Here is a 142418-nt window from a genome sequence, read left to right as displayed (position 1 = left end):
TTCCAGCTGGGTCTCCTCAGTGCTGGAATGCCAAGAGAAAAACCCTTTGGAGAAGTTCACACTTGTAGGATTGTTGTTATTTTTTATCCAGATCGCTTTAGTGCATTTCGATCCAGCTGTCAGCGTAATGCTCTCATCGCTGTACGCACAGCTGGGCGAGTGCATGGGGGTTAGCAGCGAAAGGATGGAGATTTTCAGCCACAGCAGAGACCACGCGATGCCCTGGGGCACGAGAGTTTCCCTGGTAGGACTGTCTGACCTAATCACCTCCTGCTCGTCTTGGCTTCGTACTTGTCTCACCCCTTCTTGAGTTGAAGGGGAAAGCCCAGGCTCCCCTGATAGACCACCCGGGTCTTCACAGAATCCCAGAATCCCAGGCTGACAGAAGCTGGAGGGGACCTCTGGAGCTCACCCAGTCCAAGTCCTGCCAGAGCAGGGTCACCCAGAGCAGTTGCACAGGAACGCGTCCAGGCGGGTTTGGGATGTCTCCGGAGACGGAGACTCCACACCTCTCTGGGCAGCCTGTGCCAGGGCTCTGCCGCCCTCATGGCAGAGAACTTTCTCCTCATGTTTGTTGAGATGGAGTTTCCCGTGTTCCAGTTTGTGCACGTTGCCCCTCATCCTGTCACCGGGCACCACTCTTGGTGAGGTGCTGCACCCATGGAGCGAGGAGGGGGTCTGTGCCACCTCAGCTGGGCTTTGCCGGCACCTCTTGGTCCTGGCTGGTGGCATCCCCTGGCTGGGATGGAGAGGAGATGGAGGACAGCCCCGGCTCTCCATGATCCCCCAGCCTCAGGGGATGAAGGATGCCAGCACCACCCGCTCGGCTGGAAACGTGTTTCCGTGCAGCATTTAACACAATCAACCTCCACTCCGAGCTTGGTTTCTTGGTGCTAACGGTGCCTGCGGATAATTAAGACAAAGCAGAAAGCTTAAGGGATTGAGACATGTCATCTATTAAAGTTAATAACAGATACGTAGTTAAGCTCACTGTGCTCCTGCAGGAACCTATGCCAATTTTTATGCAGGACAATTTGTGGGAGTTTCATAGATTTAAAGTTAGCGAGATGATTGTAAGGGTGGGAAAAGAGGAAGGCGGCAGATAAGAGATGGGAAGGCAAACATCACAGAGCTGATTGGGGCTGAGGGGAGAGAAATCCAATTCTCATTGCAGCTTTAAAACAAACAGATGAAGTCAAAATCAAAGCAAAGCAGACGAAATGGGAAATATTAAAAACATATTGTAATGGGAGAGAAGACGTAGTGTTGGTTCTGCTTCAAGGCCCTGCACAAGCCGTACGTGGGACTTACGTGAGGCAAAGCGTCCTCGTACAGAAAGGGGTGGGAACGCTCTGAAGGGTTCCTCTGAAAGACCTTCAGGTGGCTTTCACAGCCAGCCTGCGGCTTCTCCGCTTCTTTCACTTTATTTTCTCACCTTTCCCCAAACGCAATGGGATTACGTCAGGTTTTGGGGATGCAAAACACCCAGACGGGTAAATTCAGCTTTCTTGAGCTTAGGTAAGAGTAACGGCTTCTGTGGCCAGCCCCCCCGCCCCTGCGCGGACCAGCGCTGCGGCCGTTGGCTGCGTAAACCTGATTTTTCTCCCTGTCTTTCTCTGCTTTCTGAAGACAAATGTTGGTGTTCCCCAGCAAATTGGCACCTTTCATTCCCATCATGGTGCCGGCGCAAGCTGGGAGAGCAGCAAACGGTGTTGCTCCTTAAGTGGGAAATATTAAGGTCACATGTATAATCTCGGCATCTCTCCCAAACAGCTTTAACTGTGCTAGAAAAACACTCGCTTCCAGCAGCTTCACCCTGGGACGGGGAGAACGTGCGATGTGCAGAGCAAATACCGGCGTGTTTGCTGGCAGGGTGCTGCTGCTCGCCTAACCACCTCTGACCCATGGGGCAGGAGACGGGGGGCAGCAGCCTGGCCAGCAGGGGACCTGGGCAGCCCTTCGTCAGCAGCAACTGGCCTGACACAGGATAGCAAGGAGTTTTAATGGTTCTGGGGCTAAAGCACCCTCAGGCTCAAGAAGGCAGGGCAAACCCTCCCCCTGTCACCAGCCACGGGAAGGCAGGAGGGCGAGGGCAGGGTGGGTCGTGGCCTTCACTGCCCACACCTGGTGGCAATCCCACCCCGAGGGAAAAAAAAACACAGCCAGAGGGGATAAAAGGGCTGGGAAGGGCAGGGTAGGGGGCTGCTGGTGAGGTGATGCACAGAAGGTCTGCTCTGCTGTCCCGGTGAGTGGCTCTGAGGGTGGGTTTGATCGTGCCCTTCAGCGCGCTGCTGGTTGGCTGTGGTTGGCTCTTGTTGACTGTTTCATTGCTGCTTGGGTTATAGAGGGTTATCTTGAAAGAGAGGAGATATTGGGAAGGAATTCTTTGCTGTGAGGGGGGTGAGCCCCTGGCCCAGGTGGCCCAGAGCAGCTGTGGCTGCCCCATCCCTGGAGGGGTTCAAGGCCAGGTTGGATGGGGCTTGGAGCAACCTGGGCTGGTGGGAGGTGTCCCTGCCCAGGGCAGGGGGTGGCACTGGGTGGCCTTTAAGGTCCCTTCCCACCCAAACCGTTCTGTGATTCCGTGGTCATCACCCTCCACAGCCTGTCGTCTCTTGCAGCCCCTCTACCCCTTGCCACTGTTTCATGTGCCCCCTCAAACAGTGACGTGACTAAAATTAGCCTGTTTTAAGTGCAATATCAGGGTGATATCAGACCTTCCTTGGGACTGTCAGAGAAAAGTCCCTTTTTCTTCAATGCTATGTGTGGTTTGCCTGTGTCTGTTGGCTAAGGGGGTGTCTGAAATGTGGTTTCTCCACTGGCAGGTACTCTCCCGCTGCAGTGCTGGGTGCTGGGCAAGGACTCTGTGTGCTCCCCGTCCCTGCTGCTCTGGGGTGGGTTTGTTTGCCACGTATCGTGCTGCTGCCTGTCCTGATGCCATGGTGCCATGAGTTGTGGCAACATTTAATCTGAGTATGGCATTACGTTTACCTTCTGAACATGTAATATTTCATCTGCAGCCCTTCCGAGCTGCTGAAGAGTGTCTTAACTGTGGCGTCCCCTCAACAGCGTTCCTGCATCTCCGCTTGATGAGGAACCAAAGCCCTGGGAGGGAATCTCTGTTGACGGTGACATCAGGATGCAAACGGAGTCTTAGGTGAAAATGGTGAAGGTAACGATACCTCAAATCTGTGTGCGTGAATTTTGGACACCGAGTAACTGCTGTTTGCTTTTCCTTAGCTAGGGAAACAGTTCTTTTAGGTAGAATGATATTATGAACTCATTAACATTAGCTCTATCCACACATCTTATGCAAATACTGGGTGAATTTATAAACTGTTACTTCTTTTCAATTTAGTATGGGATAGTTATAAATACCTAGACCAAAAATAGGCTTATTACGAAAGCTCTGGTCTCATTAGGAAATTCAAATGTGCGTTGATTTTGCATATACATATATTAAGCTATCCGGTTTCAAGGATTCCCGTGGAATAAATTATGCATGTGGTTAGACTATGTGGGTCACAAGTGATGGTGGTGGGGGAAAAAAACCCAAAGCTCACGTATTAAATTTCTCTGTTGTTTGTATTGTAAGAAATTAGATACTAATTTGACTGTGCAATGGGTTTTTCATCTTATTTTGATCTGACTTTCTGGTGCATTGTACCTTCTCCAAACCCCTCTATTTCAGAAGAGGGGGAGAGGTGAGGGAGTGCCCCTTCTCAGGGGGTGTGTTCAAGCTTAAAGGGAAAAAAAGAAATTCAAAATGCCTGAGAGTCATCTTTCCACTACTCAAGGTGAAGCACTCTGCACGAGAGGGACATTGAGGTGCTGGAGCGTGTCCAGAGGAGAGCGACCAGGCTGGTGAGGGGTCTGGAGACCAGGGCATGTGAGGAGAGGCTGAGGGAGCTGGGCATGTTCAGCTTGGAGAAGAGGAGGCTGAGGGGAGACCTCATTGCCCTCTACAACTCCCTGAAAGGAGGGTGCAGAGAGGTGGGGGTTGGCCTCTTCTCCCAGGTGAATAATGACAGGAGCAGAGGAAATGGTCTGAAGCTGCAGCAGGGGAGGTTTAGGTTAGACATTAGGAGGAATTACTTTACTGACAGAGTGGTCAGGCACTGGAACAGCCTGCCCAGGGAGGGGGCTGAGTCACCATCCCTAGAGGTGTTTAAGAAACGTCTAGATGTGACACAGCTTCAGCACCTGGAGGTGCACAAATCTATGGGGCCGGATGGGATCCACCCAAGGGTATTGAAAGAGCTGGCGGAGGTGCTCGCCAGGCCACTTGGTATCATTTATGAGCAGTCCTGGACAACGGGGGAGGTCCCAGCTGACTGGAGGTTAGCAAATGTGACACCCATCCACAAGAAGGGCCGGAAGGAGGATCCGGGGAGCTACAGGCCAGTCAGTCTGACCTCGGTGCCTGGGAAGGTCATGGAACAGATCCTCCTCAGTGCCATTACACGGCACATGCAGGAGAACAGGGTGATCAGGCCCAGTCAGCATGGGTTTGTGAAGGGCAGGTCATGCCTATCAAACCTAATATCCTTCTATGATAAGGTGACCCACTTAGTGGATGAGGGAAAAGCTGTGGATGTTATCTACTTGGATTTTTGCAAAGCTTTTGACACTGTTTCCCACAGCATTCTCCTGGAGAAACTGGCTGCTCATGGCCTGGACAGGTGTACTCTTTGCTGGGTAAAAAACTGGCTGGATGGCCGTGCCCAGAGAGTGGTGGTAAATGGAGTTAAATCCAGTTGGTGTCCGGTCACAAGTGGTGTCCCCCAGGGCTCGGTGCTGGGGCCGGTTCTCTTTAATATCTTTATCAATGATCTGGATGAAGGGATCAAATGCACCCTCAGTAAGTTCGCAGATGACACTAAACTGGGCGGGCGTGTTGATCTGCTTGAGGGTAGGTTGGCTCTGCAGAGGGATCTGGACAGGCTGGACCCATGGGCTGAGACCAATGGTATGAGGTTCAACAAGGCCAAGTGCCGGGTCCTGCACTTGGGACACAACAACCCCATGCAGCACTACAGGATTGGGGCAGAGTGGCTTGAAAGCAGCTCGACAGAAAAGGACTTGGGAGTGTTGGTTGACAGCCGGCTGAATATGAGCCAGCAGTGTGCCCAGGTGGCCAAGAAGGCCAACAGCATCCTGGCCTGTATCAGGAATAGTGTGGTGAGCCGGACTAGGGAAGTGATCATCCCCCTGTACTCGGCACTGGTGAGGCCCCACCTCGAGTACTGCGTTCGGTTTTGGGCCCCTCGCTACAAGAGGGACATTGAGGTGTTGGAGCGTGTCCAGAGAAGGGCTACAAAGCTGGTGAGAGGTCTGGAGGACAAACCTTATGAAGAACGACTGAGGGAGCTGGGGTTGTTTAGCCTGGAGAAGAGGAGGCTGAGGGGAGACCTTATCACCCTCTACAACTACCTGAAAGGAGGTTGTAGAGAGATGGGGGCTGACCTCTTCTCCCTGGTGACAAGTGATAGGACAAGGGGAAACGGGTTCAAGTTATGTCAGGGGAGGTTTAGATTAGATATTAGGAGACATTTTTTCACTGAAAGGGTTATTAAACATTGGAATAGGCTGCCCAGGGAGGTGGTGGATTCACCATCCCTGGAGGTATTTAAAAAAAGGGTAGATGGGGCACTTAGGGACATGGTTTAGAAGTGGCTCTTGTCAGGGTAGGTTAAAGGTTGGACTAGATGATCTTAAAGGTCCCTTCCAACCTCAACGATTCTATGATTCTATGACACTTCAGGGCATGCTCTAGTGGCAGAGACTGTAGGGTGTTTGGTTGGACTTGATGATCTCAAAGGTCCTTTCCAACCATGAAGATTCTATGATTCTATAATCTTATAGCAAACGAAGGGGACAGACGTGGTGAAATACCGTCACTGCAGTTTTCTGGAGTGGCAGCCCACTGCTGGGGGAGTGGAGGTCACCCTCCTGCGTCCATGGGGAAGGCCAAGGCTGGAGGGAGAAATGTGGGAATCTCAGCATGAGCCATGGGGTTCCTTGGCCTTGCTGTTGGCCTGTGACAACGATATTGTGTTGAGAAGCGACACAATGGTGGGGCTTTAATAAGCAGGTGGCCAGGGGCTTCATTGCACTGGGGCTGGTGCTGCCCAGGGCTCTCCTGCAGCCAGCGTGTTTCTTCTCTGGTTATGCAGAGCTCGGACCCAGCACCGTTGGGTGGAAGGAAAAAAAGGAAAAAAAACAGTGAAAAGTTAAACTATCTCTCTCTGCTCATACAGCAAGGATACAGGAGATGATCCAAATCATCTGAGTGCCTCTATGAGCATCTGGTTGTTGCAGTAGTGTCAAGGAGTGATGTCCCTGACTCGCCCCTGGCATGTGGCCTCCAAAGGGAGGACTGGGAGGAGGGGAGTGTGTCTGCCTGGTTTGCCTGTTAGATTTTCTGACAGCAATAGTCCTTCCCCTGATCCCCAGGGTAGAGGTCTTGGTCTGCGTGAGGCTGTTGGTGGTGTCTGGATCCCTGTCAGAGCCTGGGGGGAAGGAAGTCAATAGCAGATTAAATATTGAAATACAGGCGTGCTTAAAATGTCTAAATTCTGGAACTAGACACGTACTTTTAAATATGCCATTTTAGAAACTCTACAACTTTTCCTCACAAGCAGGCCCCTTGTCTTGCCAGGGATGTGCTGCTGATGAAGTGCAGCTGTGGCTGGTGTATTAACAAACATTTTTTTCCGATGAAGCCCAAATCAAACTTGATGTTTCCTGAGTGAAGCCATATATGATGATGTAAGAAGCATTCATTTGCAGCTGTCATCATTAATTACATGTTATCAGGTAGTTTTGCAGTGTGATTTATGCAGCCAACTGTGAAACACTGCATTAAATGCACTACTGAGAGGAGACCTAAAGGTGAGCTTCGTTGAGAATCCCAGTTAGAGGAACAGTGGATTTCATGGTGAAATCTCCTTTTACAGGTTGTAACCAAGCTGTACGTGCTGTGTACCTGCTTTATTTGCTAGGTAATGTTGTCTTCATTGTGGGGCAAAACCAAATGCAAGCAAATGCTCACTTAGGAGTGGCACGGTGCTGTCAAGCTGACAAAAAGTGCATGAATAAGTGGAAGACTTGAGCAAAGAACCCATTAATAACAAAAGATAGCAGTAGTCACGGGCATGCATGAGGCAGCATTTGTAATCTTGGAGATTTCTGAATTAGACAAGTTCTAGAATCACAAATGCTTTTTTTATTGATCCAAGACATGTTTTCCTTATTCCCTGCTGTCTCACGACGAGAGCATTACTGCCGTTTCTTTTTGTATTTGACAGTTTTAGATCTGCTCTTCCTGCAGTCCCCGTCCTGACGGCTAGCACAGGTACAAAAGATGCTCCTGTCAAGTGATGGGGGCAAGCAGTGAGACCGCTACTTTTTCATTTTCCATGTAATCGCCACGATCAACTGGAGCCAGGCAGTAGTAGAAACGCTACTTAGTAGTATGCATTATTTATATATCGTAGTAGACAAATAAATAATATGTATCGATGGATTACTGCTGAGATGTACTCTTAAAAACTGCTAGTTCTGCTGCTTTACATAAGAAAAATAATCCACGGGTGAATCCATTGGGAAGGGGCCTTGGCGTGCCGGCGGTGTGAGCTCTCTGCGGGTCAGCTCTGCTGCCCTCCCATTCCCGGTTACAAACCCACGGGAAACAAATCACTTCTTTCTGTCTGTCTTTATTTATGTTTTGCATAAGGATGCTCTGGTGCTGTCTTGCCTATTTTTAAATGCTTACATCTTTTCTGCTGATCGTTGTTGGGGTATCTTGGTGCGAGGTAAATAACTAAACCCTCTCCCGGAGTCCGTAGGGGGCCTCAGGGCACCAGCCCTTTGGCAGAGCTGGGCGTCCCAGCGGGGGAAGGTCCCTGGCGGTGTTTGCTGTCTTGGCTTGCCCAGGATTTATGTCCATGCCGAAACAAGGTGGAATCAGGGGCTGAACTTGTAGAAATCCTGTTGGAACCGATACCCCACTGGTAAATAACATAAATATTGTAGTTATGGCTGAAGGAAGGCGAGGAGAGGTGTCTCTGAGAGCCTGGTAGGTTGTAGATCTCAGCTGTGTGGCTCTAAGTTTAGAAACTGCTATTTCTCGAGTGCTTCAGGAACTGGCTTTATCAAAGTTTATGTAAACCAAAAATATTACTTCTAATAAGCCATATCTTATTAGCGGTATGAACACACTTCTAAATCCTTGCTTTTCAGAGAGATGTAATGCGCAATCCCAGGCGATAAAACATTGAACTCAGCAAACTGTTCTCTGCCTGACAACCAGGTAGTGATTAACTTAAATGATGCCTTACGCAGAGTGTTTCAGTGTCTAATGAACTTCTGGATAATCCTGATTGCAATCAGTTCTCTGTCCAAAATTCACAAAACGATGGCTTTTTTTCTTTTGCGAAACAATTCAGAGACTTTAAGCATACATCTTCTGCCAACTTTCCAATGAATATTAATCTACTCGTAATAAACTCTCTTATGAATAATTCCAGTTCCACAAAATGAGTGAATTTACGATATTGCAAAGTTAAATGAACCATTAGTGATGTATCTCTTGTAAATATTGCCAATTATTGGATGTTGTTTCAGAGGGTTTTTCTGTCACATGCTTTTATTCCTTCATTTTCGAACATGTTACAAAGAATCTTTAACTTTTGTTGCTTATCTGTCTTTTTATTCTCTCTGCTGAAATGTTAGATGGATTTATGTTGGATTACAATGGTTACGGCCCCTTGCTAAGCAGGAAAGACTGAAATGTTACCATCCAGTGAGGAACAGAAGGCAGGAGATGATGAAGCAACTTGATAAAATGAGGCCTAAGAAAGCCTGACTTAAGATTTTGCATCTTAAATTACCTACCGTACCCCGGGGCAAGACTTTCAGCCTACCTCAGCTCCCCATATTAGAAAATAAGGATGACACTCTGTTCTTGATGAGAATACCTGGGCACCTTTCTGTGCGAGTGTGCTCCTCAGCGCAGGGTATTGAGTTCTGTTACCTGATTTTTAACACCAAAAAGTTTGCAAAGCTTAACCAAATTCAGCTTAGATAAGTAAAAAATAAAAGAAATTAAATCTTTCTCAGCGGTTTCCTCAGATTATGAAGTTAATGCAGTGCCCCTTTCTCTCAGACCTGTTCTCCACCTCTTGTCTTGTTGGTTGCCATTAACTGCTATTTCTGCGAAGCCTCAGGACCCCAAAAAAGTGGCAGAGGGTGGGGAGAGGGGCCCCAAACTCACGCTGTCTGCGTGGGTACTTAACCATATGTTGGTCACTCACCGATTTCTGTGAGGTCTCTGCCTTCAGGAAGCTTGCTTGGAATATTGTAGTGGTAATTATGCCAAGGCAGCCAACCAGCAGCGTGCCAAGAGGGATCCTTGAGAAGAAATATGACTTTTTTCACAGTATATAAACCTCAGCACACAAGGGCGGTCGAGCATATGTTGGCTTCACTGGCTCATACAACTGCAGCCTGGGGGTGAACAGCAATTCCCAGAAACCTGAGGGGCTGGAAGAAGAGCACAGGAGTAATGGCCCTTCTTGGACGGAGCATTTGTGTCCTTCACCTTGACCGCTGTGAACTGCCGAAGGTCTCTGCAAGATGCCTTGATGCTGCTCCCATCTCCGTACCCTCTTCAGGCACTCCCAGTCTGTCCTGGGGAGAAAGCAGCCCACATCCAACGAAAAGGAAGAAATCAGTCCAACAATGTCTTCAAAGGAATTGTCTAATTCTAAACAAGTCAATATTATCTTAATAACTTGCTATTTTCCCATTGTTCTCTTATTTTGCAGTGCGAGTTACACGTTTCTGTAGGTGAGCGTCAGATAGGCGAGAGGAAGATTTGCCTTTGGAATTCACAAAAATAGTCAAACCATGTGAGCTTAATTATTAATCACTAAAACTGCAGTGAAAAAATTTCTTAAACTGCTTCCTTCAAAATAAGAGGTCTAATAAACTGTGGAAAAAGCAATTTTAAAGAAAATGTTTATAGCAGTTAGATGATTTATTCCCTAGAAACCACTCTCAGCTTGAATTTTTGGAAGCGCTCGGTAAAAAAAAATAAATTACTACTTTAAGAAATGCAAAATTTTAAAGTAGACAATAAAGCCATAACGACAGTGGCCTACTTTAATCTGCAATTTAAAGCATATTAAATAACCAGAGTCTTTGTATTTAAAGCTTTTAAAGCTGTTGTTATGCCTGATTATAGGGATATCTTGATAATTGCTGAAATTCACCCATTTATTTTGTTGAAGGATGTAATCTACATGTGGAGAAGCAAATGGAGAAGAAAATACACTGGTTTTTGTTTGTATCGTTTAATCCGGCGATGGGGGAGAGCGTTTCCCTTGAGCGAACACAGCTCGGAAATGGTGCTTTGTCAGCAAGTTGCCTCCTGCTTTTTAAAACGCTGCCAGTGATCCCCCGGTGCCAGCGGCTGGGCTCTGGTATTCACGCAACCGGTGATTCAATAGCGTGGGGGCTTCGTCAAACTCATCAAGCTGAAAACCTCGGAGTAATTAGAAGTCAGCTGTACAGCAGACACAAATCCATTTCCTCTGAGAAATGAGGTGAGACACGAATCTCTCGGCTTCCAAACCTTGAATGGTTAAAGAATTTAGCTATTTATAAAAAATATGCAAGCTGTAGAGAGACAGATAAGGCTTGCTTATGAATAACATTACCCTGTAATTCTCATCTGACGCTCTTCTCCTTTCTCTGCCATTGCTACAAAGATTGCAAAGTAGATAATAGAGCCATTTGTAAATTAAAAAAAAAAAGGTTTTTATAAATTACTCTAACATTTCAATTTGTTTCTCTCTTTCCACTTTGGGCTAATTTGGACCTGACTTCTTCCCTTCACTCCTGGTCACCCATCTCTCAGTGCAGTCCCTGTTCCGTGCTGACTCCGTGGGGCTGTGGCCCCTGCTGGGAGAGGGCACGGGTCGGGCGTCACTGCATTTCTTTGTGCTCTGGAGTGCGACCTTGTGTCACACATCTGACTATCCAATGGTCCTGTTTCCATCTTAATTTAGATGAAAGTTACTCTCCATGTCAATTCTCCATAAAACTTTGTAGGCTGAGAGAGCTGGTGGGGTTCAGCCTGGAGAAGAGAAGGCTCTGGGGAGACCTTCCAGTCCCTAAAGGGACTCTGGAGCAGGGAGGGGAGCCACGGGACCAGGGGGAAGGGTTTTATACTGAAAAAGGGGAGATTTAGGTGAGATATTGTGAGGAAATTGTTTGCTGTGAGGGGGGTGAGCCCCTGGCCCAGGTTGCCCAGAGCAGCTGTGGCTGCCCCATCCCTGGAGGGGTTCAAGGCCAGGTTGGACGGGGCTTGGAGCAACCTGGGCTGGTGGGAGGTGTCCCTGCCCAGGGCAGGGGGTGCCACTGGGTGGCCTTTAAGGTCCCTTCCCACCCAAACCATTCTATGATCTTGCTGCCCCTCTGGTATTGTGACTTGTAGCGGCCCTTCATCTTGAGGGGTGCCGGTGCTGAGGACAGGCTGCTCCCACTCTGCTGGTGTGCTGGATGGCTCTTCTCTGCACCCTCAGGGGGTGGGAATTTGCAGCCCGAAGGTGTTGCCTTATCCATTTCCAATTCGGTGATCAGTAGCTCTGCCCTCTCCAGGAGATGGGAGCCGATTTCCTTCCTGATGCCTCTGAACCTTCAGGTTCTCATTTAGTCTGCAGGAGGATGTCCAAGGGGAAGGCCCACCCCAGCCTGTGCTGGCAGGTGACCAGCCACGCTTTACTGGAGGAATCCTCTGCTTGGGAGAGGTATTTAATAAAAGGTTGCAACTCCAATAATATCTTTACAAAACAAACTCTTCCAGCAAAGCTCTGGCTGTTTCTCCTGTACCGTGGTGTACATCCATCCTCCCCATGTGCATGCGGCTGGGAAGGTCGGGAAGGAGCAAAATGGGAGCTGGTTTGTCGAGGTGATTATTCAACTTTGTTCTGGTATGGAAAATTAATTAGGCTATTATCAGGGGCTCGGCAGCAGCAGGTTGCCATGTGGTGCTCATGTGTGTGGGTGTAGTCCTGAAGGTTTTCTGAATCTTTTAATTACTAGTCATGAGTGTAGCAAAGCCTTGTTGGAGATATATGCCTTTGGAGGAAAATATTAATGCTATCTGGATGGGAGACTGTGGGGAATATTTCCAGCTAGGTGCCCGGAGGCAAACCTGCTTGAAACAGTCTCTGTGAGAAATAAAATCAGAAGGAACAATTCCATGGGTTTGAATCAACATTACAACAGCAGTGGGGATATATACATTATGTTTTTAATTTTAACAATCTTATCGAATCTGGGTACCACAGAGAAGGTTTCAAAGGGCCTTCAGAATTGCCAATATTTTTTTTTTCCCATTAAATGCGTCCTTTCATGTGTTCCCTTCTAGGAAAAAAACCCTTCCTGTTTTCACTTGGCTAATCTTGTTTCTTATACAGATTTTAAAGGTTTATTGCTTAAGAACAGAAAACACCTCATCCATACACAAGCTGTGCTACATTCCTCAACTGTCACTGAAAAACAAACAAAAAAACTGCCTTAATATTCCTATTGGAAGCTGCCTGTGCAGCATCACCCAGGACAGGCTGCTGTGCTCTTCAGTAGCTTGGACCTGCTAAGGTCCACGAGGGGGTTTTCCTGGACAAGAAATGCCGCGTCTGGTCCATAATCCTCATTTATATATAAAATTTTTTTATATAGCTAATGAAAAAAAAGAAATAGAACAGCCTCTTGCGTCTGGTTGCTCATGTGGTTCCAGGTCATAGCTTGGCTTCGTCAGAGGAACACCACTCTGTCAGCGCCCACCGCTCTGGTGCTGCAGGTGTAGCTGAAATGGGAAGGTACGAATACAAAGCCTAGAAACAATAGGCTTAAACCAAACCCAGAGCTCTACAAACATCTCTTAATCTGGATTTATTCGACTTGTCAGAGGAACCTCAGTCTCCATCCCACTCTTGATGCACAGCTTCTGCTCCATTTGATGGGCAAATAAATCATCTCCCATACTTTGGGTCATAGTAGTTCCTCAAAAAATGTCACATAAACACTTGGGCTTTCTCTTTATTTGCTAACTCAAAGAACTGAACAGTTTCTATGTTTCTGCTACCCACAAACTCTGTGTTCCAGTGGACACGTGATTATTTTCGGCTGACACTTTCCAAAAGTCGGTCCTGCACAGCAGCGTGTGAATGAGATGGGAAATGGGGCACAGCCAAAGGTGCTCTCCACTTTCTGTGGGGGGGAAAAAAGGGGCTCACGGCAGCAGCAGTACCAATGAACGCATTGGGTTTGCGCCTTTCAGTGTCAGAATAAAAATCCAGCGCTTAATTCTGCCCTGACGTGGAGAGACACCCAAAGCTTTATCAATAGTTTGTCTGTAGCTTTGAACAAATATGCTGAAAGCAGCATCAAGTAATAATAATCCTTCCCTACAATTTCCAGTAGATTACCGGTTAGAACAGTGTTTATTACCTGTAATGTTACCTCTGATGTTGTGTAGTCCCTGGTAAACCTTAAATGTCACAAAGAATGCTAAAACTGGAGGTTTTGAGCAGCAATTGCTGCCCAAAAAAAGCAGCCAACGTTTTTCTTTTGTGACAATCTTTAGCTTTCGTTTGTGCAATTGCAGGTAGAAGTTTCTGCACGTAGCTTTTATTTTGAAGACAGACATTAGTTAAAAAAAGGAATAAAAAAAAATAAAATCTAATAGCCTGTAATAACTCATAATGTCAATTCCTAAATTGCGTTTCTGTGGCATTGAGATTGGCACTGAGATTACAGAAATGTTTTCCTCCAGCTGAGGATCCGAAAGACCTGCATATTTTATTTTGTTGATGAAGACAAATTCTTCAAATGTTCAGTTGCATTAGGTTAATGTCTGAGTGTGTTTCCTTAGGAATATGATGATAAATTAAATTGGCTGGTGTTTGGCGTACACGTATGCAGTTGATCAGTACAAGGTTTCAGGATAATACGTAGAAGTTATCTATCTGGAAAGATATTCTATAGGTAACACTTCACGTCATGTAAGGCTGGTTCCTCTCCCACCCCAAGTTCAGTTGTGGGATTTTGAGCTTTTCTAGGGCTACCTTTGCTTTCTCTACAGAAATTTAGCTGATTTCCAACGTTCAGCTGAAGCATTTGGTAGAAATATAGTTCTGCCAAACCTTGGTTTCATCATGTAAGAAACATTCATTTGCGAGATGGCTTAAAACTTGTTTTTCTTTTAACTGAGCTTCTTCGTTCTCTTTTTCTATCCATAATTTTCTTTCCTTTGTCATCTTACTGTTCTTACTTATTTTTAAGTATCCCTCTTTCTCCCCCCTTGGTTTTACTCATCCTTCTTTCCATTTCTTATCCTTCTTGAGAATCTTTCATTAGCCTGCTCTCTGCTTTTTCTTGACATCACTTTCTTTTCATTTCCTTTTGACATTATTTTCTGGATACACTAAAAAGGCCTGATGGGAGGGCTGCCAAGGTGCAGGGAGGTAGTTCTCTCTGTGCAGAAAGCTGACTCCTGTTGCTAGCCTTCAATTCTCCTTCCATGTCCTTGCAGTCAGATCCAGATTTTGGTCCTGCATGAAGAATTTGGCTAAACTGATACCTTAACCTTGCTGGGAATGTGATGCGCTTCAGCCTGCGCAGGCTCTTGTTGGGTTAGTTGCAAGAGGGAAGGGTGAACCTGGTGATGCCCATCTGCACCGGTCAAGCGCTGGTTGGATGTCAATAGAAAGTTTTCTGCTAATCTCATTTCTCTAATTCTGTACTGCTATCAAAAGGAGACAGAGGGGGGGAAAAATGTGATTCAGAATGTATTTGACTCAAGGTAATGTCTGTCCTTCCTGCAAATGCAGCCTGACCATCTATGGAAGAAATATGATCTATTTAGTTTCGTATTTCAGACTTCTTCAGTTTCAACTAGTACAGCAGTAATGAATCACTGACCCTACAAAAATATCACTGATTTGATTAATTAGCACTTAAAAGAACTCTTCAGAAAGGAAACTTTCAAAGGTTGGAAATAATGCTGGTATTTTAGTTGTCCTTTCATTAACTGGAATCTGAAGAAAAATTCTGACATGATTTTTATGGCGATTACTTTCCAGTTGGTGCAGTGTAACCTCTGATTAGGCCACCTCTAGCAGAAATATTACATACACAGACCAGAAGGGAAATTCAAAGGGAAGCAGGATTTCATTTGACCGAGTTGGAATTTCTCTTTAAAATTAACTTTTTAAATTTAGAAAGCATGGGTTCTGTTCAGGACAGATAATGTATACTTCCCTTTTTATTCATGAAGATAGCATTAAATCGTATTTCACTATTTTCAATGAGACAGTCTGATACTTCTACTGGTTTCGTGCTTCAACACAACTGCACGGCAATGAAGGAAAGGCATGTTCTCCAGCCCTCTGCAGGAGCTGTGATGCTCAAGATTTCTGATGAGAGAGGTGGGGGTTGGTCTCTTCTCCCAAGGAACAGGTGACAGAACAAGAGGAAATGGCTTCAAGTTGCACCAGGGGAGGTTCAGGATGGATATTAAGAAAAATTTTTACACTGAAAGGGTTATTAAGCATTGGAAGAGGCTGCCCAGGGAAATGGTGGAGTCCCCATCCCTGGAGGTATCTAAAAGCCGGGCAGACGTGGTGCTTAGAGATATGGTTTAGTGATGGTTTTTGTCAGAGTTGGGTTGATGGTTGGACTTGATGATCTGAAAGGTCTCTTCCAACCAAGGCAATTCTGTGATTCTGTAATTCTAACCTTTGCGGAGGGGCAGAACACTTAGGAGCTGACTGGTGCTGTTGCAGGTGATCATCTCCATCTCCCTGTTGTGCCGATGACCTACCAATGCAGTGTTTGCTCTGGAGACTTGCCAGAGTCTCGTCAGTGAACCAAATGAACTATTAATGAGTTAGGAAAGGCTTTAAGCGTAACGTTTGCTTCCGCTACAGGGAGTGCGAAGCCTTGCATGTGACCAGAAAATGGTGGAGAACAGCTCTAGAGTAGGGGAGCTCAGCAGATACCTGGAGGTGGTGTGACTGTGGTCAAAGCTCTCCCACAGAAGACATGGGTGTTGGTGTCGGTAGCAGCGCACAAAGAGTCACAGTCAGATGGCAGCTCGGGGGGAACAGAGAGCTCGTCTCTGCTGGCTCCCTTGAAGGTGCTCCAGGTCACAAGTAGCTTTGCTATGACCTGGGCAGAGACACCCAGAGTAAAGAATAAAGAAAACTGGGCAAATTCCAGTGGAATTACATAAAACGTTATCCCATCCTCCTCTTGCCGCCACGCTCCCTCGCTCTGCCGCTCTTCTCTCCTCTCCCATCCTTGCATTTCATGACTTGCTTTTCCCTGACTCTTTCCACTGGACTGGCCTTGTGCTACAGCCAATTCCTTACCCTTGTGCTCCCACCGAAAGCAGTGTTGACAAGCAAACATCTTTCAAAGCACTCTGGGCTATTACTTACCCTTTTATCAAGATTGCTGTTTTGAAAGTGATTCTTATTTCTTTTTTTTTTTTTTTTTTGTGCTTCCTAGTAGACCAAAGCAGAATTTTAAAGAGGCTGGTGTGGCTGCAGGCAACGGTCTGGCAGTGGGAAGCCCCCCAGGCTCCGCTGCCTTGCTGTGGAGGCATCTCGCTGAGGCCCGGGAGGTGGTTCCCAGCGTCCTTCGAGAAGTGGGGTGCTGGGGCCGGGTGGTGGGCTGCAGATAAACTCTCTCTGGGTCCGAACAAGAGATGAAACACCAGGAGCGGTGTCAGGAATGGCAGCCAACTGCTTGGATTCGGTTGCCGTTCATGAGAGCTGGAGAACCACCAGACTCCAATTGGGTCTGATCATCCAAGTGGTACGAGCTGAGCGGTGCCAGACTGGGCGTGGGGAGTATTCCCATGGCAAATTCCAAGTGCTGGCACCTGCCTGATAAAGTTCAGGAAGCAGACAAATAGTCTTGGGTTTAGTGACACCTCTGGATTCCATGAAGCCTGTACCTTCACTTAAAGGATTCAGTTTCCCAGAAATTAAGTCTGTGCCTGTTCTTGGAAGGTACCAGAGAGAAAAGGGAGAAAAGCCGCTTTCATTTTTATTTCCTTTAGCAATGGACACGTTCTGCGCTAATTTAGAGTTTGATCTGAAAACAATTTACAGTATTATCTTTGTATGATGTAATGTTATTACACGTTAATTAAATTAATTGAAATATGTTAACTGGTGATTAGTCAAATGCACTTTAATTGGATAGATGGCATTACGGCACAGGGAATAACGCGACAGACACATCTTACAGCTCTCTCCTACCTTTGGGTTGCCTACGTATGCAGTAAATAGGCTTTGCATTTTACGTTGCTGAACTTTACACGAGCAGTTTTCTGCCTATTGTGCCTCTGGGATACTCTTTGATCCATGCTGCTTATGTTTTATTGGATTAAAACCACTTTAATAACTGCAGAAAGCTGTGTTTGGATTAAGGAGGAAAATTAATGCTATGAGGAAGGAAATAATGAGACTGATCCTACGCCTTGCTCCTCTGACTCCAGACTCCTCGCACGAGCGAAGTCTCTTTGTCAGTGGGTGGGACTGGCTGAAAGGGGCATTTCTGAGTCCTGGTGAGTATCACGTGTCAGTCGGGGAGAGGAAACTCTTACTAAACTTCTCTTAAACTTTTGCAGAAGTCTGGCATTAGCAGTTGCATGTGGGCAATTGGTGCTGGGGACATCTCAGTGTGGGGACAGGGGACCTGTGCAGGCCTGGGGAGGGTCCTCCTGCGCGGGGGCCAAGGCTCAGGGCAGGGATGGGCTTCCCCTGATAATTCAAAAATTCATTAGAGAATTAGATAATTCAAAAATATCAAATTGAAACAATTTTTTTTGTGTTCTACCACCAGATGTGCGTTTCTAAGATAAGCGAGGATTTACAATGGATGCAGGATCACATTTTAGCCACGAACTATATAAAATTAACAGTTTCATGGTGCTTTGACGCAGCAGTGACAAGCATGAGACAAAGAAAAATCACCTCTCGCATGGAGAACTCAGTTCAGTTTGAAACAGAGTTGTTGCATTATCGTTAGGACTGGTTTAATGTGGAGAACCAATGTTTTTTCTAACACAGGTGCTGGCTGTCCCCTGTCCTGACCTGCAGTTCGGTTGGGTCTGACGATTTGGCAATTCTTCCTGGGAAGATCCCAACACAAGTCTGTGCTCTTAAGCTACTTAGAAATGAAAGTAACTTTTTTTTTTTTCCCCCCGATTGTTGTTATCATTCTGGTCTAGTGTAGTTATTTTTTTCCTGCTCACAGCAGTGAGACAGGCTCTGAGAGAGAAACCAGGTATAGTAACCTATTGCTAATAACTTCTTCACTTCAGGCCGGAATTTGTCAGCCCGAGAAGAGCTGTTACAGACCCGCGCGAGCGCAGTGATCCGTGCCTGGAAAGGTGTCTTCTGGGGCAGGGCAGCCTCTGAAGCCCAGGCTTTGTTTTTCAGAGATTAATTGCTGACCTCGCTGAGCCAGTGAATTGTGTGTCTACGAGCACTTAAAACTCGCCTATTTTAAAATGCGTCCTTTTCCTTTGTTTTGTTCCTAAACCCCCCTGGTGTCGTGGCCCCGCTGCAGAGCCTGTGTGCCGTGGGGTGTGCCGTGCCCTCCCAGCGATACGGGGCCGGGGGAACTGGAGGGGGACAGGGGGCAGCTCTCCCGTCCCTGCAGCCTGGGTCGGGCTGGCAAATGGCACCTGCCGGTGCCTGACTACCACCAACGGGGGTTTGGACTTGTGCTTTGGTCGGCCGGGGGCCAGCAGTGCCGGGCGGTGGGATTGAGCTCTTCTGGGCAGTCCCTCACTTCCAGAGCATCCAGATGGGCACCGGTAACCGGGCAGAAAGTCCTCCAAGGCCAGTTTCTGTGTGTGCGACTGTGTCTGTGACACCAGAGGCAAACCTGAGCCCTGCCATGCCTGGCACAGGGGCCGGGGCAAGCACAAACCCGCATGTAGCTGACCAAGAAAAGGAGATGGAGCAGCTCCAGACCCATTTGGCAGGGAGCAAAATAAGGACTTCCAGTCCCTGAGAAGCATTCGTTCATCTAAAGAGCATGTGTTAACTTATTTAGGTTTATACCCAAATTAAAGAACGGATGATTGTCTTAGTACTCATTTGGTAGCCAAACAGATAGGCTTGTCTTGGCCCGTGTGCGGTGCTGCTGTTCGTATACAGAAGTGTTTCTCTAGAGACCCAGTGCCCACACACCACTCCTCAACCCTCTCCGGAGACAGAGGGCTGGGTGACAGTTACGCAGACCAGTTACCATCTGCCCCGTGTAAAGGACTCGGTTCTGTTTGCTTTTATGTTTAGGAAGCACGAACATCTGCCATGGGAACCGAGACGCTGCCAGGAAACCGAACCCCCCTGGGGGGCAGCTGGCTCTGGGGACTGAGGGGCAGCTGCGGGGACGAGGGGACAATCAGTGCTGGGGCTCTGGTACACCGCGGACACACGGGTGATGCTGGTCCGTGTCCCAGCGTGTGTCGGGTGCTCTGGGTTGTCTCATCAGGCCGCCCTGGCCAGAGGGGTGTGATAGGGCAAGGGGAAATGGTTTTACACTGACAGAGGGGAGATTGAGATTGGATCTGGGGAAGAAATTGTTGGCTGTGAGGGGGGTGAGCCCCTGGCCCAGGTTGCCCAGAGCAGCTGTGGCTGCCCCATCCCTGGAGGGGTTCAAGGCCAGGTTGGACGGGGCTTGGAGCAACCTGGGCTGGTGGGAGGTGTCCCTGCCCAGGGCAGGGGGTGCCACTGGGTGGCCTTTAAGGTCCCTTCCCACCCAAACTGTTCTGTGATTCTGTGTTTCTGTCTTGTCTCAGTGATTTGCCCCTCAGTTCCTGCAGAGAAGCTTCAAACGGGGCTTGGGCATGCAGGGTCAGCCTGTAGGGCTGCAGCAGTTACAGGGATAAGCTAAAAACTGGATCTCTAACCATATCAGAAGATCTACTCTATTTTGGATTATATCTGTGAGCTGAGAGCTGAAATCCTCACCCCCAGCTGGAGAGGCAATGCTGATGTTACTACTGATGAAGTTACAATGCAGATTATGGTGAAGTTTGGGAAGAGAGGGAAGACGTGTTCATTCAAAGGCACTTGCATTTAGGAGGAACATCAAGCTTCTGGAGGAGTTTGTGTGTTCTCACAGAAGCAGCACACGTGCTCTCTCTTCCTTCCTCGCTGTCACGCTAAATCAAGTCACAACCTGCATCCTTGCCGTTGAACTCTTTCCAATGTATCTCCAGGTCTGGGCTTGGTCACAGCCCAGTTTGCTCTTTGAGAAACGTAGTTAAAAGCCTCACTACTCCAAAGAGAGAAGGCCAAGACGATTTCCCAGCCCTGTACACAGAGCCCCCAGAAGGAACAGCACGTTCACGGGGCTACATAAATATTGCTGCTAATACTCCAAGCACTATTACGCTCATCAGCACCCTTCATTTGGACATTAGCTCTGCAGCTGGAGAGCGGCGCTCTACCCGAACGCCACGGCTTGGCAATTTCCTCTGATTACTGGAGTAAGTGGTGCATACGGAAGAAAGCTGCCTAATGACAGAGCCCTGATATGAGGGATCTAGAGATTAATCAGGCACATCACTCTTGGTTTTTTTTTTTTCTGTAGGAAACAGCCAATTTATGTAAAAGTAATGGCTTGGAAGACTTTCTAGGAGATGGAAAAAAAAAAAAACAAACCCCAAACCCAACTTGGCAGATTTGCTCGGCATGTCAAGTGCATGGAGGCAGGTTTGGAGGAGAGGAGTTTACCGGCATAAAGAGCATCACTGATGCTGGGGGATGTTCCATCGTGGCAGCCATTGGGTCTTGCTCCATGGATGGGCTCTGGCCCCACGCTGGTGCCCCCCGCAGTTGGTAGCAGGTGCTGGTGGCTCAGGGGAGCTTGTGGGAAATCCTCCTGCTCGGCTCCATCCCAGGGGCTAGCACTCGCCAACACCTGCTTTGGGAAGCCCTGAGAAGAGCCAGTGTGGCCAGCAGGACTGGGGCAGTGACCGTGCCCCTGTACTGGGCACTGGCGAGGCCCCACCTCGAGGGCTGTGTCCAGTTTTGGGCCCCTCACCACAAGACAGACCCCGAGGGGCCGGAGCGTGTCCAGGGAAGGGCAACGGAGCTGGTGAGGGGTCTGGAGCACAAGTCTGGTGAGGAGCGGCTGAGGGAGCTGGGGGTGTTCAGCCTGGAGAAAAGGGGGCTGAGGGGAGACCTTCTCGCTCCCTACAGCTCCCTGAAAGGAGGGGGCAGCCGGGGGGGGTCGGGCTCTTCTCCCAAGGAACAGGCCATGGGACAAGGGGAAACGGCCTCCAGTTGTGCCAGGGGAGGTTTAGGATGGATATTGGGAACAATTTCTTCATGGAAAGGGTTGTCAAGCGTTGGAAGAGGCTGCCCAGGGCAGTGGTGGAGTCGCCATCCCTGGAGGGATTTAACAGCCGGGCAGACGTGGGGCTGAGGGACGTGGGTCAGTGGTGGGTTTGTCAGAGTTGGGTTGATGGTTGGACTGGATGATCTGAAGGGTCCCTTCCAACCTGGGCCATTCTATGATTCTAAGAGCCAGATCTCCCCCAGGACGGCCCCTCACAGCCCAGCTCACTGCTACAAAGCGAGGAGTGAAGAGAGAATTATTTTATTTTTTTTTAAGCCTGCTATTATTGGTATTCAACAAACAATAATAATGTAATCAGAGCGATCAAATCTTCAAGTACTGTCAAATTATTTCTGGAAGATGAAAGCGTGAAATGTTCTGTGCTTCTGGCAGTTTTTTTGCTACAGAAACTGAACAAAGTGGAGAGTTTGATAATGCATTAATATTACCGGTTTTAAGCAGAGCTGTGTGAAATGCTCCATTTCCTTGCCACGGGATCGGTGGGGATTTTGTTGCTGTTTGGTGTGTGTGTGGGGGTTTCTCTCCTGTTTCTGCAGGATTGTGCACGGCTTTTACATAAAACCCCGCGTTACGATGGACGGGGGAGCTGAAAACACTGCCCCTCGCTGTTAGAAACTCAGAGGGGATTTGAGGAACCAAACCCAGTTGTGATTAAATGTTTGGGTGACAGTAAAACACCTCGAGAATGAAAAAGAGTCAATTAAAAGACTTTGCTCACTTACTTGTCCAAACTGATAAATGCAAGGGTTTTCTAAGGCGTATAATGTGGCGTAAGGAGGGGTGAAAATGAAATAAAATGAAATGGATGGGGGTTTGGCGTGAGCTGGGCTGTGGTCTGGACTGGGCTGCTGGAGCTCAAGGCAAGAGGAGGGCCTGGAAGCACATCGCTCACGGGATCACAGGCAGGGACAGCTTTCCCGCTCGTACCAAAGGAAAAATAATTGGCGGACTCAAAGTAAAATCAGAAAGCAAAAATAATGGCAAAATTCAGAGGGATTGCACAGGAGTGTAAAAATAGCGCTGACATTTGGAGAAATATTTAAGAGATGGGTAACCAGAATGTTTGTTGAAGTGCTGTGATACGAAATATCTACCGCCCAGTGCCGACGGCTCAGGTGCACGGGGGCTGCTCAGGTATCAAAGTCGCATCACTTGGTGATGCAGGACGGACAGGCCCGCGCTGCGTCCCCCATGGATGGAGAGGGGTGCCACCGCCTGTCCCTCGCTGGGGACCTCGGGAGGAGGCCGAGAGCCCGAGGTCCTGCGGGTCGACCTGGGCAGCGGGGCCAGTGCTCGGCGGGCGATCTCTGGTCCAGACCCGGCCCGGAGGACTCCGGCTCCCCGGCGGTGCTGGCTCACGTTGGGTGCTGCTTGAGGGGTGATGCTCGTGGCTGGGTGGGGAGGCAGTAATTCTATTTATTTTAGTTTTTTAGTAAAAGAGCCGCTTCATTTAGCGCAGAGAAAACCTTCACCTATGGCAAGGGGCAGCTTGTACTGGAAACATTATGCTTTCCCCACCTGATGAGAAACTTTTTGATTTCTGCTAGCTCGCTACCGTAAATATGGAAGGATTTTCAACGGGAGAGCTTAGGAGAGGGCAGGCCACAAAGTTAATCATGTCATTTATCTAAGTGGATAAATAACTCTTTAGGAATGGCATTAAATTCCCATTGTCTGCTAAATGTATTATTAAAAAGGTTGGCCATATCACTTAGAAATATTTGTATTTGTGATTATTGTCTTTAGAAAGTCACTGGGAATCCAGTTCAGCTCCTTCCACCAAGTCCCCGCCTACCCCAGCATGGTCTAACAGGGACATACAGATTTATGTATAGTTTTCTCTGAAAGACCCCATGAAGAACATGGGAAGGACTTAGGAAAAACTAAAACCCAACAACCAAACCCCAACCAAACCCAAAAAAGACAGTGAAGAGCTCAGGGACCTTCCCCCCCATTTTTACTGGGGTCACAAGAAGAGACACGCAGAACTCAATTACCAAGAAGAAATACCGTGGAAGATGTAATTGCCATCTACCAGCAGGATGCTCTCGAATTGATTACTTTTTCCCTTTAGGAGCTTGCTTGTCAGTTGAGCTTTGCTTTCATTAAAGTACTTCTTTTTCTTTCAATTTTCGTCAGCTCAAAAATATCCAAAAGAGAAACTTAGATTTTTATTTTTTTTTCCCTTCCTAGTAGAATAGCGCTACCAGCACTCGCTTAGGCTATTTTTAAATAAACAGAGCGGCGGAATTTTCTAATAAGAAGAGAGGATTTCAGTCATTATTACTCTGCCCTAAAGCCCAGGCCCGACGCAGGCTGTTTCCCCCAGCTCTCCTCTTGGAGAAGAAAGGCACAAGTCTGCTTGTGCCAGGCACAGCGTTCCTTTGGGGGTTCGGTTTGTAACGTAAGATGTTTTACTCTTGTCTTAAATTTACAATCCTCAAGTCGTCTGGAGAGTTAAACTGCTTTACGAGGTCGATCACAAGTCTTTACTGAGCAGTAACAGTGATTTTTAATTTTTTTAATGGGCAATACCAGATGCGTATTCCTTCCAAAAACCTGCGTTAACTGATTCTTTTTAAGCTGCTTAGGAATTCTCCTCTCTGTCCTTGTCCCTCTTTCCATCCTCCTGTCTTCTGACAAAAATTTAAGATCATATCCATTTGTACATTAAAAATAACCATTCCTTTTCCTACAGAAGAAGAAAGCAATAACTTGGGATTCTGTCTGAATGACTTTTTACTATGTATTTCTTTAAAATGTATTTGTTTTCTAAGGGCTAATCTTATAAAAATAAAGTTAGGAAAGTGTCATTGTGGATGGGTGAAATAACAAAGAATGTCATTACTTGAATGAAAGGAACTGATTGGCTAGAAATACTTTGGGCCACTGCATTAATTTTGGTTTTTAGGTAAGGTGCATGGATGTTTATAATGTACAAAGTACATCTGGCACAGCAGAAGTAAGTGTTCGGAAGCAAAGTAATAGACGTCTGTGGCATTGCTACCAAGACCTCTGAAACAAAAGCACGTGTGCTCCAAGGGTGGCAGAAAGGATGTTCCAGCAATCCCTATTTTTTGGTTGGTTTATTTTTTTTTAAGGACTCTAATTAGGTCTACCAACCAGAAGGCAAAAAAAAAGTAGATCATTTTACGAAAGACGGAACAGCCAAATACCTCGTCTAATTGTATTAATAAACCAAACCAAAATATCCACTTGTAACCATAACTAGCGCAAAATCATTGTTGGTGTTTGGTTTTGAGATGAGAACCTACAGTGTTATTTTTAGAGTGGTGTAATGGGTCCTTTTTTCCTGAATTTATTAAGACAGATAAGGAAAAATGAACGGAGGAAGAGAAATCAAGCAGGCGGCTATTGCAGGAGGTACCACTGGCCGTTGCGATAAACACAGTGGGTGTTTGCGAGGCTCCAAGGGCGTATGATAAGGATTGTGGCTCTTCTGGTGCCAGTCACCATCCCAAAGCACCCTGTCATTTGGTCCTGTTTCGTCTTGCAAGGTCAGGTTAAATGGTTCGTGATCTTTGTGCCTTTGCAGGGCTGAACTCCAGCCACCGTGAGCTCACCCCGCGAGCAGCGGGAGCTGGCCTGAAACGTAGTGTTGTGAGATCTTCCCAACCTGGAGCTGGGTCTTGGTTAGGAATTGTCTCTGTGGGTCGTCTCAAACGTGCTCGCATTCAGTTCATCTTGCAACGCTCTGTGTCTCTGGAGCAGTTTTTGCTTCTTTCTGCACCTGACAGCCCACTTTGGCATCTGCAATGAACCCTTCTGCAAAAGAAGCCGAGTGAAGAAGGTTCTTGATGTCAGCTCGTAGCCCGTAGGAGAACTCATTAGGAGACGAGCCGCTCCACAGACCGCTCTGAAAATAGAAGTTCTTGTGCAAGGCAGATTATTATTCAACAAAATGATTTCTTTGAGCAGCAAACAAAACACAAATCGAGCTTGTGACAGGAATGACATATTGTGAAGAAGGATCAGTTGGGAATATCGGCTTGAAACAGCAAGTGCATCTGCCCCAGCCGCGGGAGCGTGGGCTCTTTGTGGAGCCCTCCTTCCCCAGAGCGCCGCGCCGAGAAAGGGAGGGGGGATCAGAGGGAGTCCGGCTGTAACGAGGGGAAGAAGGCAAGAGAGAAAATAATGCTCGCTTCTGCCCTCCAGTAGTTCCTTTTAACACCAGAGGTGTTGTCCTCTTCAGCTGAGCAAAACATAAATAAGTTATGATGCTGGTAATGCTCAACCCAAAGACAGAGATGCACAGCTTAGAGATCTCTGGGGAGGCGAGAGCGTGCATTTACCGGCTGCGGACAGAGATAAAATCAGTCCTTGAAGGTTTTTTTTTTGTTTGGGTTTTTTGTGGTTTTTTCACTGACCAAAGTGTCAGGGAAATAAAGAGGGAAGATGAATTCCAAAGGCTAGCTGAAAAATAACTGCAACAAACCAACCCCAAAAATGTATTTTAAGACTTTGAAATCAGGGGACTAAACCTAACCTTCTCAGAGGAGGGAAAACAGACCTGAAAACCAAAGTTAAAACCAGCCTGAGCAAAACTCTGAGGCTGGGAAGGGGAGGGGAGGCTGCCTGGCAGGGGCCCAGGGAAATACGGCAGCGCTGGGGTACGGGATGGTCTTCACAGCCTGCTCTTGGGTGACGGGAATAGCTTTTCGTATTTGCTACTCCAGTCAATGCCAGGTACTGGGATGATGCACCACTAGAAACTGCAAGCAAAAGTGTACAAGAAATGAATTTATTTTTATTTTTTTGTGGTAATTTGCCTATGAAAAAAAACTAGTAGAAAAGAAACACCAGAACCGCTCCACCGCTTTGCATACCCTGTCCCAGTCTTGTCCTGTGGACTTTCTCTCCTAAACCTGGGTCTGTGACATCGTGCGTGTGGCTCTGCAGGCTGGTGGGAACATCAGCAGCACCTTCAAGCTGGAAATTCATGTTTGGCTGTTTTACAAGACGATTTAATAATTTGCGCAGTTTTTAGCATAAGTTCCTTCCAAGCAAAAAGTCTCTTGTTACAACATATGAAAATAACCTTTTGTAGTGTTTTCTGCACTAATTTTAGTGGCTGAAAGCCACAGCTCAGTCAATGTTATTCACAACCTGGGTGAAGTGGGGTGATCAATAGCTCTCTCTCTCCCTTGGAAATGTAAGAAGCTGCTGGCGAGCCCTAATGAGCAGCTCTTCGGCATCCTTCCCTCGCCTGCCCAATCGCTCGGCTTTACCAACGGTCGCCTGTTTTGTGCTGGGCCGTATCCTGACATGGTGACTGCATCCCAAGCCAGAAGAGAAGCCTTGGACCCTCTGGGGGATGGAGAACAACTGCTCCTCTGAGAAGGTGGCCACCCAAGGACTGAGTCCTACCCCCAAAACCAAACTGAGAGATAGGACCCGTTGGAGCAAGAGGAGGCCCCGGAGATGCTGGGAGGGCTGGAGCCCCTCTGCTGTGGGGACAGGCTGAGAGAGCTGGGGGGGTTCAGCCTGGAGAAGAGAAGGCTCCGCGGAGACCTTCCAGCCCCTTCCAGGCCCTAAAGGGGCTCCAGGAAAGCTGGGGAGGGACTCTGGAGCAGGGACGGGAGCCATGGGACCAGGGGGAACAGTTTTAAATTGAAAGAGGGGAGATTTAGACTAGATATAAGAAGGAAATGTTTTACACTGAGGGCAGTGAGCCCCTGGCTCAGGTTGCCCAGAGCAGCTGTGGCTGCCCCATCCCTGGAGGGGTTCAAGGCCAGGTTGGATGGGGCTTGGAGCAACCTGGGCTGGTGGGAGGTGTCCCTGCCCAGGGCAAGGGGTGGCACTGGATGATCTTCAAGGTCCCTTCCCACCCAAACCATTCTGTGATCTGTTTGTGATGTACTGGTATCTGCTGTAATGGCTGGGAGGTCAGCACTTACTGGAGAAGCTTGGACTGGGTTTTGTTCTTGGCCAGAGGTTCGTAGCAGACCCCAGACCCTGCTTCTCCTCTCGGTCTCCGCGTCTCCTGCACAGCAGCAAGGTCTGCTCAGGGGACGGCAGCTCGTGCCCAGCTCCAGGGCAGGGATTGCAATGCAAGCATTTGTTTTTGGAATGGTTTTGTGTGCCACCTAGTTCCCGAGTGAATGGCTGAGCACTTTAATGGGTACCAAACCCAGGCGTGCATAAAGCATGTCCCCAAGCTGCCTGCAGAGGAAGGGTCCCTGCCCGCGGGCTGCCAGTCTCCATCCCCAGCTGCAGCAGCAGGGACTGGGGATGGAATGAATGGCTTTAGCTAACAGCCAGCTACAAAGTGAAATCGTCCCCGAAATGGGTAATTAGGCAGCAAGCAAAAGTACCTGCAGTAAGGAGAGAGCGGGAGAGCTCTCTCCTGAAAGTGCTGCGAAACAATCTTCTGGGAGCGAAGCAGAACCCTTTACAGCTGGGTGACCGAAGAACAATACTGGGGGTTTAACGTTGGAGAAATTAAAGCTGAAGGTTTCCAGATGGAATAATTAGTTTTTGGTACTCTTTTTTTTTTTTTTTGTACCTTGACACTGATATTTCCACATTTGGTTCCCAAAATGGTTTTGGAGATAAGTCTGTGATCCGGTATGCTGTCTCCACCATGGAATCCAGAATAATAGTGATGTTATTTAAGAGCCATAATCTGGGAAGAGAAATAATTCGGTAACAAAAGTGTATTCAAGTTACTACAGTGAGGATAAAGCTCGTAAAAATGAAATTGCTTGGGTGATGAAGTGAAGTTTTAAACTTGCAATGAGCTTTGACACAACCGCGTTAACATGGGGAGGTAAAACACCTAATTAAGAAGCTAAAAACATGTATTTGTACCTTGGAATAATGTGTACAAAGCAGAGGTAGTAACGATTTTCCACCTTCTGCAGAGACCAAAGTGCCCACGACTCGCCCTCCCTCCCCTCATGTATTTTAAATAACCCGAGTTCCGTGTAACCAACTGTCTCCTAACGCTGCCTTTGCAATGAGCCCTTCTAAGCAATTTGTGAAAATAGCGTGTGGGCTGATGATAATTAGGTGCCTCAGGAAAAGTCTGTCCTTGGCATGAAACGTTGCTGTCTCTTCCCCGATGGATTTGGTGCCTGTTGTGTACGGCAGAGCGCGGTGGGTGGGTGCAGCACCTTTCCAACACTCCCACGTGCCACCCAGAACGTTCCCGTGGGGCATCATGTCTGCACCCAGAAGCCTGCTCCTTGTCTGGTGAAGGACATGACCACCCTTCGAGGACCAGCAGTCCCTGCGCGTGCTGGAAACGGCAGCTCCGAGACAGAAAATTGCGCCCTGTGGGCAGTTTTGGAGACTTTTGGCAAGAGACGGTGTGATGAATGGCTGTTTCCAGCCCACTGCGAAGCTGACCACACTTCTTATTGCTCCCTAATGCTACCTGCATTGCAGAGCTGCTCCTGTTGTTCCTGTTACTTCTAAGGTCCACCGCTGAGTTCGAATAAAGCAGGTTTCAGGAAGGGCCTTGCGACTCTCAGATAAGCTGCGGGGCTGTTCTGCTCTCTGATGTCTTATCAGGTAATGCAGTGTTGCTCCCATGTCTTTTCTGTAAAACTGATCTTTTCTAAACTGGAGATTAAGCAGTAACAAATGTTTCAGGACTGTAAGAACTGATACGAAGACTCCTCTTCTTCCAACTTCCACGCAAACCACAGTGTTAAATGCTGAGTGGTCTACAGTGGTGAGAAGAGGACAATTTTTTATCCCTCCAGGATGAAATGCAACTTGTTTTTGAGAGCAAACAAAAAGTTGCTGAGTACGTGACAGACTGTTTTGCTGGACTGTGGTAGCTCCTGCCTGCCCCGCTATGGAGCGTGCAGATTTGATTACTGCTCTTCACCTTTTATTGATGAACTAGCTACTAGTGGGCACCACAAAAATTTGAATCTTTATGCTACAAACCCTACTGTTAGTCTTTCCACAAGGGAGTTCATCTGACTATCCATCAAGTATCTCTTCAGAGTAGTAGGTAGATGTGAGATGGCACCATCTGTTGTTTGTTGTTTTGGAATCCACAGCTTTTTGACTAGCTAGATGTTTTGAGCTTATCACATACACGTTTTGCTGAAATTCATGAAACGGTTAATTTCTAAGCAAGTTGTTGTGAGTGAATTCATTAATCTGACTTCACTGAGATGCCCAATGCTCAAAATTTCTTTCTAGCTACCTGAGATACCCGAAATGCTTGTGAGACACTTGGTGATGCAGAGGACCAGATCTCCAGGCTTTCAGTGGTGGCTGAAGAATGTAAATTGGGAAAGCATCCCTCTTTTGAAAAGTTAAAAATAAAAGACTCCTACTGATTCTCTTCTGGGGCGTACCAGCTGCGATCCAGCATCTTCTCTTCAAACCCTCACTGCTAAGCATGTGCCTCAGTATTTTGGAGGACGAAGAAGGTGCAAATCTGATTCTGAGAAGGCTACCTTTCTGCAGTGTGTCTCATCTGAGATCCACAGATTCCTTCCAGACAATCTGTAGGCTCTGAAAGGCAGGAGGGAATAAGGAAATTTGTGGTCTACCAGGAGTATCTCCCATGGAGAGCCCCTGGGGTCCTTCTTGAGCACGTAGACCAGCACCGGGTCAACACACGTGCTCCAGCAATGCTCGTACTTAGGAGGAGGTGAGCACACGTGGCTGGGAGAGACCTGCTCATATCTGTTCCCTGAGACCAGGGAGAAGCTCCCTTCCCTTCATGCAGTGCTTCCCAAAAGCAGCTGCTGCGCTTCTAAACTTCCCAAGCTGAGACGTGGTGGGCATGGCGGCCCTGACCTCACTACGCCAAGTCCAGGGCCATATTGAGGATTCCTCTCGCGTGGGCTTTAGGCACCCGCCCCTCATCTGTCTGGGGGTGGAGGGGAGACGGGTTGATGCATCTATGGATTGCTTCATCCCAAACTAGCGTGGAAACTTTTTGGAGTCTTTTAAAGGAAGGTCCCGATCAAAGTGAGCTGTGGGCGTTCTTAGGAGTGCTGTGGGACAGAGCGTGGCCAGAGGTAGAGATCTTTATCACGGGGGTTTTTATCCTTCCGCCACTGCGGGGTGGAACTGGGAATGGCTACCAAAGAGGATTAAAACTAGACCAGAGATGTATTCCATCTGACTAGTTAAAAAGCAAACTTCCCTCAAATGACTCTGCTCCTTACTCTTCAATTCAAAAGGGAAATGCTTCCAGCAATTTAGTCTCTGCGTAAGCATACAAAATATGCCATTTTTTATATTTCTTGTGGCTTGAACACCTTTCTGTTTCTTTTCTTAGCTGCCTGAATTGATCTTCCTATATGCAAAACCCCGCAGAGCTTTACTCTGGACTATGCCTTAGTGGTTCTGTTTTGAAAGAAAAAAGGCGTGTTTGACTTCTGCATCCAGCAGGATTAGAATAAATGAGGATTGCAGCAAATGGGTTTAGCCGTCCCAGCCGTCCTGGCAGGAGATGTTTGTCTGTCCCCTCCATGCTCCTGCTTTCAGTTGACCATGCAACCGAAGGGCCACGTGCTCTCATTTGTTTTCCCTTCCTAAATAACCAGAATTTGAAATTTTGTTTTTGATAACTCCATCTTTGTATAAAAAAATATTAAGAATATTGTATAAGAATTTGGAAAACAAATCAATGGAAGCATAATGGAAAGGAAATTAATATTTTACAATTTAACTTGCCAAATAATCATCTTTGTGCAATCACATCCTTCTCTGACAGCTGCTCAAACTGCCGTTGGGTTAATCTAGCACCCAGCAAGGTGAAGATTAGCCCTGATCTCCTGGTGGGACCACCAAGAAACCTGAAGGCTGGCAAGTTTGAAGGCAGAGTGAAAAAGGAACAAATGGCTAACTGGGAAATGGAAAAGTGTCAATGGCAGAGCAGCTCCAGAACTCACCAGCAGCGTTAGGAGGACTCCGACATTCCCACCGGCAGAAGGTGTTGATGTCTGATGGGATGGTCTGCTGGGACGGAGGAATGCTGTTCCACCCGTTTCCCCAGCCGGAGGTGATTTTCTAGCTCACCTTTCTGTGAGCCGTATCTCCCCGGCCAGTGGAGGGCTCAGCTGACCTGCAGGACAGTCCCCGGCATGATGGGACCATCTGCAAAGCCTCAGCTGCTCTGTCAGGTCTCCAGGCCATGGCCAAATCCTGACGGTTGCTCATCCACCGCTCATTCTTGCACCGGCTCATTTCAATATCTATAACCTCTTACTGCGGGGCTTCAACCCAAAGCAGTTTAGACGATCTCCCCGTAGTTTCCTGAAGCGCCTCCCCTTGTTTAACCGCTCCTCTCTGCTGTTTGACTTTTCGTTCCGCGTGCCTGTCTCCTGTTCAGGGTGTCCGTGTCCCCTGGGTGCCCGGCAGTGCCGGTCTGACCGTCCGACACGCTTTGCCATGGATCACCCCCTGCCAGAGCCGGGCAGCCTCCCGGGGAGCTGGGTGTCTCCAGGCAATTCTCATCATCCCCAGAGATGGAGAAAGGGCCCCCAGGGAGGCTGAAGTTACGTATTGGGCTTGTTTTCCTGCACTGATTTTTTTATTGCACAGAAGCTACTGTTCATTCGACTCCTATTTCTTTGATTTCTCTTAATGGGGTTGAAACAGGGCTCATGGAAATCAATGGAATTTAGCAAAAATCAGATCAGAGATCAGGTGTTTCACATTACAGGAATAGACGCAAAAGGTCATTTTACTTTGGGATTTCTCATCCGATGTGTTTGCTTTGGGGACTCCGTTCAGCGGAGGATTGACTTGTGCTCTGAGGAGCGGCGGCACCAGTCCCACCATCCACCGCTCACACGTGGCTCCTCCTTGGCACAGGCATTGGCAGCTAAACCACGGGAGAGCCCGGCTGGTCTAGCCATCGGCATTTAATCCCTCTGGCCAGGTACAGAGGGGCTACTGCTTGGTAGCCACCGTTTCCAAAAAGGGGGATTTTTCCAAGCTTCAGATGAGCTGCATGGGAGAATAAAAATAGCATCTGGGATGCGGCTGGCTAGAATAAAAGACGTAGGGACAATCCGTCCTCATGCTACGGACTATGCTTGTCGCTACCTGGACTCCAGCTCGTTTCCCTTTGTAGTATTGTATTGCACAGTTAGGTGCACAGTGGTTTTATTTGGTACGTTTCTGAAATATCTGCTATTTACCGCTGTTGGAAACAAAGGACTAACGCGGAGATAAGGATTAACCCAAGGGACAGACTATTAGTCTATGCTGTTATGAGAAAACTCAACAGAATAATCAGCTAGCCAGGGCATTTGTTCGGCTGGGTATTTTGACAGCGCAGCTTGGGAAGGAGTGAGAGCCGCTGGGATGGGGTTCCCGGTTGCTGCGCTGCTGTGACACAGCCAATTGGGTGGGTTAGCACCTCAAAAAAATGACATAAAAACGTGCTTATGTTCAGGCTTGCTTTCTCACACAGCACCAGATGCCGAAAGATGGCAGAGGAGATTCCCTTTTCTGGCTCCAGCCCCTCCGCGCGGTGTGAAAGCAGCAGTTCAACCCGCGAGGCAGAGGCTGGCAGAGATTGCTGCAAACCTCGCTCCCCGGCACGCGGAGCTTACGCAGCACAGAAACAGGGAGGAATTCATTTATTAGGAATTCGCTGAAGCGTGTAATTCTGCCGAGATTCCGGCTGGTGCGATCATCTACGGGCAGCGTCAGCACGTTCGTATATCCACGGCTACAGATACACCTGTGTGCGGGGGGTTCTTCTGGGCCGTGGTACAGGTTACTCTTCTGGAAGCGTTTACCGTACCAAATTAAATTTATCCCTACAGATGGCTGCTGTGCTAGAACGGAGAGTTACATCCCCTATTCTGTAAAATAGTTTTGTACATTGCCATCAGAAAGTTTGGTCATTACCCGATATTGCCTCACGACAAGACAACCTCGGCTTGAAGGAAAATGGTTTAGAACATCCTCAGTAAGGAAAGCGTATAATTTAGATTAGGAGGCCACCTCCTGCTCTGAAGATGGACGTGATGCAGATCCTGCGCATGTGGGCGAGTCCAGAACGTGAAACCTTTCCCTGACCCTTTTCCCTTTGCAAAGCGTGGCTCCCGAGGCAGCGAGCGCCCATTCGTCACCCATCGCCCGGCCGGGGCGCGCGGGGTCTGTCCTCTGCCCCAGGCCCCGCTGCCGGGGCTCCTGCCCAGCAGAGGCCATCGCTGCCGAGCGCTTGCTGCCGCCTGGGCTTCACCCCCGCGCCCGCCCTGGCCTCGCCATCGCTGCCGCGCTCCGGGCTGGCTGGGAAAAGCACAGCCCCGGCAGCGACTCTCGCCGGGCTCTGGTGGGGAGGCAGCCCCTCGCTCCTGCTGTCACCTCTCGGTCCTGCCGTCACCCCTCACCCCTGCCACCGTCCCTATCTCCCGCCATCATCCCTATCTCCTGCCGTGACCCCTTGCTCCTGCCATCACCCCTTATCTCCTGCCTTCTCCCCTTGCTCCTGCCACTATCCCTGTCTCCCGCCGTCACCCATCACTCTGCCATCATCCCCATCTCCTGCCATCGCCCCTCGCTCCTGCCATTATCCCTGTCTCCTGCCATCACCCCTCGTTCCTGCTGTTGCCTCTTGTTCGTGGCATCATCCCTGTCTCCCGCTGTCACCCCCCGCTCCTGCCGTTATCCCTGTCTCCCACTGTCACCCCTCACTCCTGCTGTCACCCTTCGCTCCCGCTGTCACCCCCGGCCGTCCGGGCTGCAGCGTGGGAGCGCTGAGCTTGGACCGCGCTGAGCCTCTTGCGTTCAGGCTCGTCACCCCCCGCCGCACGGCCAGCCTGGGAAACACCCCAACGCCTCCCCAGCTCCCGGCAGGAAGGCAAGGATAGTTGTATTACCTTTTTTACAGCGTAGGAAAAGGAAGCCTAAGCAAAGAGGCAGATGATGCCCGTGAGTGCATCCTTCAGCCCGGCTAAAACGTGTCTGGCAGACAAGAAACTCCCCCCTGATCCCCCCGACCCGAGAGAGCCGGGACTTTCTGACGCCACGTTGCATATACAGGCTTTCCCGTCTCATATTAGGGAAGCGTTAGGTAAGACTGCCCACTGGTAAGAGATTATAGCGATTTTGATCTATTAATCAGCGTTTTTTGGTGGTCTAAATACCAGCACTGATTTGTGCTTTAAATAGTTACACAGATGGTGGATCTAGGCTGGCCATTGGTGATTTTAGTGGGCTGATGTTAGTCATGGTTTCAACGCAGGGAAAAAAGTCCTCTAAGAAACACTCTTTCTTCTACTCAAGGGCCACTGCACTTCACAGGAAACAACCTTTTTTTTTTTTCCCTTGTTGTTGTTGTCGTTATGTTTCTGTTTCTCTGTTCACTTACAATTACCAGGAAGTGATTTTTGAGTTTAACAAATAGCCAAGCACTAAAACATTTAGAGGTGAGCTTCTCTTTATCTGATTTCTGTCACTTTGTAGATTACTCAAATCTGTATTTCCCAGTATCCCTCTGAGGATAATTGTAAGCAGTGTATTTCCCTGATCTCGTGTTTAGCCACAGATCGTAATAGTTTGATTTCAAAACTTCTCAGGGATTACACCTTTATTAAGGTTATTCACTGCCACGGGAGATCCAATTCCTCTGCGCACCGAACACAACTAGAGGCTGAGGAGGAAAGATTAATTTCTGAGACCTTTGACTTTCTTCAGTGCAGTTTTAAGAAGCCGCTGCTTTGCCCCCGTGCAGCTGCATCACCCCGATGTGGCAAGTTTTCCGTTTGGCTCTGGCGGTCCGGGCTGTGGTGATTCCCCAGCTCAGGACCGCAGCAGCGGGATATTCCCCTTTTCTCAGCGACGGAGAGCTGGAGCAGCGCTGGTGGTTTGTGCGCAGGGAAACGTAAGCAATGATTTTAAACCATAAAGTTGAAGCGTTCGTATGTCCTGTGAGCTCAGGCTCTGCCCATTTTTCTGTTATTCATCCCTTTTTTGCTGAAGGGGCTGGAGGCTGTGACGCTGTCCGTGGCTGGAAGAGGCTCGCGCAGCTCCTCTCTCCTGGGGACCATGGGAGGGACGGAGGAGAAGGGAAGAGGAATAAGCCCAGAGAAGTTGCTCAGCCCGGGGACTGCCTGACCCGGGCCAGGGAAGGGGGATGCTCTCAGGCTTTTGTGGGGGTCGGTGCTTGTTTTTCCTCAAATCATTACAGAGAGCACGAGATGACTCACTCCTAACTGCTAGAGGTCACCTGTGACCAAGTGTCAAAGGCTTAATTCTTAATTAGGAGCTAAAACTGGCTTCTTCCATGGCCTGGCAGGAGCAGCGGGTGTGTGGTAGGGCTGGTGGCGGGGTCCGGGGCAGCGGGACTCTTCCCACCTTCTCCGCAGCGTCACCCACAGAGGTCCCAGCACCGCGCTGGGCACCTGCTTCCCAAAACACCCTTCCCCGGCAGCAGCAATGGTAACGGGCTCGTCTCCTTCTGGGTACGGGTCATTCATGTTACTTCGACTGAAGACAGGAGAAGGCCCTCATTCGAGGGGGTGTGCAGGGGATTGCTATGGTTTGAAGAACACACCACAATTTATTGTTGTTTAGACAATTATTCTCTCACTCGATGACCCCTCCCCATGGGGAAGGGGAATCAGGAAAAACAAGGAAACCTGAGGGTTGGACTATAAACAGATTTAATAGAATAAGACTAAATAATTAACATTAATAACACTAAAGGACCAATATTGATCCCAATACCAATATAAAATACACGAGGACTATACCCAGTCTATTCCATCAGCAGAAGCCGTGCCCTCCCCGCGGGGACAGCCAATGTGGGACCCTGCGAGCGCTGCGGCTTCGGCACCGGGCGAGGAGTGCTCGGGATGGCAGCCAGCAAGGGAGAGAGCGCGGGAGACAGCACTACGCAACAAACTTTCTAATTGATATTGAATGTGCTGTTCACGGGATGAAACGACCCTGTTGGGAGCTTGGGGCAAGCGCCGGGGTCTGGCTCCTCCTCGTCCTCGCACCTGGCGAGCTCGAAACACCGAGACCTTGAAACCCGCACCCCAGAGACGGCTGTAAAGGAAATATTTTCACAAATTCTGACACTGGAGTCTTCTAAAAGTGCAGTTTTCCCGAGCATTAGCAGAGACCTTACTGACACAGAAATGAACCCGGTGCCGCGCAGGGCGGGACACGGACGTTCGGGCCTGACGCTGACGGGACCAGCGCTCCCCGCCCCGGGGCCGGTGGGGGGTGGCAGCGGGGCCGTGCCCAGCCCTGGCATCGCCCCCCACCTCCTGGACACCCCGGCGCCTCCCCCCACTTCCCCCCCCCCCCTTCCCCCCGCCGTGGGAACCGTAAGTCACCCGGGGGCAGTGGCAATGTCCCCCCCCCCCGGGCAGCGGGACCCCTGCGACGCCCGGCGCTGCTGAAAAACCATAACGCGATACGACGCCGAAAACCCTTTTCCCCGCTAAATGAAGAGCGCGGCAAGCCCAGCGCTGCTCCGGCTGCGAGGGGGGGGGGCGGGCGGCCCCGGCGGCTGCCCAGCCCGGCTGCCGGCTGCCCCCCGCCCCCCCCGGGGCGGCCCCAGCGCAGCCCCCGCCCCGCTCCCCCCACGCCGGGCGGAGCTTTACCGGCGGGGCCCCGCCGCCGACTGGAGTTTCACTCGGCGGCGGCGCGGACCGCGGGGCTCCGCCGCCTTCCCCCCCACGCCCCCCCCACCCCCGTGCCATGTAGGATGCTGCCGGCTCCCGCAGCCCAGCGGCCGCCGCCCCTGCTCTGGCCGCCCCCCGCCGCCGAGCCCCCGCCGCCCCCCTGGGCCTGGGTCCTGCCGGGGCTCCTCAGGGTCGGTGCCGCCGGGGGTCCACCCCCCCCGCCGCCGCCGCTGCTACTGCCGGCGCCCCCCCCCCCCGCCGCCGCCCTGCTGCGGGCCGCCCCGGGCTGGCGCCTCCCCGGCGAGCCGCTCCTGCCGCTGCTCGCCACCGGCGACCCGCACGCCGCCGCGCTCCGCCACGGGCAGGTGAGGGCGGCTCGGACCGCACCGTGGTGGGGGATTAAGGGGAGGGTTGTTGGGTGGGGGGGGGACACAGAAGTTTCCCGTCGCCCCCGTCCGGAGCATCATCGGCAGCCCCGGGGACGGAGCCTCCGGGGGAGCGGCGGGACGGAGCGGAGCGGGGCGGCGGGGGACGCTGCGGGCTCGGCTGCGCTGCCCGCCGCCCTGCGGAGCTTCCAGCGGGATGGAGGGGCTGGAAGAGGGATTCCCGGGGGAGAGGGGCTGGGAAGGGGGCTGCAGAGGGGCTGGGTTGGGGCTGCCGGTCTCTCCGGCCGGGCTCGTCTCCGTGAGGCGGTGCGCGGCGGCTGCGGGGTGCGCGTTCTGCAGACAGGGACCAGAAAGGAAGAACAGCAGTCGTATGTAGCGTCAAGTGTTTTGGGTTTGGTGGTTGTTTTTTGGGTTCTTTTTTGGTTTGTTTGTTTGGTTTTTGGTTTTTTTTCCCAATATTCATAAAGGCTAAAGTTTTGAGTCATGTCAGTCGAACCAATCTGTCTCGTCACTGCTTTGCCTGCTGAACATTTCAATTATTAATTGCTGTCGTAAGGCTGCTTGAATCATCGAATCACAGAACGGTTTAAATTGGAAGGGACCTTAAAGATCATCTAGTTACAACTTTGTCCTGTTACAGTGGAGATGTCGGAAGCTCCACTTGTAGTTTTGCCTTGTCTTTATATTTTTTACGAGAAAGAAGTAAAAATAAGACGGAGATTTGAGCACTGTAGTATCCACTCGATTTCATGTGAAAATTTCCAGCCTTTTTGAGCACGAGCGTCTCTTGTGGTTTGGGAGCAGAGTGAGTGGGAGGGAGAAAATAGGTAGTGCTGGGTCTAATGAAACAGTAACATCAATTATTCCCCAGTGTGAGACCACTTAAATAAACTGCAGAGGTGGTTTTACTGTGGGAACCCACTTGCCAAACGAATTTAAGTCCAGAGAAAATATGCTTCCGACGTTTCCTTTGGTTCTTGTTTGCCTCGAGGTGAATTTTAAAAACACTTTCTATGATGTTTTTATTTTGCATGTGCGATTCTGTTTGAGCAGAGGAAAACCAAGCTTTCCTGGCACCTAGCAGCCATTAGCCCAGTACTGTGGTTTTGCTGCCGGGCTACTGATTTGTGGCTTTCTAAAGCAATTTGTAATGTCAGTGCCATGTGTAACACCTGAAGAAACACAAATGGGTGTTGGACTGAAGAGATGGGTTTGAAATTTTCTGTACTCATCTTTTATGTAATTGGGAAATGATGAAAAGCATCACTTTACTCAGGGTAAAATCCTTTTGTTAACTTGGCCTCTTGGTTTTTGTTTTTTTTTTTTTTTTTTGGTTTGGTTTTGTGTCCCCCCCCCCCCCCCCAAGTGGATATTTGGAGCTCATTCTCCAGTCATAGGATTTTCACCTTCCTCAAGCGTGGAATTTGTTCCTGTTTTTCCACCTGTATACACATCTACGGTTCCGCCTCACGCTGGGAAAAACTGGATCGATAAAAGGCTACCGAGCTGCAAAGTAAGTCTGATCTTGCTATGCTAAATTATTTTTAAGGCTAAAGTGTATAAGCTGAAAAACGTTATGGGTTTTATGAATGGTGAAGGCGTGCGGAAGTTCAGGCAAAACCCTACGGAGGAGGAATGTTGTAAGGGACAGTTAATGGGGGGGCTGCTTAGCAGTTGCAGCTCTTCCCTTTTCTGAATTTTTAAAAAGACTAAAATATTTCTAATGTTAATCTTCACTACATTGAATAGAATATTTTAATTTTACTATGGGATGTGATTATGGGATTTTTTCGTCCTCCCTTTCGTCTTGGTATGAGAGTTTTCCGTCCTCCCTTTCTTCTTGGCGCTTCCACCGTTTTTCCCCAGAAGGGAAGCAGTGAGCGCTGCCACCTCCCCGGCGCCAGGGTGTCACTCGCGGTCCCTCACCCTCGGCCTGCCCACAGTTACCTACATCCGTATATTTACCTACCTGAACAATTAAATCACAGCTTGATGACTTTATCCCATTTCCCTCCCGCATCCCCATCTCTCCAGCTCGGGAGGCGGCTGCGGTCCCTGAGCTGCGAGTGGCTCGCTCCAGGGTAGCCGTGGCTGGGACACAGTTACTTTCAGCTGTTCTTTTCTTTTTGTGATGCTGCATTGACCCATTAGTCGTGTTAAAAGCTGGTTAATTTTTGAACAGTCAGCTAAACCCAGCCTATGGCACTGATGGAGCAGGAATCAATCTATTTTTGCAAGTTTGTCCCCAACTTGAGGTACTACCTGTATTGTAATATTGAGTTAAAGCTACTTTATTCTCACTTTTATTTCTGAGTTTTGTATCTTAAACCTTAACGTGCTTTTATTTACTTATGTTGGACAGATATACTTGAATAATGCATTTGCTCTGGATTCGGCGTGGATACATCCTGAGGAATCGAGGCTCTTCCAGGGCAACGAGAAACCTCTGCTAATGACCAATCAAGTGGCGATGGCTATCGCCAGGCCGGCTGCTGCCTCCAGGCCTCTTCCCACTGTGGTGCTGGCACCTCAGCTGATACCAGGTCAGTAGGACATAAATAATTAAGTATTTACTTTTTCTTCTTCTTTTTTTTTTTTTTTTTAATTTAATGCATCTTCCCAAAGATGCATAAGCCATTTTCTAAAGTGAGGGTTTCATTCCATTCAGCTGAAAATCTCTTGCTTGATCTGAACCTTGATGGCAAAGTGCATTTCATCCTCTAAATTACTTTTAAAGAAAGAAAAGACCATGGGTAATTAGTGAAGATTGTAAATAGATTACTCTGTAACTGGCTGTTGACTTCTGGAGCGAAGGGGCCAGCCTCTCCCACCGTACGTGGCTTATTTTCAAACAAGAAGTTGCCGACACAGTTCATGTATAATTCTCCCATTGGCTGCTAATTTTAAGAGTTTGGAGAGGTCTCCGTACACAGCCATCAGTAGAGAAAAGCAATTGATCCATCATCTCGTTACGGCTCAGTTCTGCACAATGATATTTGTGAAATAAATTCCATTAATCTGCATAACTCAGGTATGTCAGAGCTGGTGACAGACGGGCTAAGCTTTATATTTGGAAAAGGGCAGATACGTTGCAGTAAAGCTGAATCTCTCTGTTTTGCTGCTACAGTAGTAATTTGAAGTAGCAGTTGTCTCATAGAAAAGGTTAAGAAGTAAAATGCTACTGATGTTTAAACCCCTAACATATATTCTTTAGTTCAGAATTAGGATATTCTTAATGGCTTGCTGTCAGTCTTTCTTCCTGTCTTAGATCGAAGGTGATGTCTGTCCGGTTGGCAGCAGAGCCCTCTTACCTGTAAATAATGACTATAAAGTTATTTCTACTTTTGCAGCTGTGCAGACGCAGGAAGTTTCCTTGTATTTTGCCAGAAACGCAGAGATTCAGTGAGCGTGTGCTGGAAGAGATCCTCACTGTTTGGGTTCGTTTGCCAGCCTGATTAATTAGCAGTGAATATTGTTCTGTATTGAAACATGTCGAACCGCCCAAATGGGTTCCGTATTTAGCTGTTTTAGCAGCCGGTGCAGGCAGCTGCCTTCCCCTCCTGCCAGAATCCCCCGATGCTCAACTGGGTTCCTGCTCGGCAGCGGGGATGGCCCTGGCGGACCCGTCCCGTGGATGTGCTCCTGGTCCAGCTGTGCTCCTGGCCAGGAGGCACCGTTCCAAGCCCATTTGTAAGGACAGGCACGATGGCGAGGGAGATATTCTGCATGGGAGAGTGAGGGCCTGCCATCTGTTTATGTATATTTAAAATATTTCAGTATTTTTAAGCAAACATATTTTATCACATGCGATACTTCAGACATAAAGCAGTGGTCAGGGAAGCGCGCCTGGCAGAGCAGGGGCATCCCCAGCCTGACGGCATGTCACAAAATCATAGAATTGCCCAGGCTGGAAGGGACCTTCCAGATCACCGAGTCCAACCATCAACCCAACTCTGACAAACCCACCACTGACCCACGTCCCTCAGCCCCACGTCTGCCCGGCTGTTAAATCCCTCCAGGGATGGCGACTCCACCACTGCCCTGGGCAGCCTCTTCCAACGCTTGACAACCCTTTCCATGAGGAAATTTTTCCCAATACCCATCCTAAACCTCCCCTGGCACAACTGGAGGCCGTTTCCCCTTGTCCCATGGCCTGTTCCTTGGGAGAAGAGCCCGACCCCCCCTGGCTGCCCCCTCCTTTCAGGGAGCTGTAGGGAGCGAGAAGGTCTCCCCTCAGCCCCCTTTTCTCCAGGCTGAACACCCCCAGCTCCCTCAGCCGCTCCTCACCAGACTTGTGCTCCAGACCCCTCACCAGCTCCGTTGCCCTTCCCTGGACACGCTCCGGCCCCTCGGGGTCTGTCTTGTGGTGAGGGCCCCACTGTGCTCTGTCAGTAGCGCAGAGAAGGTTTTCTTCCCCCTGGACAACATACGGACGCTGCAGCCTGTTTGCCCAGGAGCCCTTCAGGTGGCCCCAGCTCCTCCTCCAGCACTGTTCTCTGCATTGGCCGCCACCCCTGGAGCATCCCTCCGGTTGGGAGCGGTGCAGGGGGGAGCATGAAGACTCCCAACCACCTCTCTGAGTCTTCCCATCCCTCTTGCAATCCTAATTCTGGTTGATGCCATCGATGCTCGTCCATCCCCGGCCGTGGGTGAGCTCCAGAGAGGCGCAGGGCAGCGCGCGCGGGGATGGCATTGCTGCAGGACGGCCGTGTCGGTGCCCTGCAGCATTACGGTAGCACTTGAAGTATTTCCTATGTGATCTTTACACTTACTATGAGGAGTAATAAAAATACTGAGAGCAAATTGCTTAGTTAAGTGGTTTAAACTGCGAAGTTAATAAGCTTTTTGCAGGCTATGTGGCTGCGTTCATTTTGCAAGCCTGTCTTAGGGCAGGTTTGTCTGCCACAGTTATCAGTAATGATATAATTGTTTTCTCAATGTATCAGCAATGTTACAAAGATAAAGGAATGAGGCACTGGAGTTTGGTGAATGGTAATGCACATAATTTAGCAGCTGCGAGCTCCAGCTACTAGAAGGTGTTATTTTCTGTAAGAAAAGGAAGCAGCTATTATTCTCGCGCATATTGCAAAACATGAATTTATGTACTTACCATTTTGTGTATCTAAAGCGAATAGTGACATTTTATTTTCCCACCTAGGAATGATAGCTTGTTTTATGTCTACTGGAGAGTGCATTTTTTTGGGAGTAAAGCAGCAGCTGGATGTTGTTGCAGAGAAAGGGCTGATATTTCGGTCCCCTGCGTTGGGCTCTGTGCCGTGGGGGTGCAGCCGGGATGGTTTGGTCCCGAGCCGGGGTGCCCCTATGGCACCTCTGTGTTCTGCGCGTCCCCGGGCAGCCGGTGGCCACTGGACGTGGGGTGAGGGACCACCAGCAGGACCCTTGGTGGCACCTGTTAGAGGAAAGCTGTAGCCCTCTGGTATGTCATGTTCAGTGTTTTTACTATTAGTGACACTTTTTTAAATGTTTGAAGGTACACTCTTACCACTTGGCATTGCTGGCTCTCGAGGGCATCGCCAGCAGTGGTTCCTTGTAAAGCAGGTGTTCTTATTGGTGTGTTCAAGAAGGTTTGCCCAGGAAACCTTGGAAGCAGCCTTTCATCCGCCCTCCTGTGAGGGAGGGAGCAGGAGATGCAGGTGGAAGGGTGGTGGTGTCCCTTCAGGAAGGGAAACTGCCCAGGAAAGCTTGACGAGCCGCCGGTGGCGAGCGCTGAGCAGAGCCCGCAGCTGGGCTGAGCAACCAGGGGAGCGTCCCGACAGAGGCCATCAGGAATGCGGTGGTTTCGTTATGGTGAGATGGTGGCTCTTGACTCGTAGCCACCTTCTTGCTGGAGGGTGATGGTGAAACACAAGGTTAGTGATCCAGTGTCTCCTGTAGTTGCGAGCACAGTCCCGTGGGCTCGGGCAGCTGCAGGGGTGGAAAGCCGGCTGGCTCGGCAGGAGAGCCCAGCGCGATGCGGTACGGCTCCGCCAAATCAACGGGGTGTTGGGGCTCCAGTAGAACCAGTGGTGGGATGGCGTTGGTGGGCTCCTTACCGCAGACCATGGCGCCCTGCAGCTCCTTCCAGGGTATCGCGCTGTGAACAGATGGTCTGGGTACAGACCCGGGAATTCTGCGGGGAGACGCCAGCCCGCAGCGAGGGCTTCCATCCACACCTGGACCAGGTCCTGGTCCCGTCCTGTGCTGCAGGCGCAGAGAAATGAAGGTCCCTTCTGTTAATGTTGCCAAAGGCTTATTGAATTGAATGCCCTCAGGAGTTTCTAGGGGTAAAAGTCGTGGGCAGTTGCTCAGCAGCAATTTGGGGACGTGCATGACCTGGCAAACAGAGTGTTTATGGTACAGGAGCTTCGGGCAGGGTGTTGGGTACATGGAACCTGGATGCTGCCTTCTGCACTTCTACTCAAAGTACAATCCAGCATTTGAACATCTCCTTTCATTTTGAAGTGTTTGACAGTCCTCAAATGGAAAACTTTTTTTTTTTTTACACATTTCAACATAAACTGCGTTTTCTTACTGATCTTGAGTGGCCTCGGTACCGGGTGTGAGCAGCAGGATGCGCGTGGCAAACCTTCTGCGTTGTCCCGCGTCTCCTGCAGGGCTCGGGCTCGGGGTGCGGGGGGGAGGCGCTGAGGGGGTGAAAGGCCCCTCAGGGTTTGCATCGTTAACAAAACGCTCAGAATATTTTTTTTACATTTGTAACAGGAGCAATCTAACCTGGAATGAAGACTTTGTGGTGTTTTCCTTTAAGGAAAAGTCTTCTTAAATCAGCTATTTTATTTTTATTTTTTTGGTCTAATAATTTTTCAGTAGAAAATACTTTCTGTTCCATCGCTGCCTCTCCATTTCTGCAGCGTCTCTTTGCTCCAAAGCAATCTTTTTGCTCTTTCGTCTGTTGGTGTTGAGATCAGAAATCCCAGAATGAAGAGTTCATGTATGTTCTTTCACCAAATTGCTTTGGCATTACCAAGCCTATGTGTAGATTAAAATTTTGATCCTTCTTATTTTCCTTTCCTTTCTTTTAATCCCACTAACCTTTACGGAACTGAGCTGGTATTTTTCCTAGCAAGTGTCAGTATTAGGATTTCTATGCGTATAGACATATATTTTCTAGGTAATTTCAGTTTAAATTTCAGGCATTACAAACCTGCGAAGAAATGTGGTTGCTCCGTGTTAAATTTGGGTTCCATTCGCTTGTGGTTTTCGGCAGTTTTGAAGTACATGACACAGAACCTCCGACCTTCTGCATTTCCCACGCAGAAGCTTTATCCCTGAAGCACGTGCGTGTGTACGCGTAGCCAGGTTTGGGGCCTTTCAAATTGGATTCTCTTATATTTAATGTTCCTGTGCTCAGGCTCCTCCTTGAAAAAAAGAATAGCACTGCAGGAACCTGGATATTCCTGAAATGCCATGAAAACCCTCTGTATTTGCGGAGCGCTCGGGCACTGCAGAGACGAGCATTTTATGAAGTCTCGGGGAATGCTTGACTTTAATCATAGCCTTTACCAAGTTTTTGTTTTGCTTATTAAGTTTGTGCTTTTTTGGTGCTTTTCCTGTTATCTACCCAAATCAAGTGCAACCTTTGGCCCAATTAAGTTTGTTTCTTCCCCACTTAAGTTATAGAAATAAAACTACATGTGGTGTGTTTGTGGGAAAGGCCTGTAGCTCTGACCCTTTCGTAATGTTGTCCTCCCCGGCCCCAAGACCTCGTTATAAAGAAATCCGGATCTTGCAGTGAGTTGCAGCGGCCGCTGCGGTTTGTGAGGAGCCAGGTGTTGTTATTTATTGCGTATCAGCAAAAGAGAGCGCTGTTAGCGACGCTCTCACAGCAGACCCGTTAACAGCTGGAGTTTACAATTGGAAAAGACAACGGGCTTTTTTCCCCTCCCTTTGGGCTACAGAGGATGGGAATGGCAATGGGGGGGACATTGCAATGGGGGGGCAGGAACCGGAGGGAAATTCCAGGTGGGGCTGGGGCCGTTTATGAGTTGCCATTCAGCGAAGTCCGGGCTGTGTGAGAAATGATGGGAGGGGATTAGCCGAGCAGCACCCGTCAAAGCTCAAGCACGTTTTTCAAGGATGTGCTTTGCTGGGGAAGAAAGTGATGTTTTTGTCCTGCTCTGGAGGGACCCTGGCCCGTGCTGGGCTGTAGCTGGCTATATTTAGCCTCTTTCAACTACCTGCCTTTTTTTTTTTTTTGCTCTCCATCAAAGCACAGGTGTCAGTTTTAATTCTGGTAACAGTCTAATAAAGAGCTGTCATCTAAAAGACTTTAGTTTACAGACCCTACAGATGAAAGGAAAGGGAATAAGGGCTAATAAATAATAATTCACATTTCAATTTTTTTCCCTTTCTTTTGGAGCTGTTTTTCATATGTCTTTGGAAGCAGCGTTAACTATTTTGTGATGGCTGTTGCCGTAGAGCTGAACCAGCCGCGGTGCCAGGACGGCGTCCTCCGTTTCCCGGGCGGGTGGTGCAGGGGATGCGGTGGAGCTGCCACCTCGGCTCTTCGTTGTTGCTCCCTCCTCGCCACCCGCCTGGCAGCGACGGCTGAGGAGGGAATTCGTTGTGTGACGAGCGTGCACCCCGTGTCAAAACGTCTCGGCTTCAGGCGAGTCCCCGGCATCGGGCTGGACCCCAGTTATCCCGCAAACCCTCAGCCTGGAGCTCATTTGGGCGGCGTAGCTGAGATTTGGTGAATGCTTCTGAAATGGCTTTGTAATCGCAAATGATGGACTTTGAACTTTTTATCTTTAAATAATAGCTGGGACTGTGCAGTGCATGGATGCAGTGAACCAGGTGGCGGAGGGGCTGCGCAGCCGCACGCGTCCCCCCAGCGCTGGGGAAACCCCAAACCCCAGGGGTACGGGCAGTCGGGGTGTTAGGGACCCGTTGGTTTAGGAATAAAGATAAGGAGCTTGGATATGGCTTTGAAAAGGAGTGAGTGGTATATACATCCTTCTATGGGTGAGGTTTGGGACCTCACCATTACTAACTCTTATTAACTCTGGAGGCAAAGTATTTAACTTCTATTTAATTGAATTGGTGTTCAATTTTATATGACTGCCATAGCAGTCAAAAGCCTTCAAAATATATATATATATTCTTTTTATTTTAAATATACATGGAAAACATTTCAGATCCCTTAGGAAGCCGCTCAATACTTGGTGTGATTTTTTTTTTTTTTCTTTTTTTCATGGTAATGTTGAGTTCTAGTATCCTTTTCCCACGCTGAGCCACCCCAGGCGTGCATGGGGAACAGCTCGGATAGAAATCGGGCGCTGTGTGGTTCCGTAGGCGTGGAGTGCGCTCACCGGGACAGACAGATCAGCCCGTGGCAGCGGAAATCCGTTTGTGTTATAACTGTGTCTTTGGGCTGTTCCAGGCGAGAAAGAAGAGACGGCCAGGTCAGCGTCTGCGCTGGGGTCCTTTGGTCCTCGCCCGAAGGAGGACCTGCTAACGCAGGAGCTCTCACAGGGCCGTGGGGCACCTGCAGTCACTCACGGGCTGAAAGGATAAGCAAAACCCAGCGATGCATTGGATCGTTAAAAAAAGTTAGAGGGAACATTACGCTCATGTGTATTAATTCCTTTTTCTCCAAGAGAGACGAAAGGTTCAAAAGGTCTATAACCTGCTTGAAATTTTTTCCTGTCCTATTTTTTTAATGTGGGTCTTTTGGGAAAGATATTCATAACCCTTTGGTAAAGATGTTCTTCTGTAGGCAAAACTGAAGACAAAGACTGAAAAGCTATAATAACCGAGTATCAAGTGCAATTTAAAATTCATTACATTGTCCGTGCAGTAAGTCCTCACAATACCGATAACTTTTTTTTATCTGCAAGGGAAGGTCTTGAATTGCCCTTTTTGGGCAGAAGTGGGTCTTCATGTCTCGCAAGTGTTAGTGGTCTTTACTTCTGTCTTGTTAAGTAATTTCTGTTCTTTTGGGCGTTTCTTACTTGAGGAAAAACTCATGGTTTGAGTCGCTAATGTGTTGGGGAATGTCAGTAGCCAAAAGGCAGTTTTGGTGTGCTCTGGCTGCGGAGAAACGTGCTGCCCATCTCAGATGTTTCCCCCCGTCTGTTTGCTTGGGAAGAGCTGGCAGGCTGGGGAAGGACGTTGGAATGGGGTTTGGTATCTCCGCAGACAAGTACTACCTTTCTACCCAGGATGTAGCGGGACTTGGCAAAAACAGATTTGGGGAAACCATACCACTAGGGAAAAAAAAATTGCAGTTTTTCTCCTCAAGGGTATATTGATGATAATATTTTACTACTATTTTCAAGGCATTTGACTCTTGAAATTCGTGGACCTGTTGGAGTGGGGCCAAGAGGAGGCTGCAGAGATGATCCGAGGGCTGGAGCTGGGAGGACAGGCTGAGAGAGCTGGGGGGGTTCAGCCTGGAGAAGAGAAGGCTCCGGGGAGACCTTCCAGCCCCTTCCAGGCCCTAAAGGGGCTCCAGGAAAGCTGGGCAGGGACTCGGGAGCAGGGAGGGGAGCCATGGGACCAGGGGGAAGGGTTTTACACTGATAGAGGGGAGATTTAGGTGAGATATTGGGAAGAAATTGTTGGCTGTGAGGGGGGTGAGCCCCTGGCCCAGGTTGCCCAGAGCAGCTGTGGCTGCCCCATCCCTGGAGGGGTTCAAGGCCAGGTTGGACGGGGCTTGGAGCAACCTGGGCTGGTGGGAGGTGTCCCTGCCCAGGGCAGGGGGTGCCACTGGGGGGGCTTTAAGGTCCCTTCCCACCCAAACCGTTCTGTGATTCTGTGTAAATGTGGGGTGATTAATAATGATTCTAAAAAGCCATTTCAAGAAGTTTTTGGAAATACAGCAAAATCTGTTTTGTTTCTGAGAAGAAGTTCTCTCCAGCTATGCTGCGTGCAGATGAGAGTCCCTGGTGCTCCTCAAGGCCTGGGCCAGCTTCCAGTTGCTTTGGCAAACCATATGCTATGTTAGAGGTGGATAAATTGTGGGGATGATTGTTCAGTTGACCGCAAAGCGGGAGGGTGGGTTTGATGAGCCCCGGATACTCTACCCGTGCTCTCCTATCAAGTATTAGCAGTTATAGGGGTAGTCCTTTCTTCATGGAATTATTTAGCAAGAGAGAGGGAGAGAGAACTTCATCAAAGGCGGGGAAATCACCAAAACTTCTCTTTCAACTAACTGATGAAACTTTAATAAGGGAATTGATGAAACTTTAATAAGGAAGCCCTGCTTCAGGAGTGTTACTCATCTGTGCTGGTGGAAGACTTCAGCTATCCCAGCAACTAAGGCTTACGTTATTTTGCTGCTTTCCTGGGCTCTTTGGGGAAATTGCATCTTCTTCTCCAAAATAAAAGAATCAAATGAGAAGCAAACAACCTTTCTGCTCCTGTACCCTGTAGGAAACCAGTAGAAAAGTCATTTTTCTAGACAACATTAGTTTTCATAAGATTTACAGAAGATGTTTTGTGGATTTTTCCCAACTGCCAACAGCCGGAATCAGGAATGAGTGCAGGCTCTCGGAGGCCAGATGTTTAACCTAACCCAACGGCCTGTGAACAAACAATAAATTTGTATTAAACAGTTGGATTAGTTGGACACTGATTCTTTTTTTATTTTACTTTCCATTGTGACTGTGGCAGAATAATTGGTTATTCGTCTGTCCATGGCTGAATCATCAAAACTGTAACATTTGTGGGGTTTTTTGCCCGTGTGCCTGTTAATTAGTGCACATGCAGGTGTTTTAAATAAACTCTCTTGGAATTGAGAAATGCAGTAGAAATAATAGAAGGTTCTTTTGTGGTGCTTACTGAAAATATTTGACTTCTGTTTTGTTAATGTAGAGCTTATTTTGTTGGCAAATAATTGTTTATAAAGAGTCGGGAGCGAAGCTGCCAGCAGTTAGTATAATGGATAGCCTCAGGAGCCCCAGTTAGCTGCAACCAAAGCAGGGCCATTTCCAAAAAACCACTGGCCCGCTCCTACCCAACGCCAGCTGAGAGCGGAACTGAAAATCAGAACTTTTTCCGTGTCTGGAGCCAGAGCGGGATGGAGAAGCCTGGATGAGGTGCCTGGGCTACGGAGCCGTGTGGGGAATATGCCCTGCACTGGGCTGCGTCACCCCCAGTGCCCCGATGGCCACCATTCCCTTGGCCGCTGGCCCAGCCCCTCGCAGGGAGGCGGGCAGGGAAGAAGCTCCTGCAAACCCCCGGGACGCCTGGGGCGAGCAGTCTGAGCAAATAGTGTTTGGGTTTTTTTTGCAGAGCTGCAGTTGGCTCTTAGTGCCTGAAGGATTTCCACATGAACCGAAAACATTTGCTAAATGACATAATAAGCTAATGATTGCTTAATTTTTGAATACATAGCTCCATGTAGAGGGAGTAACAGCTGGTGTTTGTCAAATTAGGTTTTCTCCTTAAGATTTTTACTACTCATTTTCCTGTTTATTTAACATATTTAGCCAAGATTGAGCTCTGAAGGTCTTCCCCCAAAGCTTGTTAGACTTACAGGTGAATGTTGCACAGTCCGAAGTGCTTTTGAGCCTAGATTTGAGGCACTCCTGAGCTCCTGTGTGAAACAGTTTGAAGTTTCCCGCATGGTGTGCGTTCAAGATGAAGGGCACTAGTACATAAAACTAGTAAAACCCAGACGTTTGCGTGCATGTTCCAGGAGAACAGCCAGGCAGGTAACAGTGACGTTGGATGGTGAGTAGAGCAAGTAACCAAGAAGTTCAGATTTGAAATCAGACAAGTGCTGTTGAGGAAAGGACCGAGTAAGGGTGGTTGTGCACTGTTATGGAGCTGTGGGAGCTGAAGAAAATGCCGACCAATCTGTCCAAACATTTGACTTTTATATTGAGGTTTTTCATTTGAATTTAATAAGTCTGCACAGTTTATTTATGACTCGCTACTGTCTTGTCCCTCTGGGCTATAGTGGTATCTTCACATATGTGGGGGTTTAATATCTAAAAATGCACCAACCAAAAACTAGACCTTTAAGAATAATGGTTAGGAAAGGGACTTAAAGAGTCCTTAGAAGATATGTTGTATAATATACTTGAAATCTAGTGTCTCACTAAGGTGGACGTGCAAACAGCGAGGCTGGGTGGGAAACGTAGCAGACTTCTGTTCCATCGTGCATTGAAATTTGGAATGCTGAAAACATCATCCTACATAAATCCACTGCCTTCCAATTAAAAATAAAACATGCTGTATCTCACCCTTCCACAGGTGGTTGCCAGAACAGCCTTAAACCAGTCACTGGCAATCAGAGCCTGGCGTTGGCCACTGCCGCGATGGTGTCAGTGGAGCCTGAAGCCCCCCAGGGACCTTCGGCGCCGAGCGTTCAGCCCTGCCACGTCCTGACCTTCTCCCCCATCAAAATTCCAGTCCTGGCATCACCTTTTCCAGGTAAGGTTGCTCCTGGTGGCACTAATGAGCAGCTTTTTATATTGACTTTGCAACAGAGAGGGGCTGCTGAGCGCGAGTTTTGTTGTCGGTGAGCTTTGGTAAGTTAAATGTTGAGGGGATATAGGTGTCACTACTGTAATCCAGAATTCAAGTTATTTTCTATGGTGCTGCGTAGGTGCTCTCTGAAATTGTGTGTTGAAAGTGAGTTCAAAACCCCACCTGCGTTTGCAGCGCGTGTGTCGCTGTGGTGTTTGCAGCTCTGCATGAACTGCGCCGTGTCCTGTCCTCCCCGTGAGAAAAGAGGACCTCAGCGTCACCAAGGCTTTGGAGCCGATCCTCAGGTTGCAGGCTCGGGAGTTGGAAAGTGTCTGCTCGACGTACGGTGATATTTGATTAAGACTTAAGTAGATTGTTGGGGAGTTTATAAAATATGCTGGAAAAACATAGCCCTGGTTTTGTGTGGTTTCCGGTAGGTTTGGATGTGGTTGCTTACTGGAAGAAATGCTGTTTTCTTAGCATGGCTTTGTGTAACAAGTTTCTCAGCGTGGCAGCTGGGGGTGTCCGATGGCATCCCTGACTCGCTGTGCGACTCTGGCCGCTTTAAAGTCTTCAGGGCAGTTTTTGAAACTGTTTGTACTTTGAAGGCTTAAGGCTATATTTAGAAAAGTTATCTACAAATTAAGTTAAAATTTAAATTAGGGTGCATTTTCCATTTTTTTGGTACTTGGAGTGTAACACAGCGAGATTGAACTTCACATAAGGCATGCAGTTATGATTTTCTGTGTTCAGATGAAATCTTTTTATGAGCGTTGTGTCTTGGTAATTATTGTTCCTCTTGAGCAGCCATTAGAATTCCCCCGGATAAATGCCTGCCAAGGGTGTTTGGCAGCGGGTTTGAGTTTAGGGAGTCTGAAGAGCAAAGTGGCCCGTAGGAATAGAGGGACAAGTCTTTTCAACTTTGTTGAGAGGACGGTACTGGGACGAGAACGGGAAGCTGAGTGCGTGGCTGCTGTAGGGTGGGGAGCAGGGGGTGTCCTCCACGTGGTGTTGTTTATCATGGAATCATGGAATGGTGTGGGTGGGAAGGGACCTTAAAGGCCACCCAGTGGCACCCCCTGCCCTGGGCAGGGACACCTCCCACCAGCCCAGGTTGCTCCAAGCCCCGTCCAACCTGGCCTTGAACCCCTCCAGGGATGGGGCAGCCACAGCTGCTCTGGGCAACCTGGGCCAGGGGCTCACCCCCCTCACAGCAAACAATTTCTGCCTCAGAGCTCATCTCAGTCTCCCCTCTTCCAGTTTAAAACCGTTCCCCCTCATCCCATGGCTCCCCTCCCTGCTCCAGAGTCCCTCCCCAGCTTTCCTGGAGCCCCTTTAGGGCCTGGAAGGGGCTGGAAGGTCTCCCCGGAGCCTTCTCTTCTCCAGGCTGAACCCCCCCAGCTCTCTCAGCCTGTCCCCACAGCAGAGGGGCTCCAGCCCTCCCAGCATCTCTGGGGCCTCCTCTGGCCCCGCTCCAACAGCTCCGTGTCCTTCTGCTGTTGGTGCCCCAGCGCTGGAGGCAGCACTGCAGGGGGGTCTCACAGAGCGGAGCAGAGGGGCAGAATCCCCCCCTGGCCCTGCTGCCCACGCTGCTGGGGATGAGCCCAGGCTGCGGGGGGTTCCTGGGCTGCCAGCGCACGTTGCTGGCTCATGTTGAGCTTCTCATCCCCCAGCACCCCCAGGCCCTTCTCCTCAGGGCTGCTCTCCAGCCATTCTCCGCCCAGCCTGGATTTGTGCTGGGATTGCCCTGACCCAGGTGCAGGACCCTGCACTTGGCCTGGTTGAACCTCCTGAGGTTCACACAGTCCCACCTCTTGGCCTGTCCAGGTCCCTCTGGATGGCATCCCTTCCCTCCAGCCTGTCGACTGCTCCACACAGCTTGGTGTCATCCGCAAACTTGCTGAGGGTGACCCACAGAAACCATTTTGCCTGTTTGTAAGTGAGTGTCTGAGAGGAGAATCCAAAGGGGGGAAAAAAAACCTCATTCTTTGCGCCGAGAGGCAGACTTGTGTACCAGAAGTGTTCTTCCCTGCATCGAGATGTCGGGGCGGTGCGGGAAGGAGCCGGCGCAGGGCAGCTGCAGGGAGGGTGATCATATCATGAGCCGATAACGCTGGGAAGCTCTGCCCCCTCGCTAAGGGGCTCAGCTCGGCGAGGATAAACATGTCAGGCCATGATAATTGTTGCTTTCTCTTGGAAGGAGTGTATGATAGGCTATCAAATACCACGCTCTGAGTGCCTGAGCAATCATTCTATTATCAATCATTCTCAGTAAACCACACACTTCTGGGTGTTTTCTCCTACAGAATATATAGTAGCTTTTTAGAAAAGAAAGCTTGAAGATGCCCAGTCCGTGCACGATGAAGCTGAGATCCAGCTCACCGTTTTTCCCTATTAATCACCATCTCTGGAGGGAAGCCTTTGCAAAGGCTTGCATAAAACACTTTTATGAAATTCCTTTTTTATTGTGCTGACGGAGAAGGGGACTCGGAGGCCTTGGGTTTAGATGATCTTTGTCAGGACGGGCTGGATGAGGAGCTTCCCCCGCAGGCACTGGTGTGGGGTGGGTGGGAAGGAGCCTTTGGGTGCCCCTGGGGCAGGGACCGCTCTGCGGCCGGGCTGCATCCCTGCCTGGGATGCTTTTCCTTAACTTACAGGGGAAAAATGCTCTGTTGGCGGCTCTCTGCTGCCGAAAATAAATGTCTCTATTGCCACAGAAATTAGTGGCTGGGAAAGGATGAAGAAAGCGTAATCCAGTGTCCGGGTAATCCCGAGTGCGGAGCGTGCTTTATAACCCTGGCGGCCTCTCAATTAAAAACATCCGTGCATTGACGTTTATTAAAGATGAGTTATTGTTTTCAAAGAGAAGTACATCTAGGGGAGAGCATAATCTGTGGAGCCTGGGGGCAGCTGTGTGGTTTTTTTTTGATCCACGTGTGATTTATAAAGTAACATGGAAATTAATGAACTTTCCGTGTTCTCCTTTTTTAAACTTTACGCAAGGCAGTGTTCACATAATAGGAATGAATTTAGGGAACAACAGATTAAATTATTTCTAACTTAAATCTACCTGTGTATTGGTGCCTGTAAGGCTGAACATTGTGTGCTTAGTTATACGCTGTTAATTGATTATGCTGGAGATTGGTATTATAATGCTACCTCGTGCACTACCGTGTTTCCAATCACAGCGGTTTGTTCAATCAATAATCTTATAATTTAATATTTACTTTTAAGGAGGCCTTCTAATATAATTAGTTTTGCAGCCTTACTGTTCAGCTGTGTTACTTTCTGCCAGCGAATTAGTAAACTTGGTGAGTCGGTGAGAACTGGCAGGTTGGTGGCACGAGGTGTTGGTGCGATGTGGCAGCGGGCGCTGGCGGGGGAAGGACCTGGGCTCTGGTGCTTGTCCAGCCTCACAAAGGGAATTTCTTGGAGCTTCCTTGAAGCAAATCACCAGGTTCCATGAATTTAGGAGAACTTGAGGTATGCAGAATGTGGTGGTAATTTTTAGTTAATTTTAAAAGAATTTATCTTACATTTTGTAAAGGAGAACCAGAAGTAGAGCTGTAATAGAGAACAGGATATTTGGGGAATTTGGAACCCTTTTTAGCCTGTCCCCGTGTGGACGCTGTGAAGGGTCCCGCTGGGTCTCTGGCCCCGGGGATGAGCCGAGGAGGGGGGGATGTGCTAGCCAAGAGGGTGGTACAGGGTTTGCTGTGCCCTTGCTTCCGATGGGAAAAGCTTCTGTAATTGGATTTGCCTTTGGGTATTGGTTTGGCACCATGCTGGTCTTGGAAATGTTTAACCATGAAATAAATTTGTGGAAAAGAAGAAATATAAAATACCTGGTATTTAAGGCTGAGGAAACTATTTGTCTCTACGTGAAGTGGTCTGTGATCTGCTGGGGGGCTGGGGCTGCGTGTTACAACGTAGTGCAAACCGAAAATGGAAGCAGGGCTCTGAGCACCAGCGAGCAGTCACCAACAGCAACAAAGCCAGAGGTAACACAACTTTTTCTCACCCTTGGAAATTCGTGCTCGGGTGTTTGTATGCCCCCTGGTCGAGGTTTCAGGTTGAGGACCCGGCACCTGTGTACCGAGGCTAAATGCCCGCTCAGAGTGCAGCATCCCCGCTGGACCAGGCGTTACCGGGACCAGCCGTACTGGGGGCAGCGGCCTGGGAATATTCCTGTTTTCCAGCCATGAGATGTTTCCTTTGGCCCAAGAGCCCACTGTCGCTGCAGACCCTCCTTCTATAGGGCATGAATCTTCTGCTCTTAATGCTTCTGGAGTTGAGGTTTAAATACTTAATATCCATTAAAAATCAGAAAGCCGATGGAATTTCCGTGTCATGTGGTCATTTGAATAAATGTGTATTACTAATGCTTGTCTTGGTGCCGTGGAGGGGTTGAAGTGGAATACCGGCATCGTTCTCCCGGTGTGTTTGGGTTCATTTACTGCTTGTGTGGTTAGCAGTGGTCATTTCTGATCTATAGAAGTTGGGTTCTGCCATTGCCCTGGTTCAGAGCCGTGTGGACGCGTGGTGCAGTTCATGTAGGGGTTCAGTCCCTACCCTTCAAAAACCACGTCAGTGGTCATGTTCTTCATGGGCTGGAGTCTGAGAAGGCCACCGAGCGCCTGGTGCCCTCACTCCAGCTCAGTAAAGTCTGCGGGGACTTTGCTGGTGACTTGGCTGGTCGTAGGGTCACGTGGACTAATAAGGGAGTAGGTGTTTGATAAGTCTGAAAAATGTTGAAATCCTTGTATGTGGCGTTGCTGAAGGATAAAGCTAAATGCAGAGCAAATGTGATGTGGAAAGCTAATGGTGCCCGGAAACAGTGAGGCTCCAGGATATTACAGGAAAAGTTGAAATTGAGAAGAAAAAAAAAAAAAAAGAAATTGAAATAAGAATAGACTGGAAAGTCAAAAGTCTGTTTGAACTATGGCAGCCGATGGTTGGCCGCTCCAGCTGTGCCCCAGGGAGATGCAATGGGAGGTTGCAGGGGTCTGGGCTTCTGTTTCCAACAGCTGGAAGAAAGTGTTCTCCTTCTGATCTCCGCTTTTCTAGACTGGTTTGGTTAGGCGTTCCTCACTTGGTTGTTTCTTTAAAACAAACAAAAAAACCCCAAAACCAAACGGTGTGGAAATACCTGGGGAAAATCACAGAATTCGGTTCTGGAGAGCAGCTCAGTATTTTTGTAGGAATTTGAAATTTTTGTAGATGAAAAACTGATGCCCCTTAGACTTGAATTCCAGATTTTCAGCCATTCCCATCTCAAACCATTCGAGTCAAGGCCTGTGGCAGTCAGGCTTGTAATATAGTTGTAAGGTGTTTGTACCGTTGCCAGATTGTGTTTTCTGTCGGCCAGAATGTAGAATTCTGTCTAATTCATGGTAGCATTTTCCCCACAAACTCCGAGCGTGCTGCGTTGATGCCATTTTTGTTTACAAAAGTCCCTCTTTTCGCTGATATTTTTTAAACAAAGTTAAACATTTCAATTTTCCTTCGTTGCCGGAGTCTTTGATGTGCTTGCTCTCTTTTACTGAGGTTTGATTGGGTTTCACACAGTGTCTGGTGCCGTTCCCTTTCGGTGGGCTCTGCTTCTGCCACGCTAAAACGCGGAGTAGCGGCAGCAGCCCCTTGGACGACTTGGTTAGAGCAGCTTTTTGAGGCTTAAGCTGGTAAGAAACAAGATCTATACGGTGTCTTCCATACCATAGAGAGCAACGCCAGATAAAATGCTGCTTTAGCCATCTTCTAATGAGGAGTATCCTGAATATTATAACTAGACTTCCCCCTGAAAGGGGGTAAAGCTGCGTTTATTAGGACCTTCTGCAATGATAAAATTAATTCTTTGACACCACTTTCGCTTTCTTTTAACCACTGTGAAGCCTCCAGCGGAGGTTTCGAGGGAGGTCGGTGGTGTGGTCAGCCAGCCTTCCCTCCTGGAGAGAGGGATGTTCAGGACGGTGGTGTGGAACCCACGATGCTTTGCCCTGCAATTATCGTCTGGCAGCTTCTGGAGGATAAGATGTAATTATTTTACCTTATATTTTATCTATGATGGCTTGAGGCAAGCCTCAGCCGTGCTGGAGATACAATATGGATCCTGTTGGCTAAACAAATGTGGGAATGTTGGCAGCGGAGTCATTCCTGAGCTGTTCTGTGTCTGCTGTAGCCGTGTGAACGCTCGCTTCAGTCCTTAGTGCCTGGTGGGAAAAATACCAAATTTTCAATACTAGCAAATACCCTTATCCCTGGAAAAATAAAGTAAAAATCATCCTTAAGCAGTGGGCAGCCAGCTGGGTGAATGTGACATTGATACGTGGCACCGTGACCTTCGGGATGCAGCTTTTGCTTTCTGAGAGTTTTGCATCCCCAAAAGGTGTTGGACCTTTTCTGTCTCTTTTGTTAAATGATTCTTTTGCTCATCCTCTTTTCTAGAGAACCTTGTGATATAAGTTAAATTGTTCTCAAGCAGAAGGTGTGTTATAAGCAATGCATCTTTGAAAAAAATCATGTTTCGTTGCCTAACTTTGTTTTCACATCCATGAGTTAAAACGGAGAAGGTTCCAGCAATGCTATTAGAGCTCTGTTTGGGGTTATTTGTTCCTTTTTTTCCTTTCTTCTTTTTTTTTTTTTTCATCCACTGATGGTTCTGCTCATACATGTACCAGGCAAAATGTTCCCTTAAATATTTAATGTCAGCCTTGCTGTTAACTTAGGGTTTGTGCCAGATTTAACATAAAGACTAAATAGGAGCTTGTGGAGATGCAGCTACGTGGTGATCGGGGCTGCATCTTCACGCTTATTTGCTCTGCTGGTAAAGAGAGAACTCAATTTTCCAGCGTTATCAAGCCAAGTCTTTGAAGAGGACTCTATCTGAAAAAAAAAAAAAAAGGGCAATAAACTTTGGGAATATAAACAGTTATGTGGAGTAACTCAGGTATGGGTTATGTTGTAATCTCTAATACCATTTTTATGGCTACTGTATTAAGAATTGGGGTATTTATTTTCTTACTCTCACATATGACTTCTTAATTATTCGAGTGAAGAAGGTAAAGATATGAGTCTGTGGTTATGGACTCTGTAAATTAGCAGTGAGTACAAATATTAAAAAAGGCACCATCTGCCATATAAACCATTTACCACCTGTTCCCTTGCTTTCAGAATTATTTAATGGTTTAAATTTAATGTTTTAGCCTGCCACAGAACAGCTGGGAAGTGACTAAGTATTTTTCCTATCAGTACCTTAACGGCCAAGCAACATTATATGTTAAAAACAGCTCTTAATGCCAGCGTTTTTCTACATGCTCTTTCATGTGTCTGTCAGCTTGCTTCATTACCAAATTCTGCTGATAGAAAACACGTTTTCATAAAAACAATTACTCAATTATTTTTATGGTGGGTTTTTGGAAGAAACAGCTTCTCTTCTGCGGCCAACCCCCGTGATGGCTGGTTCAAAGTGGTCCCCGCACGCCGGGGGGGAGGCGGTGGGACAGCAGAGTTATTCCTGGGAAACCCCTAAGCTCAGCCTGGCCTCTGCCCTCCCCGGTTCCTCGCCGCCGTCCTAGCTGAGGCGGAAGGAGAGAGGCGAGATGAAATTTGTCTGTAAGAAATATTGTTGCTGGGAAAAGGGATTAAAGAAGTTAAGGAGTGAGGTTGGACATCTCTAACACCTTCCAGTTACCCGGAGGTTTGTTCTGCGCATCTTCTCCCCCTGCCCAGCTGGTGGGGTTGGGGTGGTCCGGCAAGCTGCGGGGCTGAGGAAGTTTGTTCAACCTCTGCGGAAACTACAAACGCTTTTCTTTCCTTTCTTAACAAAATCAATTAAAAAATGTAATTGAGTGAGTAAATACTTGGAGAGGCTGGGCAATTCTGGGCACTTGGATGTTTCGCCCTTTTCCACCGGTCTTGGTGCGCTCCGCAGGGCTGCGTCCCCAGGTGCTCATTCCTCACTCCCGTCATTGACACCATTCACTCCACGGGGATTTTCCTTGTGCGTTTCTTATCTAAAATAGCGTAGCCATTACATGTGCCGGAATTCCGAGATGTTAGGTGAGCAAGGAATAATGATTTTGGAAAATCACATGAGCAATTCCAAATATTCCGACCAGCAATGTGATGTTCACGTACTCGGGAAGCTCTTTTTTCCCTGCCCGGGGCGCCCTGGTGCCTCGCGGTGAAACAGGCTTGACTTTGAATACTGAGTAGTTCTAACAAGCTTGTTGTAAATGATCTGCCCAGCTTTAATGCTGTGTAACGAAGCAAGCAAATGAATGTTTATAGTTATTAAAGTGATAACTTCCTGCTCGAGCTAATATTCAGCACAAAATTACTTTTCTGTTTCGTATCTGTGTTGGCACATGGAAGGAAGGCATGCATGTACAGTGGGTTTCTGCGCTAAAATAATGCCAGAGATCACCTTGAAATGAGTATCAATTTTCTTCTACTGTTGGGCAGTAAATCTCTGCTGGAAACCGCAAGTGCTCAGCTGCCGATGAAGACTCTCTAAGAAACGGGATGATTGTTCCTAAGATGGTTCTTATTGTTTGTGTGAAAATTGAGCCATTTCTTTAGGTTTCCAAGGCAAACGTATGCATCAGAAGGAGAGGCAGAGTGACACCAGGCAGAACTTGGTGATATTGCAAATTTTTTACGCCATCCACATTGAAAAATGAAGTCAGTCTTGGAGCATTTATTGATGCAAATATGTGGATTGACTAAAGTGGCTTTATGGGTCATCGGTCTATACGAGTAGACGGTGATTTCTAAGGCATTAAGATGGTGTCTGTCTGAGCCTATCATATGTATCTATAGGGAAAAGACATCTCTAATCCTCCTTTTCCTGGAACATCAGTGATGTGACTAACTAGAAGTAGAAGGGAAGATCTTCTGGTGGGATAAAAATACACCTGCAGAGGGAATGTACTGCTGTGGTACTTCATCTTATCTCTTGCAAGAATCCTACGGCCGAGCTGGTTTCCGTTACAAATTAGTCCTGCTTCATTTATGCCACGTTCTTGGGTAAACAGCTATTTTCTCTAGTGGGAACCAGAAGAAACTGGTTCAATGTCTTGAATGTAATATCAAGATATTGGCAATAGCAAAAACTTAATTAAATATTTCCTGTAGTGGTTAGAAAAGACAAACAACCCAAATCTTTTCATTCATGCCCAACTGTTTGCTTGGTAAATGTCATGAAAGTCAGACTAAATTTACTATATGTTTAACTGCTTGTTAAAACAAGGAGTAGGTTTTTTCCTTCAAAAAATGCCAGTGCACTGCTGTAGAGAGAGTTTAAATCCAATTTCACGTGTTAGTAATAGCATTTACACTGTTAAAATACCTGCGGGGTGTTTTTTCCCCATTCAAGAGACGAGCGGGTGGTTCAGACCTGCACATTATTACTGCTGATGCCTGGAAGACTAATACTGATGCAGCAGGTCGCAATTTTCCCTGCAGCAAGCACGGGCGCTTGAAGGAACTTTGAATAGGTGACATTTTGCCCTTTCCCCAGCAGGATGGGCCTCCTGGGCTGTGGTGGTCCACGATGCTGCCAGCTCCCCTTGCTGTGGCGCATGGAGAGTCAGCTAAAAGCACACTACATATCACTCTTCTTCCTCTTTTACGCTTTAGAATCATAGAATTGTTTCGGTTGGAAGAGACCGTTAAGATCATCGAGTCTAGCCATTAACCCAGCACTGCCAAGTTACCACTAGCCCAAGTGCCTCAGCACCACGTCTACCTGTCTTTTAAATCCCTCCATGGATGGTGACGCCACCACATCCCCGGGCAGCCTGTTCCAGTGCTCGAATTGTTCCAGAGCTTTGCGATTATTTGGCCAGCCTCATAATATTTTAGTCTCTGTCTTGGGAGTGTTGAACTCCTGCCTTGGCGGGACATGGATGCCCTAACTCTAGATCTCACGATCAAGACGAGGGGTTGCAACGGGGACAGGACTGGTGGGATCCCTGCAGGTCTTATTCACTGCTCTATGGGCTGAATTCCTCCCGCCGTGGCAAATGGGACTGCTGGGGATCCACAGGGGAAAGGTCTCTGTTTCCACAGGGCTCCGGAGCTGCCAGCCTGCTCACCAGCACTCCTGAAGCATGAGCCCCAGGCTGGGGCAGTTTTGCGTGTTGGGGTGTTTCACACCCTTCCTCACACATTCATTGCAAATCAGTTCAGCTCCTCCTTACCTACAGGAGACCCATCTTTTCCGCTGGGAAGACTTTTCAATGAGGAATTCTCCTGCGTCGTGTCTTTTTACTGTTGCAAACTCAAATTTGTAGCTTAAAGCAGAGTCTTAGCTAAACTTGATATATTGTAAGTGGAGCAGAAGTCTTAGAAGGAAAAAAAATTGTCTGAAATGAAGAAATAGGTCTTGCAAGGATAACGGAATAGTTTCAAGAATAGCCATTAGATTGCACCCCTCCTGGAGAAGGTGAACGGACAAGAATTACTGTTTGCGATCATGAGTTTTAAATCAGAGCTGAAGGAACGCATTGTTTTGGTGGCTCCCTTAAATTTTTTGTTTCCTTAAATTTATTTATGCAATTAAACCATTAGGAACTTTGCATGCGTTGCCGAGGCTTAATACGGTTACGTTGTAATGTTGCTGCAACGCAAAATAACTCAAGGTACGATGCCGCAAAGCCGTCGTTTCTGAACTGCTTATTGGTACCCCCCAAAAGTACTGTGAAGACTTTGAGAGTGGTACAAAGCACCAAATTTTGCTAAGGTGCGCGTAAAAGACAGAAAGCTGCAACGTGAGTGACGTTACTTTGTCTGTGTTTCTCTTGCACTAAGACAGTTTTATGTTATCAGTGAGAAGAGAAACGCGTGCTTCTTCTAAAAATTATTTTTCATAATATGTGCAGCCAACTTTATTTTTCAGAATATTTTTTTTCTGTCTTATTTTCATATTGTGAAATGAAGCTGTAGCGTGGGCTTCAACCAGCACGCTCTCAATATTTGACCTGAATTTGTGGTACTGAATCAGGTCTGTAGGTAATGTAAAGTTAGTGCAAAACCAACGTCGGATGGAGGAAGAAATTCTGTGGCCTCAGTGGATTGATCACTTCTTGCAGAATTTGCATCTGCAGAATCTCGTACCTTCTGGTAGAAAATTCTCAGTATGATGTGTTAGACAAGGAAATGATTCCGCGGCATTCCCTGAAATAGAACGGGTTCTTGAAAGGCTAATAGTTTGTTAATTTTCTCCTAACGGTTTGTCTAATGTATTTGTGAGCTGAGTAAACCCTGTGCCACGAAAGTGTCCTTCAGATAATTTAAGAATGCCCTTACATTTAATCTTGGGAATTAAAAATAATATAGAAATACCTGTTTGGAAGATTATTTTAAGGAAACCCAAAAGTAAATATAAATTTCAGGGAACTGTAGCAGTTACATGCTCTTGCCCATGAGCAGTTTGGAGCGGGTGGGGGGTCTGCAAGGGTGAGACCTCCGGGTGGTTCCCTGCCGGCCCTTCTGCTGGTGGCTTTGGTCCTCCAGCCCCTGGGACGCGTGGGTGGCCGTCTGTCCTGAGGGGGGACACAGAGGATGGGGGGGAGGGTTGCTGCTGTCATTATTTTAATTTATCCATTAAAACTGCTATGCCTGTTCAACCTCTTAGGTGATGGGAAATAAATTTATAGCAATTTTCATGGTATTTTTAGGCAGTTACGGTTAGGAGTCAGTGGACGTTTTCTGGTTGACTTCATGTGTTTCTCAATCAGGCCCCACTATGTAAGTGTAAATAAATTTAACGAGGTAAAATGAATCTTAGTTCGTTGGCCAGAATATAAATAAGGAAAATTAATTAAATTCCACAATTTTAAGTGTGCCATAGATGCTTCCCTAGAGTAGCTAAATAGAATTTCATTGATTTTTATTGCAAATTTAGTTCTGTTTCCCGCATGCAAAGTGTTCCGATGGTGTTTTTGCTGCGCCGGGGGGAGCTCTGGCAGCCGGGGAAGGGCCAGCGCTGGCCCCGCGTAGGGGGCAAACACATGGGGGGATGGACAAAGGGGTTCCTCTGACCGGCAAACCCTGATGTGGAGGGGCTTGAGGAGCTGGCAGCAAATAGCCCAAGGCCAAGCGTCTGTCTGTCTTGGGGTTGGCTTTGCGGAATGGATGCAGCAGCACAGAAAAGGCTGAGCAGACCCCCAGAGTTCCAGCAAAAAAAACCCAAACCCTCCTGACAGCCCCATCGCATCGACTTCCCCACTGCCATCTCACGTACTAGTTATTTTTGAAAAAAATCTCAGCTCAGATGCCATCATAAGGAGTCGTGCAAGAACTGAAAAAAGAGAAAATCACATTTCTAGTTTCTACTCTACTGGTTTTAAAATTCCAAACCTAATTTGTAGCTCAAATCCTCCTAGAAATAAGTATTTGAAGATTTTACTCTGAAATACAAAGGATTAGTTCATGCAGAAATAATTACTCTGATATGACGGAGAGAAAGTGGAAGTACGGAAGGTTTGGTGCTGCATAATTTAGTGTATTCTCTCAGAATTACATCCTATTAGACGAAGAGATTGAAATTTTATGCTGGAGTTAATTTTCATAAGGCTGGGGAAAAAAAATCGTAGAAGTTTTGCCAATGGGACCATACTAAGGAGCAGCGAGAAGCATTAGAGGAGATGAACGGGCTGGGGTGATCATCATTGTCCCCGGTGTGGACGGGTGCAGGACGGACACCCTGCAGCCCCCCTCCGTGTCCCCTCTGCTCGGGGAACAGCCCCGCTTACAGCCTTGGGGACTCTGTTACCTGCGGCACGTGCTCGGCAGAAATCACAGCTCTTGGGTTTGGGGACCTGCATCCTCATCTTCCAACTTTATATGATGGATCGCCTGAATAATTCAAACAGAGCCTTTCATCCGATACCGCCGTCACCTTCCTGCGTTGGGGAGGTCTAGCACTGGGTTAGGACCTACTGCACTGAGAAACTTGCCAAAAATCTAATATTAACTTTTCTTGCTGTTTGAGGGGGCTGCGCTACGCTCTGTAACGCAGCAGGAGCCAGCGGTGCCTACAGTGATCTCTGTGGAGGTTTAGACGTGTGTCCCTAGAAACGCAGAGGAACCACGGCTAGAAAAACACAGCGGCTCAAACGCCGCTTCTGAGCCATCAGTTACATCTCATTTGTGTTTTACTGAAGGGTAAAATAGCGGTGCCACAATCGTGCCCTTTATAAAAGGGAGTTAGGAGGAAGTAATCTTTAAAATGAGAGTCCAGAAAAATTTAAATTATTGATACTTTAATACCAATGTTAATAATTACATTATTTTAAATATCAATAAATAATTCAAATGCTGAGAACGTACTGGTTCAGTTCTGGACCTGTGAGACGGGATGGCAGAATGTAGAAGAGTTCAGTGTGCTGCTTTGTTACAGGTGGGTCCTGGCGGGGGGCACATGGTCCAGAGGACACGGTGCCGTCCTCTCTCCAGCCCAGCCCAAAGAGGAGACAGTCAGGAGATGCTCCTGTGGTGGCTGTCCGTCTGTCCGTCCATCCATCCATCCATCCATCCATCCATCCATCCTCAACAGCCATAAAGCGTGGGCTGGAGACAAAGCAGGGACCCAGAGCCCGTCACAGCTGCTGTTCATCCCTACATTCCATAAGTCACTGCAGGAGTGACAACCTACATGGTGTCATCTTCTGTCGGATGCCTTTGGTTTTACTCGCTATTAAAACGAAGCACAGAAGAGAAACGGTCTTTTAAAATAAAAGGGTAAACAATTATTTTTTTTTCTTTTTAAGTAAGCAGAAGAGCTTGGTTTCGCTTCACACATGGCTTATTTCGATGGTAAATCTGGAGGATGATTTAATTCCATGGGCTTTGTAAATCACACAAACTAAGCACACGGATTTCATTCGCTTTTGACGAACGAACAATCTGACGTTCTGTGCAGTGCTGCACAAATCCAGCTCCGGCTCTTGGCGTGCCCGGCAGGCGCGCTCTGCTTACTGCGGGCAAAGATGCTTTTGCTGGGGGAATGGGAGTGTTTGAAATACTTATTTTTTTTCTGAATTAGCATGTTGTTTGCTTTCCAGAGGATGATATTCACCAGGCTGTTTGGGTTTATGAGGCTGTAGTCGCTTTGGGAAGGATAAAGGTAACCGTCCTTTCGCTGTAGGAGGACTCGGTGCTGTTGTGTACGTTTCCTCTGCAAACGGACGGTGCTGGCCACGCGTTCCCAAGACGTGTTACAGGAATTAATTTAATTATTGTATGTGGGTGAGCTCATACCACTCACGGAGATGAAATGAATATCCGTGCTACCACCCAGGGGCACAGGGAACTTTGTTAATCCTGCGTGGTCCCCATGTGCAGGTCGCGGGTGCTGAGATGTCCAGACCCTTCCTCCCGGGTTCTGGTGGCATCTCAGGTCTACCAGTGCCCACGGTGGGCTCTGGGTACAGCGTTCCCCTTTTTTATTATTTTCCCCCTTCCCTTCTGCCTTTTCTTCTGCCTTTTCTTGTGCCTTTTCCCTCTCCTGCCTCGCAGCCCGGCTCAGCTAGAAAAGTTTTCAGTAATTTTCGTTTTCGTACGGAATCACGCTGCCTCCAGCATGGCTGTCGTTACCGCCTCATAGTGGGATCCAGCTCTTAGGTGCCTCATTTTCTGGCACAATTCTGGCAAGATTCTTTTTAATCAGTAGTGCCACCTTGATACTTTTTCTCTCAGGGTAGTATTTTGAAAATCAGGAGAATATTCAACCAGAAAGGTATTAATGTAAGAACAGCTGATCCAGGCCAGGGTCTCTGTGATGGTAAGTGGTGATAAATGGCAGAAGTTTATCCCGGGAAGCGTGGGGCACGGTGCCATCGCCCACGTTGCCAAAACAGTAACTCAGAGAAATTTGTCATAATTCAGAATAACAGGGAGATGTGTGCCTTATGGAATTGTTCGTGGTTCCCAGTATATATTTTGGTGTCTGTTGGTGTCCTGTCCCCCATTCCCACAGAAAAGCCGGAGGACCGGCACTCCCCGGGGACACTCTGGTTTTCCCTGGGCACCCAGCGCAGGGAAGGGTCTCGCGGTTCGGCTTGAACAATAGTGATGCAGGAAAAAAAAGAGAAGAAAAAGTGCATTAAAGTGATGTTTTTTCTGTACCGTGCCTCGTTGTATTGGTAGTGTGTGTGTGCGTAGCGGTGTGAATGGGGACATGGGGACGGCGCTGGCAGCTCGCTCTGGCACTGGCATCTTTCCCGGCTGGTGCCAGGAGCTCGAATTGCACGGTGTGAGGCAGAGAGCGAAGACTCGGGGCTAATTTTCTCTGTTGACTAGAGTTGCGGCAAATATTTGATTTCCTTGTTAACAGCTAATCCAGGAGCAGTGGTGTTGTCACACGGGTTTTCATGGGAGGGATTTCGCTGGACTGTCTCCTCCGGGCCCTCAGTGCCGCGGAGGCTCAGCCTCGTCTGACGTAGTGGTCATGAAATTGAGAGACTTGGGGGGTGCATTTTGGAGAAGTCCACTTGGGTTACTGGTGTAAAATATATGAGATTCCTCTAGTCTGATACGTGGCCTTTTTTTTTTTTTTTTTCTTTTTTTCTTTTCTATGGAGTTGCCTTCCCTCTCTAGTCACAGCAGGCACAGTTAGGTGGAATTGCTCGTTTCTAATGCTGTTGCTTTTGAAAGAAGGAACAGACCTTTGGTTTCTAGATATAAGGAAGAAATTCTTTGCTGTGAGGGCTGTGAGCCCCTGGCCCAGGTTGCCCAGAGCAGCTGTGGCTGCCCCATCCCTGGAGGGGTTCAAGGCCAGGTTGGACGGGGCTTGGAGCAACCTGGGCTGGTGGGAGGTGTCCCTGCCCAGGGCAGGGGGTGCCACTGGGTGGCCTTTAAGGTCCCTTCCCATCCAAACCATTCCGTGATTCCATGATTAATACAGAGAAATGAGTAAGTAGGCTGGGTGGTGGTGGGGTTGAAGGAGTTTGTTGGTAAGGACAGCCTCCTCGCCAGGAGGAAGAGGAGGAGAAGAAGGAGGAGGAGGAACCCCCAGGGAGGGGGAGAGCTGGAGCTCCAGCCATGGTTGTCGCACAGCCAGTGATTGCTGAGATGGATTCCGGGAGTTAATTAATGAGAGCAAAAGGAGGGAATCTCATTTCACACTTGATGTATGCAGCTGTTAGGAAGCTCGCTGTAAATGGTGCTAAACTTCTCTGTTACTAAATATATCAAGATCTTTCCCAGGGTTGAAATCTTTGGGGCGTCTCTCCGTTCCCTTCTGTGGCTGCCCGACCCGCAACACTGCAGGAAAACCTGACATATTAGAGGGGAATTTCACCTGTATGACTTCAGGTGGGGAATCGGTGTTTGATGCCTCAGAACCTGGGTACCTTCTAGGTTGTGCTATTCATCTTTAAAAATAAAAAGGGTGAGAAAAAACGTCCGGACAGGATTTGTATTTTCAGTCTTCTGAAGATGTGGAATCCAACCCCGAGCAAAGCGTCTCTGGCATTGGGTCAGCAGAAGTCCAGGCAGCTGAGCAGTAACACGGGGCCACCAGCTGAGGCTCTGGGGATTTGCATCATTTGCTTTTCTAACTACGGGGCTTAAAGCAGTGTTTAATGGTCTTGTTATTTCTGTTATTAAATATGCCATTTTTAATACCATTATTATGATTCTTGCTTTTACGGCTATTGCGATGAGAAATCTCACTGAAAGTTGGGAAATGGTTCGTTTTAACTTTTGCCGGTCACAGAGCTCTCGCTTAGATTTGGACTTTTTCTTCAATTAAATGCCAGTGACAGCAGCCAGAGCTGATGTGGTGCAGGGGGGGATTAATTCCCGCCCCAGATCCCGGAGGTCTAACGGCAGCACCAGAGGAGGAGCAGAGCGATGTCGGGGCTGGGCAAGGGATGTCTCGGGGAGGAAGAACGGACCTGGAGAACTGTTTCTCTCCAAAAGGCAAGAAATGGGGAAGCTAAAAACCCATCTAAAAATAGTTCCTCTTGAAAAATTTTTTACCTGGAGAAGCTTCTCCTTTCCCAAAGGTGGCAACAAGACTTCGGAAAAGCAATCACAGTTGTAACTGCCTGCAATTAATGCCATTGAGTGGCAAAACCATGGCAGAGAGGAGCCTGGAGGACAAGAGCTTTCTTTCGGGGATGTTTCATACACATTGAGGTGGCTTCTGTCGTCCTTTCCCCCTCCCTCACGGCAGACGGAGGGTTTTGGTTGTTTTCTAACCAATGGTATTTACAAGCATCAATATCACAGTACACAATTTTTAGAAAAGGCCGAGTGTGGCACTACAGTTGTTAGCTTTTAAAGGACTTTGACTAGTTTTGACTTCATTTTGGTTTTGAAGCCACTTTGACTTCACTTGTTTCTCTGCATTTCTGTTGGAAATCGCAAAAAACCAGGTTGTTAAAAGAAGAGGAAGTGGATAGGGGAATCTCACCCAGCCCGGCTCGTTGGCAGGAGATGCTCATTGACACTTAGTACTTACTCTGCAGATTCACAGAAATTTTTGCTGACTTTCTATCTGCACATCTTCAGTTCCCACTCCAATGAGCAATTTACTTCAGCAGTTACATGTTCCTAAAGTGGTTGTGACAATGCATACTGAAATGAAAGCTTAAAATTATCCTGCAGAAACAAAAGTGCAGCCACTGCCTGTGCTTGGAGGGTGCGGGGTTGCGGCATGCTCAGCTCTGTGCCAGCCGGGATTGTGCATTTGCTGTTGGAGGTACGTGACTCCAACATTTCCTACCTTCAGGGGAGAGCAAGGGCAAAGCCACGAGTTTTTGTAGTAGGAACAAATACATAGAATCATAGACTCCTAGAATGATTTAGGTTTGGAAGGGACCTTAAAGGCCACCCAGTGGCACCCCCTGCCCCGGGCAGGGACACCTCCCACCAGCCCAGGTTGCTCCAAGCCCCGTCCAACCTGGCCTTGAACCCCTCCAGGGATGGGGCAGCCGCAGCTGCTCTGGGCAACCTGGGCCAGGGGCTCACCACCCTCAGAATAAAAAATTTCTTCCTGAGATCTAGTCTAAATCTTCCCTCTTTTAGTTTAAAACCTTTTGTCTTCATCCTATCACTACATGCCCTTGCAGAAAGTCCCTCCCCAGCTTTCCTGGAGCCCCTTTAGGGCCTGGAAGGGGCTGGAAGGTCTCCCTGGAGCCTTCTCTTCTCCAGGCTGAACCCCCCCAGCTCTCTCAGCCTGTCCTCCCAGCAGAGGGGCTCCAGCCCTCCCAGCATCTCCGGGGCCTCCTCTGGCCCCGCTCCAACAGCTCCGTGTCCTTCTGCTGTTGGTGCCCCAGCGCTGGAGGCAGCACTGCAGGGGGGTCTCACAGAGCGGAGCAGAGGGGCAGAATCCCCCCCTGGCCCTGCTGCCCACGCTGCTGGGGATGAGCCCAGGCTGCGGGGGGTTTCTGGGCTGCCAGCGCACGTTGCTGGCTCATGTTGAGCTTCTCATCCCCCAGCACCCCCAGGTCCTTCTCCTCAGGGCTGCTCTCCAGCCATTCTCCGCCCAGCCTGGATTTGTGCTGGGATTGCCCTGACCCAGGTGCAGGACCCTGCACTTGGCCTGGTTGAACTTCATGAAGTTTGTGTGGGCCCACCTCTTGGCCTGTCCAGGTCCCTCTGGATGGCATCTCCTCCCTCCAGCATGCTGACTGTGCCGCACATATTGATGTCATCAGCAAAATTGCTGAGGGTGCATTCAAACCCAGCATGCATGTTGCCAACAAAGGTATTAAATAGTACTGGTCCCATAGGGACCCCTGAGGAACACCAGGGCAATGCATACAGCCTGGGTAAAGAAAAAAAGGAAAATTTTGAGAAAGGCTGTAGGATTTTTGCAAAGCTTTTGACACCATTTCCCACAGCATTCTCCTGGAGAAACTGGCTGCTCGTGGCCTGGACAGGTGTACTCTTTGCTGGGTAAAAAACTGGCTGGATGGCCGTGCCCAGAGAGTGGTGGTAAATGGAGTTAAATCCAGTTGGTGTCCAGTCACAAGCGGTGTCCCCCAGGGCTCGGTGCTGGGGCCGGTTCTCTTTAATATCTTTATCAATGATCTGGATGAAGGGATCGAATGCACCCTCAGTAAGTTCGCAGATGACACTAAACTGGGCGGGCGTGTTGATCTGCTTGAGGGTAGGTTGGCTCTGCAGAGGGATCTGGACAGGCTGGACCCATGGGCTGAGACCAATGGTATGAGGTTCAACAAGGCCAAGTGCCGGGTCCTGCACTTGGGTCACAACAACCCCATGCAGCGCTACAGGCTGGGGGCAGAGTGGCTCAAAAGCTGCCCAGCAGAAAAGGACCTGGGGATGTTGGTGGACAGCCGGCTGAATATGAGCCAGCAGTGTGCCCAGGTGGCCAAGAAGGCCAACAGCATCCTAGCCTGTATCAGGAATAGTGTGGTGAGCCGGACTAGGGAAGTGATCATCCCCCTGTACTGGGCACTGGTGAGGCCCCACCTCGAGTACTGCGTTCAGTTTTGGGCCCCTCGCTACAAGAGGGACATTGAGGTGTTGGAGCGTGTCCAGAGAAGGGCTACAAAGCTGGTGAGAGGTCTGGAGGACAAACCTTATGAAGAACGACTGAGGGAGCTGGGGTTGTTTAGCCTGGAGAAGAGGAGGCTGAGGGGAGACCTTATCACCCTCTACAACTACCTGAAAGGAGGTTGTAGAGAGATGGGGGCTGACCTCTTCTCCCTGGTGACGAGTGATAGGACGAGAGGAAACGGGTTCAAGTTATGTCAGGGGAGGTTTAGAATGGATATTAGGAAACTTTTTTTCACTGAAAGGGTTATTAAACATTGGAATAGGCTGCCCAGGGAGGTGGTGGATTCACCATCCCTGGAGGTGTTTAAAAAAAGGGTAGATGGGGCACTTAGGGACATGGTTTAGAAGTGGCTTTTGTCAGGGTAGGTTAATGGTTGGACTTGGTGATCTTAAAGGTCCCTTCCAACCTCAGCGATTCTGTGATTCTATGACTTGCTGCATTGGATGTAGGTAGGGAGAACATAACTAGCCAACCAGTTGGTGGCTTACCTGCAGAGAGACAGACAAAAGAGGTTCGGGAGGTGGTGGGGCAGGACTGGGTTGCAGCACGCAGTGGTGGAGGATGGAGGAAAACCATTTGACATGAGGAGCAATGGCGCGGGGAGCTCTCAGGGAAAGGGCTGAAACCCATCTTCCTTCCAACCGACAGACAAGAATGGGCTCTAGGAGCTTCCTCTCTTGACACAAAGATGTCTGAATTTACTTTCAGAGTTTTGCAGAAGTTTTTGGGGCTCTTTTTAATTTTTTTTTTTTTAAAGTACTGGGCAGGGTCAGCTGCCCGTGACACACAGACGTTTCTTCTGCCCGTGATTTGCCACCTTCATGTCCAGACAGTTTTCTCCAGCTATCCAGTTAGTGCTTGTGCTTGCGTTTTCTGAAGAGCGTGGTATAGTCAGCTCTTGATTTTCTATGATCCTACATCTGATGAAGTTATATCCTCACGGTTCTTTTTTAGGGCAGCTCTTCTGCCAGGCTGCTGTGCCACCATCTCTGTCCATCTGATCCCTTCTGCCACCCAAACCTGTCCTACCGAGGAGAATTTGGTGTCTTTCCTCAGGTCACGGCTCCTATTTGCCAAAATAATTCTGAGAAGAACTAACAAAACATGTCTCAGTTTTCTCTTTCATATTGGTATTTACCCAGGTTCTGTTTTCTACTAGGAGAAATTAAAATCTACTAGGAAATTAAAACCTGGCTGGAGGTAAGGGTGCCCTGAGTGCCCAGGTGGCTGTGGAATTTTTGAACCTTTTATACTCCCAGGTTTCTGGCAAGTTCATTTTAGTTGCATAAATTGACATACATGGGTAGTCGGAAAGTTCAGAAAACTTCCTGATTCAGCTTTCCTGAAAAGCCAGATTCTGCCTGGAGATGTCCAGTTACTGCTCTGGGGTTTCTGAGGGAATTTTGGCATTTGGATGAATTGGCATCACTTGGGTTTGCAGCTGCTGCTGCGGCATTTGTTAGGAGTGAAGGACATGAGTGAAGGTGTAGCAGCGAGCCCTGGTTCAGAGTTTGGAGCTGGCTGTGAATGTGTGGATCCCGTGTGGATCGTGGACTGCTGAAAGCACCTACTTGAGCATGTGCACGCTCTTTTGCAGGATTTTAAGGTCAACATGAGATGTGTTGCACTGCTAATTGTGCCCTGCAGTGGCCGCATTTGAGCCGGAGAATTTTTTCATGCTCTTAAGTACAGCCCAGATGTGGTGATGCTGAGAGCACTTGGCTCTCTTGAGGAAAGGCCAAGGAGTTGCCCACAGAGCTGGTGCGGCATCAAGTGGCTGCGGATGGAGCCTCTTATTTTGCAGTTAAGGACCTGTGTGCCTGGTTTCTTTTGATTACAGGTGACAAATTTTATCTCTGGTTAAGCAGCTGTTTATTTCCCAATTAGTTGGAAGGTACCTTTCCTGTAGACTCCATCAATAATGTTTTGATAGGGTTTATGTTGAAGCAATTTTTTTTCCTTTTTTTTATAAGGGAAGTCATGGCAGCACGTTATGGAAGGTTCCTCCGTATGTCTCAGATGAGTGCCCAGTTTCCTTAAATGCTATCGCTGTCTGTCTGTCTGTCCGCACATTGTATGGTCATTGTGTAAGGCCCAGGGTGATGGGGAAGCTGGAGACCACCAACAATTTGCTAAATATGTCTCAGCACAAAAGTGAAGTGGCTGATTTTGCTCTCCTTCCCTCAAATTACTATTTTTGTGTGTGTGTCTACAATATATACTTATATCAATAGATATCAACAGATCATTTTGAAGGAAAAATCTTCTGGTGTAAGCTTTAGTAGAAGCGAAGTAATTTAAAACCATGCCAGTGTAGCACAGATTGTAATCTAATATTTGTAGCCATGTTGTCTTTATGATTTGTATCTTGTAAATATCCGCCTGCGTGAAATGAGATGAAATCATATTTTCTCTTCATCCCTAAAAATCAATTGTCCTGTTAAAATCATGGTGAATAAAAATTATACGTTGCAGAGCAGTATCATAATTTGCAATCATGTAGGGCAGTCTGACCTTTTTTCTAGTCTGTTCGTGGATATGAAGAGTCATCTCCGTCCTTCCTTTATAAAGGACAAAGGATGTTGAGCAACCTGGTCTAGTGGGAGGTGTCCCTGCCTGGGGCAGGGGCTTGGAACTGGGTGAGCTTTGAGGTCCCTTCCCACCCAAACGGTTCTATGATTCTATGTAGGATGTAGTTAAGGTCAGGTGGGCATGGTTTTGTACCATGGCGGGGCTGGGGGACACACTCAAAGCTTGGCATGTCTCCAGCTGCCCACCCTGGGCAAGCAGGGACCCAGCGCTTGTGGCCATAGCACGCGCCGGAGCCGAGATACATCAATAAACCTTGAGCTTTCTGCTACTCAAGCCACGGTTCAGTGGCTGTTTGTGGAGTAATGGTTTGTACAAAGCTGGTTTGTACTAAGTGGGGAACCCGCTGTTGGAGTACGGGAGGAAATGCAATGCCAGGATGTTGGAGCTGGGAACCCAAACTGAGGTTCTTGAACTTCTCCTGGTCTCCTGAGCCCCAGCCTGGCTCCTGCAGAACTAGCAAACATTTTAAAAAGATGAGGTATAGGAAGAATAACTTCCCTTCTGTGCACCATCGCATGGGGCCTGAGAGCATCCCGAGGTGGGAGACTTTCTCTGGGAGCCTCCTGGATGGGAAGGGCTGTTGGTGCCTCCACCTTGGTGGGCTGGGCTGGGTTGGTCCATGCTGGTGTCGCACATTCAAGGAGTCATCCAGAAATGCCCTGCAAATTCTGGCTTTGTAAGGATGACACCGAAGTAACGTCGCCGTTACTAAGCAGCGATGTGAAAGCAGTGGTTTTGTTTTTCTGAAAGCTCTTTAGATAGTTTGAGACCCAAGTTTCAAACAAGACAGTGATGAAGATGCAGGAGGGGAGTGCTGTGTGATCATGACTGGGCTCTATAGGAGTAATTCCCATCTTATCGGGGTTTGGCTCTGCGCCAGAATACATCTCACTTAATTATCTGAAACTGACAGTGACACACAGCTTGCCAATTATTGACATGATGATTTTTTATTTTATCTGTAAGGGAACAAGGGATCATTGCATATAGAAATATAAAAACGATAAACTCACAAATGTTTTATAAAAATTATATCAGGTTCTCTTAGCACCTCATCATACTGTTTTTCTGTTAAATTTTGTGTACTTCTTCCCTGAAGAAAACAAACACTGATTGAGATTCAGTGTAACCCGGTGGTTCCTGGACAATGAAAATACAGCTGGAAAATATTAAAATGCTCCCAGGATTTTCTGTCAAACGACTGCAATAGTAGAAGCACTGAGTTCCGTCATAAGTTACTAGCGGGCGTTTAACACTGCCTTGTCCGTTGAGCCCACTGCCGCTGAGCTGGGCTGCGAGGTCTGACCCGCCCGCCGTGCTCGGGGTGGGGGGTTATTCCCCAGGACGGTCAGACTCTCGATGTACGTTTCTTTTTTTCAGCTTTACAGGGGGATGAATGAAAGGCTGAATTCAGGATGGGGTTTACGAGCCGTGGAGCCGGCTGGAGGGCAGCGGGTGGAGTGGGAGATGCTGTTCAGTTCTGATGCACGGAGCACTGCTGGCTGTGCATTCCTGTCTTTACCGTGAAGACAGGTTTGCATTTCACGTCTCCCTTTGGTTTTGAAAAAAAAAATCCCAGAAAACCAGTGTTGCTTCCACTTTTGGCCTTAAAGAGTTGATGGCAATTAAATATTCAAGTTCCCAAATGTGTCTGTAAATCTGAGCTGAGTGGGTTGTGCACGTCTCTGTTACCAGATCAAAGTTATTGACCCTGTGCCCTTCTGGAGACCAGTCTGACATTCACTGTGGCACATTTCCAGAGAGAGGACACCTCAGGCAATAAAATCATGACCTGGGAAAATGGCACTTATGAGAATCCCAAGTTGTGCCCTTTAAATAGGGAGTTTTTCAACTCTTGTAAGCCTTCATTCCTTTGGGAGAGGATATTCATCAACAGTGACCTCATACTTGATTTCAATTTTGATATCAGGTGAAATACGCCTTGTTTAATTTCTCTTTGCAGTTGTAACTAGCCCGTGTTCCCATTTCTGTGCTTAGCCGGACCTGAGAATCACTGAAAACAAAGGGAGCTGGTGAGAAAAAGAAAAAGATGCCAAAGAAATTTGTTTTCTTAGGAAACCTAATTTCTCTCTAATGAACTATAATATCATGTGTAATTTTAAGCACACGTTTTGCGTATTTTTAAAATGCATTTTTGCAGAAGAAAACGTGTAGCTGTTGCCCATACCTCCCAGCTGATCTGGATCTGGCGCAATGTTCTGGTTCCTTTAAAATTTCATGATAGAAAATGCTTCCAGCACAGAACAGCCATTGTTTGTGTAGCTGGCAGAAAATCCGAAGCGTGACACTCCAGTAAGTTTGCATTACTGTGGATTGGTTTGGCTCTAGAAGGAGCCCTTTTGTTTTATCCTTTTTTGGCACCTTAGATGGTGCCCTCTTTCATTTGTTTTCTGTTGCCGATTCGTTTCTTCAGACAGATATTTAAGAAATCATGAGTTCAGTCTGAGGAGAGCGGCCGCTGCGCGTTCACAAGGGAGCCAACGCATTTCCATAGGCATTGCCAATTAATCGGTCTGTTCCAAAAACCTGGGAGATTTCCAGTATTTCCAGATATGGGAAACAGACAGAAACATGTTCAGAGCAGACCAAAGCTGAGATCAAAGTAACTCTGCAAGAATTCCCTCTGCAGAGATTTCCCCAGATTTCCGTTGGAGAAGGACTCGGAAGAGCAGGTGAGGGGGAGCATCCCCTGCCGAGGGGTTGCGTGGCAAGTGGGGAATGGCCACCCAATCCTGACCCATGTCCACCCAGTGCTCTGGTGACACTGGTGTTGGATCTTCTGAGTGTTCCCCGAGTGCTTGCTCGTGTTGACGTTGGGGAGGACGTCAGGGAGGATCTGCATAAAACTATGGAAAGTGGGAATGAGGTTCAGGGGTTCTGTGTCTTGTGTTTTATTTTGCATCTAAGTGTGGATTTCATTAAGATTTTGAGAAATGTATACATGAGGGCTCGGTCGTGGCTGATAGAAGCACAGAAACATGTGTCGAGCCATATTATGAGCCAACGTTTTCCCATGTTTTAAAATAACCCTTTCCCAAAAGAAAGTGCTAGGGGAAACGGAAGATCAAACAATTTGTTTCTTTGCTAAGTGTGTCTGAAAATGCTACAAGTCCTTAAACCTTAGTCCATGTAGTAGAATTGTGTCTAAGGGAGATTTTATCATAAGAGGCTTTTCCACAAGTGAGGAAGAATCTGAGATGATAGTTCTGTCTGAAAATCCCATGCGGATTGAAGTTTTTCAAGGAAATCTAAATTATCGTCTAGGACGATGTGAGAGTTGGAGAGTTGATTTTAACTTTAAGCACAGTGGTGCCGCGGATCCACCAGTTGTGTTTGCCAAGGTTAGACAAGGGTGGGCTGCTTTTTATTGGGCTGAAGTACTGCATCTCTATAGAAGTGCTGAGAGTAACTGGCAGGAGGTCATTTTCGGATCTTAGGGTGCCTGAAGACTTATTCAGGGACCCTGAAACGTCACCATTCTGTCAATGGATCTGCTGTGCAGATGGCCAGGTCTCCACTGGGGAGAAGATGCTGGGAGGGCTGGAGCCCCTCTGCTGTGGGGACAGGCTGAGAGAGCTGGGGGGGTTCAGCCTGGAGAAGAGAAGGCTCCGGGGAGACCTTCCAGCCCCTGCCAGTCCCTAAAGGGGCTCCGGGAAAGCTGGGGAGGGACTCTGGAGCAGGGAGGGGAGCCATGGGACCAGGGGGAAGGGTTTTACACTGAAAGAGGGGAGACTGAGATGAGATGTGAGGCAGAAATTCCTTCCTGTGAGGGTGGTGAGCCCCTGGCCCAGGGTGCCCAGAGCAGCTGTGGCTGCCCCATCCCTGGAGGGGTTCAAGGCCAGGTTGGACGGGGCTTGGAGCAACCTGGGCTGGTGGGAGTTGTCCCTGCCCAGGGCAGGGGGTGCCACTGGGTGGCCTTTAAGGTCCCTTCCCACCCAAACCATTCCGGGATTCTATGATTCTGTGACTTCTGGGACTTGCCGATCAAAGACCCCCAAGCCACTTCCCTTGAAAATCCACATAGGAAAGATACTATTGAACTTTCCTGTGGGATGCAGGGAGGAATCAGGCTGTGTGGTAGAGTTGCTGTCTGTCTGGTCGTTGGAAAGTGGTGGAGGGCTTTGGCAGATTCCTGAGTTGAAATGCTGCCACAGTCAGAGGACTGAATTGTAAGAACTAAACAAAAGAAATATTGTTTGTTTTGTGAGCCACCACAGTAAATATACACATTTGTACTCATCCTAAGTAAGGATATTCTCATTCAAAACAAACAGTTATTCATTTTCTCTACTTTAACTGTGTTTTGAGAGCTGAATCTATCTTCTGAAGTGCCTTTTTCAGGCATCACAGCCGTTTCCTGTGTAGATTATCATGAAAATTCCCCGTTCCTGCATTAAGCAGAAGGGTGCTGCCTGTGCTGCTGCTCTCCATCCACCTGTGAGTGTCCCCCCCCAGTCCTTGGGATGCAGCTGCGCTGGACCTGCGCCCCGGGACCTCTCAGTCCGTGTAAGACTGCTGAAAACGTATGGGAAAATATTTTCCAACAATCTGGTTTTGTATGCAGAATTCACTTGCCAGCCTGGCACTCCGACACGTAACAGAGCATCATTGTAATGAAATGTAAATATTTTCCAAACACAGGGCCTTTTCTGCTGGGAGCGTGCTGCTGGCAGGGCCGTCCACGGCACGCTGGCTCGGTTGCCTCGGGGCTACTCTATGTGCCTGGGGGCTAGTGGCACAGTGGGGCTCGTGGCAGGGAGCATCACTCACCCCTTTCCTTGTGCCCGGGAATTAAACCTGGGCAGAGCCCTCACAGCTGAGGCCAAACAGCCCTTAATTCCTCGGTGGTAAAGGATGATAAAACAGGGTTTTCCAAAAGCTGGGCAATGCAGTGGGGGTTGGAGGGGATGACTCGCACTCGATTGCCAAGACAGCCGTGTCTGCTGGCCGGCGAGCCTGTAAGGAGATGGGCAATTACCTCCTTAAGTAATTCCCTGACCTAATGAGGGCTAATTTCCTACAGATTTACGCCTCCTGGTATTTAAATAAGTGCAAACTTCAATTGAAGCTTTTTTGATATTCAGAGCACTTTGCGTTCTCGTGGATGCTCGGGCGCTTAAGAAAAGATGAGGTTTTGCCGTCACCTTCTTTCACTCCGAGCGCTTACAGCGTCTCTCTTCTCCCTGCCCTGCTGGTCATGACAACAGGGGTATTCATTCAGTCTGTGGAAGATCGACGTTGCTTTTCAGTTTTGTACAAAGGCTGCTAGCAGTTTCAAATGTGTTTGTGGAGGAGCACAGGTATGTTTGGGCAAATATCCCCTAACAAAGAAGGTATGATGAAGAAACTTTTTTTCCGTAGGAGCCAGGCTACGGAGCCTGGCGCTGTGCTGGGGCAGCTCCGGGCAATGAATGCTCATCACTAAAAAACTCGTTACCTCCAAAAGTTTCGTGACGAGTGGGAGATGAAGGGCTTTGGGCTGATGCTGTTGGCAGCTGGGTCCTCAGTGTGGCGGTTGCATTTCTGCGCCTGCCTTTTGAAAGGTATCATCAGTCTGGGCTTCTGTTCAAAGCTATATACGCCTGTCTATACAGTCCCTAGGTACGCTGTAAGTCGGCCTTGAGGAGGGCTGTTGAGCCCCCAGAGCAGCCCAGCCGCTGCCGTGCCTCTCGGTAGTGCTGTGCCATCGGCATCGCCTGCCTCTCAGTCAGGGATGCTGGGATGCAGGGATTCAGGAATACAGGGATGGTGGGATGCAGGGCAGGGGTGCTTCGGAGGGGCTGCTGGTGCTGCGCTGGGGAAGAGCTTTCTGCCACGTTTACCTTCTAAAGCCATTCCTAGTCAAACAATTGTAATTATGAAGTAGGAATTTGGTTTTTTCGTATTAATCAAATGGTTATTGTTGGTACCATTTCACAGAATTCCAGCGTAAAGGTGGAAAAATGGGTCTATCCTTTAGAAAAGAGTGGTGATAGTTCCCCATGTTGTCTTTCTGCTGTACAGTTATACATGTGTGTGTGAATATCTATCTATCTCTCTGCAGTTATGTGTGTCACGCTACTATTTAACCAAAGAGTGAAAGTCATATACTAATTTTCTAACCTCCTTATAGGACAATTTATTAATCTGATGGAATAGCAATGAGGTGACTGTGCTTCTACACTATCCATTTTTAACTAAAAAAAAATAAATAATTTCTGTGTCAAAATTCATAAGCCAGCTAATGCTTTTTCCAGCTTGCTGTGATGCCCTCGAGTCCCTCGTGTCTGTGCCAGGCGGTACCGTAACCTGCCGAGAGCTCTTCCTTTCTAGAGATGTACATTCATTTGGGTATCACCCTTCACCCCTCCATCTCATTGCCATTCTTCTATTTTCCATCCCAGGTCACTGAATATGTTACATGTATTACTTTCCAGTACAGGAGCAAAATAGATCTTCAACAGCAATTTCCTTTTTTTTTTTTTTCATTTTTAAATTTAAAAATAGGAAAGCTCAAACAAAAATAAAACCTCAGGAAACCTGGACAAAGAACTGCAAAGCAATCAGGGTAATTCTGCCAAAAGCAACGATGCTGCCAAAATTTAAAGTGTTGTTTCTACTGAAATGGGAAACAAGGAAAGTCTTCATTTCTCATAGCCCCTCTGCTGTGGGGACAGGCTGAGAGAGCTGGGGGGGTCCAGCCTGGAGAAGGCTCCGGGGAGACCTTCCAGCCCCTTCCAGTCCCTAAAGGGGCCCCAGGAAAGCTGGGGAGGGACTCTGGAGCAGGGAGGGGAGCCATGGGACCAGGGGGAAGGGTTTTACACTGAAAGAGGGGAGATTTAGGTGAGATATTGGGAGGAAATTGTTTGCTGTGAGGGTGGTGAGCCCCTGGCCCAGGTTGCCCAGAGCAGCTGTGGCTGCCCCATCCCTGGAGGGGTTCAAGGCCAGGTTGGACGGGGCTTGGAGCAACCTGGGCTGGTGGGAGGTGTCCCTGCCCAGGGCAGGGGGTGCCACTGGGTGGCCTTTAGGGTCCCTTCCGACTCTAACCATTCTCTGATTCTATGAAATGCCATCTCTGTTGGGAAAATACTGTGAAAATAATTTCAGAGAGTTCAGTTAGCTAGAAGAGACTTAACTGCAGAGTAGAATTATTGAACAGAAAACTGGTTGCGTTTTAGCTCAAACCAGGACAGCGGGTGCGCGCCACAAATCATCGTTACCCTCTGTAACTACTTCCATGGTAGAAACCTGGGAAAATTCTAAACAGTGAGTGCTGTTTCCACCTCCTCCTTGGCTTTGGGTGGTTTTGGGGTGGCTGTGGTTTGCTATGCAAAATGTCCGTGCCAGCTGTGCCCAAGGCCGTTCCTGGAAGGACTGGCCCAGCAGCACCTTCGCAGCCCGGTGAGGCCAGCTGCTGCTCAGAAACCCCAACACGTTTTGCGATCTGAAGCAGAGGGAAGATAATCAGATTCAGAAAGTGCTGAATATTTTTACTGAACGTATCTGGGCCTTCCGAAGACACGGAGTAAGGAAGGAGAATTGAGCAAAGGTGGCTTCCAGGCCAGCTGGAAGTGGCCCTGAGGAGGAGCGTGGGGTGACCCTGAGGAGCGGGGAGAAGCGGAGCTGAGGGGCTGAATGTGCATGGTTTGTAAAAACTGATTTATTTTTTTTGTTGCTGATCAATTCTTCCTTTGGTCAAGCAGAGAGACGTCTCTTGTCCTTTGCAAATAAGCAGGATTGCCCTAAATTACTTAATCGTGATAGATGTTGCTTCGAAATGAAGCAAGTCCCTGGGCCCTGATCTTCACTAATTGCTGGGGTCATAAAATGATAACAGCAATAACAAAAGTAATTTGGTGCGTTTCTGTGTCTAACTCTGTTCCTGGCTATTAGACACAGTGGTTGAAATTACTAATTTAATCGCTATCCTCTTTTCAGTAGGAAACTACGTGTTTATGTTCCAGGAATTTTTACAAACGAATCGTCCCTGTCGCTGACAAGTCTGGCCAGGCCAAGATGAGCAGAGGGGGCCCTCGGGGGGGAGCAGGATGACAAGTGTCCGCATCACCTTGTCCTGGCGCGGCTGGTGCGATGTCCCTCGCCCGGGTGAGCGCCCTTGGGGCTGGGAACGGGCAGAGTCCTCCCGAGTAGTATTTCAGGAATGAAAGAACTGGACCAGATACGGATTTATTCTGTTTCCTTATTACCGAACTGTCCCGCAGCGGGCTCTTCTGCCTGTGACCTTCCTCACCAGCAAAAAGGCTGCGTTCCTCTGTGGGCTTGGTTTATATCGGGTAGTGGGTTCCTTGTGATGCTTCTTGCCCGACCTGCTTAATCCTGGTTGCGCAGTTCTTTAGGTTATTATCTCCTTTTTCAAGATTTTTGAACTTTACCTTTCTTTCTTTCTCTCAATTCAAGTCCAAATCCCACAGGAGGCATTAGAGAGACAACAGAAATGAGTTAAATGTGAAATGTTGTCAATGATTTTTATAAGCAAGCTGTGGTTTCCCTGCAGCATTGTGCATTGGATTTTCATTCCCGGTAGTTAGCTCCAAACTACGGAGCTACCGCGGCAGCAGTGGGGTATTATGTGCATTTCTCAAATCGGACAAGGGCTGTGTGCAGTGCCCAGTATCAGATCGTGGAATCTCAGAATGGTTAGAGCTGGAAGGGACCTTAAAGGCCACCCAGTGGCACCCCCTGCCCTGGGCAGGGACACCTCCCACCAGCCCAGGTTGCTCCAAGCCCCGTCCAACCTGGCCTTGAACCCCTCCAGGGATGGGGCAGCCACAGCTGCTCTGGGCAACCTGGGCCAGGGGCTCACCCCCCTCACAGCAAAGAATTTCTGCCTCACATCTCACCTAAATCTACTAAATCCCTTTCAGGCTTAATGCCTCAAGCTCAGTGCCTCAGATGGCGAGGAGTATTTTGTAAAATTAGTCAGCGAGAAGGTGATGTAGGAGCTGCACTGGGCACAGGCTCCTTTCCCTCTTGCCTCTCACGGTGTCTGTGTTGGGATGGCTCTGCCTACACGGGAGGGCAGCAGCTTCCAGGGGCGGGATGAGGCTGGCATGTGCCTGCCTGGCGATGTGCACCTGCTCGTTAGCTGCTGCTGAGGAATTGATTACTGCATGGCTTCGCTCACCTGCTCTTCAATTTTCTGTTCCTTCCAGCAGTTTCCAGGAATTTGGGTGAGATTTCTTCGCAGTTTAATGCCTTTCTTTAAACAGGCTTTGTAATTTGTCAGTGTTACAATAGTTCGATTGTTTCTGAATGGGCCACATATATATGTACATAAATAAAAATATGGGTCTCGACTCCTGTTTGTTGATGCCCCTTTGGCTGCAGAGTGGTGAGGGCAGTGCCAGAAGAAGAGATAAGCAACATTGTGCCCTTCAGCTGGAGCAGGGACGCGGTGGGCAGGGTGGGAGAGGACGTGGTCTGTAAGGCCGTGGGAGTATCAGCTTCTCACAAAGGCACAGAGTTACCAGATGTTGAACAAACAGGACACAGAATATTTGGAAGTCCTTCCTAAGGAGTTTTGTCAATGCAAAAGCCTCTGTGTGGTTTTATCTTGACGGGTGATAAAGAGTTACTAGAGACATTTCTGGGCAAAAAAAACCCATTAAGGTTTATTCAGTTCTTTGAGCCATAGGTATTTGGAGGGTTGGAAGAGTATCCTATTCAAATATCGTGCTATCTCCGTGCTTTTTTCTTAGACCTTTTCCCTGCCTATCACTACATCCTCGCTCCATTCCTACATCTTCCTGCAGCATTTGCAATTAGCTGTGGCTGGGAGCTGGTTGGGAAGGACCTTTGCAGCGTGTCCATCCTACACTGAGTGTTCTCTTGGATACGGTTCTGCAACACACTTTTTTCCTGTTTGTGAATTCAGTCCGTGTTCCAGACCAGGGGTCTCCGTGCGGTCCATGGGAGCTGCCCATCTGCGGCGCCCTGCTGCCCTTGTGGCTATTTTTCAGGTATGCGCAAGGGTTGCTTCTTTGGTTTGTTATGGTTTCTCTTAATTGGATGTTATATCCTATTAGATTATGAATAGCTGCTCCACCCTTTGCTGAGCACAGATCTTAGTCTGAAATATCCACAGAAGCCAGGAAAATTTTGAGTAAAACTCCAACCCTTGGCAGAGAATGGAAGGTTTGGTGTGCTCAGTGTCAGAATTCCTCCCCCTCCTCCTCTCTGGAACAGCTTTTACAGCACTATGTTCATCCGCTCCATGAATTTGTATGCATTCAGGAGTATTATCAGCAAGAAATAAGGAATTGATGGCAAGTTTGTGAGTGGTGTGCTCTGCTCCCAAAACTTGCTTTCTGTAGGTACTCACCACAAAGGGAAACAGCAGCTGTATCTGCCGCCGTGAGGAAAGCTCTTCTGAGTGTTTAGAATCAATATTAGCATTTTATTTCATATGGATAGGTCGTCTCCTGCTTTAGGCCTTTCTGGGCCGGATTGATTGGGTTTTGTTTGTTTTTTTCCATGCAGGAGTGGAATTCCTCTAGATGGTATCAAAAGGGCAAAGCCCAAAGCCCGCCGTACATCAGTGTTGCTCTGCCGTCCCTCGGGAAGGGTAAGGTAAAGCCTTTCCCGAGCAGAGCCAGGCCATTGAATATTTAATACTCTTTGTTAATACATTCTCATTACATTTCAATTTGGATGTAAAAAAAGAATCATTGTGGCTCACATTTGACTTAGAAATAAGCATATCTTGGAGTACCTGCTGGGCTTCTTATTGAGTGTGGGATTTTCAGTGTTGCATCAGTGACTTGAAAGTCAACAAAATTATACTGTTAATAGGTTTTCTATTCTTTGGTCATGGGCACACTTTTGAAAATTACTTTCTTGGGCTTTTACTGCTGAAAATTTTCACTGTCTTTAGAAACCAAGGGTGATCCTGTCTGCACACAGCAGAATGTAATGAATATATGCAAACAAGCAAGGATAAAATTTCTGACAAAGCAGAGGAATTAAGACACGGGTGTGCCAGGAACAAAACAAGGTGCTGGAATAGATTAAAATAGTGTAGGAAAGGAAGCAAGATTCCCATTTTCCCACGCCTGAGCCCAGCTGCCCTGTCAGGAAGCCTGGATTTGTATGGCTTTCAGCCCAGCAGCTCTGCTCTTCAGCTGGTTAAGCAACATAAATCTTCTGGCCCTTCGCCTGGGTCAAAAGATGAAGCTGGGAACCAGCAGGAGCGGAGACCCGGGGATTTTCCTGGGCATGGAAATCCCTGCAGACTGGAGGGGATAATCCCGATGGCCAGGCAGGCCTGGTGTCGGCTCCGGGGAAGATCTGGCTGGTGGCACCTACCGGGACGTAATCGGTGGAGTGCATAAGTGCATGCACGGATTAACTATATAAAAGGGTGCTAAAGCATATTTTCCGTTTGTTGTCCTGTTTCTGAGCTATTTAAGGTGTGAATAAGCATTAAGTATTCCTGTCCGCTTTCCAAGGCTGTTGATGTCTTCCTGTCAGCTCCAGTGGGCTCTGACGAGAGCTTTTTGGTAACAAGTGGCCGCCCCTGTGCAATCTCCATCTCTCAGCAGCGGAGGCACAGCGTTTTTTCTTACTTTAAGGCAGTGAACTTCATGCCATTTGGTGCCATTTGGAGACATTTGGACAGTAGTCTCCAGTTGAAAAATAATGTATCTGATTTAAAGATGTATTTTAAATAACTATATTAATAGTATGTCCTGATTTTGTTGAAATATCGTAGAATTAATTTGAAATGCACCAAGGCAGTGAAGCTTTTGTGCTTAAAAGCCAGTTTGTGATAAGATGGGGGGATGCTGCATATGTTTTAGCGTGGGTTCCTGCTGCGAGCCCTCCCGGGGCAGGATGGTGCTCTCGCCCTCGGCTCCATCCCGCTGCTGCCCTCTGCCAAACACCACCCGCCCCTTTCCTGGTGGCTGAGATCCAGCTGCTGGGCTGGTACCGGGGCCGAGGGGAGCAGCACCGACGAGCCGGGGGATTCCTGGCGCTGCATCAGCACAGATACAGGTACAGACGAGTCGTAAGGAAGAAATGTTTTACCCTGAGGGCGGTGAGCCCCTGGCCCAGGTTGCCCAGAGCAGCTGTGGCTGCCCCATCCCTGGAGGGGTTCAAGGCCAGGTTGGACGGGGCTTGGAGCAACCTGGGCTGGTGGGAGGTGTCCCTGCCCAGGGCAGGGGGTGCCACTGGGTGGCCTTTAAGGTCCCTTCCCACCCAAACCATTCCAGCATTCCATGATTCTGTGCTTCACTGTTTCAGAAAGTTACAACGAGGGCTACTAAGCCATTGGAAGAGCAGCTCTGGCAGGTTCATGCCATCCTTGGGCTACTGGCCCGGTGGCATTCACTTAATTTCCCAAGCGTGGATCATGGCAGGCTGCGCTGACAGAGAAGGTGTTGGGTGCTTTTCTTTTGGAGGCAGCGCTGTTAAAGGCTCTTTGAACCACAGTGAGAAAAATTAGGCTTAAACCCTTGCTGAACTGCTAAATTAGCTTTGAGATAATGTCGGAAGTTCCATGGTTTAATTGGAAAAGAGAAGAACTAAAACTGAACAGCAGCAGCAGGAGAACTCCACTGCTGTAGCCGGCTGCAGTGCAGTCCAGGACCACGTTATTTTGCCGTGGGCAGCACGACTCCCCTTAACGTGGGTTGTTGACATCCACGTGCCGTGCAATGGAATGATGAGAGCCGATGGGTCTGCTGAGGCACAGAGTGAACAGTCACAAAGAACAGTTTTGCCCTGAAAATCTGCCCTATCCCTTTCAACCGGGTCACGTTTGTCAGTAACGTATCTGCCCCTTCTCCTGGGTCTGTTTTGGCCATGAGCAAGTAGAGGAGGGAGGTAGCGACAGTGATCTGTCTGTCCGGGGCACGGTAAAACAAGAAATAGGCTTTAAATACTGTGTGCTAGAAATAACAAAGGTGGAAAAGTTAGTTGTGTCTTCCAGGAAAAATCTATTGTGCAATTTAATTTGACTCCTGGTGCGTGCCGGGGGTGGTTCCTGCTGGAGGTGAGGCGCAGTCGTTCAGTTGTGTGATGGGGAATTGCAATTGCCCATTCTCTTCTTCAGGTGCTGAAGCAACAGGGTAAAAATGCCAGTTCAGACACGCTGGGTGACGGGATTGTCTGTTATGGCCATTCCCAGCTTGGCCAGTGCGGCTGTGGGACTTGTCCTCCCCGAGCTGCCCTTGCTGGGTGCAGAGGGAGAGTGGATGTTCCCGGGGCTGGGGCTGCTCTTCTCTCATCCTCGGCCAGGGATGCAAATCAGCGTCTGCTCACCAGGGGTGCAAATCAGGGCGGCATGTCACTTGCAGAGGGTCTTCAGATCTCGGATGTCCTCATCTACTGGTGTCCTCCTTTGTCCTTGCAGTGTCCCCGCTGCAGTTGAGTTGAGGCGTAGGTGGCTTGTGTTCGTAAGCGACAGTAAAATGCCTCTGCACTGAAATAATCTTAAAAATGGACAGATGTTCTCAAAATGCACGGCTTGCTCGTCAGGGCTCCTTGGCTCTAACAATAGCCAGAAACTTCATAGAAAAGATCACTTTCCTCCTCCTCCTCCTCAGTATAGTTTTATAGTACAATTTGCCTAAACTTAATAATAAAATGCACAGAGCGCGTTTGTGGGGGTGGTAGGCTCATGTTGAGGTATTATTCCAGCCCGGGTTATGTTCAGTTCATACTGAGAGCTTATATTGCATCATGACATTAAGCGCAATCCACAGAGTTTATTTGCATTCCAAATCCATCTATTGCAAAGACTGCTTTTCATGAGCACGGAGAACTAGAAAGCATACATATTTATTCCTTAAAGGTTATGATTGCCTTAAATCATTCAAGCTTATTTGGTGAGCATCACATATAATTAAACTAAGCGCTTGAACTCGATCTGCATGTATGAAATAATATATATATGTGTGTATATATATGTATATACTCGCCTCCAATATGGATGGAAGCTGTGAGCTAATTGCTTCCACCACATCAAAAGATGCACTGATAATTTTATTGTTCCTGGATGTGAACATAAATCAACATAAAGAAGCAGTTGAAATTATGTACTGGAAAGTCACCTTTCAACATGCAGCGTGCGCTGTGGAGGAAACGAGCAGAGACGCCATCTCAAGTGGTGTATGGCTAATTATGGGGAGATAATTAAGCACGTCATGAAAATTATTCCAGTTTTGGGTGCAGAGAGTTGCTTCTGTACTGAAATTCATGTGCATAACTTAACATGAGCTTACATCTACCTGGTGTCCCTATAAACCTCAGAATTTAGGGATGGATAAATTGAGAGCAGCTGCATGGCCTTTTCCAAGGATATTGCTGTAGGCAGCAAGGCAGCCACGTGCACATCCCTCACCCCAATCAGAAGAGACCAGACGATGAAGTACCATCTTAATCTGCCTCTGATGACTCTGGAAGCGATAGGATGGAAGTGTCCTTTCTGTTGTCATTAAAATTAATTTGAAAAGCCAAAGAAAACCAAACAACTCTTGCCCTATAAAATATTACTCGTGGAATTAATGGCGTAGCCATGTGTGTCTAAGTTACAGATGGAAATCCCAGCTTAAGAAATGGTCTCCAAGGATATGGAAACCAGAGCTTCCGTCTGTTCACGCGTGTGTCCTGCTGGGCATCTCTGTCAAACCGGGGGGGCTGTTGTCAGTCTGCTGCCGCCCGGATTGCCCCATGCAGGCAGAGGCACCTTAGACTTCAGTGCTGGAATTGATGGTTCCTCAGTCTTGCTTTATATCCAGAGAGCTCATCAAAGTTAATAGTTTTGCCAGGGGCTTTGACAGAAGCAGAAAAAAAGAAACTGTCACTGCCTGAGGTTTCTAACATCGTCTCGGGCTCGAAAATGGTTCACTGGCTTGTTAGAGATGGCCAAGGTACAAGTGCCTCCAGTTACGTTATTGTGCTGTAGGTAGCACACGAAACATCACACCGACCTGTTCCTCTTCCATAAATGCCTTATTTATCATTCTTTCTTCAAAGGAAATATGGATTAAATGTATCGCGGTACCTTGCAGGGTAATTTCTTTATCGTGCTACTGATCATGTCTTGCAGGAATTTCTCTCCCTCTTTCTTAGTGGTAAAAAAAAAAAAAAAAAAAAGGTTTCCTTTTCTGGTGTTTTTCCCGCAGCTTCTTGCAATTCATCTTCCCCGTAGCCCTCCCAGGGAGGGGACTGCCGGGAGAACGGCGCGGGGCCACGCTGTGGGGCAGGTAGTGCATCGCAGAGGTCTCGGTGCTGACTCCCCTCTCCCCTCGCTCCCTTGACGTTAACGATCCAGGAGCATCTCTCGGTACCCGTGTGCTTTGTCCTAGACTGCTGCAGGTCCCTGGAGGGCTCTCACCAGTTCAGACGGGGCACCACGCGTGTACATGTACGCCTGAGTTATGCTTAAGAAAATCTGTACTTTGTGCATATATGTTTGTATGTGCCTTGAGACATGTCCAACCTAGATGATGCTATGATTCTGTGTGGTCTTCTCCGCTGTCTATCCCGTATGATCCTCTGCCAGACCTGGGAGGTTAAAATCATGCTGGCACTGTCCTCTCATTCCCTCTTCTCCTGCCCTTGCACTAGCTGGCTGGCAGGACGGTGGCTCGCTAATTAACCCTGTCCTCGGAGGGCTGTACGCCAGGCGCGGGTGAAGCTTCAAGAGTGGGAGGAAACCCATAAAAATATTAAATGTGCCAGCTGCCAAAGGGAGAGGATCCTGTGCTCATACAAAGCTCCCAGCCCTGGGCTGGAGCTCCCCGGAGGCAGGAGGAGAAGAGGGGGCTCATGGGGGGATCCCCCGTGGATGGGGGTAACCATCCTCTGGGCATATGGAAAAATCGCAGTTGTCCTCCCGCTTCTTCCATGCAGCACATCTGGAAACTCGTTTCTTTTTTCCTTGCTGGATGGGGGTCATGGTTGTCAGAGGTGTTTCATTTGCGTTTAAAATTAATAAATCATCGCTTAGCAAGTAATGTCTGTGAGACGCCCTGGCTAACGGCAAGCTGGTATCATGCAAAAGTATTGTTGATCATTGAATGAACCTGGCGTTCTGGCCCTAACTCCTAAAGTTTCATGAACCTCCTACTTTTTCCAAAGATTATTTTTTGACAAAGCTTTACTTTTCCCTGGATGGTTCTTTAGCTGTGTTAACCCTTTATGGGAGGAGGTACCCCTCGTGTTATCGTGATACCCAAGACTCCAGTTTTCAGTAAGAAAAATTGTCCTTTTTAATGGTAAAATGATGTTATAGTTGCATTCAAAAAAGCAACCAGTGTCCCCACGTTGGTGAAAGGTATGTTTAATAATCTGCCTTGGCACCTGGAGTCTGAGAAACAAAAATCGATGAAGACGTTTATAGCGTGCGAGTGAGTTTTTCTCACAGAGTGAAGGTACCAGAAATGATCCCTGTTACTGTGAAATGCAGAGGAGTTGGGATGAGAAGTGTTTGACAGCACAAGAGGAGTTAGTAAAAGGAAAGGGTAGTGAATTCCACAGCTTGGGTCATGCTTGGGAAATACAATGTTATTCCCAGAGTCTGCCTTAAACCCAGGGATACGTCCCTACTGCCCGTTCAGTTTTGAACTGGGGGCTTCTAAACAGGGCATGGAGCCTGCTGGTGGGACACCTGGATTTACGTCAGAGATGAGATGATGCGGTATCAGTCTTCCAGCTTCTGAAAAATGATTTTGTGTCTAAATGTACAGTTAATGGGAAACTGGTGCTCAAATTTGGCAATAGCCACGCATTCTGAAGGATTAAGTAGCCGGGTTTAATTAGCATAGTTTTAGCAGCAGACCTGGATTACTACTTTATCATGAATAACATATATAAACAATTTAGCAATTTTCTGTTTTGTGAATTGTCTGAGCAGACTGATTCCCTTAGATAAACCTGCTCTTTTAAATTATGGGCAAAATAACTTCCCATGGATGGAGTGGGACACAGAGTTTGTGATAAGTAACAGTAGAAACTGGTGGTGTGTTATTTAATCTTAAAAAAGAAAACTGATTTTAATGTAATCTGTTCTGAAAGCATTAATATATCCTTGCAAATTCTTACTTTGAGTGCCATATTTTATTAATTTAAAATTTCCACTGATGCTTATTTGCTAAGAGTCACTGGACATCGTGGCTAGAGTAGACCAGTAATTCAACTGAACACAAAACCTATTGTTTTAATTGTGCGAATGGGTACAGGGAAATGTTCAGCAGGAGGTTAAAAGAGCATTCTGTGAAATATGGCTGGGAAAAAAAGTGAGTTTTTTAAAGGTGTTTTTGTTTACTGGGGGAAAAAAAAAAGGTTTCCTTATGGTTCTGAATGCAGGTTCTGCCTCCAGAATGGATGCTCATGTCGGTCCTTTGATGCCGACGCAAGTCACCCGGGTAACTGCTCTGTCTGCACCGGCGGTGACCTTCATGGCAACCAACCTGATGGATCAGACATTGCCAGGTGAGTTCATGTCTCTAGATACTGCTTGTGTTGCTGGAGCACGTGTTGTATATTTGCGTATTTCCCAACCGAGCCATGCTTCCCATGCCGCATAGAAATGGGGGACCCTTAAAAGACTGGCTCAAATTTTATGACGTTTGCTTTAGCTAATTGTGAGCGTCTTCAGAGTGTTTTGGATCCTGTTTACTTGGTCTGGCAGTTGGCCGTAGCTTTGCCTTTGATGATACAAAAGGCAAGTTTCTGAAACGTCCTTGGGCTTTTGATTTCCCACGTGGGTGGTATTCACAAGCATTACAGTGATAACGTGGTTATCTCTTGGATAGTGGCTCCACGAAGCCTCGTTGGCGGCAGCCTCCGAGGGTGCTTTGTGCTGCACCCTGTGATAAAGCCGGTTTATTCACTGTCATGTAAATGCGTGTGTGTTGTGAGCGGAGGGGCAATGCTCTTCCCAAAGGCTGGAGGAAGTCGTGTGGCTTTATTTAGATTCACATATACCCATTGCAAATCAAAATCAAAAAGCGGTCAGATTGTGATAGGAAACTGGGGACTTCTTTCCTAATAAGGTGGAATCCCTCTTATGTCCCTGTGAAGTCAGGAGTCCTGTTAATGAAGCTGAGATGCTGCGATGGGGCCGGAGGGGCTGCTCCTCTGCCCGACCTGCATACACGCAGCCATGGAGAGGCACCGTGGGGTCCCGAACCCACCTTCCCAACTAGGTTCCATGGGAAAAACTGGCGTTTATCGGGAATTACTAGATATCATCCCAGGCGTGATTTATCTGATCCTTCACACCTAGGAGTTAGCACTGTTTTGATATAGAAACTCTCACTTGTCCCGCTAAGCCGGTTCCTCCGTGGGGACCTCAAGCTCACCGGCTCTACCCACAGCTAAGATAAAAGTTTCATGAAATACTTTGCGGTCAGCTGAGCTGGGGAAATCCATAAGTGGAGCTGGAGGCTCCCTTTGAAGCAGGTCTGCCTGCTGCCGTACCTGGCTTGAATAAGATCCTCTGATTGAATTTATGTTGCTGAGTATTCCGGCTCTGTCTGGAAATTGCTGAAAATTTTATGACACAGACACCTTAAAACTGAAGGAAAGTTCATACACGTCTCTTTCAACATACGGCACTTTAAAGTTTCTTGTCTGGTTTGGTTTGCTTTTGGTAAACCCCTACTTCTTTTATCCTCTGTACAGTTATTGCGCTTGAAGACCTGCAAACTCCTCCTTAGTCACCAAGAGTTGTATTGACTCACTTTCTTCTCAGAAGCGAGTGAGACGAAGGAAACGTTAAAACTGTTTGAAGGATGCAGGGAGAGAAGATGAAGATTTGTGCAAGGGTCGTGCTGATCTGCAGCTTGTTGCATGTTGAAAACTGAAATCGTGGTTTCTAATATATTTTATATCAAGTATATTTCATAATCTTCTTCTTGGCAGATTTGAAAACACAGCCACTCCTGATTTTATCTGTTGTGCTGAATAAGGATTCTGTGTGAAGCCTTTTGTTGACTAGATGACTTTTGATAAAGGCCAGCCTGACATTTGGTCAATAGGTTGCCTAAATCAAACGTCTGTACTGTTGGGAGGCCATCACTTTGGGAGAGCAATCGTTACATTTTTATATGCATACAAGTAATTTAAATCAGATGATCGGTATAATTTTGTTTCCAGCTTTCTCCTGAAAATACAAAATACCTTCTTCTTCCTCCTTCTGTCATCTTTGATTTGCTGCCAACTACATTTAAGAGAAAAACGGTAATTTCACTCGAGTATAGTATGGATTTTTCTTTAATGCTTTTGAGGAGATCACACTCTTTTCTATAGGTTGTTACAAACTATTGTTACCTCCAGTGGAAAAATGATCAAAGTAGGAATCATAATTAAAAGCAAATAACAGTAATAAAGGTTTTTCCCAAATCAGCCTCAAAGTGCTACAGAAAAGCAAAGCTGCCCTTTAGGAAGCTGTTGGAGATGCTGAGAACCTGACCAAGTCCCATGGTGACCTGTCCCTGCGTCACCGGGTGGTGGGGGCCAGGACTGAGCCACCTGGTGTCCCCACCAGGACCTGGTACTGGGACCTTCTTGTCCTGGGGGCAAAGTCAAGCAGGCAGCCTGCTCTGCATCGGCCGGGTGGATGGTTAGGGTGGAGAGATGGTTTAAGAAGATAGCGTCCTCCAAGTTTGGGGTTTTTTTTCGTTTATTTTTTGGGAGAGGTTTTGGTGTTGTTTTTTTTTTTATTATTATTATTATTTTTAAAAGCTCAGGACCTTGAAAGAAGTGTTCATTGAGTGTGTCCAGGCCAGGAGCACTGAAGCAGAGGGGTACTTGTTTCTAAGAGAGGACTGGGGCAGACAACTGGAATACCAACACGTTGAGCCGTGAATCTTACATCTAGTGTGTAAAGCACCTTAAGGTACACACCAGGCCTGTGCCACCGTGCTTTGCCACCTGCTGCAGGGGCAGCATTGAGCCAACGTACAGATTCGCTATGACGTTACAGCCATGCTTTTGTTTTGCAATATAGGTAAGCCTTTGACTTGGTTTCTAAAGAGAAAATTGTGTGTTCAGCAAGGCTTGGCACAGCTGGATTTTGCTCATCACAACACCAAATCCCTCTTTCTCTGAAGCCAAAATTAATAAAATTTTCTCTATTTCTGGAGTGGAAGGAGTAAACTTCGCGATGGTCCTGGCTTCCAGTAAGCATTTATTTTTGTATTGGAAGCTGGAAAAGTCCAGTCTCAAGTAGAAATCTGGCTTTTTTGCATTACAGTAGGTACAAGCGAGGTGGAGCTCTAGCTACCACCCTCCCAGCGCTCTGCATGATTTTATAGATATTCAGAGCTCAGATCATTAAGTGCCTTGAAGATCAGGGCCGAGATCTTGATATTTAAAAAGAATCACATGTAAAGAGCAGAGGAAGGAAGGTCAGCAAGACTCAGCGAAGGTCTTTGACTCTGTGATCATAGAATCTATGATTCTATCACTCAGAGCCCGGCTTCGCCTGGGCCAGCTTGCAGGGGTGCAGAGAGAGAGGCTGAGAACTGGTACAGCGGCTTAAACGAGGGGGAACTACAAAAGCAGGCGGAAACCCCCTGCGATGGGCGTCCAGCTCGTGCTCAGGGAGGGAGGAGGCAAATGAATGGGGGCACCGTGCTGTGCCTGGCGCTGGCGGGAGCTGGAGCTGCTCTGTGGGATGTGATGCTCATGGTGATGCTTGTGGTGATGCTCATAGCGATGCTCGTAGCGATGGTCCTAGTGATGTTTGTAGCGATGCTTGTAGCGATGGTCCTAGTGATGTTTGTAGCGATGCTCGTAGCGATGGCCCTTCCTGCGCAGCTCTGTGGGAAACACGTGCACGGAGCCAGCCTGGGAGGTGGGGATGGGATGCTGCCCGCCTTGCACGCTGTCCAAGGGAATATACTGAACAGGGGTTTTAACCTTTTCCTGCTTTAACAAAGAAACTATTTTCAGGGTAGCAGCAAACAGCATCTCTTGGGCAGTGTCAGCGGTGTGCCTGAAAAGTCCAGCAATGAAAGGAGTTTGTCCTTGACCTCTGCAGCGGGCGTACAGCCCACGGTATGGGACAGCAGACAGAGGATTTGTCCTCTACTGTTCCCACTGCAAACCTCCAGAAGAATCAAGGGGTGAGTGGGAAGAGATGGCTGCAGAAGGAAAAAAGCACTGCTGCAGGAGACTTGTGCTAAGAGGGGAGACAGAGCGCTTGGCAGGGCACAGAGAAACCGGTGAAAGCAGAAAATAGACACAAATTGCAGGGTGAGATACAGCGTGCAGGCGGGAGCGAGAGCAGGGTCTGTCTCCCCAAAGCCATGGTGATGGGCTGAAGGTGGGATCCCCGCCTGTGGAGCAGGGCACCGACCCGGCTGATGTGGCCGGCACTGAAATCCCATGCTTAGCTTGAGCCAGAACCAACAGAGGAGGAATTCGGGGGTCAATCAGGTATGGATTTTAGGCTAATCTCAAGAAACAGAAGCAGTGAGGTTGTGGGGAGAGACAGAACTGACTGGCAGAGATGCTGGTGAGATAGTAAAAGTGTTTAGATGTGTGCACTTGAAGTAAATACGATTCTCTGAGACATTTAGAATCAAAATTTTAAACTTCCTTTGGGATTAACAGAGGTTTGGCCTCTAAATACCTTTGCAAACCAATTTTTTTTCAATCTATTCTCCATAGATACTTCTAGAGTGAATCCCTCTTCCCTCTCCCCTCTTCTCTCTTCCGCCTTACCCTTCCTCTCCCTCTCCAGTTCTGCTTTTAATAAGATGTTGATGATCATACACCTACATCCTCTGTGATATACCCAAGACAGTTTTGCTACTTCACCTTTACTTTTCAATACTGTGAATTATTCATGTCTCTCTACCTGCCGCGGTGCCTCCAAGTCTCTTTAATCAGGTATCTTTATCCTTCCGTCTCCAGCGCATCCTTCGCCAGCGTTACAGCAAGTGCGGGAGCACATCGTTAGTAATTACGCTGCTAAGTTTAGGGGCAAAAAAAGCTGCGTGATTATGTTGGAAATATGTCGTCGTGGCTTAATTGTCAGACTGCAGTTTATTTTGTGCACTTGAGTTAAAGAGGGGGGGAAAAAAGGTCGATTGATTGAGAAAAGAGTAAACCTGAGTGAAACCGTGTGGCAGCTGCCGATGGAGAGTAGCCGTGCATCTTGCTGGCTGTCCTTCTGCAGCGTGGGGCAAGCACGAGCCTGAATTATTCTTCTCTTGACATTATTCTTACCGAAAATGGTCACAATGTTCAACTATAGATATAAAAATAAATGACTCCTGACGTGCACAGTGACTTTCAGGACTTTATTTTTTTATTTTGTTTTAAATTGTTTTTTTATTTCCATCTTATTTTATATGTGCTGATGGTCCAAGATCTTCTGGAAGTATATTTCACGTGTGAACAGCTAATGAACTGTGTGCTGCAGAAGTTCACCTACGAGCGCTGCGCCGGTGATGCTCTATTTTGAGCACCCGAGTCCCTCCCTGGAGGTCAGCTTTCCTGTTTGGATGCTGTGAGGGAGCTTTTCAAAGGGGGAAAAAAGACAGATTGCCTTGGGCATTGGCAGCGCAGAGTATCTCCGCACTGAAGGTTCAAACGGGCGTGGGAATGGCTACCTGTGCACAAGAGTCTCACGATTTGGTCCGCACCAGCACGTCCACACTCTGTACTTCAAGCCAATCCTCAGTTATGAAGGAGCAGGGTCAGGGCAGCCATGAGAAAACCAATTATGCCATATTTCGTACCTTTCTTTGCATCAAAGCAGAGCTCCTGGAGCTGTGCGAGTGGTTTAGGCTCTCACGCCTGTTTCATTTTTTTCAGCATCAGCTGTGGGAAACTCCTCTGCCGAACTCCACATGTGCAACAGTTTGTTTAAATCTGCCAATTGACATTTAGATATTTGTATTAATGCTTGTAATGTTCAAGTACAAGTTGACATCAGCTAGGTAAATGTGTTGTCTTGTTCCTCATGCATGTGTGCATATGCATAGACATGAATGAAAGATCTTGGCTACTTCTTAAACCAGCGTGATAATGAAGGCTACAAAAGAATCAAAATTCTAATAATAATAAAAAGCCTTCTTTCTAGGATTAGAGAAATATTTAAGAAGAGAAAGAAGCAGAGCTGGAAGAAGGGTTGATTTAATTTCCTTATTAAAAGAAAAAATAAATCCGAGGTACATTAAGCACCGTTTCCCAAGCGTGCTGCTCCATGTCCAGCTGCTCCGTGTTCGAGTGACAGAACCCGACCAGCAATGTGTTTGGGGCCGTTTCATCAGCAGCCGATTGGCCTTCCACAGTTGTTGCTTCAGGGATTATTTCAGGGCAAGAGCAGAAGAGTCGAGAGCTGGAGATGCTGAGACGTACTGACACCTCTCAGCAGTGTTGCCCTCAAAGGCTCCCAACACGTGGTCAACTGTGGTGCCCTGAGCCCAGCTGTGCGCCCGCAGGGGGTGGCCAGTGTCAGATGTGTGCCCACAGAACATGGCCAGTGCCAGCTGTGCCCCTGCAAAAGCCGTCCCAAACCTGGGCTGTTCCGGCTGCCTCAAATTGCTGCAAAATCAGTGACTTGCGAAGGAAGGTTTGCTGCAGAGGGGATGTCTCAAGGTTCCTTTCATCCTCTGTGAACGTATTTCGTAGAGGCATGGCAATGTTTTGGTTTAAAACCCTCGTTGGGCGGAGGCTGTACAGGCATATTGTGCCTGCCGTGCCATGCGGGGCTGGCTCGTAGCATGCCATGGGAGCAGAGAACAAGCTGCCGAGCATATCCGAGGGGAACAGCAGTGGGAGAGTCGGAGTGATGGGAAGACACAGGGCAAGACAGCGAAGTGGTTAAGAAACAGCACGTCATCTTTCTTCTGCCGTGTTTTAGAGCTGGAGAATGCATTAGCAGAGTTAATTTAAGCGAGGTGCCCTATTTGTGCCTTTGGATCTCAGCCTGCAAGAAGCATCCCCGCTCCTTGGTGTGCTCTCCCGGTGTTGGCTTCCCTCTCGTGGGGCTTTATGGTGGCTGGTGCTGCCGTTTACCAGTGCCAGCAGCTGCCTCCTGCCTCTCCAGGCGCTGGCACATGGCACTGCTGCTGGTAGGGCCTGTCCCCATGGTGTCCCCGCGTTGTCCCTCCAGTGTCCCTGACCATCCTCAGCTCTCTGCTGGGATTTCATCACCTTCCCAGCAGCCCAGCAGCTCGTGGGCAGGCTGGAGCCAGGTGTGACTTTATTGCACTCAAAGACCAAGGTGCCCGGTAGTGCTTTGACGCCCCGTTAACAGATGCCTCATGAAGGAAGATAAATTTAGAGACCCTTTTGATGTGTATTAGCTGCTCCCTACTCCTTGATCCTTTAGCATGGAAATTAATTGATATGGTTTGTAAATCTTCTTTTTCACTACCCATAAAAATAGAGTAAGTTGTCTTCTGAGAAAAATGGCATATATTTAAATTTTTATTATTGTGATGTATTCCACGGCGAAGCAGAGTCAAATGGCAGACTCCAGCCTTTTCCTCGGTGTAGCTCCTGTTACACCTGTGCCCATTCTGTAGTCTGAATAATTTGAAAATCAGTTGAATAGTGTTTTGACATGTGAATCTGCTATATAATATGCAGTCCTAGAAGAGCAGTGCTTACAAATAGTTTCTTGAAGTGACTGTACCAAAGTTTTAGTCTCTTTGGCAGACAGAAGGTGCTCCGTACGTCTTGAGATGGATAAGGGGAGCGGTATGTCGTGGCTTGCCCTGGTTATGGCACTCTTAATATGGGTAGTACCAGCCCGTGTTTGCAGTGTATGGCTGCGCTGGAGCTCCCCAGGGAGCCCATGATGGCAGGGTGTTGGTGGGGGTCTCCCCACAGAGCCGGGGGGGTGGATGAGAGCCATGCACGGGGATGGATCCCCACGGTCCCTGCTCCCGAGAGGTTTGAGTCTCCTCTGGCAGTTTTACTGCTGTGCTGGAACTCTTCAGGCATATGTGCAAGGGAATCATAGAATCAGAGAATGGTTTGGGTGGGAAGGGACCTTAAAGGCCACCCAGTGGCACCCCCTGCCCTGGGCAGGGACACCTCCCACCAGCCCAGGTTGCTCCAAGCCCCGTCCAACCTGGCCTTGAACCCCTCCAGGGATGGGGCAGCCACAGCTGCTCTGGGCAACCTGGGCCAGGGGCTCACCGCCCTCACAGCAAACAATTTCTGCCTCACATCTCATCTCAGTCTCCCCTCTTGCAGTTTGAAACAATTACCCCGGTCAATGCTTGATTGTGTGTTTTAAAAGAAGTGAAAGGACAAGACAACGAAAAAGACAACCAAATAGAAAAAACAATGTCTGTTTAATATTTCTTACTGTGAAAACTACTTTTTACTCATTGTTAGCTCTCTGTCTCATACCTGCTGCCTTTTCGCCTTTCCTCACTGTCCCTTTTGCCCTCTCTGTTACTGAGACGTACGGAATTTGTAGCCAGTGGAAACACTTTAGTGTTCGGCATTTTGGGATAGAGACGGCTGTTTGTAAAGGAGAGTAATGTGTTATTACAGCTGCTTCCATTGGAAATGCACTGAAACGCTCGGGGGGTTCCTGTGGAGGTTGACCCCGAGCACCGCAGTGTCCCCTGGCTCAGGGGAGAGGGGGCTCCCGGCCCTGAGCCCCTCAGGGGTGGCCGTGCCCCCAGGGAAGTGGACATGGCCCATGGAAAAAAGGTTTGGATTCAGGGATAGCAGGACAAAAAAGCTTAACGCAATAAAAGTCTCTAAAGTATGTGAATGTGTCCCACTAAAATCCAGCACGATACTTAGGAAGGTGATGTGGTCCTTGGCACGCGTGTGCCGCAGAGGACTGCAGGAGGAGGAGAGGAGTCTCGGAGCCACAGGAAGTGGTTTGGTTTCTCTTTGCCAGTTTTGGCTTGCAGGGAATGTATTTATTGTGCATTAAAAAGAATCCTTTCCTCTCACAGATAATGGCAAAGAATCGAGTAGATCCTCCTGCCCACCAACCTTGATTTTACATGCGGAGAGGAAGAGTTCCCCCATGGAGAGCAATGGCAATAAGGTCTGTGATGGCGTTTCTTCTTTTAAAAACATCTTTAAACTATCGAGCTGCACAAATCAGAGTCAGGATAAAGGACTGTCCTGTGGCGGAAGCTGTGCTGGTGATAGGGGATTGTTTCCTACAGTCCATTATAAAGAGCTATCTATTTAATTTATCTCGGCGCTTTATAGGAGGTCTGCACTGTGGTGTCAGTGTCAGAGGAGAGATGCTCGTGGCTGGGTTTCACAGAATCCTGGAATGGTTTGGGTGGGAAGGAACCTTAAAGGCCACCCAGTGGCACCCCCTGCCCTGGGCAGGGACACCTCCCACCAGCCCAGGTTGCTCCAAGCCCCGTCCAACCTGGCCTTGAACCCCTCCAGGGATGGGGCAGCCACAGCTGCTCTGGGCAACCTGGGCCAGGGGCTCACCGCCCTCACAGCCAACAATTTCTGCCTCACATCTCATCTCAATCTCCCCTCTGTCAGTGTAAAACCCTTCCCCCTCGTCCCATGGCTCCCCTCCCTGCTCCAGAGTCCCTTCCCAGCTTTCCTGGAGCCCCTTTAGGGACTGGAAGGGGCTGGAAGGTCTCCCCGGAGCCTTCTCTTCTCCAGGCTGAACCCCCCCAGCTCTCTCAGCCTGTCCTCCCAGCAGAGGGGCTCCAGCCCTCCCAGCATCTCCGGGGCCTCCTCTGGCCCCGCTCCAACAGCTCCGTGTCCTTCTGCTGTTGGTGGCCCCAGAGCTGGAGGCAGCACTGCAGGGGGGTCTCCCCCGAGTGGAGCAGAGGGGCAGAATCCCCCCCTCGCCCTGCTGCCCACGCTGCTGGGGATGAGCCCAGGCTGCGGGGGGTTTCTGGGCTGCCAGCGCACGTTGCTGGCTCATGTTGAGCTTCTCATCCCCCAACACCCCCAAGTCCTCCTCAGGGCTGCTCTCCATCCCTTCATCACCCAGCCTGTGCTGATATCAGGGGTTGACCCGACCCAGGTGCAGGACCCTGCACTTGGCCTTGTTGAACCTCATGAGGTTCACACTGACCAACTTCTCAAGCCTGTCCAGGTCCCTCTGGATGGCATCCCTTCCCTCCAGCATGTAAACTTCACCACTCAGCTTGGTGTCACCCGCAGATCTGCTGAGGGTGCACTTGATCCCACTGTCTGTGTCATTGATGAAAATATTAAACAGTACTGGTCCCAATACGGACCACTGAGGGACATTGCTTGTCACCAGTCTCCATCTGGACACTGAGCCGTTGACCACTACCTTCTGGATGTGACCATCCAACCAATTCCTCATCCACCAAACAGTCCATCCATCAAATCCACACCTCTCCAATTTAGAGAGAAGGATGCTGTGGGGGACCATGTCAAAGGCCTTACATAAGTCCAGACAGATGACATCTGTAGCTCTTCCCTTGTCCACTGACGTAGTCACTCCATCAAAGTCAGGGACAATTGCTCTTGCCGGTGTTGTTATGTCTTTCGAAAGCACCATAAAAACTACTTGGAAGCCAGCAGCCAAGGATGGCATTTCAACACCGGTCCCCTGCATGCGCTGCTGCTTCATGCACGGTCCCAGGGGCCAGCGGCGGTGGGAGCACCCTCCTGCCTGTCCCTGCCCCTCGTTAGGATGGGCGCTTGTTTCTGACAAGGCAGCTGTCCTCGTTACTGCAGTACACAGAGTTATACCCGCTGTCGTCCCAAGTGAGCTGTTGGCCTGGACAAAAGCACGTCTGCTGGTTTTTCATTTGTATTGCTGTAAGTGGGGCGACATTTTTATTATTTCCCGTTTATCTGGGCTATTCTCAAGGTAGCTGGTTGTTCATAAAGCTGCTGGAGGAATAATGTCAATAAGGGTAATCCACTTCACGTTAAAGTGAGGGATTTGTGTAACAATAAGAGTCTTCTGCATTGGCTTTATTTGTTGACTAATCTCTGTCTGTCTTTCAAGGATCATTCTTTTAAACTAGTAAATGAGGATGACAGCACGTCAAACGGCAACAAACCCGTGGCATCCACTCCCGTGCCAGGATCACCATGGTAAGCAAATGCAATTAGACCTGCTAGAAGCCATTCATCAGTGCCGTTTCCCTCGCCAGATATGCATTAGTGGTCTGGTACGTGGGGAAAATACGCTACCCTGGGTGTTAAGTAGCAATGCTGGGTTCTGCGGGAGCTTCTCCTCGTTAATCATGTACTTCAGGAAAATGCCTGGATGGTGCTTGGGTGGATCAGAGAGGAAACACAAGATCCGCAAGAAATGTTCCAGCTTTTTAGGGCCAGATCCTCTTTCTCTCCCAGTTATTTCATTGGCAGTGGATGACTCTTACTGTCTTGCAAGAATGGGGCTGATTTCAGGTTGCATCAATGAAAACAGGTTGTGTCTAATGACCCAGATTTCCTGACCACGTTCCCATTCAGGTAACTACATGTTGGGTAGCAAAATCTCTCGTGTCATTTTTAAATGGATAAAAACTTTCTTCACTTTCTGTCCCCAGTGGCTGACTAAAGGATTTTTTACCTCCTTTACCCATATTCATGCTTATGCTGGATGAAATAATCAGGTTATACTCAGTGGCTGACATTTTTGGCTAAGGCATCCCACATAGACATCAGCTGTTATTTGTTATTATCATATTGTGCCATTTTGCAAACCAGTGTTGTAGGCGCAGTCTGATGTCCTACTTAATCTCAGCATCATAAATATGTGGTTTACATCAATTGTTTCTCTTCCTGACAGTTGCTACTCTGTGGTGTAGTGCAGAGGAACCGTTTGAGTCCATCAGTGTCATAGGCAGTTATGGTTTCATCTGTTCTTGCAGAGAATCGTAGAATCATCGAATTGTTAGGGTTGGAAGGAGCCTTAAAGATCACCCAGTTCCAACCCCCTGCCCTGGCCAGGGACACCTCCCACTAGATCAGGTTGCTCAGAGCCCCGTCCAGCCTGGCCTTAAAAACTTCCAGGGATGGGGCTTACACCACCTCTCTGGGCAACCTGTTCCAGTGTCTCACCACCCTCATGGTGAAGAACTTCTTCCTAACGCCCAGTCTGAATCGACCCATCTCTAGTTTTAATCCATTCCCTCTAGTCCTACCATTACCCGGCATCCTAAAAAGTCCCTCCCCAGCTTTCTTGGAGGCCCCCTTAAGATACTGGTAGGCCACTGTAAGGTCTCCTCGGAGCCTTCTTTTCTCCAGACGGAACAACCCCAACTCTCTCAGTCTGTCCTCATAGGAGAGGTGCTCCAGCCCTCTGATCATCCTCGTGGCCCTTCTCTGGACACGTTCCAGCACGTCCATATCTCTCTTATAAAAGGGGCTGCAGAATTGGACACAGTACTCCAGGTGGGGTCTCACAAGGGTGGAGTAGAGGGGGAGAGCCGTGGTATCTGCAGAGGGATCTCACCGCACCCCTTCATCTCCAGCAGTGTCTGCTGAGCAGTGGACGGGCATCTGGTACCTCCACTGAATTGCACCACTCCCAGATCCAAGTTTGGGATATTTCAATCTCTAGGGAGAAAACTTCCATTTCTAAGTTTCCAGAGGACAGTTTAGTGGCCCAGAGAGTACTCCGGGTGTGAGAAAAGGCATAAGAACCTGGTCCCTGGGACCAGAGGGAAGGGGCATAGTCCTCATGCTGACAGTTGTGCCATGTTCTGAGGTGAGAACATCTTGTCTGTCCCACGGCTCGTGGTGGAACATGAAGCATGCCCGTAGGGTGCTTCAATCACAATTTACAATTTTTTGTGATAGGTTGAAACTAGATGTGCAACACAAATTCAACACATTCTGAATTTACTTCAACCACTCTGCACCCGTAGGTTGGCTCCTTGCTTCTGCGGGACCCATGGTTGATGTGACATCACCAAGCCCCTGTCAGGAGCAGCCAGACCATCATTTTTAATGGCAGAAAAATTTTCAGCAGTGTTACCAAACCTTACCTCCCTTATGAAATAATGAAAAACCCTAATATCATCATCTTGTGCCCTTAGTCATTCTTAAATTACAATTTTCTAAAGGGAAACATGAACATAACAATATCTGCATTTCCAGTTCATGCTCTGTGACTGAAACAAAATACCATGCGTCCCCTGTGGATAATTGAAACCGTTATTACACCAAAGAGGAACAGGTGACATGTTACATGGGGAAAAGGACATTAATTTTAAATGAAATGTCAAATTATATTAGTCATGGAAAAGCGAAGATGTGTCACGAGGGACCCCAGAGTTTCTAACCTGGGGTGATGGCACGTGAGCCCTGATGATACCTGGTGATTAATGAGCACCATCAGGGTCTGCGTGCGTGGCCAGAGGAGCAGCGAGCACAGCAGCGTTCTGGCAGAGGCAAAACACACGTTTCCAAACCTGCTGGTTATAATCTCTGTCAAATAACGGCTTCGACAGTCCCGCGTGCATGTGGTAGCATCGCACGCCCCAAAGAAGATGCTGGTTTCCAGTCGACCATCATTTGCAACTAGTTCCCCAGGCAGTTCAAATCCTGCAGTGAGCTACTTGCCGATGAAAGAAATCACAGCAAGGGGCATTTCGGAGCAGGCGTCTACTCCTGGGCACGATTGGACCATAATTTGAATATTTATAAAAGGATAACAATAACCCATTTGTATTAATCAGCTACATCTGTCCTCCTCACCTAAATCCCAAGATTTTTTTGCCTTCCTTCTGGGCCGACCGTGGTATTTCTGGGAGCATGGAGCCTTGGTGTGAGACGTTCCCATGGAAGTCCCTCTTGGTGTGTCCTGCCGAAGAGGCTCAGGGCTGGTGGGTCGGTGTTTTGGGAGGTTCCCGTACCTCCAAGGTACGAAGTAAGAAGTAGTAATTACACCTAATCATTGCGGAACAGAGGATTAGAGCATCTGTTTTGTGAGGCTCTCTTGTGATCCAAAACATTGGTGTATTAAAAAACCAGAAAGGTATTAAAGAATTTGTCACGTCCTTGTCACTGAATTCAGGATGCCAAAGCTTGCGTGGGGTGTAAGTGTGACTGAACTCCACGGCTGGGTTTGTTCAACCAATTTTGTGCTGCTGTTCATCGGGAGAACATTTAACTCCATGGAACATAATTACTGTGATGCTGGGGCTCGGTCACACACTCACACTGCACTGCTCCCGGTGCCCCACGGCTCCCGCGACGGTTTCTCACGGAGGTTATGTATTTTTCATGATGTGTTTGGGCAAGATCAATGGTGATGTCCTACCAGTGGTACACACAGTGTGGTGGATTATCTTATTACAGTACTCTGCAGTGATGGAGCATTTTTCATATTTGCAGTCTTTTACCCAGACTGGACTTTTTTTTGAACCAGTTTTGTTCCCTGGTTTTAATAACAGTTAAGTCTCAGAGATTCTAATGATAAGATTTGTCCCTTCCAGGTATTTATGTTTCAGAGAGACAAACATTTTTCTATTACATGTGTGTGTGTGAGGAAGTCAGAGTGCGTGTATAAGGTTACTTAGTTTTCATTACGATTCAGAAAGTGTGGGCTTGAGATTGATATTCTGTTTGTTTATTTACATATAGATTTGAAGTACAACTTGAGGTTTTGGAGCATCTGTTAAGGGTGGTGCGATACTTATTTTCGTATTATTTTAGCTGATTTAAAATGAACGTCAGGACAAAAAGTTGAACTGCTGTCAGGCATATTTTAACTGACCAAGTCAAGAACCTGTGATTTGCACGGCAGCACTTAGTCACATTTTTCAAATTTGAAACAGAGCCCACAAAAATCGAGTTAAACCTTTGCGGCAGACTTCTGCGGTGGCTGGGTGTGCCCGTCCAGGGCAGAGTGGCATGGGAGCTGTCGGGGATGCCACAGGGATGCCGTGGGGATGCCACAGGGATGCCGTGGGGATGCCACGGGGATGCCACGGGGAATGCCATGGGGATGCCACTTGCTGCTCTCAGCCACAGCTTTTGAACATGAAATGCGTTTTCCTGTGGCTTCTTTTGCTTTGAGCACCACGGGGTTCCTCCTCACCTGGTTCTTTTCCCCGTCCATGATAGAATATTTCACCTGCTGCTCTTTGGGCGTGTTTAGACCATTTCTATGGCATTTTATTGGCGAGGAGAGAGTTACTGTACCCGAGGTGAGTGGCGTGGGCTGGCAGGGCCTGGGGCAGGCACTCAGTCTCACCCACGCGCTGGAACGGAGATGCAATAATCCAACTGCGGGTGAATTTCTTGTTCGTGGGCGTATCTGCCATTACCTAAGCCTAGTTTATCACTTGGAATAGGTGTGTAGTCTGGACTGGAGATGACCGGGTCTTCTTCTTCAACCCTACAATGCAGCTGTCCGTCTGGGAGAAGCCGGTGGACCTGAAGCACCGCGGCGACATAAACCGGATCATCGAGGATCCTCCCCACAAGCGCAAGCTGGAAGCTGCTGCAAGTAACTACAGCCCTGTGATTATTTGCCTCTATTTAAACTCAAATGTCGAATGAAATTTGGTCGCTAAATACATTCAAGTCAAAGTTTGATAACTGTAATTAGAATGGTTTTCCTTTTGAGGTTTCATATGAAGTGTTGTGTTAAAATTGATGTTTATTGCAAAACCTGTATTTTCACTGACGTGCTGAGCTGGGGGATAGAACGTTCTCGTTATTGGCAGTGAAGAAACAGGTGGCTTCTTATACTGGATGAATCTTTGATGTATGAAACACATCTCGGAAGCCGCTGTCTTTATGTTTTATTGCACTTATTTCCAAGATGTACATTAGGAATGCGTTGCCAATGCATTATTCAGCTGTTAGACAAAAGCAGATACTCCATAGCTAATGATTATCCAGCCAAGTTGTAGAGGGGAGAAAAAAATCCCAGTAATAAACCCCTAATGAGCGCTAAAAGGTTTGGTGGAAACGTGGGTGCTTCCATCTAAACGTGACTCTGCCAGTCCCCTTCTGAAAACCGCAGATCCCTCAGAGTGTGGCTGAAGAACAACCTGCTGATCTGCAGTAATCCATGTTCGGGGGCTCCAGATACAGCTGAGAAGACACCCCTTGGCTTGTCAGTCACCCGAGGTGTTCGCTGTGTGGTCCTCCCCAGACGGCCAGGTCGCGGAGGCATTTTTCCCAGCCCAGCTTTCCCATCCCACGCTCCTTGCCATGCCATCTTTTTTTCTGCTCTCCGTACCTTCATTCTTCAGTCCAGGTGTTGTCCGTGCTGGTGACCAATCCAGGAGCAGCCCAGCATGCCAGCCTGTGCTTGCCGGTGCTTGTCCCACCACATTTCTCTCCAAAGATTAGGGTTCACCAGTTTTTGTGGACTCCCTGTTACCGGGTGCCGCCCTGTGCCGTGTCAATGCTCCTTTCATTGCCTGACGCTCTACGTTCGTTCTCTCGCATGGGAGCGGTGTCAGTAAGACCTGCCGTTGCTGGGAGGACATCCAGGTGCACAGCAGGCGTTTGAAATGCTGCTTGTCTTGATGCGCTGCTTGCAATTCTTGAATGTTCTGCTTTACAGCAGGTTGAGTGGAGAGCCTCCTCCAGCCGATGGCTGTCCTTTAGTGGTGAAGTCTAGAAAAATGGAAGCAGGGGGGAATGAGACTTTTTTCATTCTTTCAAAGTGTAGTATTTTGTAACTAAAAGTAAGGTCGGACTGCTGGTCTCGTGAAGTGATGACCTGCCTTTTACGCTCCGGCCATCGGGGGCTGCGGTGCACGCACAGCTCCTGCTGAACTGCTGCAAACGAGGGGCTGAGAGCGTGCCTTTGTGGACTTGAAACACGATGTCTGCAGGTAGATAAAAGTGAGAGATAATCAGGATTTATGCTAGCAGAATTTTACTGAAAAAAAGCTACAAAGAATGGTTTTCTATTAATGTAGTCCTTGTCAACATATAATGTCATTACATTTTTCAGTATAAATTTCAATCGTCAGATGCTCGTGTACATATCATTTTTGTACATGGCTTGGATAACTTTAGCTGTATATCTAATCATTCCAAAGCGTTTCTGCTGAAGTTTGTTCTTCAGGAGAAAAATATACCATACGTTTTTTATTACAGAATATATTGAAAGATCAATTAATTACTGGGAAGGGAAACGATGGCCAAAGACAAAACTGAGGGTCATTGTTCATGGCCTATAATTCCTTAAGAAGAAGAGTCTAAAGTCATTGCTGATGTGTGCCACTTCAAAAATCTATTTTTTTCTGTGTGCTCCATCCTTTCCATCCTCTTTATTTATTTAATATCTATATGTACCACCAAGATTTGATTCATGCACCAGTTTCTTTATGACCACGGTTTTCATTGTTGCTAATAGTCTTAATCTTCCTTGATATAATTGGGACTTGTGGTTGCTCAGTATTTGAGACAGTCAGGTTATAATTAGTATATATTAGCTGCTGAGGTGAAAGGAATTATTTGTTACCATTTCTCTTAGGCTGTAATCTCAAGTAAATAAATAACACAAATGAGCTCTGTGTTTGCAACAATGGTTGCCAAATTTATTTAGTTTAGTTGCTGCTGCTGAGTTTTAATTAGAATTTTTAAATCAAAGGCACGAAAAATTTGGCAAGCATCGTTATTCATGGGGTGCTATAGGTTATCTGCACATCGCTCCACTGAAAGATCAAGTGCATTTATAATTTAGGCATAAATGAAAAATTACTCATTTATCAATTACTCCGCCTCCACAAAGTATTAGTTCTTAGGGAGATTTATGAAGGTGTCACGGCTCTTTTCTAATGGGTTCCCATCAGGCCGTCCCATGGAATCATTACTCCTCTGTCTCAGTGCAGTCACAGACTGACCGTAATATCCCTATTTCCCCCCAAAGATTCCTTGAAGTGTTTCTGTTTTATTGCAACGGAGAAAAACATTTTTATCTGTTCCTGTTCCTTCACCTGCTCAAGTGGGTTGTCTGGGTGTTTGGGCTGAGGACATTATTTTTTCAGCTAATTAAAAGAAAACTGACATTCTGCCTACAGAAGATGGCGTGCCGATTCATAGTTGGCATGGTCCCTATTCAAAACCAGTTGTGATTTGGTTTACTCTGTTCCCACAAATATTTTGGCCCCGTTCAGACAAAACCATGAAGCGCGGTCCCTAGGAACAGCCTGGGTCGGCTCCTGGTGCGACACGTGGGCACCAGGTCTCTTTACAAAACTGCAAATCAGATTTTTGCGTTGTGGCCGGTGGATTGACGCCGCTTTCACTCACCTGGTAAACGCTGGTCTTTCCTCTTGGCTCTGGAAAATGAACCAGAATTCGTGACATGGCTGGGATTAGCTGAATGATTTAATTAATCAGCACTAAGCTTGATAGACCGTCGGATTGGGGCTGTGCTCTGCTTCATGATTTCATGGAAAGATGATTGTCAAGTAATATTCTTCCTCAAAGCTTTAAATCAATTATTCGGTTTTGTGCTCGGCTGCTTCCCTTGCGAAGTCAGTCTGTGATCTTAGCAGAGGTCCAGCGGTGCCGTGTGGTGCAGGAGGTCCCCGAGGGAGAGGTGGACACCGTTTGTCATGTCTCACCGAGTTTTCCATTGCACTGAAATGTTAAGGGAGGATGCTGACTCTAATCCATTTCCCTGAGACACTCTGCCCAGAGCAGGCAGTCCCGCAGGCGAAGGGAGAGGGATTTGGTGTCCCCCCATTGCTCGCTGGAACCAAACTCTGCAATCAAGGTGTATTGCGTCAGAATTCTTTTAGCTGGAAGCTATATGGTCATTGAAGGTTATTTTTATAAATGCCACGCTCATGTATTTTTCACAGCAAAATTCAAAAATTGTAAATCCTTTTCAGAAATCTATGGAAGGTCTTGTCATAAGATGACTTCAAATTTGAGTTCACCTTCAAGTAGCTGCAGAACTTCCTATAGTGGTTTGCCATCCCCAGTGAGTTTGCTCGTGTCCCGTGGGGATGTGGAACAGAAAGGACTTGCCACCACGTGCTCCCTTTGCTAAAAGAACGTCCCGTTGGGGTCCGTCACGTCCGAGCGTGGCACAGCGTCGGTCCTTCGGCCGCTCGGGAGGGGCTGGCTGTGGCATGGGACAAATGCAGGAGGTGCCCCATGGGCATGGCTTTTCCTTGTCTTTGTCGTGGTGACATTCGGTAGGGATAGCATTGTGCTTGCCCACTCACCTTTAGCTTCAGCTCTCCTGGAGAACACCACCAGGTACGCTCTCATTTCGTGTTACTGCTTTCAGCATTCGTTACAGTTCAGATCACCGCGGCCTCCGCGGGTTGTTCAACTCCTCATTAATAGCTTTATGATATCTCTGTCGAATTGCGTTCCACCTTCTGAATTTATGGGTTGTTTTTCCTATTTCTTTATATTTTGAATTGGGTGTCCCAAAGAAGAAGTTACCAAGAAGAGGTAATAGTTCCAGTGAATTTATGTTTATTTAAAACATGATTAAATTCATTTACATATTCATAATGCTCGTATGTTGGCAGGAATGTTGAGGTCAAGCTCCTTATTTCGGAATGCCATTCATTGCTGCTTCTTATCATTTTAAGTTGTAGTTCGTAAAACGTCCATTTGTACTTGCCGTGTATTCCCTTCTGACGTGGTCCCTGCTCCCGCTCTGCCCACGCCGCAACGGTACAGCTGCTCTGGGATTTGTATTGGTCCTTTTGCAGTGTATGCCACGTTCATGCACTTAATATAAATAAAAGGTAACATTTGAAGAGAGCACACCAATAAACATGCAATTTCCCTAAAATAGGGAAACAAAATGAAGTAAGGAGAAGATTCTTAAATTGAAACTTGAAATAAATGGCCACATTTCTGTTAGCTTCAATGATACAAAGATTGGACCCATTTTCTAGTCTTGGAGTTTCATCTGATTTCAGTGAGATCAGATCTCCCCACATCAAATTATTCAAACCTTTTATGTCCATAACCTAAATTCAATTTTATATTTATTTTACATTTATTTTTACATAGTTTACTAAATAGCAAGAGGTGTCTTCGTTACCAGTCTAGTACAAAAGGGCTGAGGTTTGGTGTTTCGGATATTCCCAAGCTAACCACATACAGCTTGATTTTTATATTTCTCAACTAATTGGTGGGGAAGGGGAACTACTGAAGACTCCGCACACAAACCAAGCACTGGATGGACAGGACTTCTGGTGCTCTGTCCGTTTGAATTTTGATGAAAACTGTAGTGGAAAAAAAGAAAAAATTCCAGAAGTAAATATCTGTTCCGTATGCTTCACGTTCGTCATGAGTGACGATGCAGCCTCAGCATCCTTCAAGGGCAAGTGTCCAGGCCCCACCAGGAGCCTTGGAGTTACTCTACGACATCAGGAGCGAGGAGGTTGTTGGTATCTCCACAGCCTTGCCATACTGGTCATTGAATTTATGGAAAAGCAGCATTATTTTTCCCTATATAAGAATGAGAAGTGGGCTAAGGAGGGAGATTCTGGAATAAGTTAGCACAATTGAATCCTTCAGGCTGCCAGGACTGAAATAATTTTGCAGAAATGTCTTTGTAGTCGCATTTTTAAGGGAAGGGAGGAGGGAGTATCAGGTTGAAACAATAACGAGATTTAAAATAATCCTGTCATGAACGAACAATGAGTATTTTTTCAGAATGAAAATGGTCGGGTTTATCGCTATTACTTTCATTTGGGTAAAGGCAGTTCTGAAGATGTGATGAAATATGTGTTATTTTTAAAATGCTCTGTGGAAAGTGAAAAATAGCAAATACCTGAGCAGCGGCCAAAGACACGAAATGAAAGGTTAATTTGAGGAATTTGTATTCCCATTTATCTAGTTCAAATCTAATAACTATTTATTTCTTTTTAGCAGATAAATGTGTTAGTTCTTGTCCAGGGGATGAAAATGATGATCTTAGCATCAAAACTAAGAGAAATAAGTAAGTTCTAAAGTTTACTTATCTATATGTAATGTTGGGAAGGTAACGTCTGGTACAAATAAGTGCAAAGAGAAATACAATTCTTTTCTTGTGAGAGTCATTCTTAAGGTATCCGATCTTCATCAAACTCCATGATTCTTGATAATCTGTGTTTCCCATGACGTTATCCATTTTTGTCTGAGTAACTCTTTCTTACTTTGAAATGGTTAAAGGAAGACTGTAAGGATATGTAGTTATTTCGAAGACATTGGATAAAAGCTTTATCTTCATTGAAGTGAAGGAGACTTTTTTTCACTGGTGTTAGGGTTTCCAGGCTACCGGCTCCAAAATATCCGGAGGTATTTCTGTTACTCTGCTTTTATTTGACCTTTATTATCATGTGTATTTCAAATTCTCATGGAGTAAGAGGCAAAAAAACAATGTGCCAAATAAACAACTCCCTGAGCCTTTGCCAACAAGAAAATGAAGTAAACACTCCTGTTTTAAGAAGTACCTTAGAGACATTTCATTCCACTTAACCTTTGGCCAGTGACTGCGTACAGCGTTAGCTGTTCATGCGGCTGGCTGTAATGGTTTGGACCATTAAAAAAAATAATCTGTAAAATAAATCTGCATAGATAGTGTGTTATACTTGGGGCATTTTGACTGGTAACCACAACAAATTTCTGTATTTTTCAAGTGAATATATTGAAAAAAGTCGTACTCTGTCTTCTATTGCCATTCTTATCCATCTACATTGGATGGTTCTTTTGACCTCCTTAAGGGTTTCTGTGGATTTGTTTAACTATGAAGGGAAGAATCAGATACTCGGGGTATAATTGTGCATTTAATGTTTGGTATAAACATAAACTCCAAGACTATTGTGCATTTAACGTTTGGTACAAAAGGGTATATTTATACTTTCTATATAGTAAACGTACTTTTCCAATGTACACAATATTTAGTATATATAAACTAGTATAAAAGTTTATATTTAGTATAAAAGTATTTAAGAATATTTTAATGCCATCAGTGGGTCTAACGAAATGGGCCAGTATTATGATCTGTGTGTAGAAGCGGGTGTTTGCCACGTGCTATTAAGGTGATTCCCTTTAGTGATTGGTTGAGAAAATGTGAAACGTCTTTCCATTAATGTTCATAAATGGAATTCTGAAACTCCAAAAGCTTGTTCGTAAACTCAAGAGAAACGTGCTTATTGAAAGGTGAGTGTATCCAAGTAGGCTGGGGCGTACTGCGCAGCGTGGCGCGAGGTCAGGCAGTGCCTCTCCCGCTCTCTGCTCGAGGATAAGGAATATCGCCTCATCGTCATCGGAGTTCCGTGGCTTACTCCTGAGAGGCTAACTTGGGGGTTTTAATCTCTTATTTTCCTTACACTCAAAAGGATATTGTCAAAATTGTTAAAATCCAAATATGGACCATCTTCTTTATATATTTGCAGAATTTGTCTTTTATTATTTTTATTTACTTGCAGAAATACATTTTGATATAATTTTATTTCTCCCTAAAGCAAATAGGTAAATACAGGGCAATGTCAGCCTGTGGCAGAGTTGCTGCACGACTCTCCTGCCCTTATGCGTTGTAGCATCTTTCTTGTGGTATATATTTATCTGTCCATAGATACATATATATACATGGACAAGCATAAATCGTGCAGCTGAAGGTGCGACCATGTCAGAAGTCCCACAGCGTGGTGGCAGTGTCTGCTGCCATGTCCGCCCGTGTGGCAAAGGCGTCTGGCATGGAGAGGAGTGTTCCTGGGATGGGGACTTGTCCCTGGGGTCTTGAAGAGGTCACTGGAGGCATAGGCAACACAAACGACTCTGAGCTGTGACTTTATGCCTCCAAAGTTAAATAGCACATGATCATAAATGTATGTATCACCTGCTGTTGATGTCATCATAAGTCTTTATATTGGGCTACACGTATCTATGGTGTAAGAAATAACCCAACCTTTATCATACTGTAAATTCATGGCAAGATACTCATTGAGAGGATATTTAAAGCTCAGAGAACCTTATCTTAAGTTCTGTCTTTGCTTAACTGTTAAAATAAATCCTTAGCTTAGGAGGAAGCAATTCTTACTTGCTGTATTTGGACAATTAGTCCTATGAAAGTCAAGGGCAACATTCGCATAAGAAACAAATAAGATTTGGGTTGACAGTGCAGCATTTTGTCCGACTTTGTTGTGATGATCCCAGTTCCCCAGAAGTTTGACCTGTCACCAAAAAGCCCTAAAGTGTTTATTTTCCTGTCAGTAGAACATGCATCCCCAAACTACTACATGATTTCTACAGCTGTTTCGATTTTTAAATTCTTTTTTGTAACATATAAAGATTTCTTGACATTTTGCTTTGTACCCTGAAACAACGGCAGAAGATAGAGGTTCATGGATGGACCTTTAAAATACTGACCTTACACTAAAGAAATGCAGTCTAAGTGCTTGTATAAATGTATTAATATTGGAGTGTAGCTAACAGTTCATGACATAAAAAAGGAAAATATTGTAGGATTTTCACGTCAAACTAGAATTTAGTTATCCTCAAGACGAAAATCAGGTACAAACTCTTGCTATACTAAGAGTTGTTGCTAGTGCGGTTGTGACATCCCACTGGAGCCGGGACGGTCCCGTCCCCGCTGGGTACCCACTGCAGCGGGCAACAACCTCCCGGCGCCGCAGTGGAGACCGAGCCATGGTTGTTTGCACAGCGATTAAAATTGCTGCTGCCATCAGTGTTTGGAACTGATATTATTGTTTCTAAGTGCTGTGGGTCTCGTTTGCCTCCATCTGTGTGTCTCTGAATTACTCAGCCAAGAGCAGAACTGAGTTAAAAAATGTGGCCCGTAATTCCTCGTAAGAAAAGCAGCCGAGTTACTTGGCAGAAGGGGAATTCTCAAGATGTAGGGTCTATTAAAGTGCTGGTTAAGCTCTGAGTTTTGGATAAGAGGACATGCATCACCAGCTTTTCATCCTCCAACTTGCACGTACAAGGTCCAAATCTGTATTTCTGTTTCCTCTGCTTTGTTTTACTTGGGAGTGAACAAATTGCTGCTCACTCCAGCCTGAATCCAGATTTGTCCTTACAGGAAACTAAACAAATTTTAATTTTGGTGCTGGACGGACAGAACAACTGTTCATATTGCTGTCATATCCGCGTTAATAATTGCATGTGAAGGGAGTGAATGTTTTCCTACATTGAACAGGGAATGCTGTTGGGAGATACTTAAGTCAAGTCACTTAGTAAATCATATTGTTCCTTTGACATACAGTAAATCGTCTGCTATACAGAGAGCTTGGTGCTAGTGATAAGATCTTATTCTATAAAAGTTCCAGCACAATTCTTTGTAATTCAGCTAGAGGGTCACCACACGGAGGTTTGCAGTGGATCACCAGTTCGTGTCGGTAAGAACAGATCTGCCATTTCTCTTCTCCTGCTGTTTGGTGGCCGGGCTGGCAGAGGACCGGGCCCAAGGCCAGTGGAGAAGCCAGCAGGGCTCCCGGCTTTCACTGGGGACGTTTGCCCAACTGCTGTCCGGGGCTTCCAGCCAGAACCTGCATCTGCAGGTGTAGGAGCTTTGGGCTCCACAGCCTCCTGTTGCACGTTCATTTACGCTTCGTTGGGACATAATGGAACTGCTTAAAGATACTGAAGTCAAATTCTTCCTCTGATTGGACTCCGTACAAAAGAAAACAAATGTTAAGAGAAACTTAGGCCTTCTGGGTTTTCTTCACAGAATGACAGAAGGGCTGGGGGGTCTCTGTGCCACCGGCTCCCGCAGATCGCTCAGGGATGTATCTAGGGGGGTTGACCATCTCCAAGGATGGAGCCCCACAGCCTTCCCGGTCGCCTGCCCCACTGTCTGACCATCCTCACAGTAAAAAAGTTTTGCTTATGCTTAGATGGGTTTCCCTGTATTGCAGTTTGTGCCCATTGCCTCTTCCCCCTTCCCTGGGTACCAGTGATGCACAAACGCCTCACCGCCCTGTCCGTGTTGAGATTTGCAGGCTGCCGAGCTCGTGCTGGAAGGATGCCCGTGTCTGTCCTTCTGAGGAGGAAGTCACATAGTTTGTTATGCGGATTTTAGTATTATTTGCTAAAGAAAATTGTATTCTTTATTGGCACATTTTGGCAGGAGAAAGCAGTCTGTGTGATTTTCCGCATCATTTTCAATAGCGTAAGAAAGGCTGATGGAAAGAGGGGCTCTTTCGGTGCTCGGCTGGTGGAGGAGCGTGCTGTATTTCTCGCAGTTTCAGCTTGAAAAAGGCCTTTGTGTGTACTAGAAACTGAGTTGGGCCTTTCATGGATCATGTCACAGAATAAAATTTGCTATTACGATATAAAAGTCAGAGTCATTCTGTGAAGAACACCAATTTGATCTCTCTCAAATCACTAGGAACACAGCATCATTTTAGGATAAATGTAAGTGTAATGCAATTATTTGTAGAAGGAAGATAATACACGAGGGCTCACATTACATGCTGATCTAATTCATTTGCTTGGAAACAAAAAAGTGTTTTCCTGTTGAAATTTCAAACTAAGTATTATTCTGTAGTGGTGAAAATTACATCAGTGGAAAATGCAGTCATGCGTAGTGGGAGGCTAAAAATCAAATCGCCTTATTTCATTATCCTCACTTGAACCTTGTGATCATTCTAAGGCTCCTGATCTTTCCAGAAAGAGCCTTAATATTTTTGCTTAAAGCATGAGGGAAGAGCAGGATGGACCCAGCGCAGAAGTCCGATTTGGAGGTCTGGGTGGGCCACCTTCTCTGAAGGGGGGAGGTCTGTATCCCCATCTCCCATGCCCTCCCCTCTTGCCTGGTTCCTCCCTTGTTCACCTCTCCTTGCAGATGATGATGGCCCACGGGGACAAATCTCCAGCCCTCCAAACCATGGGGAGATAGGTGTTGGCTTCCAGCCCTGTGAGAGCGCAGTGTTAATGGTCTGTAACTGAGAAACTTATGTAGATATTCATCTGGTGTGAAGCAGTTACTCTCCAGTGGTGACACCGACTCTGTGGGGTTGCACCTGAGGAGAGCATCCCTCTAACGCTGCTGCTACTTCATGGCTGCATCCAGCAGTAAACTCTCCTCCTGTCCCGTGATGGGCAGAGCGGTGCTGCCTGCGTGCCTTTATCCAGGGGGTCTTGTAAGCAAAGGGGCTCAGGCCATCAGTAGGAAGTATTTTCTCAGAAACGCCTATTTATTCTAAGCAGATGCAGTCTTGGAAAAAGGCTGTTGGGATAAACGCAGACCTTCAGGCACCGACATAGGGCAGGTTCTTCGCTGCTGCTTTATTGCAGGTTTGTGCATGCGATGCGTTGCCCAATTACTTCCCTTAGGAGCGAGCTCGTGGGCTGCATGGGAACATAAAATAAAGATTAGTGTTGACTTTCAAGTTTTGGGGGCAGAAAAACCGAGGAAAGAAAAATAAGACGAGTCTCTTCAGTCACTCCTTTAGAGTCTCCACTCCTTGACAAATTTTATATAAAGCTGTCACTTTTCTGTAGCTTGAAATATAGCGTAGTATTTGGCTGCTGAGTTCCTCCTTGATCTCCCCGACAGACCATCCTTCCACCCAAGGAGCTGTCGCAGGGCCCCGCGGGTTAATAATGAGCTGCGGGTCTGGGTCAGTTCTCAGCGGCTGCTCCCTGGCTGCTCTGCACTTGGAGATGTCCTGCCGGCAGGGAGGATTTTCTAGAGAGGCTTAAAAATCCCCTCCTGAGTTGACAGTTACTGAACTATTTTCTCTCTTGCCTTGTTAAAGAACAGAAGATTCCCAAGCTGCCGACCAGGGGAAGGCTGAGAGGGAGGAGAAGAACGAGGAGTCGTCGGCGCGGCAGGTGACGCCTCCCCTGGAGGAGCGCATCACGCATTTCCGAGACATGCTGCTGGAGAGAGGGGTGAGAAGCGTGCGGGCTTGCTTTGATGTATCCCATTTATGAAAACAGGGCATCATCCAGGACCACGACAGGACTCATTTCATACCTATCACTTAGCAGGCAAATGAACAATTATTGAGAGGGGTTTTCTGTCTGTTAACCGTGTCGGTTTGGTGATACTGTGATTTTTCCTCCCATGCCATCCACTCAAACGTGGCTCTGCAGAACTGAAAGCCCTTTGCAGGTGCAGTTCTAATTAAATTCCTACAGACAGACCCAAAGACAACCAGAGGCAGTAGCTCTTCCAGCACGGACCAGTGTTTTCTTGTGGCAGCACACACAAACCTGTGCTGAACTCACCGGGTGAAGACTACCATCAGTATGAGGAATTTAGGATACCCTTATGTATAGACATAAAATCACCGCTGCAGAAGTTCCTCTCATGGTGTCCCTTTTTCCAGAGAACTGATGATTTTGAGTGTGAATGGAATTAATCAGCGTCACACGCTTAGGCCCTGATCCTGCCCACGTAAATGGGTGTATAATGGAGCAGTCTATGCAGGTTTTATACCTCCCTCCAACACTCTGCAAGTATCTGTTCTATAGAAGTTCGTGTAGTTTCTGTAAAGAAAAAAACATCCAAGGTGCCTGTTGTTAGGCAGTAAAGCCTATAAAATTTATCACTAATAATCAGCAGACTTTAAAGGTAGACAATTAGAGCTTCGGAAGCTAAACAGTAAATTATCTCCCCGTCAGACATGCTTTTTAATATATTTTGTTATTTATGCTTAAAAGATGCAGAAGCACCATAAATGAATACTGGTTGAAGACTCCTGCTGGCATATTTTAAGTCAGGGGGCAGTAAGTCAAAATTTGAAAGTATTAGGGATGCTCTGTAATAGGGTTCCTCAAGTGTTTCAAGTGGGAGAGTCAGACTTGCTCATAAAAATAAGAAAGTCAGGGAATTTACTGTTTGCTTCGGCTATTATTTACAAATGTATAGATAATAGGTTACTGTGCTTTTGCCCTGAGCATTTTTTCGATGCCCAGACAAGCCGCTGGTTGGCACTAGCTGGTTGGCATTGCTTGAAATGCAGTGAGGCCATTACTGTTATTTTAAACTGATTATTTAAACAAACATCTCTCCTGCCGTTTCTGTATAATGTTATTTCTCAAGAAGTTACTTGATGGCGTTACAAAGAGCTTGAACTAGGTGGGGTTCTTCCATGTACTTCCGATTCTTCCTACATAAATTATATCAACAGAAGGACGTTGTAACATTTTGAAAATAAAGCATGATTTTGGTGTAGCTCCAAGACAACAGCACTGTTCGTAAGTCTGTGGGAAGTTTTCCCATGTAACGATGTAATCTCGGATATCCTCCTGGAAGTTCAAAAATTTTCACGAAATCCTGAGCAAATCCAAGCCTTTTCCTGGCTCCCTCACAGCCCCGGCATCAGAATACCCGAGTTCTCCAGGCTGCATTTCTAGGAGAGTCGTCTCTTTGCTAGGGTGCTGCCAGTGAAACAAGACTTTTTTAAGGACTCGAAATGATATTTTTTCTCGAGATTTTACCTTCTTAATACTGGGGAAAAAAAAGAGGGGCCAAGGGTCCCTAATGCCCCCTTCCCATCTGATTTTTTCCCCTGTTCTTTGCACTCTGGTTAGGAGCAGGAGCTGAGAACTGGAAGCCCACGGCAAGCTCAGATCTCTCTCCCTTTTCCTCTGCGGTGATACGAGGCCACAGAAATCATTATTTATTCTGGGGAGAGATGCCACCCCCACCATCCCCCGGACACATGTCCCATCGTGGGGAAGAAGACCACGATACAATACACATTGGAAGATTAGTCAGAATACTAATATTTTATATGCATTTTGAGAGCTCCAAAATGTGTATCCTGAACAGCATATGACGGGTGTAGCTAGAATTAAATTACAAATATCTGTAGCCAACACTGAATTTAGGTGTATGTCTGCAACATGTGAAGTTAAATAATTACTAAAGAAAAAGTCATAAACAAGAATGATTACATGATAGATTAGCCCAAGCTGAAGTAGCTTTGTCACCAAACTGGCCTTTGTACTAGAAACAAAGCTGATGGCCAAGGGAGAGTATAAAAGGCATTCTGAAAAAAAGAGAATTCCTGCTGCTGATCCTCCTGGTGGGGGAGACCCCAAACCTCAGGGGCTGGGCACCTGCATGGGCACAGAGGTGACTCGCAAGCTCTGAGAAGGCAGCATGAGAGGTACTTCATTGGAGCTTTCCTGTTTGAGTGTTAATTACTCTATTTTAATCATATTTCGCATACTTGTTTTAGTGAATTTACTCTTTATTATTAGATGGAATGATGAGAATATTTCATGTTATTCCAGAGTTTTCCGTAGCAATCTAATTAACAGTGATGTTGTGCGAGGAACCGAAATCAGGCTGGGGGTTTCAGTCTTGTGCTCCCAGAATGTTGTTCCATAAAATCCCGGGCAAAGGGGTCTGGGAGAGCGAGGGACCTGTGTGGGTTCCTGGTGGTCCTCCCAGCTCACTCACCACAAGGAGGTTCTGGAGAAGGTGGAAGAGCCTCCGCAGGAGAGGACACTTCCCTGTGCTTGGGCGGCCGCCCAAAAGCGGCGCATTTACTGCAAAACCAGGGGATTTTACAGATTTGGAGTGTGTGCGTGCACTGACGGCCTCGTTCGGGTTATAATTTAAGTTTTGGAGAGGAAGGGAGTTAAAGCTGAGATAATTGCTTAAATGGAAATTGATGCTGCTGTTGTGCAAAGGGGATGATAAAATGGGAATTTTCCGTTCTGCTGCAGATTCTTTCCATCAAAAATATGGAATGAGCGTCTCCCAGTTACTCGCTGAGATGTCCTAGAGCAAATCAATACTAATGGTGTGGGGGCGACCAGAGCATTGCCAGAAACAGATTAAAATTCAACTTCCAACCGCTCTGAGGCATCCTTTAGAGGGTTCATTAGCTTTCTGAACTACTCTTTTGCTTCACCTTGGAACATTTCCTTCTTTCACATCCTTATTAAAATTCCTTAATGCAACTGTGTTTGTGTACTTCACAGGTTTCAGCATTTTCTACATGGGAAAAAGAGTTGCACAAAATAGTATTTGATCCACGCTACCTTCTGCTAAATCCAGAAGAACGTAAACAGGTGAGCGTTACCTCCAGCGTAGCTTCTGATTGGCAGCGAACATCTCCCAGATTAACCGTAATACAGAGTAATTATCTTGATAGGATAAAAAGAATTGCATAAAATTAAAATTTCTGTCTTGAGTTTTTCAGTAAGACTCGTAATGTCGGCGCTGCTCATAAGAAAGTGCTCTCGCCTTTGAAAAGCGAGTGGTAACAAGTGGTTTTGCTTGTAGAGGTGCGCTGCCGGCTCCTGGGTTGTAGGACCAACCCCTGCTGAACCCCGGAGACTGGGAAGCAGGAAGGGAAATGGCCACAAGGCAATGTTTCCACTCTGGATTATTGAAATATTGTAGAGAGGCTACTTCATTTTTATTGCTTGGAATATCTTCTGGGAGTTTGGCAGTATTTACTGCTGTATTTTGCAATAACTAAACTTGCTAGACATAAATGGATAGAGCACTGTGGCGACGCTGGTACCTGCTTGAATGGGTTTTGTTTTCCTGGCAAGCTGCACGGGGAAGTGGGCTTTTGCTGCCTCATTTATTTGGGCATTAATTATCACTGGGGATCTAAAAGGGCCTGTGGGCTGCAAATAAGTCTAAAAGATTTAGGAGAGATGCAAGGATGTTGTGGAGAAGGCGAACACTTCTGTTCTGTAGTGATTTCTCTTCCTTACCGGTCTTTTGTCATCCCGCAGAGGGAAGAATTTTGAATATGGAATTGTCCATTATTTAAATGAACACAATGAAAAATGGACTTATTCCTGTTCCATTGCACTGGGGCCCATATTGTCTTGTGATTCTCCAGAGAGCTTCCCGTAGGTATTTACTGAGGGACTGGCCACATACATCTTCATTTTCTACCTTTCCAGTATTTTCTTTCCTAAGAAAAAATTGCAAGAAAATAATATGGAAATATGGGAATGAAAATGTAAGAGAAACTGCTAGAACAGAAAATACCTCTAAACAAAAGACTAAGCAGGGAGTTTTGTATTTATTTCAGGTAATCGGCAAGGACAAAACCTAGACCTTGATGAGTCAGTCAAGTTATATTACTTCTTTCATTTTATCAGCCCTGGAGATAATAAAAATACATCATGAATACACATAATATAATGTGCTTGAAGCACTGCTGAGGGGGGACCTCGTGTGTGGGATGTATTTAATACTCAAGGAAAGGAGTTATGACAAGCAAGTGGTTGGCAGTGCTGTAGGTAGAAGCCCATCGTCAGGTGGAGGTTGGCTCCGTGAGTGACAGTAATTCAGGCTCAGAGCCAAGCGGAAGAGGGTGATGGTCAGGTGCTCTTCTGCAAAAGAGGGTTAAAAAACCAGTAAGCTTGGGAGCGCGTGCCGGGTCTCTAATATATTTTAGATACTACACTTGTAATTAAGACTTCTAGACGTTCATTATGAGTAGTGCCGTTTAATTAGCCCCCATTTTCTCTAAGAAGTAGTTTAAGAAGAAAGTTAGACTCGGACAAGAGTAGATGCCTGATTTAATGAAAGTACTTCTTGGAGTGCAACTCAAATTAGTAGAAGACATTATTTAGGTTTATGGAAGCATTTACCTTCACGGATACTGACTGTGTGACCTGAATAGCGAGCGTCTGAGTGCTGCTTAAATTATGCAAATGAATTTATGGTGGAGGGGGCTAGAGGTGAGAAGTGGCTCACAGTGAAAGAAGGAATGAAGGAGTGAAAGGAGTGAAGGAAGGAAGGAAGGAGGGAGGGAAGGAAGGAGGGAAGGAAGAGGGAAGGAGGGAAGGAAGGAGGGAAGGAAGGAGGGAGTGAGTACCAGAGCATGGCTGGTTGTACCGCAGTTTTCTTCCCTCCACGGTCAGGCGGGTGGGTTGGGACGGGCACGGCGAGCGTTCTGACTGTGATCTCCAAACATCTGAGGGAACTTCCTCTTGACTTGAGCTTGTGTCGAGGTGAGTTTGACTTCCAGGAGTGGAAGCCCTGCTGTTGGTGGGTGCCCTTACGCTGCCCGAGGACCTTAACGATCTGTATTGAACATCAGTGGTTCGCTCTGCTTACTTACCAATATTTTCCAAGGGGTTGTTAACAGTTGAAAGATGCTACTATGTTTAAGCAAGGAACAATGAAGGGTAAAGGACCAGCTGTATTAAAATAATGAGCTACCTGTTAATTTTGATTTATTACCTTCATCATAGCTTCACTGGTAGCAGAAAGGCGAGCAATAACAGTGTCGCCTGCTTTCTTTGTTCCATTTCTTCCATCTCCTCTTACGTTCAACCTGTGCAATTGCAGACAGTATAATATACTCAGATTTCCGAGGTTTTTTGTAGTACTTCTTTCATGGCCATTTGTTGATGTTTACTTTTCCAGTGCTATTTCTTCCCTTTTTCACATATTATACTAAATGCCAGTTGTAATTTGGTTACTTTACCTTTCATGACATGTAGATTTGCACCTGTGCATCCTCATGGCTGATGAGAAAGCAACCGTGGTAGTAACCGTAGCAATCATATTTAATGTATGTAATTTGAGATGGAAAAGATGGTGAATATGGAAAACTAATAGCATTTTGAGGAGCAGCTCCTTTTATTCGACGACTTAGTATGCCACAGTTTTTAGAGCGTGAAACCAGCAGGGCCAGACTTTTGGTGTTAAAAATGTGATTCAAGCAGTTGGCAGACTTTTGTGACATAGCGAACTCCTTAACTCCTTTCCAAGACACCAAAAATCCTGATGCTGAGCGCCCTGCTGCATATTTAGCTGCCAAATACTGTTAGAGGGAGGTTGTCGACCCTTCCAAACACATGAAAGCTTTCGGGTGTAGGAGTACAGGGGATCATGTGTAAGCTCGCAGTTTCTGACAACTGATTTGAAAGGTCTTCGGGCTTTTTGGGGGTAACCTACAGAATGTTGGTGTTTAGCAATATAGACATTTTCAGGAATTCCAGCAAGTTGGGAAGGATGCGAGAGCCAAACTAAATAAATGCAGTCAGTTGTACAGATGTACGACAGTAGTGCTATAGGCATGAAAATGCGAGCAAGACACTCAAGTCGGGAAATCTTGATTTATGTTGCACTTGATGTTTGAATGAAGATGTTATCTGTCCAAATTATACCTTTTCCAGCTACTTATTTTGTGAGAACACGATCAGTGCTACACAAAGCAGATTGCGCTGCCTGCGAGTCAGCCTATACTGAGGGCAAATAAGAACTGTAGGTCGTGAGATTGCCAGCCCTTTGATCAAGCATAAATACCATAAAAGCTTTGTTAATAAATGCTCTATCTTGTTTCCCTATTCTTGGAAAGATATTTGAACAGTTTGTCAAGACCAGGATCAGAGAAGAGTACAAAGAAAAGAAAAATAAATTGTTGTTAGCCAAAGAAGAATTTAAAAAGCTCCTTGAAGAATCCAAGTTATCGCCAAGGTATGGCATTGCCTTACGAAGATTCATTAAGATAAACTTTCTCATTTTGCCTGTGTTATCGGCCCTGGGATGCCGTAACACTGAACCTACTCTTCATAGCAGGCGTGTACATCCATTGTTAAAATGCTGCATTGACATTTCTGCCCTAATATTTTACAATATTTTCTTATATTACTGCAAAAGGGAACGTACCGTTTCTCTCTCTCTTCCTTTTTCTCTCTCTCTGTCATTAAGAATGTGTAATATTTTGCATAACACATTTATTTTATATGCATATATATGGTATAATTATAGAACACACACATACATTAGCTATATAAAATCAGTACCTGAATGTTAAATCTCATTTATATTAGGCATACAGCTGTAACTAGTGAAAAACTCTGGTTAGGTTTGATTTTGATGGAAGGGAAACATAATTTAACGAAGTTAGTATTAATACCACATTGCTAAATTTAAATAAAGCGTGCAATGCAATGCCATTTTTCTACATTGATTTTTCAGTGATGGATCCAAAACTGCACAATGGCGAATGTAGTGCTTAGGATAGCACTCGATCATTTGTATATTATATGAAAATAAAGGGATTTATGTAGTAGAAGTCTGGTTAAATTGTTGAAACTAAGAAATAACATTTTTTTTCTACTAAAATATGCAGGTAATTGTACAGCCCGACCTACCTAGACACATAGATACAAACAACACATCAGGCTCTATGGAAGTGATAATTATAAGAAGATTTTTAGAACAAAACTGAGACGGCAGAGCTGCCTGCGCGTTTCAATTGCATTGTGCCCGTCACTCAAAGTTACAATTAATTGTTTGCTATTTTTAGAAAAGCTCAAACTAGCGAGGTATTTCATGAGGCCTCGTGTACGACTGACAGTCGAAATGCATTTGTTTGCAACGAGACGCGGGTGTGGTTTTCTGCTCTATTAGAAGCTAATTATTGAAATACTGGCCATAAGGCATAGATTAAAGCCACAGTAACCTGGGCTGCAGCGAATACTGCGTTAATGACTCAAAATTGCCCTGTTGGCTATCACCCAGGTTTTTCTAAACCAAAAACTGGAAGTTAAGTATTGCCGGCTGATCCGTGAATCTGAAGCCCGGGCAGCTCTGGCATGGTCTCGCCTCCCTCATCCTGGGGGTTACCGGCACGTTCCTAGCCAATATTCCCCAGAACACCCTCTTTTAGTGTCTGTGTGAAAAGTGAAGCGAGACCCAGGTGAAGGAGACCGAGAGGGGATTGGCAAGGTCGCAGCTGTAAAATGTCTCTCTTTTCTGCAGAACAACATTTAAGGAATTTGCGGAGAAATACGGAAGAGATCAGCGGTTTCGCCTCGTTCAGAAGAAGAAGGACCAAGAGCATTTTTTCAATCAGTTCATACTTCTACTTAAAAAGAGGGACAAAGAAAACAGGATAAGGCTACGGAAAATGAGATAAAACCTCCTGAAACTGGCAATAAATACACAAGTCCGTGCTGGGAGTGCAGTAGGAGATTCAAACAAAGGCTAAAGCGTTGGGGGTTCAACTTGCGACAGCTTGGCGAGGGAGCGGAGATCCCGGAGAAAAACTTTCTCTAAACAGAGTTTATTGGACATATATTGAATTTGTGAAGGTTGTTCTGCAGGAATCTGAAGGATATTTTGTTCTCAAAGAATTAATGTTTCATATTGAAGCTCTTTTTTGTACAACATCCAGAGTTTGATGCATTTCTAATTGCCATGATATGTCAATCCCTTAATTGTTTTAATTATGCAAATTACTTGTAATATACACAAATTATGAATCCGATGCAGATTTGTAATTAAGCAGACGCAGATGCCATCCATAACAATCTCAAGATATTTTCATCATTTAGGGGAATTATCTAAAGCAATCTTTTGGCAACTTTATGCATTACCATAAAGTGTTTAGAGGTACGGTGGTACGCAGGAATTCATCTCCCGCTGTTCATACGTCTCTGTCCCGTTCTCTGAGTAGTAGTAATAAGATATTAATTGTTAATCTTAGTGAAGAGTGTGAAAATCTTGGCATATGTTCCATAGGAAAACTCTTAAGTTTCAGAAATTGCTTCCTCCTTACCGTGAGTGGTGCGTTCGGGCACACGGGCGATAGCAACACTTCTCCCTCCCAGTTCCCAGACAGAAGTTCTTTTGTAAAACCATCACCCTTTGATTTCAGTTGTGTTACTGTATGTGAAAAGTCTGCATGAGATTTTTCTCATCATATTTGTATAAATAAATATTTAACTTTTTTAATTAATAAATATTTTAAGCCAGTTTTCGAGGGGGATGTTAAGTTTCTAAACTTTTTGAGATATTGGTAAAGTAGTGCAGGTCTCCTGGTGTTTACTGGAGAGGTGGAAAAGCAGCGGGAGTTGTACCGCTCATGATTTGTATGCAAATTCCACTAATATCAGTTGGAGCTCTGAGCCTATTGAGAGCAAAGTGGTCGCTCTGGCTGCGAAGGCAGGCTATCGTGGCTGGAGGAGGTCAGCACAGCTCCGCTGGACATCACTGTATCCCTTCCGTTACGCTACGGGAGAGACACACTCTCCTCTCTCTGTGATCATAATCGTTTTTTTCAGTTGACCTAATTTTTAAGTTATTACTCATTAGTTTTGTAGATTTCTATTTGGTAGGAGTGGTTTTGATATTTTCTCCAAATGATGGTAATTTTTCTTTAGATGTGTGCTGGATATTTTTTATAATCGAGGAAATAAAGGGTATTTTATACTGCTTTGGAAAAATGAACTCAGAAGAATTCAAAGAAGGGTATTTAACATAAGATATGCTTTAGAAAGGATGTAGAGTTTCGAACTTCTATATGAAAAATATTGTAATTTATTTCTATGAGAGCAAGACCTGCCCCAGAGTTGCTGTTGGTGTGAGTGAGGAAACGCGATGCTGTGTCGGAATGCCCAGGTCAAACCATGCTGACGGTTTTTCCCACCTCTGCACGCAAGGGCTGTATTCGGGACCGCGCGAGCTGGCGTGCGAGCTGGTAGATGCGATTTGCTTTTACATGGCTTGCAAGTCTTGTGATAGCCACTTTCACACCTTTATTTAACAATTATTTTTACCTCTCTGGAAGAGCCGGGTTTGCTCCCACTCCCATGTGGTTTAGGTATCTGTCACGACTTACGTAGAGGCCGATGCTGTTCGCTGGTACGTGTGGTCGGACGAGGCAGTAATGACCCAGAAAAAAGACGCAGGTTTTTTGGTAGACCTGAAGGCAGACTTCATAGGGGTTTTCATAAGGTTTTGCAAATGTTCCTGTTTAAAAAACAAAACAAAACAAAACAAAAGTAAGGTGCAGAAAACGGATGAGATCTTGCTTTTATGAGTGAAAACTCTTCTGTTTCAGTGGCTTGTACCCCTTGTTGTTGTTTCAAATGTATGTGCATATCTAGGCCGTGTGCTGCCATCCCTTATTCCAAATATGAATAAAATGGGGTAGTAATATTCTGGGGATTCTCCTTGATTTTAGCATTTCCTGACAATGTCAGAAATCCTCGTCATGATGTAAGTATCATAATGAGTGTATAATCTCTCTGATTTTCTTGGGAAATTCTGTGAAACACAGAAGTGCTCAGTGCCGGTGGCGAGCCGTATTTGTCAGAAAGCTCCAAGTTCGTTTCTGTTTTCTTATCTTTAAAATGGACGAATATTAAAGTAAACACAACCATCCCCGTGGTACAACAGAAGGAAATGTGTATATTAAGGTACATTGTAGTGCAAAATAATCATAGTCATCACGGTAAAATACGTTGACAGAAGCTCTTCAAGTTTGTGGAAGTGTCTGATCTCATCCCAAATAATATTTTTATGGCCTGTTCATTTCACAATGCCCTTAACAAATCCTGATCTCACTTCACGTGCCTCAAATTAAAATATTCTCCTCTCTTGTTACTAATACATGAGAAAAATTACTTTCTTGGGAGTGACTGCTTTTCACTGTTCATCAGAAGTCTCCTAAGATGACAGCAGAGCCCGTCCTCCATGTTACCTTCTCCTGTTCATCTATAGAGATAGTTTTGCTAAGCTGAAAGAGAAACCTGGATAACAATGAGAGACAACAAAACCGTTTTAGATTTTAGCTTAAATCACAGAGCACCTTGTTCGGGATGCCGTTATTTGTTCCTGTCGGTGGTGGTGGGGACGCTGCTCCTCGTCTGCTCTGGCCTTTGAGCAACCTGGTCTAGTTGAAGATGTCCCTGCTCATGGCAGGGGGTTGGACTAGATGGCCTTTAAAGGGCCCTTCCCACCCAAACTATTCTATGATTCTATGTCTAATATGTCAAAGAAAACCTATTACAACCTTTTAGCGCATTCGGAGATGAGTAGATGTGCGCACATCGTCCTTTCAGTTGGTATAGCATAGAGCACAGAATAGCTCTTAATATTCTAATGATTATTGTTTATATATTACTCTAATAAAATATAACTACTCTACAGTCAGGAAGGCTTTGAAGGTTGCAGGTGGCTTTGGTGCATCCAAAAGCTTGGCTCCATGTCCGTCCATTTGTCCTGCAGATGGGTGGGCGAGGCCTTTTTTGTCCCGGCTAGAGGTGATGTTGGTCTGGCCTCCAGGCACTGAAAAATGAGGCTGTCCCTCTTAGCAAATCCAGCAACTCTTAGCGAAAAAGGATGCCTGAAGCTTGGTTTGGTTGTGTTTTCCCAGGGAGGACCTGCGCAGTGTGACCGGGGAGGTGCAGGAGGCTCAGTCTGTCGCTGGGGATAACTTCATGGCTGATTTGGAAATCGCACACAAATGATGGCCACAGACGTGTGACCATCGTACATTAAGGGCATACAGTGGGTGTCAGGAAATTGTAGCTATCGAAGGCCGGGGGAGGTCACCTGTGGAGTCACGCGCGATGCCCCAGCGCCACTGCAGAGCACTCCTGGGTGTTGGGTGCAGCTTTGGCGGCAGCGTGGATCCGCGCAGCTCCCTTAGAGAGCACACACACAGCTTTGAGCTCCTTTGGGAAACGGTGAAAAGTGCCAGGCCCCATTAGACGGTCAGAGTTGGTTATTTTTTCTCAGGAAATACAGTTTTTCCAGAATTAGTTCTTTCTTTCCTGCGATATATCTAAATTTTCATATGCTGGGATGCGCACCTCAAAGTGCCTTGCCCAAGACGCAGCAAGGACAGACAAACCGACCTGCCCACCATTGCATCATCCCCAAAACCTCATCGAAAATAGCTTGGAATGGAGCTCACCTGTGCCAGACCAGAGGAGTCAGCCCCCATCAGTAGAGGACACCAAGGAGAAGAGGAGATGCTAACGTAAGACTGAAAAAAAAACCCTAAAAGCCTCGGATTGTGTTTGCCCAGTGCAGTTAAGTCTAGAAAGAGCGATCATTATTCTGCAGGATCACACCGGGAGGGGGTGAGCATAGCGGGACGTGATGTTTACTAGACCTGAACAGCTCCACGAGAGCAAATGAGAATAAACTGATTTTCATGAGTTAGGAGTCAATTTCCAGGACTCTCTTTTTACCTTCTAAAATGAGGGCACTCTTCCTTTTATCTGGGTAACCAAGAGGAAAATCTAATTATTCCTGACTTGAGTAACCCATTGACTTTTTTTTCTAGAGCGGTTTCAAGAGAGCAGCGCTCTGGGTGGATTGTGATTGAGTCGTTCAAATTATTTTTTTACACATTTTGTTCATCTTCAGCTCTCCAGGGATCACCATGTTTCCTAATACCTGCCCGATTCAAACAAGTGCAATCCATCTTTGGAGTCATGGGCTCAGCTGAGTCCCACCTGCCCTGCCCCGGTCCCAGCCCCAGCCTGGAACCACCTGGGCCGGGGCTGGCCAAGAGGAGACTCGGGGCTTCTGGTGTGGGCGTGCTGGGGCCACCTCTCCTGAGCCTGTGATGAGCAGCCGTGCTCTGGCTGTTGAAAGTAGGAAAAGGTCAAATTACTCCGAATTTCTGAAAATAAGAAAGAAAAAAAAGGTGTGTGTGAGGGAGGCTTGCCTTTTCTGTTGTTGGTAAAATTGGGGGGAAAAAAAAAAATCTAGAAAGAACCTAAGTGGTCCTAAAGGACCCAATAAAGCTGCATAATGGCCTTGAATTTGCTATTTCTGTGGGGGCTGAAACGTGAAAAAAATAACTAAAACTGAACAGTCAACAAGATTTTTAATAAGTACAGTCTTTCTTTGTCAGAAGAGGAAGAAAGCCTTTGCTGTGTTTTAAAGTACCAAGAAACTGAAATGCAGTCTGCAGCAGAGCCCAAGCCTGCCGCAGCAGCAAAGGCCAGAACTAAAAATGAGTTTGGGAATGCGACATCAAGAATGAGCCGAAACGCCTTCAGAAAGGAGCTGTTGGTCTTGGTGAAACTTTCAGCTTATTGAACTTCTTAGGAACAGGAAAACTTTTATCAAAATGAAAATACTTTGATCCTAGAGCACTTGTTCAGCTCTGCCGTGTTTCAGTAAACCAGATCCTGGTCTGCTTTGGTGAAGGAGTTACGGAAATTAAACTTGGAATATTTTAGGGAAAAAAACCCCAAACCCAACACCGTGCTGTTCCTTTAAGCCATTCCCTGTGTGCAGGAGCCTCAGCTGTGTATAATCGCTCCTGGCAGGTCATTGGCTGTTTTGGTGCTCTAAACCTGCAGAAACAGAGGTTTTGGTGATTCCCAGGCTGTGGATTCCTGTGCTTGACTGCTCTTAGCAGAAAAGGTTTTACTCTTCCAAAGTGACCTTCTCTTGCTGCAATTTAAGTCCATTATGGCTTGACCCCCGTGGGCATGGAAAGCAATGTATATACTTTTGATTTTGCCTGGAAACTTTAGATATTTGAAAACGTTGGCTCTTTTGTCAGAGCAATTCCCAGTCTTGGCCCAGGAGGAGGAAACGGGCCCTCGCCCCTGCCCGGCTGCCTGGGCTGGACACGTGCGGTGCCTGCCCTGCACTCCCACGGCGATGCTCGTCTGGGTACTGGGTTTGTTGCTTCTCGTCGGAGTCTCTGGTTGCCCCGCGTCTTCCTTCAGTTACTCTGGGATTCCGTATCTGCAGTGGATTTGGTGTTCTTCTGCTCAGGTAAGCGCCTTGGGGTTTTGGATATCTGCTCTTTCTCAATGTTCAGTTGGTTAAAAAAAAAAAAAAAAGTAATTACAAAGCGTGTAATGGTTCCTGGCTCCACCAACAGCATAGAGAGAACAGCCCTGAAACCTCAAAAGCACAAACCAAAAACCAAACGGGACACGTAGAGCTGATGTGTTTGTGAGGAGGTTGGGTCATCGGGAAACTGCTGAAGGAAGAAGAACGAGTTTGTGCTGGTGCACGTCCAAAGGGAGCTCTGGTTTTGCCTCCCCTATGAACGAAACGCTAAAAATTAAGGAAGTTGTAATTTGAGGCTAAGTTGAGGTGAAATGGCCTGCCAGAGGCTGGGGCCTGTTGCGTATTAGCTTCACATGCTGATAAAACAGTAATAATCACCTCGTTTGTATAATGCTATTTCAAGAGTAATTTGTTTGTTTACATCCTTAGCAGGACTGGATTTGGCTAAAAATGGGATAAATAGGAGGGAAAAAACAAAGGTGATAATCTTACTCGTCTGTTTTCTTTAGGAAAAAATGAAAAATAGTGAATAAATTCTGAAAAATATGGGTAACGTGAAAAACATAAAAAAGACTGTTGATGGCAAGTTTTTATGGATTTTGCCTTGGTTTTTTTCTCTGCTTTTTGGCCTCCTAACAATGCTACAGATTTTTGGGTGGATGTTTAGTGGTTCAGCACCAGTTAAAGTCATTTTGTTTCTCTTTCCTAAGTAGTTTGTGGCTTTTTTTAAAAAAAAAAAAAAAAACACTTTGTTCTTCCTATTTTGATTTCTTCACTTGGGTTTACTTTAGTAAATATTACTTTCGTCCCGTTCCCCTGGGAACACGTTTTTATATTGCTGTGATCATTGTTGGGAGAGCTAATCTCTAGCATAAATGAAGAGAAGTCAAAGAAATGAAAACAAATGATGGCAATGCTCCCAAGAGACTACGAATTTACTTTTCTAGATTCACAGCAAGATGCTTTGGGTTTGCTTCTGCGAGCAATTTAACTTGATTTATCCTTCCAACCGTCAATGAAATATCTATATATTGTATTTCTTCAGCAGTGGCTGTGACATCCGGAATTGTTGCCTCTCCACACGCTTTTCATAATGAATACACTTCTGGCAAGTTTGCTTGTATCATCGGAGCTGTTTTGTATCCAGACAGTTTTTCGTGGCTTTCTTCCATTTACTTGTCTTGAATTTGTAACGTTTAATAATGTCTTCACATTGGGAAAGAAAACACGCAGAAAAATGCTTCTCAAATGCCCTAGACACGCAGAAAAATGCTTCTCAAAAATGGGACCGAGTTTTGCACCTTTCTTCAGGGCGAGACCTGAAGAGTTCTGAAGAGTTTCTGAAAAGTTGCCTTGAGACAGTAAACCGGACACTCAGGTTACCCCTGACTGAATTCTTTATGGTTTATCAAAATTGCTATAAATTGGACTTTTTTTTTTTTATTTTTCCTCAAGCATCCTGTACTGGGGGGGCGCGGGAGGAGATATTAATGCCGAACCCTGCGGTCTGTAGTTTTGGTGTGCGTTAAGCTGTCTTTTCAAGGTGCAAGTTAAAACATGTAGCCGTGTAAATGCAATAGGTGGATGTAGGAAACGAGTGTTGGGAACCCAACTTCGGCGTGTCAGCACGTGGGCCACGGCGGGCGCTGCATGTACGTGACACTGAGAACAGTAGGTTTAAATTTTTTCTAAGCATCCGAATCTCCTAATAACTGATAACCTGGAATTAATGCGTAGATAAAAGGTTTTGTTGAAGTTCCTGCTGACATCAGCAGATTGAAGCTTCACCTCTTGGGGCATAAATGCTTAGATTTGGAAAGCAGAAAGGAAGCAGGGACTCTGGTCTGCACTTCTCAGCTCTGTCCTGTTCTCCTGCATCCCTGCAGAGGTACCTGACGCCTTCCCAGACTTCAGTCCTTTCATGCCAACGAAATTATTTTTTTATCTAATTTCCAGTACAAATGCAACCATAGAAAACACGTAGCAATTGTTCTTTCCCTCCTTTAGTGGTCGTTTGTCCGGTGCGTTGGCAGAAGGTGTCCTGCCCCGCCATCGCTCACCAGGCAGACTCCTGCCAGCCTCTCGGGTTAGACGCTCAGTTTTGCAATTGTCTCGTAGCTTCTCTTTGTACCTACCACAGTCCATAACGATGGAGGTTTTCCCAGTGATCACAGCAAAACATGGTAATTAGATGCAGTTACCGCACAGGTGTAAAGTAACTCTAAGTCTTTCAAGTTTCTGCTTGATGATCCCCTTTGTTTTAGCAGAAGTTAATCCCCAGGTGCCGGATCTCACATTTCTTATTGTTAAATGTTTCCCACTGCTATCCATCCTACCCGCCAGGTTATCGCTTTCCGCCGTTTGACATTTGAGTCGGGTTCCTGACCAGGTGGTGGAGGTTGTGCAAAGCCTTGATGCCGATGCCGTGTACCCCAGGGTTTCTCCTGCAGCACATCCTGCCGTTTCTGTCCCGTGATGCTTCTTCAATTCCTTCCCACCTCTCATGGACTCCAACACCTCCATCTAACCCGGCAGCTGCCGGTGTCACGTCCTCCTCAAAAGCTCTTCTGAAGCCCAGATGCATTGCATAGACTGTGTTTGCCTACAAATTGCCAAAAAAAAAAAATTGGTGTTCTGCCCTGCTTCAGCCATGGAGCTGTGAGCTGTTCCATTCGTATTGTTCATAGAATCTTCATGGTTGGAAGGGACCCTTGAGATCATCGAGTCCAACCATACACACACACAAAAAACCCCCTACAGTCTCTGCCACTAGAGCATGCCCTGAAGTGCCACATCTAGACGTTTCTTAAACACCTCTAGGGATGGTGACTCAGCCCCCTCCCTGGGCAGGCTGTTCCAGTGCCTGACCACTCTGTCAGTAAAGTAATTCCTCCTAATGTCTAACCTAAACCTCCCCTGCCGTGAATTCAGACCACCGGGTGTTCTCCACCTGTTTCCTGCTGCTTCTCCCCATTGAAGGACTTTAGATCGCGATCATATCAGAAGTGTCCGGGTTTGCTTACAACTCCTTTCTGATCCCTTGTATTTCCATAGCCCGGTGTTCAGCAGCATTTACCTTGGGGGAGAAAAATGCAGGTTTTTATCTTTTTTTAAACTAGGGTTAGACAGCTGTTCCTGTCCTCTCATCTTCACTGAAGATCACAACACGTCCCCCTTTTCTTCTCTTTCTGCTTACAAAACTGAATAATTTGCCAGTATTTAACTCTGAAAACGATTTTCAAGATAGATATCGCAACGTCTTCTGTAGTTGATTTCTTTTGAGAGAGCTTCTGATAAAAAAGGTAAGCTTTGCTGATTCAGCCTTTTCATTATTTGCAGGCTCTGAACACTGCCCCATCTTTGTGAGCTTGTTATTTTTGGAGAGAGAAAGCAAACCTGTCCTTGTGAGTTCTCGTTCTGTCTTGAGATGCAAATTTCAGATGCCATTTCAACTGAAGAGGCTCCAGTTCTACTCTACGCATGAGTCACTGTGCTGTAAGGACCAGTCTGTATCTTTCTAAATTAATTTTTTCCACATTTGCCTGTTGGAATCTGTTTTTCTTTAGGTGTCATTGACTTTGAACCAAGCCACTTCGGGGTTAACCAATCAAAATTATTTGGGTTTTTTTCCTTATATAAAACTAGCTCTTTTATGCAATTCCCAGTGTTTATCAAACCTACTCTTAACGCAGCATCATCTTGTGTCAGTAATTATTCTATTATGTATTGAGCTAGAGCAGCTCTTCTATTAAATCCTCTCTGTTGTTGCTTTCATGGCAGAGCATGACTGCAGTGAGATTTACATCCCAATGTTGTCCTTCCTGATAGGAAAACCTCCACTGACCCTTCCTCAAACTCCTTCCGCAGTGTCTCGTCTCCTCCTTGAATACATACAACAAAACAAGAACTTCCAAGAGCTCTTGTTGGAGGCTCCGTTCTTCGCCACCTTCCCCCAGCTTTGGGGGCACTGTAAATAGCTACAGACGCTAAATCAAGTCGTAACTGCCCAAAAAGCAGTGGAACAACTTGGCAAGGGAGGGAGAGGCGAGTGCTGGGACACCCCAGGTAGCCCAGCCCAAAGTCTGCAAGCCAAGCTGCCAGCCTGGGGTTGCTGTGCTCTTACATCAGGCTTTGCCTCATGAAGCAAAAAGTCTTTATTTTTATTTTTTTTTCTATTATATATTTCTCCTTTTCCTACTTTGGAGAGAAAAACTTTTTCCCTGGTATCACAGGAAAGCAGTGTTTCCAGTTGGAACAAGCACCGCATGAAAAACAAGAATATATTTAACTTTAAAGAGCATTTTTAATAACGACCTTCTACATCTGAGAAGGCTGTGATTGTAAGCACAGTAGGCTGAGATGTTCAAGGCCTGTGTTTTGTTGGTATTACAAGTAATTTTCCATAAGACGTGATATTTTTCCTCCTAAAAGAATAAAATATTGATTTAATAATTCAAACGTAGTCAACTGGAGGTTGATACGTCTAACCTGCACACATCTTCTTACAAACTGCAACAGTATGTTTTTATTTAATAAACAAAAGCTGCTGATATTTTCTCAAGAATAATCAGACTAGCTGTTGTGTTACAAAGTGGGGGAGATCCCCTTCCCTGCAGCCCACGACAGGGCGACGATGCTGCTGGGAGCAGGGTGACGGGCGCCAAGAGGCACAGGGACCTGCCACAACCTGTCCCTGCTCCAAGGAAACGGGTTTGGGTGTTTTGTTGAGGAAGGTCATAAAATAACTACAATAGAAACTTCAGAACTGGAGCGATGCGGATGAGCTGGTGTTGGCAGCGCCATGTGCGATGTTTCTTCTTTCCACTCTGTTGCCGCTTAATACTTATAATCCTAGAGGAGATTTAAGGCATTTAATTCATTCATAAGCTTTTGTAAGTGGCCTAAGGTGAAATTCAGGCCTTAATTAAAATGTGTTACTTACAGGCCACCGGAGAGCTCTCTCTTCCATGTCCTCATCTAATACCTTCCAGAGGGAGGACCCGTGTGGTTTCAGCCCCCGTCCCGCTCAGCGCGGCACGAGATGCTGATGTGCGCGTGCCGGCGACAGGTGGTGATGGGCAGTAACGGGGAGGAAGGCCTCTCTCTTCTTGAGTTGCGTGTGACTGTTCGCTGGAGGGGAGCAGCATCAGAACGGTGTTACTGCACGAGGGTCGGGTCGGTCAGTGCTGGTGGCCATCCAGGCCGTGCCTCCTCCTGCCCACCACCTCCAGCAAACACCTTTCTGGGTGGGATGAGCTCCTCTGGAAGGTCCCTCCTGTCCTCCTCCAACCCGCGAGAAGCCAAAAGCTAGGCTGGCTACCTGAACTGCTTCTGCTGGGGCTTGCGCTTCTTTTTGGGTGTGTTACTGCATCTTTGGAACCTGGCCGTCCCTCCATCCCCCGCTGACAAGCAGTAGAGGCGGGGTGTGTGTGTGTGTGTGAAAATCCTGAAAAAATACATTCCCTAGGCAGTTTCTTTGTGTTTAATTAGCTTGCAGCAAGTAGTGGGGGCAGTTACTGCTTGTTAACTGTAGCACCAGTCTCCTGGGGTGGGATGCTGTCTTATGAGACATCCTTACGGTGTTTAATTCTTGCGAGTTATAAATTCTTCTCCTTTCTCTATCGGAAAAGCCACAGCTTTCACGAGTGTTTGGCCTCCTTACCAGAAAGATGAGATAATTTTCAGCACTGAAACATCCAAATATATAATCACCTGGTAACTCCAAACACGCACAGCTGAATTCGGCACAGATAAGACAGATGATGTACTCCATCCAGATTTATCCTGGAGATTGTTTTTGGAGAACATACCCCCGGGCTTCGTGCCGAGCTGGGGAATAGCCCAAAAGGAGCCTTCATCTGACATCTGGGGACATAGTGTCCTGTGGCGATGGTGGGGCTGGCACATTTGCTTCTTTGGGTCACTGAGTATCTGTGTGGCGTCTGCAAAAATGGTACAAAGCCAACCCTCGCCCTCTGCTGCTTTTTGAGGGGGAGATTTAGGATGGATAGTGGGAAAAACTTCACAGAAAGTGTTGTCAAGCACTGGAAGAGGCTGCCCAGGGCAGTGGTGGAGTCGCCATCCCTGGAGGGATCTAAAAGCCGGGCAGACGCGGTGCTGAGGGACGTGGGGTAGTGGTGGGCTTGGCAGTGTGAGGTTAATAGTTGGACTCAATGATCTTAAAGGTCTTTTCCAACCTGGAGGATTCTATGATGCTAAGCAGATGTTGTTCTCCACCGTGGCAATCTCCACATATTATTCTGGCCTGAAAGCGTTGCTTATGAGGGATGCTGTAACTTCTCCCCCCAGGACAACTTTCCATCCGTGCAGTTGGACTGACGACCCCCGGGGACGGCGGTCCTTCGGGGCTGCGGGGGATGTGGGAGAGGGCTGCCTTGCGTTTCATAGAATCATAGGGTTGGAAGGGACCTCTGGAGATCATCTAGTCCAACCCCCCTGCCAGAGCAGGGTCACCTAGAGCAGGTTACACAGGAACGTGTCCAGGTGGGTTTTGAATGTCTCCAGAGTTGGAGACTCCACACCTCTCTGGGCAGCCTGTTCCAGTGCTCTGCCACCCTCAGGGTAAAGAAGTTCCTCCTCATGTTTAGGTGGAACTTCCTATGTTCAAGTTTGTGCCCATTGCCTCTTGTCCTGTCCCCGGGCACCACTGAAAAGAGCCTGGCCCCATCCTCCTGACACCCACCCTTTCAGTATTTATAAGCGTTGATAAGATCCCCCCTCAGTCGTCTTTTTTCCAGACTGAAGAGACCCAAATCCCTCAGCCTTTCCTCATAAGAGAGGTGTTCCAGCCCCCTAATCATCTTGGTAGCCCTTTGCTGTCCCCTCTCCAGCAGTTCCCTGTCCTTCTTGAACCAGGGAGCCCAGAACTGGACACAGTACTCCAGGTGCAGCCTCACCAAGGCAGAGTAGAGGGGGAGAATGACCTCCCTCCACCTGCTGGCCACACTCTTCTTGATGCCCCCCAGGATGCCATTTGCCTTCTTGGCCACAAGGGCACATTGCTGACTCATGGCCATCCTGTTGTCCACCAGGACTCCCAGGTCTCTTTGCACAGAGCTGCTCTCCAGCAGGTCACCCCTAGCCTGTCCTGGTGCAGGGGGTTATTCCTCCCCAGGTGCAGCACCCTACACTTGCCCTTGTTTCCCTTTGCAAGGCCGTGTGGATGCTCAGCGGGTCTCATCTGCCCACTGAGCCTTTCCGCTGACTCTCCTCCCGTGTCTGGGGAGCGGGGCCCGCACACGTGGAGCTCGCCCCCATGGTCCCTGCGGGGACGCTGTGTCGGGGCGCAGCCCCCGCAGGGCTCCCCCCCCGCTGCCGACCGAAACGTAAAGCTAATGTCTTTGTATTGGCATCGCTTAGGCGGGAGTTGGTTGAGCGAGTAATGAATTGCCGTCGTTGATGAGCAATGAAAGGTCCCAGCAAAGCAGAACTGATGGTCCTGAGCCTGGCGTTCAGCGCAGACCGGCTGGGGCGAAGCGCTGGGGGGGTTTTGGCTTTTCGCAGGGGAGGACTACGGGTGCCAGATGCACCTACAGGTGACGCCTTTGTCAGTGCCCATTAGCACCAATATTAGCTAACGAAAAAGCGTTAAATCTTTCAAGTCTCTGCCATCTCTTTATGTTGCTGAAGTCTCTGCATTTTCCATGGATGAGGGGAGTTTTCTAGAACGTCAACTTTCGAAACTGTTACACCAAAATCGCTGCTGCCCTGGGTTGCTTTGGAAGAAGCAGATCAGTGCTCTGCTTTAATTTTAAAGCATTTGCTTTAGGCAATTAAATTAAAAAAAAAAATCTATTTTGACTTTTTAATTTAAAATAAAATGCAAGCTGCTAATTTCAGTACTGAAATTAAGAGCATGAATATTCTGCTCGCTGTTTCCATGAACTGCATGAGCAACTCTTTTTTTTTCCTGACAATTTTTTTTTTTTTAAATTTAAGCAAAACTCACAAAATACAGTGCAGTAAATAAAACACAAACTGATTGAATTATAACCTGCCAAAGGGTCTTCCTTGTACCTTGTGCCGGAGGGTTGTTGCTGATGTTGGAGTGGGTCCGTGGGGCTTGGGTGAGATGTCGGAGGAAGGGGAGGCAATACCAGCCCACGGTATCAGAACTTAAAATTTTTTCATTTTGATTTTAAAATTTCACTTTGGAAATGCCATCGGGTAATTTCATTAATCCCCTGTTCCTATCATTTGTCCCCTGCTTTCTCTTATTGTCACAGCATCAACGCAGGAATAAGTCTTTAACTGCCGAGGATCTCGAAGTCGGTGCTGACGTCGGGTGTCAGTCATACGTCTGATTTACGGCCACACGTTTATTTAATTGCGGGTAGGAAAATGTTAAAATGGAAAGGACCAGTGAGCACCTGCGCCGCTCTCGAGCACGTAGACCCCGTGGTTTTCCCAGCGTGACCCCAGGGCCATGCCGTGAAAGAGCGGCTCTCCGGGGACCCGTGTTATCCGGGACCGTGGCCTCGGCTCTTTCCAAAGAGCTATTCTACCCAGTGCAGAATATTTCCATTAAAAGACGGGGTTGCCCTTTCCAGCAAAGGTCTGCAGCCTTGGCTGTGCCCTGCCGCGCTCGTCGTGGGGGTCGCCTGTGCCGTGAGTCTGTGTGTGTCGTTCTCCCAAGTGATGATCGGGAAGAGAAAAGGCAACTTTTTCCTCTCCGCGTTGCTGGTCTCTTTAAGTATTCTGCACTTGTCCTCTGTTAGGAGAAAAGTTTTGCCGCAGGAGAGATCCTAGGGAAAAACAAAACAAAACAAAAAAGCCGCAAGATTGTTTACTTTATATGCTGGGAATTATAACACAAATTATGCGGAATGCCAGAAGTAAGCTGAAACGCGTTCAGGAGAAGGAATGGTGCGTTTACGTCCCAGCGCTGATTTATTCGTGCCCGCGCCGGTGGCTGCCGCCGCTCGTCGCAACCCCAGACCGTGCTGCCAGGCGGGATCCCACCGTGCCTCCTGGTGCCTGTTGCTCCTCGGGTGGGAATTCTCATTGCATGGAATACACGCTTCTAGATCTCTAGCCGTGTTTCTGGATGTCTTTAATCTTGGTTGTTAGGCTTTAGCTACGGGGGAAAAAAAGAATTTTGTTTCCTTGGGGGGAGTTGTCAGCTATTTCTCGGGGCGTAGAAGTAGCTTGTGATTATTTTTCCATGATAAAATCTTCATGGTGATAAACCTGTTGTGTCTTCCAACTGGTATTTGGTGGTGTTGGATAGAATAAGGAGGAGGTGGGGTTATTGGTTCGTTCTTTAATATATTTATTTTGAAACAGCAGACAAGGTGATAAGTCTTATTCCACTGGTCTGTCTGCACTTCTCAGGAAGAGAAAAACGTTCTGTTTTGAATCTCACTTATTTTCTCTTGGTGGCTCTTTGATGTGTATTTAGCAGACTGTCTGCCAGCAGGAAGAGGCAAAAATCCATGTATTCCTTTACTGAGGCATGTTGTGGGATTTGCCCTGGTGTAGGGGAGAAAGAGCGGGGCACCGAGGACCCTGCTCCCGTACGAGCATCCTCAAGGGCTACTGTGGGAACCTGCAAAAGCCTAACAAAAGGGTGACTTTGGTCGAAGCGTATCATAAACACGGTTTTTCAGTCCAGCCAGCTCCAACCTGATTCCCAATTAAACGAAAAAGAGCCAAGCAAAGCAAAACACACTGGGGAACCTGTTGCGGCTGATGCCCTTGGCAATTTCAATCGCACCGATGCAAACCCGTGGTAAAGCTGATGGTTCGGTGGCTGGTAGTAACTCAGATCATTCTGACAGTAATGACAGAAGCAGATGGTTTTGCACATGGGTTTTATTTCCATTTCTATAAACAAACATTTATTCTGACTGCTATGCTAAATGTATATACTTTATTAAATGGTCTTAGCCGCTACCGTGAGTAACGGTAATTACCCAACCCGTGTGTTGGGTTTACAGCTGGAGTCTGATGCCTGCTTTACAGCAAATGAGTATATGATATATATATATCATATATATATCTATGAATATAGTGACATCACTCCAAAGTTTAAAAAAAAAAATAATAAATTGAGCCACCTTTAGTTGATGCTCCATAGCCGGAATAATTTCTAAAGCAATCTTCGTGGCTGTCTTGCACGCTGCTAAGGGTAGTCTAATATGAAATATGCAATAGCTCTAGTTCTTGTACTTCTGACATGATGCTTTTAATAAGAAAATATACAGTATACCTTCACACCGCATCCCTGCATCTTCCCAGCAATTCAGGGAAATTTTTTTAATTAAACAAGATGCTCTTCTCTTCCATCTAGCCACAGAAAATCAGATAATCAGGGACTGGGAGGGAGACCAAGCAACCGAATGCATGCAAAGCCTGAAGGCTGGGCAAATGCTTTGCCGACAGCGTAGCCTCCACGCGCTGCATCAGCAGGGCCTGAAAAACAAGGAAAACCCCCAGTGACTGGGATGGTTTCCCTTAGCTTCCCTTGTTAACCAGGGTGAGTGTGCTTGGCCCTGGCTCTGCTGCTCCCCATAGAAGAGAAAACATGGAGCAGTGAACGTCCACCGCCTGAGCCACCTCTGCTAAGCAAGGGGCTGGAGGCAGTTCAGCATTTCCAAAGTCTTCAAGAAATAACCCGTTTCCCCACACCACCGCTTTCGTCATAGAATCACAGAACGGTTTGGGTGGGAAGGGACCTTCAAGCCCACCCAGTGGCACCCCCTGCCCTGGGCAGGGACACCTCCCACCAGCCCAGGTTGCTCCAAGCCCCGTCCAACCTGGCCTTGAACCCCTCCAGGGATGGGGCAGCCACAGCTGCTCTGGGCAACCTGGGCCAGGGGCTCACTGCCCTCACAGCCAACAATTTCTGCCTCACATCTCATCTCAGTCTCCCCTCTTTCAGTGTAAAACCCTTCCCCCTCGTCCTATCGCTGCTATTCACTGGACTGCCATGACTTCCCAAATGTGATGGGTAGTGGCTTGGCAACTTCATCCACCGGTTCCCTCAGGACCCTTTCTCCTCTCCGGGGGCCGAGGCGGTGGTTCAGTTTGTGGGAGGGATGGGGATGTTGGACACGTTGCCCCAAGGTGATGGTTCAGTTTGTGCAAGCACCGGGGTTGTTGGACGCGCTGCCCCTTGAGCCCTTGGAATTAGAGACTCCCCGTTTTTCTATGCAGCCATTGGGCTGCGCACCAGTGTTTTTCCCAGCCATACCTGAATTGTCCAAGCTTTACTACGGGGCAACTAGTTTTGTCTTTAAGCAAATTATTTCACAAATCGGCGTGTCGTTTGGTAGCGGTGTTACCAGAGGACGCCATAGCAGACAGCGCGGCCCCAGGTGACGAGCTGGCTGAGCCCTACCCGTGGAAATGCATGTCCCACGTTAACACGGGATGCTGGAAGGCCTGGCAGGCAGGTCTGCGGCAGGCAGGGCTCCAGCCGTGGTCCCTCAGACCCTGATCTGGTTCCTCTCCCCTCGGCAGACAGCAGCCATGGCGTTGCTGCAGGAGAAAGCCCGTGCTGGGCTCTACGCCTTCCCCCGGGTGTTTTTTGGCACGGCTGCCGTGATGAAACACGTACTGACAAAGCTCCTGTCCTCCAAAACGGCAAATGTAAAAAGCATTTAGCGGGTGGCCTAGTCCCCCGCTGAGCTCAGGCTGGTGTAAAACCATTTTGCAATCCAGCACGAGCCCCACCTGCAACGCATTAGCGTGTGGGTACAGCCTTGTCAAGGCAACACGCTTGGAAAGGAGCGCTAACAAATTGGCCATCGTACTGCTTTATGGAGACCAGCAGAAAAACGGCTGTTACCTCTACCATCTCCTCCCCTCAGGATGCTCCCGGGCGAGCTGCAGCACTGCGTTAGCCACAGGAGAAACGGCACAGGGAAGCGAGAGCCTGTGCCCCCTTGCTCCCAACCCACAGCAGGAACGGGGCCAGCAGTGACATCTTTTTGGTCGTGTCTCTCGGTCACCGTTGCCCATGCCGCCCTGAACGCTGCCGAGCTGAAGCGCCCCCATTGAACGTATAATTCGGTTTAAAGGCTGGAGCTGAAACGCTCGTTGGG

At 47.2% G+C, this 142418-nt stretch overlaps 1 protein-coding gene and 1 long non-coding RNA gene across 5 annotated transcripts; both read left to right on the top strand.

Moving 5' to 3' along the window:
* Nucleotides 1-2211: 2211 nt before the first annotated feature.
* LOC141745336 (uncharacterized) lies at nucleotides 2212-10728 on the top strand. Of its 2 annotated transcripts, XR_012587741.1 has the most exons (5): nucleotides 2212-2245; nucleotides 2823-2891; nucleotides 3067-3169; nucleotides 9828-9911; nucleotides 10293-10728. It is a non-coding gene; the product is annotated as an uncharacterized LOC141745336 (long non-coding RNA). The 2 variants fall into 2 exon arrangements; XR_012587742.1 differs by lacking the exon at nucleotides 2823-2891 and having other exon boundaries at nucleotides 2217-2245.
* A 26401-nt stretch (nucleotides 10729-37129) lies between these two features.
* On the top strand, nucleotides 37130-126553 carry TCERG1L (transcription elongation regulator 1 like). Of its 3 annotated transcripts, none has more exons than XM_074592180.1 (13): nucleotides 37130-37420; nucleotides 38808-38954; nucleotides 39804-39984; nucleotides 50663-50842; nucleotides 90345-90470; nucleotides 98927-99021; nucleotides 100945-101033; nucleotides 105248-105402; nucleotides 110775-110841; nucleotides 116606-116741; nucleotides 119793-119882; nucleotides 123149-123267; nucleotides 124558-126553. In XM_074592180.1, exons 1-13 carry the CDS (start codon nucleotides 37139-37141, stop codon nucleotides 124712-124714), a joined length of 1824 nt encoding a protein of 607 aa, XP_074448281.1. In that variant the 5' UTR covers nucleotides 37130-37138; the 3' UTR covers nucleotides 124715-126553. The 3 variants fall into 3 exon arrangements, with proteins under 3 accessions (XP_074448281.1, XP_074448280.1, XP_074448279.1); XM_074592179.1 differs by having other exon boundaries at nucleotides 110772-110841; XM_074592178.1 differs by having other exon boundaries at nucleotides 105248-105416; nucleotides 110772-110841; nucleotides 116611-116741.
* The last annotated feature ends 15865 nt before the right edge of the window (nucleotides 126554-142418 follow it).

Source organism: Larus michahellis, chromosome 6 (assembly GCF_964199755.1).
Source record: "Larus michahellis chromosome 6, bLarMic1.1, whole genome shotgun sequence".
Lineage (NCBI taxonomy): Eukaryota > Metazoa > Chordata > Aves > Charadriiformes > Laridae > Larus > Larus michahellis.
Note: the sequence above shows the minus strand (reverse complement) of the source record. Positions and strands in the feature narration are given on the sequence as shown.

Bases quoted from the DNA above. Each gene is read 5' to 3' on its own strand.
- TCERG1L (XM_074592178.1), top strand. From the start codon at position 37,139: ATGCTGCCGGCTCCCGCAGCCCAGCGGCCGCCGCCCCTGCTCTGGCCG. The intron at 99,022-100,944 runs GTCTGTGATGGC...CTGTCTTTCAAG, and splicing joins TGGAGAGCAATGGCAATAAG to GATCATTCTTTTAAACTAGT. The intron at 123,268-124,557 runs GTATGGCATTGC...TCTTTTCTGCAG, and splicing joins GAATCCAAGTTATCGCCAAG to AACAACATTTAAGGAATTTG.